This window comes from Falco rusticolus, chromosome 17, assembly GCF_015220075.1.
Source record: "Falco rusticolus isolate bFalRus1 chromosome 17, bFalRus1.pri, whole genome shotgun sequence".
NCBI classification, from domain to species: Eukaryota; Metazoa; Chordata; class Aves; order Falconiformes; family Falconidae; genus Falco; species Falco rusticolus.
In genome coordinates, this window is record NC_051203.1 from 3,141,089 (window position 1) to 3,250,770 (window position 109,682).

The window sequence follows — 109,682 nt, forward strand, 5'->3', positions numbered from 1 at the left end:
GGTACCCAGGAATTTTTCATACAGAGGACTGCCAACAACTGGACCATGAGGACTTTCACCTGACCTTCAACTAGCTTAGGACTGGGACCCTTCCCCTTTTTTTTGGAGCTGAATATGGAGCAGGTAAGCCCATGTCACCTCTGCCACGCTACCAGGGGGCTGCCCCTTCCCGGCATTCCTCCCCCAGGAGCTGAAGCCGGTGTTTTGGGCGATACCCGGAGGCCGGTGGATTTAGAGCTCTCCGCAGGTCAGTGATAGCCGGAGCAATGCCGGAGGCCTCGAATAAACTCAGTGCAGGAAAATGACACCAGAGAGGATAGCTGGTTCCTCCAGGACGTGTCCTGAATGCAACCTCGGTTCCCTCTGCGTCTCTGTCACAGAAATGGAAAGTGATGGCTTTAATTTGGCGTCTCTTAGCAGGGGAACTTTATGGGCTGTCTCCCAAAGAGCTCTCAGTTGTTTTCTATGCTGGCTCTACGACAAAGGCGGCAATAGAAAAATTCAGGCCCCGTTTAATGTGAGAGGAGAGGCTTGCTCTCTTTGTGCCTGTCCTTACGAAAAGGAAGGGTTTTCTTCCCCTTTGCAGGTTTTTTTTTTTGCTTTTTGCTTTGCTAAGCTCTTTGAGATGAGCCTGTCTCTTATTCATTGTTTGTCCGCACGTTGCGTGACGGAGCCCTGAGCTGCTCTGAGCTTTCCTGTCCTGTGTAAAGCAAGAAATGATAATGATAATCAAATAACGAACTTGTACCGAGCTGATACGGTTGGTTCGCTGGGTTCGAGCGACAGGCAGAGCAATGCAGGCGGCTGTGCCGGGGGAGGTGGGCTTCCCACAACGGTGGCAGCTGGGAGCCCCTTGCCGTGCCTCTCCCCAGCCCTGCGCCTTTGCTGCTCGGGCAAAGACACAGGAGCCACTTGCCCAAGGGCACCCAGGGAATGCCTTGCAGAGCAAGGTGCAGAGGAATGCAAAAGCAAAAGAAATCAGCCACGAAGCAAACATCTGTGCTTAGATTCTGGTGATGGACTAATGCACAGGGCCTTGAACCGTGGCCATGAGCACCGGCGCTGAACGCAGAACGGTGCTGAGATCGCTTTTGCGCTTCTGGTGAGTTTTGTCACGTGCTGCCCTGAATCTCCATCCTGGAGGGTCTCGTTCCTCCCCAGTGTGCAGGAGAAGAGGGGGGGGGGGAAGGTGCAAATAGTGTGGTGCCTCCCAGTACCCCCCCTGCCCTGGGAAGACCCTTGTTTCCCCATATCAGATAGCACCCACGAGTGGCTGCTGCGCTGAGCCGCTTACAGCGGGCTTGTGAGCTCCTCACCAGGAAAGGGGTTAAAGAAAGATAAAGCTGGAGCGTTATAGAGACCATATGGAGGGGAAAAAAAACCCCTTTATCCTGTAATTGGATTCATTCCCCGGCGGAGGTGAGGCTGAGTGGAGCTGACAGGTCATGATGGGCAAGGCGCTGCCAGCCGCCCCGTCCAAAGCAGGATGTGTGTGCACAAACTTGTAGATCAATCCATTAGAGTGGATCAAATAGATTTAAATGTGTGGCAGGGAGAAGGAGGACACAGCTGTATTTACAATTTGGTTCGGTGGGCCGTTCATTCCCCAGCAGGGATTAACCGGGCCATGGCTGGTGGTTTTGAGAAGGCAGCCGTGCCCTCTGCCGACAGCCACGGCGCCGGGGCTGGCTGCCTGCTGCTCCTCCGGGCTTGCACGCTTGCGCGCAGCCAGGACAAGGATCTGCTGCTGCATGGGGAGGTTCTTTCTACCATGCCCTTGATTTCTGTCCCAAAAATAAGGGCGCACGGAAGCCTGTCTCCTGCCTTGCTCACAGCACCCGCAAGGTTTGGGCAGGAGGAACCCCAGCTCCTGTTTCCTGTGGAGGTTTCCTATCACAGCTCCTTCTCCAGACTCTCCCCACCGGTATGGCCTCATGGGGGGTGGGTACACCAGCACTAGAAGGCAGCTGTGAAGTGGGGAGAGCTTCACCACTGCCAACCTCATCTCATGTGCATGGTATTTGCAAGCAAGCAGGTCCCTGTCACCTCCCAGGCTTTTCCTCCTGCTGCTGATCCAGGTAACATCTCTACAAGCATCGTAGGATTTCCTTGGAGAGAGAGAAAGTCTTTGGGACCTGTCATTTTCCTGCCAAGGAGCTGAGCAATCCTGGCTCAGCTGTGAACCTGCACCACTCCGTGTGGTGCTGTCAACACTTTAAACTAAGTGACAAACCAGGGCTGTAGCAGAGTAGGCAGGTTTGCAAGACGGTCTCACCGGCCACGCAGCACCACGGGATGAGCAGCCAGCACAGCCCAGCAAATCTGGGCAGCACAAGCACATTTCTCTATATGTTAGCAGCTGTGCAAGGGAGCAAGCCATCTTCTGACGAGGGTGATGGCCAATGCAACGGAGAAGATGCTGTCTGCTCCTGTGAGATCTTCCTGTCTGGCAAACCGCAGTCAACCCCTTGCTGGATTTTGTTCTGGGCTATTTGAACCAGGTAGGTGTTAGGCAGGAGTTAACAGGGAGAGCTGGGAGTCAGGGACCTGTGTCCCGCTCTTCTCTCCAAGCTCTGCTTTGTTCGACTAGTGGCAGGTGTTTAACTGTAGAGTCAGAGAGGCAAAAAAAAAAAAAAAAAAAAAAGGCTTTCATTCAGTTCCAGAGGGATGCAAAAGCATAGCACTGCCACCTTCGTTCTGCAGTGTCCGGCAGCACCCGCCGCGGCCCAGCTTTGAGGACGGCTGAGCAGTCAGAAAAGGGGGTTTAGGCAAATCGAAATAATCCAGCTCTTTTATTTTTAATTTGTAAATCTCATTTGAAGTTGAACCCTGTTATTCCTGAGGGCCTTATTGTGGATGTTGGTAGCCCTCTGCTTTATACATGCTGTTTCGTTTTGTCGTAACTGGGTCAAGTTTTTTTAAATTTTTTTTTCATTTGTAGTGCAGAGCCCTTGCTTTTCTCTGTGGGAGCCTGCAGACTGCTGTGACATGGCCAGCCGGGTTATAATCTTTTCAGAAACAGCACAGAGGAAATTTGGGGGTTGCTTGCTTGTTCTCTGCTTTCCAGCAGGGCTGTTCCCTGGTGCTGGGCTGGCTGCTTCTCCCAGTGTCCCTACAAGACCATGAACAGTCAACCTGATGTTCGAGCTTTCAGAAAAGCCATGTCCTGGTGGTACCTTGGGTATCCTGGGAAGGATCCTTCACATCACTGCCCTGGCCATGCTCTCAGCCAGCTGAAGAGCCCCATCCCCTGCCTTTTGTCCCATTTTGAGATCCCTGTTCCTCTTGGTGATGGCTGGGTGTCCTGCACTGCAGTTAATTTTTGTCCTTTTCTTGTTGTCCCTGCCTTAAAGCCTTCTAGGGATTTGCTGCAGACCAAACGTGTCCTTTCTCTCCCTTTGCCCTTCATCCTGTAATTGGATTCATTTCTTCCATCCAGCCCACCCCGGGCTTCTCCCCATCCCTTTATATAACGATGCTGGCTCTGGGTTGTGCTGCTCAGGGTTTGACCTGCAGCCACTGAAACCAGCGGAGGGTTCGCATCGCTCCCTATTGCATGTTGAATCCCCCACACTGGTACCACGACCCTTTTCTTCTGCAGTTCCTGCTCCCTTCCCACTTGCTGCCCCTTTTTCCTTTCCACACGCGGCGTGTGCTCCCTCCAGCCTCTGCATTGCTCACACAGAGGTTGCATCTTTGCACGAACCCTTGAATCCTGCCCAGGAGCTCCGACACCCCACGTGGTATTAGAAGAGAGGTAAATGCAACGGCCCTGCACAGATGAGCAAAGCAATGGCAGGAAAAATGTTTGATTTCTGTGCTCCTTTCACTAATATTTATTCTCCTAAATTACCAGTCTTTACTGTGTAGCTCTCTAAAGCCTTTGTGGCTGGGAGGCTTTGCTATTCATCACCTAAACAAAATATCCATGGATTAATAAGGCATTTTACCAGATTTGAATCCTGTGCTGGAACCAGACTCGGTTGGACAGACCCAAATGTCTCTGCAGATCTTTCTGCTGTTGTCAGAGTTTTCCATTTGGTTTTCCCAGCCCCACGATCCAGCTGGGATGGATGTGCCGCTGTTTCGCTGATCACCAGGTTTCTTCCATGAGGAACGCTCGGCAGTGAGCACACTGACTTGCCATGTGCACTGTCTCTTTTTCGCCCCGAAGGCATCTGACCCCGTTTCCTTGTTGCCTTGCAGAATGAATTGGTGCCTTGAAAGCCTGAAAGGAGACAAAGCAGCAGCAAACTCTTCTCCCCTGTTGCAGATAAACTGCTATTAACTGCTGAGGGTTTCTGGAATGAGAAGGGCGACTCTCCATTGAAAGCCCTGATAAATCCTGGGCATCCAACATAATCCAGTCCACTGTATCAGGAAATCTCTTGGGAGCTGGCAACATTGAGCACAGCAATGCCTTTTCATGCTACAGTTCTCCCAGGGACAGATAATTTCCATGGGCAACAACTGCAATTGCTGGTGGTTGGATCTGGACTGCTCTTACCTCCCCTTCTCAGCAAAACAGCCGCTGCCTTCTGCAGCGAGACGGGGTTTACCCGCAAACTTCAGCTGCGGCGGTGACCACAGGACTGAATTTTGCGTCCCATGTGTGAGCAAGAATGTCATACATCATCCTCTTGCTGACTTGACAGTGCAAGCGGCCCTGCAAAGCAGCAATTTAATGCACTTCTTAGCGCCTTAGCGTTTCGTCTTGCTATGCTTAACCTGATATATTGTTGTTTGATATGGGAACAGCAGGGGGGGTAAAAGGAGGTAATAAGAAAATAAAAGGTCAGTGGGTGCCTGATGTGTGTAAAGGCTAAATTGCTCTTTCATCAAATCTAATAAATATTCCCTGTGAGTGGGGTAGGGAGCTCCTTTTCTGAAACGCTAAGTGATTTTCCTGCCTCAGAGCCTCAGGACTCAGCTTATCAGATGCAGGCAGGGTCTCCCATGGTCACCACCCACCAAGCCCTGCGTCTGCAGGGTCCCAGGAGCCAGGGCAGCAGGGGCAAGGGGGACAGCAGCCAGCCGCAGCTCCTTGCTGTGCATGAAACTCTGTTTTCCTACCATTCCTAAAAATATTCCTGAACCTTCAAGTGCAAACCCGGTGCTTTGGATTTGAAAACCAAAATGGAAACAGATGAGATGCATCCCATCTTGTTTTCTCACCTCCTCTCCTTTCTCTCTTCACTTGTTCCAGACTGGGGAGAGAGTGGCAAAGGAGTGACCAAAAATGAAGAAAAACAAAGCAAGAAAACATTTTTTTCTTGTTTATTTTTTCCCTTGTTTGAAAGACCAGAAAGTTTTTATAAGCTCAGAAATCTATTTTATTAAAAAAAAAAAGGGGGGGGGACTTTTTTAAATTCTTTTTTTCTTCTTTCTTTTTTTTTTTTTATTCCAATGGAAGGCAATTGTTACAGGGTAAGACACTTTGGCCAGTGCCTGTCTCTTCCATCACTGGTAGAGAAGTTAAATCCATCCAGGCTATGTCCAGAAATACACATTCTCTTCTTTCTCTTGTCCTTCCATCAAGAAACTGGGGCAGCAGACAGAATTTCCAGGTGGTCCCCAGTTTTGAGGTGTCCACTTCGGGTCACCTCAAGCCTGGTTTCCAGGGAGGCTTTGGTGTTACAGGGTCTGGCACTCATTTGTCAGGTTTTAAATGCCTGGGGGATGCTCTTGCAGGTGTGTTGCAATGTTGCAGTGAGGATGCTGAGGATGTAAATCGGTGCAATCCTGCTGGAGGTGGGTCTGCTGCAAAGATGCTGCTCCATCTGGGGTCTCTTGGAGATGCTGGTGCTGAAGAGTTACTGAGCATTGCATTTGCAGGTGAAACGGAGATTGCTGCCTCTGAAAGCTGAGCAGTGGGATGCTCCATACCCTGTGCTGCACATCCAAACCTTCCCCTTCCCCATGTCTGACCTGCACCATAACCAGAGCTCACTGCCATCAGCAAGAGCCTGCAGGCTCTGGGTTGGCTGTAGGAACCAGGCAGAGTGGGAGGAGAGAGAATCAAGGCGAGAAAACTTCCCCATTAATCTAAGAAAGCATGATTTGCTGCTAGAACCAGGAGGGTGAACTGTTTTGGGGAGTCAGCAGGAGTTAAATCCTTGCTATCGATACTCACGCAGCCGTGAATTACACTGCCGAGCAGTGGGGAGAAATTAAAGTGGGCACCAGGCGAAGCGTGGGGATGGGAGGGGGAAGTCTGTTCCCTTAAAATATTTATGCTGCAAATTAACATGTGTTTTAAGCCTGTGATTCTTCAAATATTTATCTAGCGTTAATATTTTGAAAACTGCATTAAAATTTGCCACCGGTGCTTTATTCATTAGGAACGTTCAGCAGCCACAGACGGCAGCGCCTGCTAAATCTGTAACGCGTCCATGCAGAGCCAGCAGCTGGAGGATGGTGCCTGGGCTGTGAGAAAGCTTTCTGCTCCTACTTGCAAAGCAGGGAGCCTGAGATGAACTCCTTCCCCACGTCGACTTCAGCTGTGTGACTGCAGACGTTCGGTTCAGCAGAGCACGCGCCAGGTTTTTGACCCATCCGACTCCATTTGATGCGAGTGGGGTGAGGTAGATATTCCTGTGAGGATCGGGAAGGGGAGCTGGGGTTGGGGGACAGGTTTTTTTGTGGGTTTGGTTTTTTTTTTCCTCCAAGCCTGGTGGCTGATGTGGGGCTGGTGGGGCTGTGAGAGCAAACTGGGCACGTACAAAGCCGCGTCCTCTCTCCTCACATGTGCCAGCCCCATCCAAGGAGGCTGTTGGATATGGATGAAAAGAAGGGGATTTGGACCACGGTGGCTGTCAGGGCTAGTGCTCTGGCTCTGACACTCACCCTGAAACTGGGAGCTTTGCTGGGGGGCACCCCAATGCCTGACCAAGAGCCAGGTGGAGCAGCAGAGCAGGATTTCAATCCTTCACGCTCTCCCCCTACGTGTTCTCCACCCGCTGCGTTAGCCTAGGGCTGAAATTCAGCTTCAGACTCATGTTGGCTTCTATCTCCTGTTTTTTATGCAACCCACTTGCCAAAATACCCCAAGCACAGAGCGACTTGGAGGGAAAAGTACAGGACATGGAGACAAATGCTCAGTGTCGCTGGCACAGGGAGCTCATTTTCCCTTGATTCCTTGACATTGCAATTGATACATGGCTTAATGGACTTTACTTCTACTGCCAGTTTCCTGTTGAAATTACTCCCAATTATGGCAAATGTTTAACGTTAGGTACAAGCAGAACTGCGAGCAACTCCATTTTGCACATCATGTTTTTGTTAAGCTTCTAACCTCTGCTGCAATTTTGCTTAATAAAAAGAGGAGAGTTTCAGGCACCTGCATCTTGTGAATTGTTGCAGGGACTGCAGCAGGACGGAGGTTTTGCACTATAATGCTAGGTAGTGAGATTTCCAGCTGTGATTTTTATTTTCATTTATGGGGACAGGCCAAAAGCTGCTTGTATGGACTGGGAAAACCTAGAGCAAGAAGGTGCCTGTTGCTCCCACCCACTCTGGTGCTTCCACTGGAGAAGTCTTGGAGTCAGGTCCCTTATTTTCAGCTCTCTGTTTCCTTTTCTTTTTTGACTACTCTTGCATAATTAAGAGATGAACCTGGCAGACAGCATGCAGCTAATACAGATATGATTAATTTTCCTCTCCTCTTTTTATTTTAAAGGTTGTCCTTTCCAGTGCCGAAAGCTTCATCGCAGATGGATGGGAAACCTGCCAGCCAGCCACATTTTTGAGGTAAAAGGGGACAAGACATGGGAAAGTTTAGTGTTTTGAAAAAGTGACCTTTCTTGGTAATTAATTTGTCACTTCCCAACACCATCTGCTGACTCGTCAGCTGCATCCATCATAACCATGCAAAAAAACCCTGGAAAAGTCAATTAAAATGAGAACCGGTGTCAAATGGGCTTTGCAGAAATTCTTTAGCGAAGGGGTGGGGGTGGGAAATCACCTGTCATGTAATGTCCCTTCCACCAGCACACATACATGTGGTCCCAGGGAGAAAAACTGTGTTGACCTGTCTGGAAGTTTTATAGCCAGGACCACTTTGCTGCCTGGTGATAAGCCGCAGTAGATGCGCAGGGATTTGGGAAGCATCCTAGTGACTGCCACGTTTTTTAAGGAGGGCTCTGGTCCAAACTGAACATTATTGCCTGTAGTGACAGCAGCAAGTCCCTTGTGAGGGCCAACGCACAGCGCAGTGTGTACACGTTGTATTGACTAGCTGTGATGGAGCTGGGTGAGAAAAGTCATTTCACAGGCTTGGGAAATAGTGCTTCCCCCCTCGGTTTCGGCAAATAGTGCTAGTGCTTAACTCGCAACCAGCCGGGCAGGAATGCCGCTGCACACCCTTGCTATAATACCCTGTAAAGCCATTTGATGCAGGAGGATTTCATCGCTTCCCCGATGAAATTTCATTTTTTGCTCTTGCATCTCGCCTGGTTGCGCTTGGGTTTCCTCGCGTGTCGCCACTCGTCTGTGAGAAGCACCAGGACGTTTCTGGCCTGATCCCAAACCCTCCAGCACCGGTGCCTGTTTGATGCTCTTGGGAGAGCAAAGATGAGATCTTACACAAGTCACTCGCTCTCTCTGCACCTCGTTTGTCTGGAGAGAGATGTCACTGCGCAGGTCCGTGTCCCTGAGGCGGATTGGTGCGTCCAGGGCTGAGAGATGCTCAGTTATGATGGTAAAATGGGCTGGTAAAAGGGGCCATGTGAAGACTCAAAATGGCCAGATAAATCCCCTGGACTGCTTTGATAACTCCCCACTTGTCTACTCAGTTTATAAAGCTCTTTGGTGATAGATTTAGTATCTATATTTTTATTTATTACAGCTCTAGCTCTAATTTATATATTAGCTCTAGATCCTTCCAGGGGATTTATTGCTATAAATCTATGGGTTTTGTAATGAAGGTGTGTCAAACGTCATTCTGCATTTTGCTTATTTTGTGGCAACATTGTTATTATCATGATTTGTCCACATTGCAGTAGAAATATAATTAAGACACCGTAATTAAGATATCCATTGTAATTGACAAGTCGTGGCAGTCCAGTGAAGCTCTCGCTGACTGGAAAAGGGGAAATGTAACCCCCATTTTTGAAAAAAGGGAAAAAAGGAAGACCCAGGGAACTACAGGCTGGTCAGTCTCACCTCTGTGCCCAGCAGGACCATGGAGCAGATCCTCCTGGAAACTGTGCTAAGGCACACAGAAAATAAGGAGGTGGCTGGTGACAGCCAGCGTGGCTTCACGAAGGGCAAATCGTGCCTGACAAACCTGGTGGCCTCCTACAATGGGGTTACAGCGCTGGTGGATGAGGGAAGAGCAACTGGTGTCATCCACCCAGACTTGTGCAAAGCATTGGACGCTGTCCCACTTGACATCCTTGTCTCTAAGCTGCAGAGAGATGAGTTTGATGGATGGACCACTCGGTGGGTGAGGAATTGGCTGGATGGTCGTGCTCAGAAGAGCTGTGCCATGGCCAAGCAGAGACCAGTGGCGAGTGGTGTTCCTCAGTGTCCGTACTGGGACCGGTGCTGTTCAACACCTTTGCCAGCGACACGGGCAGTGGGATCGAGCGCACCCTCGGCCAGTTCACTGTGACACCGAGCTAAATGGTGTGGTCAACACGCTGGAGGGAAGGGATGCCACCAGAGGGACCCTGACAGGCTGGGGAGGTGGGCTTGTGTGACCCTCATGGAGTGCACCAAGGCCAAGTGCAAGGTCCTGCACGTGGGTGGGGGCGATGCCAAGCACAAAGACAGGCTGGGCAGAGAATGGAGAATGGATCGGGAGCAGCCCCGAGGAGAAGGGCTTGGGGGTGTTGGTGGACGAGAAGCTCAACGTGACCCGGCAACGTGCACTTGCAGCCCAGAAACCAACCGAATCCTGGGCTGCGTCGCCAGCAGCGTGGCCAGCAGGTTGAGGGAGGGGATTGTCCCCCTCTGCTCCCACCGGCAGTGCTGCATCCTGCTCTGGGGCCCCAGCACAAGAAGGACATGGACCTGTTGGAATGACTCCAGAGGAGGCCACACAGGTGGTCAGAGGGCTGGAGCACCTCTCCGTGGAGACTGGCTGGCAGAGGTGGGGCTGTTCAGCCTGGAGAAGGCTCCAGGGAGACCTTATAGCACCTTCCAGCACCTAAAGGGGCCGACAAGAAAGCTGGGGAGGGACTTCTTACAAGGGCATGTAGTGACAGGACAAGGGGGGGTGGCTTTACACTGAAAAGAGGGCAGATGTTGGTTAGATATTAGGACGAAACCCTTCACTGTGAGAGTGGTGAGGCGCTGGCACAGGGTTCCCAGAGCAGCCGTGGGTGCCCCATCCCTGGCACGGTTCAAGACCAGGTTGGATGGGGCTTGGAACCACCTGGGCTGGTGGCAGGTGTCCCTGCCCATGGCAGGGGGTGGCATCGAGATGGTCTTTAAGGCCCCTTCCAACCTGAACCATTCTAGCATTCCATTATAAGACACAGGCATTATTTTTCTGCTGGTGCACTCACATCATAAAAGCTTTATCCTGCAGGGCTCATGATCTAAAAAGACAAGCTGGGAGAGATGAATTTCTCCATCTTATTGATAGGGAAACTGAGGCATCTGCCTTAGGGAACCTGCCCAGCTGTGGGAGCCACCGAGAACAGCTGCCATCTTGGGGAGGGAGGAAAGGGGGTCTTCCTGGAAATGAGAAACTCTTAAAAATCCAATGCAGATAACCATGTTCCCTGTCTGGCAAACCTGTTTCCATGCAGGCCAGGAGTTTTTCACCAGCTCTGCTGGAGCGTGGGCAGCTGCACAGGTAAGTCGTTGGACACCACTGCCTGTGTGCTTCTACACAGGGTGGGAAAGCCAGCAGGAGCGTCCAGGCGTGAACAGGAGCAAGAAGAGGTCTGACCTGCAGCACCCCATGGCTGTGCTCACCAGGTAGGTGCTTGGTCTCCACTCCCACTTGTGAGCTCAGTGGAGTGGGCATAGCATGGGTGCTCAGACAGGCACCGGTGTTACCAGCACACGTTGGTTTCAGTAGAGAGCTCTAACAAGGAGGAGGGAACAAAATCGATGCTTAAACAAGGGGAAAAGTGCTTTCTGCTCGTTCCCCATCATAGGAGCATCGATTCCACCAGCTCCTGCCTCCCTGCTTGTCATGAGTACCCACCAGACACCGAAGCATGCTACAGAGGCACGGGGAGCCCTGGGTGCCCTCTGCGCTTGAGGAGCTGCTTTGAACAGACAGAAAATGAGTCACAGACAGTTCCTATTGACAGTAATTACTTGATTTTTTTGGAAGACAGTCTGTAGATAAGCATACTGTCTTGTCACTATGCTCACGACAGTACTACGTGGATGTTCACCCCTCCTGCCCCCAAACTGGCTTTTCACCTCATTTTACGCAGGTGCGAGCAGGACTGGGCAGCGCTGCACCCAGCCTCATGCGACAGCAGTACTTTGTTGTGCTGATGTTGAACTTGGGATCTTCCTGCTTTGTACTTTCTCTTTGTAGCCAGGAAGCAAATTCACTAACAACAAAGCTCATATCTGCCTGGAGAGGCATTGAGCTAGAGATCTCAGGTCTGAAAGACATGTCCTGCTTACAAAATAAGGAAGGGACATTCAGAAATGACATTTTTTGACTGGAGTAATGTGTGGGAGTGTTCCTCTGGGGGGAGAGGGAGCAAATCAATTCACAAAGGGACCAACAATAACAGATGAAGGAGGTGACTGGGTTTATTTCTTTGTATATGGCAGTATTTTACTGCAGTGATAAAATAAATGAAAAGGCACAAAAGACTGATGCTACTGAGATAACACCATGTTGTCAGCACACATGCGTATCAATATGTTGTATTACAAGGGGAGAGCCTGAGAAAGCCTCTTTTGATCGCTGCAGCAAATGGTGCCTCTAGCTGGGTCACCCAGGGTGATGCCCCAGTGCAGTGATGGCTTTGATGACCCAGTGTAGGTGGGCAGGGGTGGGGATGGCACCTAAGCAGTGCCAAGGGGGGGGGGAGAGAGGGGCTACAGCCACCTTCACTCACTGCCAGCCCTCTCCTGGCCTGGCATGCAGCGGGGAGATGTGACTGGCAAGTGCTACAGAAAGGGAATATTTATTAACTTCCACTGGTCTTCAGTTCAATACTTGCTGATATTTATGGGAAATCTAATCTAGGGGTCAAATCTGACCTAACAATGTCTTTTCAATAACATCCAAATCAAGAGGTTTCTGAAACTAATTAAAGATCAGGCTCCAATCAGGTGGAGTAGTTAAGCTGTGGGACCAGACTTCATTAAATTCGTCCAGAGAGAATATTTTAATATTTAAAGAGAACATTTAATGTTTACGTAAGTCCTCTTCTGACGTGAAGTTGCTGTTAAATCACTTCCAAAGGTAGTTCTTAAAGCCCTTTATACTAGGTTTTTGTAGAGCCGGACCGGCAAATGCCCTTCCCAGCTCTCTTGGACCCAGTGAGGCTTACTGAAGGCTTCAGTCCATCAAGGAAGGTTTTCACGGGTGAGGAATATGAAAACAAAATTTAACAAAACAGCTGTCTTAAGGTTTTTCTCTCTTGCAGCATCACTCTGTCTCCCTTGCTATCAGTGGGATTGATGGGAGCATTTTGCTCTGGATGTGCACGGGTCTTAAACCAGTACAGCTGGAGGGCTAAAGCTTGCAGAACAGAGGGAGTCTTTAACAGTGTTGAAGGGCTGGGCTTGAAGTCTCTGGAGATATTGCTCGAGAACAAATCTGTTTACAGAAAAGCATTTGAGAGGAGAATTGTCAGTCAAGCCACTTCTATTCTCAGCTCATGAGCAACTGGAAGAGTAAATATACCTCTAGTTAGCTGATGAATAAATTGGATTGCAGCTGATCAAAAGCCAAAGGCATATCTTGTCAAATGGCCCTCTCCGCTATCACCCTGCTATCTTCTTTCCTGTGTTGTTCAGGCTCTCACGATGGTTTCAAAGGTGGCGCCGGCCAGTTTGCTCTTGGTGTACACGGTGTCCATGCTGGCTGAACAAACTGAAGGCTTTGTGCCCTTTTTCACCCAGAGCAACTTCCAGAAGATGCAGGAGGTAACCCATAAGAAATGTCCTGCAGGGGCTGGAGCCCTGAATAAACCGGGGAAAGTGTTTCTTCCTCCCTTATCCCCCAAGCTCTGGCAGGGCACACCGTGCCGCTGTTGTTTCCATCAGCTGCCCCTTCTGTTCAAAGAGGAGATAGGATGATAGCAGCAGTCCCTCGCTCTTCCCAAAGCTAAGGGCTATGGTAGAGGGCAGAGACAACTTTTAAGATGTGAGACTAGAAAAGGAGAGCCTGGGCTCCTTTACGTAAGAACTAAAAGACCTGTGAAGGGCTATCATCTTTGACTTGTGGGTCTCATTTTTCTTTCCTCCATGCTAGTGGCTGTAATTTTTATAAAGAAGCTGCAGCCTCCCATCACCATACTGATGGGTCTTTTTGTTGTAACAAATAATTAACCATCCTCCAGATGGTTGTCACCACTGGGATGTGCAAAGAGGAGAATGTTTTTTTTTCTTTTGATGTGAAACTAATACTGTTGAAAGGTGTCAGGCAGGCAGCCTCAGAGACTGCATCTTCTTAAACACAGCCAAAGTGAGCTTCCCCCGCATGACACAACCCATTCATACTGGAGAGAAATCTTGTTTCCAACACCTATCTACTTGCTGGATAGCAATTGCCTTTTGTGGGGAGTACAGTCATCCTTCAGCCTCCTTGATGATGATGATGAGACCCACGCACGGTCCCCAGATCAATTGTTCATACACCACAACTCTTGTAGCTGCGTGTCTGCTAGTGATTGAGGGTCTTCTGAATGTATGTGGGTGAAATCAGCCTTCCAAAGGCTGCCTCTCCTCCTCTGAGCACACATTCAAACCAAAGAAAGTGCACAGCAAGCAGTCAGTTTGACACTGAGCACAGCCTTTGCTGCATTTTATGTGTCCTGCCACGTTTGTCATATCCCAAAGCAACTTTGGCTTTTCTCTTTGGGCTGGGAAGAAAGGGAGGGTCCAGAAGCCAAGTTTAGCCCCACAGATGGGAAAGGGCTGACATCACAGACCTGCAAGAAAGGCTGGTTACTGCATAATGTCTGCGCAGAGCTCTGCATTTGCAGTGAGGCTGTGCAGGCTTTTCTTGAACTTCATTGCTGCTGCTACAGAAGAGAGCCAGGACGAGGCTCTGGAATAGCTCTGTAAGGTCAGTTTACTTGGCTACCATGTCCTGCTGACGGTGTTGTCTTGCACAGTTCAAAGGAGTTGTCTACAGAGTGTCATGTTTGCTACAGGTCTTTACGTTCGATCCTGTAACCTGACCTCACACTCAACTTTGCGGAGTCAGAATTACAGTCCCTGAAGCCGTGCCCACCACAGTTGATGGGTCCCTTGCCGGTGAGCTGTGGCCCTGAGGAAGGATGCTGCATTGGCTGCTGGCAGCGGTCAGACCCCCAGTCCCTCTGGCTTTGTGTCCAGCTCCACAGGCTCCTTCCTGGCTGCTGGGCATCACGCTGTCGATATGGTGCACAGCAGGTTTGGTACCCGTGCAGTGCTGCGTCCCAGCATCACTGCCCCATCTGCTCTCAGCTGGGAGATTTCAGGAGAACAAGAGGAACAAAGGAGCGCGGAAAAAAAAACCCTCTAGCCTTACTGCAGCAGCTGGAAGAGAAAGGCTCCTCTGAGCAGTCTGGTGCAGATGTCAACAAGGTCAGGACCATCCAGGTACGGTGAACCATGCGACTCTGAGGAGCCCATGAGGACACACAGGGGGACAAGTAGCCCAGGAGTTAGCCCACAGGGCCTGGCTACTGCAGAGTGTTTGGTGGTGCTGTGTGAGAAGACAGTGGGTGTTACCAGGAGCTCACAGTCAAATATAAAGGAGTATCACCCATCTCCTGGCAGCCCTGCCAGGCAGCTGAGCAAGGTTGCATCAGAGAAAGGTTTTACCTCCATCCTATAAATTATCTTGGACATTCAGCAGCTTGGTCACCCCCCAGACCCACCTGGCTTCTCCCTTAGGAGGATGGAAACAACATGAGGTCTGTCTTTGCCGTTCATTGAACACCAGCCAACTGCAAGGCAGGAATTTGCAGCTCTGCTTCAGCTCTGGGTTTAACTTGTCACTTTGTCACCCAGCTCCAGATTAGCTGTCTGGTGTCACCCCCGATCTCACAGTCCTCTGCACTGGCAAGACCTTATTTATAAACTTGGGTCCATACAGCTGCACCCCCTTGAAGTCTGCATACAGAGCAGAAAATTGCCAATTTTAGGGATTAAAGTGCCAGTATAAGCCCTCAAAGGCATGTTTACCTGGTTACCCAAGTCTGAAAATTGTGCTTTTCCACTTGAATACAGGGAACTCTTTGCCCTGTCCGTGCAGCCACTCCTGCGGTGAGCTCGGCCATTCTCTCTGCCAGCAAAAGGAGCAGTAGGTCCACCCCAAACTGCGGGAGAGACTGAGCGGGACAGGCAGGAGGACTGGCTAGACTGGAATTTGGCCAAGACACAGGTTAGTGTGCAACTACTGCAAATGTGGTGCACCAACAATCAATAATAGGATTTAAACAGCAAGGATTCACAGTTCAAAGCATTAAATAAATGGCACATCCCAGCGTCTAACACCCCTCCCTGCTGCAACCACAAGCCCTCCTGTGCCTCCAGCCATGGCTGGAACAACTCTGTTTACTTCGGGTACATCTGAGCTACAGCTGGCTCAAAATCAGTCAGTCTGGAGGCGGGATGATGCCTCGTCCTCAGCCTTTACTAAGGCAGGGTGCTTCACCAGCATCAGTAAAGCTGATGGCTTGAAGGGTCAAGGTGTGAGGTAGTGGAGGATTATAAGGTTCAGAAATTATTTTCTTCTTCATAGTCTCTGTTGCCAGGAGGTACCTTTATCTGTGTTTCTGAGTCAGCCCATAGATGATCCAATGCATGAAAACTTTGGCACCCTGAAGAGCACAAAATTGCATTGACTTCAAAATGTTTCCTTTCCCCGTATAAGGATCATCCTCATTCCTTCAGATCAGCCCCAGATCCTCTACTGACCTGAGCAAAGTGGGGTCAAAGCACCCCAGCCTGCCTCCCTCCGCTCTCCTCAGCTTTCCCTTGGCTTTACTGGCTTCCTCCACAGCTAGCTGATCCTGTCAGAGCTGGGATGTGGCTCACCCCAAGGCAGCTGGAAAAATACCAAGATGTCCTGGAGAAACTGCTAGCAGAGACGTTACAGGACACCCCAGACGGTACTGTCAGGAGGTTGATTTCTGCCTTTCCCTCCTCTCACCAGCTTATCATCATGAAGATATTTATATTCCTCAGAAGGGCTTTTGTGTCGTGTTTGCTCACTTTACAGAGTCCTCAGATACCCCACCCGCTCTCATGTACACACTCTTCTGGGAAGGTTATTCACTCTCTTAGGGTGCTGTCTGTGCCCTAGAGCTGATATTGACTGTTAGCAGCATTGCAACACTTCCCAGCAGCTCTCCTTGGCACTGCTTGCCACTTCCCTACTCCTCCTCCCGAAAGTCCTCAGTCTTCAGGGTGCAATTTCCAACAGAGCTGATAACGCAAGCTACACCTGCGAGGCAGCTCAGCACCTGCAGTCAGATCTGAACATCTTGCTCCCTGCACAGGGGCTTAACACTAACACTTAATTACAGCTAGAATTAGCTGCAATTCAAGGTGTTGAGTGCTAATAAATCCAGCTCTAGGCTTGGCTTTTAGCGTATAGGAATGAAACAGAAAATACCCAGGGGCAGTAAGTTATGCAGCTCTTCCTGCCTGCAGACTTGAGGAGTGGTGGAATGGGTCTCACGAGTGTTGGCTCTGGACCTTTGCGTTACCTGCACTTAAGTGTCCCAAACCAGAGGGTCCTCGCTGTCCCTGTGGGAGTTTGCCTTCTAGCTTTTTAGCTGGGGAGCTGAGGGGAAGGAAATGGTATATAAAGCCTAGGAAAGACTGAATGACAAATTTAAGGACACTTGTTCTTGCCTTTCTTTTCTTTTTAGCTGACTGATATCTGCAGAATCAGAAGGGAAAGCACTGTAGCTTGCTGAAGCTAAAAGACTCCACTTATGTAAACGAAATCTGTAAAAGAGATTAACAACAAAATCTGAGGTGAGATAATAAAATGCGCAGTATAATTAAATGGAGGATTTGTGTCGCCTGTTCTGCATGCCTCTCAGCCAGATGGCAAGCAGCGAGTGTGGGAAAGAAGAGAGGGAGGGTTTCCAGTTCTAGAGAACATCACCGTCCTTCTGAGCAGTGCAAAGCATGTTGTAAAGCCAGAGTAATTAATCTTTGTGGGCTAACGAGTTTCAGCTCTCCCTTTTGGCAATGCGGGGAAACTGAGGCAAATGTTTACTGGATCTCCTAACCAAACCGGTGACACAAGTGTACACTGAGGAATGTTGGGTGGGTGACCTGGGTGTCCCTAACCAGGCTCCCTGCTCTGGAGGTGGGAGGACACTCTCTCCCACACTGCTAGGAGAAAGCAGGAGCCCTGATTTGCAGTTCCTACCTGCACCCTTAACGCCCTCTTACTCACCCAGGCAATATAAATCTAAATAATTTTGTGGGGAGCATCTCTCCGGTCACTATGATGCGAACAGGCACAGCGTGTGTGAAACAACACAGAGCTCTGGCCTTATTTCTGTCTCTCAAACAAACCTAGAGGTGAAATCGTAATTCCACGGGAACATACTGCTCTCCATTTACATACCTTTGGTTTATTTTAGAGCTGCTCCTTTATATTGGCAGGAAATCCAACATATGTAAAGTAAGGACAGATGAGAGCAATGGTATGTATGTGAATATATCCAATTTCAGTCCAATTTTATCCTCCCAACCTAACACAATTTCTGTTCTCACTGTGGCTCATTTAAATAGCTGTGTTTGTGCTAGAACAACTCTCCCGGTACGTTCTCTGCTGCAAGCCATCCCTTGGGAGAAAAGAAATCTCTCAGTGTATACATGGAACAGATTCCAGCTTTAACATTTGATTCAAAGGCACACTTCTTGTCCGTGGACTGATCAGCTCAGTGTAACTCAAAGTTTGCAGGGATTATTGCTGAGGCAGGTTGAGCTATGAAATTACTATAAATGAGTCTGAGCGGGAGGAAGATAGAAAATTATACATTCCATTAGGCTGAAAGTGAAAGCGACTGCATGTATTGCTGGGCTATAGGAGCTCAGCTAGTGCAGATCCGTCTGCAGTGGAGTGATAGCCATGGAAGATCTAGGATGGAAATCACCAGCAGAGCTGCATCACATTGACACCAGCGCCCAGCAAGATCAGAGGCAAACCCCTTTGCTTCAAAGGGGGCGTGTTGACTTGTTATTTCTGAAAGACCCAGACCTTTATCCCAGGTTTAATTTTGCCCAGCTGTAGGAAAACAAGGAAAATTTCCCCTTGAGGAACAAACTGCTCCTAAAAACCCTACATAAGCTCAGCGGCAGGTCAGAGTTGTCTCCCTAGCATGCCGTTTTGTTCAGCTCTTTCACTCAAGTCGTTTTCCAGGCTGATCGGTCCCCTGTGCCATCGAGGAAGGAAAGTTTCCCAGTGGCAGCGAGAAAAAGTAAATGTGAGCCTCTTGGATTTGCTTCCTGGACCCTTTCCCACCAGAGTGATGGTGAGGCTGATGCTGCAGATATTTCCACGAGGACATCCACCAATGTGACTTCGCAGGGATATCTCCCCCTCCTCTTAACGCTTGGACCCAGACGAGCTGCAGCAGCAAAGGCCTGCTTTTACCCTGGCCACTGGTTCTGCCAATGGCTCTTCCCAGTTGACCCAGCGATAAATGAGCTCAGGGATGTATGGCTGGTTGTGACAGTGACCATACGACCCCCCCCGTGCTGTCCTGTAGCAACAACTGTTGCCGTCCAAATACACAACGAAGTACAAGGGGGCCTTCAGCTTTTGGAATTAAATTCCTTCCCCACGCAGGGGCCTGAGTGGTGGGAAAGAAGCAGACGCTCTTCTGCTGGAAGGAGAAGATGGATGGAGCCCAGGCATGACTCCCACTGTCAGGGCTATAGCTCTTGTTAAGAAGGAAAGTGGTCTCCCCGTTGCAGGACAGATCTGTATCTCCAGTGCTTTGGAAGGCTGCTCTGGCAGCCAGCCGCACCGAGCTCCATGCCTGCAAGCAGGTAGGAAGATCTTCCTGCTCCAGAAACCAGACAAGAGTGTTGTGGCAGGATGAGCAGGCACGCAGTTGGGGGAAAGAAGCAGGGAAAGGAGAATAGGGAGAGAAAAGAATGAAATCGGCACTGACTTTTTAACCTAATAAGAAGCTCAGCAGGCTGAGGACGTGACATACGATCAGGAGGATGAGAAGCAGTGTTCTTGGGTCACACCTGTGCCGTGGCTGTGAGTGACAGGGTGTTAAATCGGCACAGTCGGCTCCTAAGTAAGATTTGACACTTCCCCAGTGACATATGCAGGACTGTCGTCCAAATGCCATGGGATAAGACGAGGGGGTGGGATGGCGGGTTTTTTCCAGCAGCCCGTCAATCAGGGGTGGAAGGGTTCATCTGCTGCCCATGTTTTTCGGGGTGCAGCACGCTCCCCCCTTCAGGCACCTTATGAAGATGGTGCAGATCTATTTCTTCCCCTCTGCTTACACCAGTCTTGTCTTCATACTTCCAGAGGAGAAGCAGACGGCATGGCATGCCTGCTCTTCTCGTTTGATATCTGAGTCACTGCCAGTAGGTCTAAGGCAGCTTCTGAACTAGCAGGGAAGGTGGAGGCTGTCCCCTCCTCACTGTCCCATCTTCCCACATCCAGCTCAGGATATTTACAGCCAAGATATTTAAGAGCTACGCCGTGGGCTTGGAAACTGGCTTTTCACAGTTGAGCATCTCTGAGCATCACAGCCCATCTGCAGCATCAGCAGGCCTGTGCTCGCCCCAGCAGCCTTTGCCGCTGCCCAGAGCTGTGAGGATGACAAAGGGGCTGCAAAAGGCAGAAAATCCATCACCAGCCTCACCAGCAACACTGTGGAGAGGATGATGGGAACAAATAGGGGACTGTCCATGGGAATATAGGCTCCGTCATGTCTGAGAGACAGAGGGCTGTCTTCTGTTGGCTTCTCCAAGGTGTCCAGATACCTTCCCAGGGAAGGCAGGGATGCTCCCAAGGGTTCTCTTTCTAGGGAGAAAGGGACAGGGGCCGTGGATTTCCCTCCACAAAGAAGAGGCATCTGTTCCTGCTGAACATCAGCACCACCAGCCTCCCTTCTGCAAAGGAATTGCAGCTTTTCCCCAGCCTTCCAGTTCTCCACCACCACTCACTCCTATGTTCTCCCCTCTGAAGCTCATGCACTGAGGCTGCTGGGCCAAACTCTGTCGTGGTGTAACTTCCCTGACCCCCAGAAATACAAGAAGTTGAAAAGGGTGAGCTGGGTTCCTTGTTTGGGTTTGGTTTTTTTTTTTGCTGTTGTTCATTTTCTCCAAAGCAAGAGGAGTTCACTTCATTCATGGGCTTGTATGAGCGCAGGCTTAGATGCCAGCATACATCTGCATGTCTAGGCAGAGCTTCTCCAAACTGAAAGCTGTGAGCTTATAGCAACTGTGTACTAAGAGCATATTCTAATTCTGTATTCACATTAGACATGGCTTTAAATTATTAGCTGTCAGTCGTGCTTTCCAGTTAGTGAGCAGGGGAGGCTTGGCTTAGCACATTCACACTTCCCATCGGAACTGAGTATGCTCTTTTAACGGGCTCCCTGGCCTCTACTAAGTACATATTTGTTGTTGCTAACCAGATTAACAAATCTCAGCATCTTGTTGCTGCTTTCTTGCGAAGCGAGGCGAGCTTTGTCTGGTGGCCTAAACAAGAAGGGCACAGCAGCAAAGTAAGCGTGAAAGGAGGGGTATCCCTAAAGAAGTTTTTATGCCATGAAGGCACAGTTTAGCATTTCCAGCCTCATGGTAGCAAGCGGTGGGGCGGATCCACGCTGAGCTTTCCCGGAGACCCCTCTGGCTCCCACTTTCTGCAGGTCCCGCTCCTGAGGGACCATGAAGTTTCCACCACTCCGGTATCATGTGTCAATCATAAAAACGGCGATGCGCAGACAGTCTGCATGCATTCATCACTACTTTTTCATTATCTTTAATTAAATTCTGATATTACGCCACAGTATTTCAGCTGCTTTCATTACTTTCTTTATAGGCGGCAGCAGGAAAAAGCAATTACTGTACATCACTGCCTTGCCAAAATAAATTTTCAAGTCAATGCCTGCTTTTGCCTTTTTAGGCTGCAAAGTATGCAGGGAACCTCCTTCCCCGGCAAACATCCTGAGGACCCTTATCCTCATCCTGCCGAAAGCGGTGGCAAAGCTCCAGCCTGCTTGATTGGTGCCAGTTAAACAACTGTAACTTGGCAGCGGTGACAGGGCTGAGGAAAACGTGTGTGTGTTGGGGGGGGTGGGGGTGGGAAAGACACTTCTTTCTCCTCATAAATGTCCCTAAAGGTGTCAGCACATCGGTGTAGCTTGGTTAGGGTGAGGTGAGAGGTGCTCAACCCTCCTGCTTGCTCCTGAATGGGGTCCCACAGAGCGATGGGGCAGTGACACTGGCTGGCCCCAGATGCTGCGGGTGCTTTTGCCCTTCGCTTTCTCCATTTCTCTCCCTTTCCTCTCTCCTGAGATGAGCAACAGCTCTCGCCCGACACCATTGCCCCTCTGCGAGGGCCGCGGACCTCCCCAACATGGCGGAAGCAGCCAGCCTGCCTTCACAAGATGGCGGGAACGGGGTCCGGGAAGCCGCGCTTTACCCTCGACCTTCTCAATATGGCGCTTACTCCTCGCCTCCCGTATCAACATGGCGCCTTAGCGCCGCGTTTGCCCTTCCCAAGATGGCGGCCCGCGCCCGTGCGGCGGGCCCCTCCCAAGATGGCGGCCGCGCTTCCCTACTCGCGGAGCGCTTCCGGCGGGGCCTGGTGTCAGCGCCGCGGCCATGGCGGAGCTGACAGACGCGGAGCTCCGGAAGGAGCTGATCGCGCTCGGTTACCGGCCGGGGCCCATCACCGCCACCACCCGCAAGGTCTACATTAAGAAGCTGGGCTGCCTGCGAGCCGAGGTGGCGGCGGCCAAGCGCAGGGGCCGCGGCGCGCCGCCCAGCCCGGCCCGCACCCCCGCCAGGCCGCAACAGGCCTCGCCTTCGCGGCAGCGCGCCGGCTTCGACCTCAGCGCCGTCGGGGCCGCCCGCGACAGTGAGGAGGAGGATGAGGAGGAGGATGAGGAGGAAGAGGAAGGAGGGGGACAACAGCCCGCGTCCCGCTGGGGGACGTCTGGGGAGGGTGGCGGGCTGGCCTGGGGGGACTCCCGCGGGTCCCCCCCGGGCCGCGGCGGAGGCCTGGGCACCAGCGCTGAGGGAGGCCTGTCCCGGGACAGCTTTGGGGGGCTCAGCACCTCAGCGCAGTGGGGGACGTCTGTGGAGAGAGGTGGAGGGGCCGGGCTGGGGGCGTCCCTGGATGGGCATGGGGGGCTGAGCACCCCTTCGCAGTGGGGCGCATCTGCAGGGCGCAGCAGGGGGCTCAGCGCTGGGTTGGGGGTGTCCCCGGATGGGTTCGGGGGGCTGAGCTCCACGTCCCAGTGGAACACGTTTAGCGAGAGGAGCTCAGAGCTCAGCGCTGGGCTGGAGCCATCCCGGGATGGGTTTCGGGGCGCAGGCTCCTCGTTGCAGTGGGACATGTCAGCAGAGAGAAGTGGGGGGCTGGGCACTGGGTTGAGGCCATCCCTGGACAGGTTTCGGGGGTCGAGCACCACATCCCAGTGGAGCCCGTCCGCAGAGAGAAGTGGGGGGTTTGGCGTCAGGGCTGCGTCGGGGACATCCCTGGATGGGGTCGGGGGGCTGAGCTCCGCGTCCTCCTGGGGTACCTCCGCAGGCAGGAGTGCGGGGCTCGGCCCCAAACCCCTTCCCAGCGATGAGAGCGGGCCTCTGAAATCCAGGAGCTACTGGGGCACGTCGGGAGGAGGAACTGGGGGGCAGAGCTCCCGAGCCCAGTGGGAGACAGCAGGGGAGAGGAAGGGGCTCCCCTCTAACAGCTTGTGGCGGCGGGAAAGCGAGGTGACACCCAGCACCCACTGGGGCGCCTCGGGGGGACATGGGGGCTTGAGTCACCACTTTGGGAGAGGGAAAGAGGATTTGGCTTCCAGTGCTCGGAAGGAGGCGGACAGGGAGCTGAACCCCGGCGGGTGGGGGGGGGGCCTGATCCGGCGGTTCCCGTGGAGGGCTGCAGGCGATGCGGGGCTGACCTCGGGGAGCTGGTGGGACAGGTCGGGAGCAGGACAGGGAGTGACCTCCCGCCCTCGCTTGTTGCGGTCGACCCCCAAGCAGCAGACGGAGGGAAAGGCCAAAGGCCTCGAGTACTACCTCTCCCAGTTCCTTTGCCTCGCCAGCTTTGTGCTGCTCATGATTTTCCTGGGCATCCTCATGGTGAAGATGATGGGGTCAGGCTGGCTTGACAAGAGAGAGGAGAACTGTACGTGTACTGATTTCATCCTGCTTTTAAGCTTTATTCTTTACCTTTCTTTTCCTCTTTGCCTTTATTACTGCCATCGCATTTATCATCCTCATTGCCATAACGTCTCCGTTTCTGGCCCCATTTCCATCTCCCCTTGCCCATGGGAAACCTTGTTAGTCATGGAAAGTTAAGCCAAGTGTGTGCTTTTTTTTCAACTGAGTTTGGCCTTCGGTTCTTCAAAATCATGGGTTTTATGGAGAGTGACATTCCTGCTAGGCCAAGGATGTATTTTATGATTGTCCATTGTGTAACATAACATCTGTGTAATTGCCCGTTGCGTGTTTTTACTGTTAGCCCCGGCACAGCACAGCCCTCCGTGGCCTTTATCCTGGCCACGTGCGAAGTGCGGCGGTTGAATTGGTACTTCAAGCGTGGCAGAGCTTTGATGAGAAATAAAAAGGGGCTTCCCCATCAGCTGGTTTTCAAAGCAGAGTTCCCCAGCTAGAACAGGTGGAAATATTGTCATCTCATGGCTTTGAACTGAAAGAAGAGGAGGTTTGGGATGTGGTTGGGAAGGTGAAAAGTCCTTAAACTCGGCACACGGTGCCCGTAGGTGTCTGTGTGCTGTGCATGGGCTGGGGAAGCTGTTTCCTCCTTTCTCAAAGTCGGGATAAAACTGTCCAATGTCACTGAATTTCTGATGCACCCTTTACAACTTTGTTAGACATTTTTGAAACCCGTGGCATTTTGAAGCAAGAAATCTTGCAGCACAACTGCAAATTCTTTGAATTCTCGGGGAGTTAAGATCGCTGGAAAGTACTGCATGGTGGACCGGTGGCCGGTGTGGATCCAATTGTCGGGGTGGGAGGGAGCTGTTAACCAGAGGCCATCATCTGCAGAGCTAACAGCTCCAAATAAAATAAATCCTCTGCTTTTGCCTTGAGGAGGCTTGATTTAAATCCCTGTTACCGCCATGATATTTCAGGTGACCGTGGCGTGCAGCAAGTGGCATTGCTAGATTGTAAAAGATCAGTGTGAAGCAGGGGATAGTTAAAGAGCGTGAAACATCTACTTAAACAGGAGCTGTTAAAACGTTCAGTTTTTACTTTCCAGCTGAACAGAATTCAGCACTTGTGCCCATTTTATTTGTTTTGCTTTCAGTGCTGCCTACCAAAGCAGTGCTTTGAATGCGTTATTTGCATAGCAAGGTACCACGTAGAATGAGATTAGGAATAGCAGAATCAGCCTTTAAAGCAGAGCCTTCTTTTAAAAAGCTAATTACTTTCTTGATCAAAGCTCTTGTTTTGCAGCCGGCTAACTCACCCTCCCCTTCTCTCTCATAGTTAATCTCTTGCCTGTGGATTGTGACAAAAGAACGGATGATGTAAGCATATATTTATTTATCTTCAAGTATTGTGGATGGGGGATTCTCTCAGAAGAGTAATTATTCTAGGTAACTTCCAACAATATCAGTATCACTGTAAAATAATTAGTTCTATCGTCTTACAGAAAAAATGTGGCTTGATGAGTTGGAATTAATGAGCCAGATTAAATTAGGACTGTATACGAGACTCCGAAAGATAAAAATTTAAATTCCCAATTATGTGAATCAGTTTCTTTAATAGTTGTAACAGAAGTGATATTGGTTTGCAATAAAGCTGTGTTCGGCTTTAACAATACAAGATTTAATCCACCTAATTCCCTGAACTCCATGATAAAACGTCTGTACAGCCCGGTTTCTTTTATCATCCTGTAGTATTAGGAGAGAGACAATTTCGTTTTGGATTAGAGTTACGGTTAAGTCTCCTGTGATGTTCTGGAGGCAAAGAATCCCATCCGTGGTCAGTCAGAGGGGTTGTCTGGAGGTGCAGTCTGGGCTGTGGGCATCAGTGGCGCTTTTGGAGGGTGCCCTAGCTTGTTTTTGACTCAGAAACTGTAGCTGTTTGCGGTGGGTAAGTTTAATTTGAACTAGTGGTGCGTGACTGAGCCAAACCCCACTGCTGGCATTTGGGTTTGGTATTTTTAACTAGTCTGACTGCTGTCCTGTTGCTGCTGGTCTATTCATGTGTGTTACCTGTTTCTGACTTTCAGTTCTGTCAAGCTAAACAGAAGGACATAATAATGAATGTGCTGCACGAGCTGTATAACTACTTGTCCATACAAGCGGGTAAGTTCCAATTGTTATTACAAAAAACTTACTGGCGTTCAGCAAACTGCCTCTCCCAGCTGTCTGGATGTTTTTAACCTCAGTTGGAAGAGAGTAGTTTATGGAACAGTCAGTTCCACTTGAAGAGCTCAGAGAAAGTCAGGTAATAGAAAAATAGAAAAAGATGTGTTTATTTTTATTCTGAATAGTGCTTAGCTAATGCACTCGTATCACTGTGCTCTTGCGGAGTGGTCCTTATTTACACTTGATATATTGGGAGTTTGAGGTAGAAAAATTCAGTTTTATGGTTCTTTTCTACCAGCATCTTGAGATTGTCTTCAAGACACTCAGAGCCAGTAAGTGTAAGCTGATGTGTTCTTACAAATAAAGTCAAAGTGACTTAAGAAATTGCCAGCTCTCTGCTGAAATGGGGCGGCTGATTATGTAGTGCTCTCAGTTTTTTCTCAGTACAGAGTAAGCCAAGCTGTCTTAGCTGAGGAGCTAGCAGAGCGCATTAGTTCAGCCAGGCTCTATTATGTATGAGAAATCTGGTCCGTAACTAGTATTTTGTGGTGGAGGAGGCAGCTAGAAATTTCAGTGTATGAGCAGAAACTTGCTCAGCAAGATGTATAGCAGTGTTAATCAGTAAAAGTGCTTAAGTTCTGTTTTCTAGATTTCAGACCTCAACAAGACTGAAGCCTTTAGATACTTAAGCTTCACAGAATGTCTAAATCTTTTCAGATCAGGCTTTGGCAGCTGCAGAATTTCCACCAGGTTTCCACAGTCTCTCAGCACATTTGTTTAGTCAACTTTGTGAAGCAAGATTTAGAAGATTTAGTTCCTCGCCAGCATTTCTCTGCCTGGGTAAAGAGTAGAGCTGCGATTTAGGCTCCCTAGAAGCATTTTGAATGCTGATCATTAACTCCAAAACCACAGTCTTTGATACCTGATGGAAGGAGCCCCTCTGCAGGGTGTTAGGCCGGAAAGGTGGTTATGTACTCTGCCAGGGGGAGAAACAGTGTTTCTCGCCCCACCCCACCCCCGTTCTGTGTTGAGTAGCTCACACACTGAAGCATGAGGTTTGATTGCCCTTACCCAACCTATATGCAGTGGCTGAGCATTTTATTAATAGTCATAATCTTATCTGCCTACGGTATAAATCTTACCTTGTAATCATTTTGCCCAGAGCTACAGGCGATTTTAAAGGATAGCATTTCCAGACAGTTCAGTGTATTTCTGAACTGATCAAGGGCTTTTTTTCAAAACATTATTTCTTCCTGACTTTTTTACCAGGTAATTTTGAATGCGGAAACCCTGAGAATCTAAAAAGCAAATGCGTTTGGGTTAGTGAAGCGAGGGATCACGTGGTGGTGAGTAGGCTGTGAACAGCTATTGTTATAACATAGTGCTTAGTCTCTTATAAGGCAATAAATAATAGATACTAAGGCAATTCACCATCTGTTTTACTTCCCCATCCTGTTTTGATTCGTTCCCATATCTCTGGCTTCCCCTTTGGCCAGTCCTGTTCTCAGCAGTTCTTTTGAAAATAATCTTCTCCTACATCTCTGATTCAGCCCCTGTAAATCTAACTTAATGGTTTGTTGTTTCACCGTAGTCATCAGTCTTCTGAAACCAGAAATTTCCCTGGATTGAGGGCTGGGCAGAAGAAGGATTTTTCTATATCCCAAAGTGTCAGAAGACAGACTGCTTTGATCTAGCATTCCATTTCTTTCATGGTAAACTGTCAGTAAGATTATGTTGTATTTAGTGGTTAGTCTTAACAGTCTGGGATAGTGTTATTTCACCAAGTGCTTCATGCATCATCTACTGTAGTCAGAAGACTTTAGTCCAGACAGACCTTCAGATTTAGTTCTCCTTCCTCCATTTTGCAGAATTATGATAAGAATTAACCTAGGGACAGACCATACGGAATGAATTCTCTCACTCCTGTTACAAAAAAATGTTATTTGGTATTTTAAATGAATGGAGAACTAATCTTCTTATGGATTCTTCTGAACAGAATGTAACTAGTAGCTCCCCACAGAAGTTTGACGCTGCCCTGCACTGGATACTAAACAGTAACAAGGATTTAGGAATATGGTAAGTGGAAGCCCGCTGTGTCAAAGATACGTTTCTTGGTGTTGGCCGATAGGTAATTTGACATCCTCTGTGGTGTGCCCTAAAAGCTCCCGTACGCTGGTAGATTTCAGAAGATAATCTGGGATTGGCTTTGTCAGTGCTTGCTGGGCAAGCTTCCAAACGAAAAGTACAGCTCTGCAGCAAAAACTGGCAACTGAGCTCATTCCTTGGGAGTCTCTTTCCCAGCCTTTGCGCTGGGGGACATCGCGTTCATGAACGTGCTGTCTTGCCGATGAGGTGTAAATCTGAGGTCAGGGCTACTTACAGCTATCAACAGTCGTGTTGTTCCTCCTGCGAGGTTTAGAAGTGGTGGTCAGTGTCCTGCCCCCAGTCCTGCAACTACAGCACGCGTATTAAACTTGCCCATGTAGTCACTTTTCCCAAGATAACTTTTCTTCAGTACCATTATTGGAGACAGAGTGTCAGTATCGTGTCAAACTGCCTCCTTTGACCGAAGGATTTATTGGACAGCAAAGCACTGCCTTCAATAGGTAACACCACCCATGCTTTGGGATCCTTTGCGGCAAGTCCTGGTGAGGAGGAGAGGAAAAGGGATTGTTGAGTGTTATCTTTTCTTTAGTGTCATTGTCTTTCTGGCAGAACACACAGTACATGGTGAAATGAATGGCTTGACTGACTATGCAGGGTGTTGATCGGTCATCCGTGGTGCTTTTTTCTCTTGGGTTTCTTGGCTAGTGGTCTCTTCAGTATGTGAGAAATGGCAAAAAGAGTAGTTTTTTCAGGTAAAAAATACAACATTCAAGCCATAACCTAATGAAAGACTGTTATCCAGAGTCCGCAGACATCATTATCTTCCTCCAGGAAGCATAGGCTGCCTCTAGTCTGTGTTAACTCGTCTGCATTTTTTGTTTGCGTTTTAACATTGCTAAATGTATCTCTGATTAAATGAATTGTAACAGTAGTAACGTTGGAGTTGGTGGGCATAGCTTGTATGAATTCCCACTGCTCGATTTTTCTCTAAAAAAAAATAATAAATAATTCTGCTGCTGCTGCTGTGATCTAAGGATGAGACAACGTCTACTGCTTTGATTATTGGTGTGTGGCAAATTCCCAGGACAGGACATAGTTTCCTTAGTGGCAGGTTTGGATTTGTAGGTGGGCTGCAATCCAGAGTTTTCAAGTTCATGTTTTTATACGGGAGCACTGCTCGTGTCAGGAGCTGTGTGATACAATATACTCCCATTTTTTTATTTTCATAATTAGCAACTCTGCCGGCTGTTCACCGAATGGATCCGCTTTCACCAAGTCCGCCTAGCGTGCAGAATGAGAGTTCTGCATTCTTAAAAACCTGCGGGTGGCATTTTTAGGAAACACTACATGAGATTATTTTTCTAGGTGCTAGTCTGAGAGGCAGAACTGAAAATGAGCTCTGCACCGGGCAATTCTGCTGCATGTTTTAAGTATTTTCATGGAATTTGGGTTGTAAATAAGACAAGGGGGTGGGAAACAACTGCGTGTCTCCAGCTTCAATTAGAATCCAGTAACCCAACCCAAGCTGTCAGCAGCTTGTGAGCTGTGCCCTAGTGTATTGAGAAAATGTCTTTGTCTAATAGGTTATTCATTGTAAACATAGAATTAGATAGTAGCTGAAAAAAAAAAAATAAAATCCCCTGTAGTCCAATTCCTCTGAGTCTGATGGCTCTCACTGAATTACTTGATGCCTGTTGGCTGAGAGTATCTAATAAGGAGACCACATCAGTGTACATCTGTGTATAAAGAAGTGAGTTAAAAGCATGTCGGATAGCACAGCAGGTGTGTAGAAGTGATTTTGCAGGAGGCTGTGTTATCGATTTTGCCGTGGATGCTTTCCGAGGGCGTGTCTGTTCTCACTGCAGATACAGTTGATGCCTTGTCACTTTTCTAGCTAAACTGATATCCTCATCCGTACGGAGGAAAACAGCGCAACCTCCACGGACATTCGCAGTCTCCCTCAACTGCTCTCTCTGCAATTGCTGATGAGTGACTCAGTAAACATTTCCATTTCTCTGTGCTGGGAGGTGGGAATCCAATTTAAAGTTTAATCTTCTGCACGCTGAGAGGTGCTGTCAGAGAGGCTGCAGAGGGAGACTTTGGTTTACCAGTGGGAGTTCCAGCCCTGCTGCCTTTTCTAAAGCCATATCCATTCCTCGCTAAGCAGCCAGTCCCGAAATGTTCTGGAAAGAGGAGCTGCAAGGACGTTGGTGTATTTTCGATGTGGTGCACAGAACGAGTTACTGCATCTGCAGTCTGTTTGTTCTCTCTGTCTTGATTAAAGACTGCAGTTGGAGTGTCTGCTCTCTTCAGTGAAGATTTTCTGCCTCTTCCCATCAGGTTAAAAGGCAGAGACCTTTCGGAACCAGTTACCAAAGTGGAGGAAGTGTTCTGTCTCGAGTCGGCCCATCCTCAGATGGGGCTTGGCTGCCGTTTCCGTCGGGCAATGGTCACTGCCATCACGAACCTTTTCCTGTTTTTCTGGAGTAAGTCACTGATACTAATGATCAGCTTCTCCCCTTGCTAGCCAGAGATGATCTCGTGCGTGCGCACAGATTCTCCCAGCCATATGAAATTACTAGCAGTGGTGAGATAAATCTGCTGATGAGTTAATTTCTAATTAACCTTTGTTCTGGCAGCAGAGGGAGACCTGTAGACCTGCTCTTGTGCTGAGAGTGCTTAACACTTTATATCAGCAAGCTGATTAGCTCTCTGGGTATTCCTCAAGTACCCATTACTATGGTCTGCAAAGTAAGTATGTTAACCTACCTAAAAGATTTGGGTTTTCCTTCTTTTCTTGCACGAAGCTGCAGAGTCTTGTAGCCTCTTTAATAATGACTTGTAGCATTCCAGTGTTAGAGGCTTTATTGGAATAGTCTGTCATGCCCTAGCTGAGGCAGAGGTCTTACTGAGTGAGGTGATAACGGGAGATGAGTGTTGACTAGGAGAGTTTATAATCTAGCCAGACAAGGTGGGGGTGAAAGGGGATAGTTATGTTTATTGTAGAGACTGAGATAGTAGAGTTAGCTTATGTCGTAAGGGGGGGCATTTGTCAATGCTAAACCTTCAATATAGATCTCCTGAATTTTTGTCTGGTGCTGGAGCCCCAGGCTTTATTTCCTTATCAAGCAGCTATCTTCGGAGCAGTGAAGCTTGACAGTCTTCCTAAGTGATTATTGTGGGGGAGGCCTCTAGCAAAGAGATAGCTCTGGGACTTAGAGAATTGAAGCCCTGTGGTTGCGCTGAGGTTTCTGGTTGGGGTGGGGGGCGGAACTCTGTGATGAGGCCTTCCAACCCCCATTCCCCACGTGCACATGTGCTTTTCTGCTGCAGGTGTTGTCAGCACCGAGGCTTTTGCAGAGCACAGTTGCACTGGTGAACAAAATGAATTGGTTGGATTCAGTTCCAAACGGGCCTGGGAGAGAAAGCTGCCTCTGGGGAGAGGCAGTGTTGGAAATAAAACTGCTAGCATCCAGCAAGTACATGTCTGTCAGTTATTGGATTCCATTTGTTTTTGTTCCTCTAGGTCTGGTAACTCTTTGGGCGATCCTGATCTTCCTTAGGTATCGCTGGCGGAAGATGGAGGAAGAGGAACAAGCTATGTATGAAATGGTGAAGAAGATCATAGGTAAAATCCAACAGCTCTGTAAATGCAAGTAGCCCTGTTCTCCCCTCTGCGATGCTGAGGTCTCACACTGTTTTGTCCTCCTGCTCTCCAGCTGTTGTTCAGGATCACTATAAGGAATGGGAACGGAATTTGGAGCGTTACCCCTATGTCGGCATTTTCCACGTTCGGGACAGCCTCATCCCTCCTCAGAGCAGGTGAGCTGAATGTTATTCATTAAGGAGGGCTGTCCACGTGATGTTATTCAGCTCAGCTAAAAAAATGCAGTATACAGGGCAGCGGACCACGAGCAGACAATTGATGGGAAGCTGGACTGCAAGGAGAGTCTGTCTGGCCTTTCAGTTTATAAAGGATTTTGACATAACTCAGGCTGTGTCTTAACCTGCTGCAGATTAATGTGACAGTCCTCGGGCTGATATTTTGTGCAGTCACACAGGTGTATTGTCATTGTTCTATCAAACAGTAATTGGATTTTGCTTTGCTTGGGCATGGAGCATCTCATTTTCTCACCACCTTCTAACGTGTGTAGGATGCTATCCTCTTTCTCAGTCGTCATACCTTATTCTCCTGACAGGTCCCGTGTTCCCGTGAGCTAACCAGGGTACTGGGAGGCTCTTCTGAAGTCGTTGTGTATGTTGCTGCCTGGACAGTTACCAGTTTGAGTTGGGCAGCTTGGAAAGGAGATGTAAGCTGGCTGGATTTGGCGCTTTTTCAGAAAGAAATGGTGGTCGAGATCGTTGCTCCATGGTGATGGGGCCAGAGAGCTGCAGCCTGGTGCTCTGTGGTTTGTGTGCTGCTTGCTCGCCTCTGCAGGAATGTTTCTTGTGTTTTGGTTAAATGGAGCTACTTTGTTCTCCTGATGGCACAGAACGCTACCTGTGCTGCAGTCTCTTCAGCATCCTCACCCTTTATCAGTCACAAAATTCCTTTTCCTACTAGTGGTAGTTTCAGCTGTTGTGAACCAATCTCTGTGTGTGTGGTGCCCACAAATACTAGATGCTGATTCAAAACTGGAGTGAACTTCAGTTTGTCCTCCCTCATCTGAGATCTCTCTGCATGCAGGAAGGGTGAGGGCAACTGGCTGATCGAGTCCCTTTGCGATACAAATTGAGCTTGAAATTCCAGGGTAGTCATCAGTTACTGGTACTGACAGTGGGTCTCATCCGCTCCCCCAGGTGGGACCTGTGTTTTCATGTCCTGGCCTGAAATCGCCTCTAAACCAGAATTCTGGCTTAATCTCCTTTACTGTCTGCGCAGGGAACAGGAGGCAGCTGGCGGCAGCTTGATCAGCAGCCACAATTGCTCTGAGCAGGAAAGCACAATGAAGATATGATTCTAATTTATTTTCTTTTTCTTGCTGTTTCTCTTGCAGAAAAAAAATGAAACGGGTCTGGGAGAGAGCTGTGGACTTCCTGGCTTCAAATGAGTCACGGATTCAGACAGAATCGCACAGAGTAGCAGGAGAAGATATGCTTGTGTGGAGATGGACTCAGCCTTCTTACCTCTCTGATTCAGAGCACTGAAGAGGAGCAGAAGTTGAGCAACTGTCGCTGTGGACCTCTGCAAGGGGACAGCCCCTTCTCTGGTGGTGGGAAAGAGCAGGTCATGGTCCTAATCTCCTGGGGTTGGGGATTGCACGTATCTGTTTGCTCTTCTTTCTGAAAATCTTCACACACAGAAATTCAGGGCAATAACATTGGCTTGGAAGGAAAATGGACTTGAGCTGGTGGGAAGCCAGAATGGCACCAAAGTTAGCCTTACAGTAGATATCTGGCTTCCATAGGCAAGGAAACCTAGAACAACTCTTTTAAAAAAGAAAAAATAAACGCATACTTAATATTGAGGGGCTTAAGATCTCTGTAAAGTTTAGGTGTTCAAAATTTGACCTCAGTTCTGCAAAGGCTGACTGGTGGCAACATCCATCAGGGAATGTGTTTAAAGATTAACATTTCCCATGGAAACATTAGGGTGGCAGTTAAGATGCATTTTATTAGAATTTGTTTTTATCATACAAAGAAAGCACTTGCTTCTTCCTGGCGAGGAAATGTTTGTGTTGGCTTCACCCTTTAAAAATGGGGGAGAGGGGGGAAAAGTGGGGTGAAGGTTGTCCTAGAGGGAGGGCAGTCTGATGTGCCTTGGCAGGATGGAAGAGTGGTTGTGACGCTGTTACGCGCTTTTTTTTTGCCTTTTTTTTTTTTTTTTTTACTTCTTTCTTTTTTTTTTTTTTAAGTCTGTGTGCTTTATGATTTCTGGGGGGGTGGGGGGGGTGGGGAAATAAAGGATGTAGGAAGCTTCCAAAAGCGCTTTCTTGTGGCTCTAGCCAAAGGGACTGCTTTCTATTAAAGAGCAGCTTTGGAAAGGCTGTTTAGGGGGCTGAATGTATGTGTTGATATCCTGGGCAGCTGCAATGTGTGTGCCGTGTGTCAGAGCAGAGATGTACGCATGTGTGGAGTGTCGATACAGGGATTGCCAAGTCAATGTTCCTGCGAGCCTCACAATAGGCGCGAGGAGCAGCGATCAATCCTCTGTTTGTGCTGCAAGCATCATATTTCGTATCTATAAACTGTTTGGTTACTTAAGTTTGCTTTTATGTCCAGCAAACCAGTGTTTGTTTCAAAGAAAAGGGCAGCAGTGTGTGGCCATTTTAGGCTAGGCAGAGATACTGCTAATCTGCTCTTCCTGATGTTGTTAAACAACTGTCCAGCTCACCGCTAAGGCAGCAGGGACCAAATTAATTTCTGGCATAAGCTCGTAAAACCTGCAGAGAGAAGCCAGCGGTGATTTGAACCCATGCAACGAGTGGATGTTGTTCTCCTTAGCATCACAGGTACAGCGTGAATGCTTGCATTCATCTGACGCTGGATGCACGGAAAGCTTCCTCTCGAGGCTCTGGGTTGGCTTAGGACGGCTGCCGGAGCCCTGCTCCCCGCTCGGCAGGCTGGCCATGTACAAGGTGGGTTCCCTGGGCCGGTCCCTGCTCACCTCCCGGTGTGAAGTCTGCACTTCTCTGCCCCGCTGCTGGCTCTGGGGGGGGGGTTCCACCCGTGTGCCCCGCAGGCTGCTGCGGAAGGGCCGCCAGACTCCTTCCGTACCTCCCTGCTGGGGGTCTTCAACCAGAACGAGCGGGAGAGCGCAGATTCTCCAGAACAAAACACGGGGAGGGCAGTTGACTCTTACCCCATGTTTTCTTTTCGGTTGCAGAGGTAGGGTGTTTGAACACAAGAGGACACTCAACAGCTGTCTTCAAGACCAGCTTTTTCCACTGTTAATAAAATAGGGAATAAAGTGAAGGCAGCCTTGATTCTTCTGAAATTTTGTAACAAGGTCATCGCTGCTGCCGTAGCAATTTTTGCAAACACCGGTGCCTACACTCTTAAGCCTTTCTAAAATATTTGTGGGGTTTGGGTTAGCTTTTTTTTACCCGTCCAAATCCAGAAGTGAAGAGTCAGGCATTGCAGTCATCTTTTTGTATTAAACTCGTTTTTGTAGAACAATTTTCACTGGCTTGGTGCTGTTTATATGTTCGGCTCTGTAAATCACTATATCAAATAAATTTATTACAAATGATTTGTTACCTTTATTTTTATTGAGGAGTCACAAATTGTTCCAAGTGCTTTCGCTCAGGGAGATCAAATAGATCCTTCCCACGGGAGCTCGCAGTTTCTAAGAATAAGATTGAAGATGGCACGGGGATTGCATGACAGCCTAATGAGACGACGTGGATCCTTGTGATGCTCAGTGATCTCAGCGCAATAGCCAGCGGTCTCGAGTGTTTGCTTGCAACTTGAATCTGTCTTTTGGGAATAGCTGGCGCCCAGCAGAGGTACGTACGAAAAGCAGTTAGCTTGTTTAGCTGCGTTTTTGTCGAGATTGACAGCTTGGAGGGTTGTGAAACTAAATATTAGTTCAGCGGGTTGATCGGTATTTCTGTGGCCCGTACTAAAGGAGTTATTTAAAGCAGGGAATGGGATGGTGCAATAAGGCTGTGGTAACGGAGCCGGAGTGCCTCAAGCCTCGTGTTGTTGCGCTTGTTCTCTGGAAGGCAGTTCTGCACACGTCGGGTGTCTGAAGTCAACAGCTGCTGCAGAGAATCTCGACGCTGGGCCACGCCGCTGATCCTGCGTGCCATGGCATCCTGGGGCCGCGGTTAGCTCACCTGGTTTTTGGGACATGATGCGAAGTGCCAGGTGATGGTACAGGTTGACTGAGAAGCAATGAGGGAAGTGCTGGATACGATGCTGGAGCGGGATGGATGTCCCTTGCTCCCAGGCTGCTGTCACTGGACACATCGCTCCCCTCCTTGTGTCCCAAGGCTTCAAGCCACGTTATTGTAAAGCACGGTGAAAGGGTGGGTATTTATGTCAAGGAGAAGGGCAGAAAGTCAAGACTTGGACTAAAATTTTACCAGGTCCTCAAGGTTTCCAAGGTGGCCTGGAGAGTAGAAGACACGTAAGCACATCTTGATGACAAGTCTGAGTTGTCCTCAGGGTCCAACTCCTTGAGTGTTTTCAGTTCCTCTCACCTGAGTGTCAGTGACTCACAACATGCGCTACCACGAGTTTCAGCTCCTCAAAGTCTACTCGTGAAATGGCGTGGAGTAGTCCATGAATCATCGTTGTGTAACTTCTGTGGACACGGTTGACTCACTCGTGTTCAGTCTTTTCATTAAAATCTCGTAACGTAGGTCTGGATGACAAAGGGGGAGATTTCCACCGGCGCGGAAGGAGGTCGGCTCCGTGGCTGCTGTGGCTCTGGTGGGAGCTGGCCCCCTCCCTGGCGCGGAGCTGTTGCTGAGGTATGGGAACAAAAGGGAATGCGAGGCTAAATCTCTCCTCTCAACCTGCATTCCTGTTCAGAAGCTTTCACCCGGCTTGGGTTGCTAAGTTACAGCTGAAATATATTCAAGGTTAGGAAATAGTCTTCGGTTTGGTGTAATTACATGTGCCAGAGGATGTTTGCTTTCAACCAAGCTGCCATGATGTTTTCTGTGATAAGTCTTCTCACCGCGTCCCTTCTTTCATTTGCTATCTTGACAGCAGCCGGGCCACGCGTGCTGCTGAGCTCCTGCTTGCTCTGTACGCGCTGTATGATAATTTCTGGTGGTTCCAGCAGTTTCTCCGAGAACCCCGGGTCTATTCAGAGAAGAGGGAATAGCTGGGTTCTTCATCCCCCTGCCCTGCTCTCCTTACACTTGCATTTGCTCAACCAGAGTCGCTAACACACCCCCCTCCCACTTTCTTGCAAAGTATTAAGTTCTATAAATAAATTCTCCAACGGTGAGCTGATAAAGCCATCGCATCCCCTTACTGTCAGAAATGAAAATATGTACCAACAAGGAATCTAAAATAAAATGTTGCCCTTTATCTTTTCATTTCCTGCTTCCATTTAAAGCTTTTCACATTAAATGTTTTGTCTCCTGCTGACATGACAGCTGATGCTGTGCCTTATTTATGGGGCGCGGAGTCAGGGCGCTGTGCCAGTTCTCCTGGAAAGATAACGGGAACCGGAGAAGCAAAAGCATGGCCAGTGAGTCCTGCCCGCGGGCGCTTCCCTGCGGCATGGCCCCTGTCCGAAGCAATCACTCCCTAACGCCTGCCCCAGAATTTCCACCGTGACTTCATTCAACCTTTAAAGAACGGTCTCCAGGTAGGCGTTGCAAAATATTTTTGTGCATATTAACGAACGGACCTGGTGCACGGGGCTGTTCCTCCCCAGGTGCAGGACCCTACACTTGACTTTGTTGGCTTGCGTTGGGTTCCTCTCCGCCAGCTCTCCAGCCTGTCCAGGTCTCTGGGGTATCAGCCGCTCCTCCCAGTTCTGTATCATCGGCAAATGCGCTCAGGGTACGCTCTGTCCCTTCCTCCAGGTCACTGGACCCAGCTCTGACCCTGGGGAGCTCCGCGAGCCACAGCCTCCAGCCAGACCCTGTACTGCCCACCCCCACCGCAGCCCTCGGAGCGTTCCCGTCGTGCGAGCTGTCCCATCGCGTCTCTGTAACTGCAACGAGATCACGGCCCTGTGACCACACACAGATCTCTGATTCCTCCCGGTCGCTCCCGGCGCCGCGTGTGTTGGCGTACAGGTGTTGCGGAGGGGCGGGCGAGCAGGCAGGTTCCCCAGGAGGGGTGCGAGAGGACCCTCCGTAGCCACGCACACCCTTGTGGTGGCTGGTCTTCTGCTTCTCGTCATGGGATGCAGCTGAGGAACACGTATCGCTGCTCTGCTTGGCTTGGCTTGTTCCCCAGGTGGATGCGATGGTGTGAGCATCGCTGCTTTGGGCCCCTCCCCGTGGGTGCTTCTGTTTAAAGCCCACCTCGCCGAGCTGGCCAGCCGGCTGCCAAAGATCCCCTTGCCTCTTCTAGGGAGATGGATCCCATCCCTCCCTAACAGGCTATAGTCAAAGAATGTCCCGTTGTCACAGGAGCCAAACCCCTCACAACGGCACCAGCCGCGAAGCCAGAAGTTGATGTGCTTTATACATCTATTTCTGGCTGCGCCCTTTCCTTTTACTGGTAAGATGGAAGAAAAAAATAACTTGGGCACTGACATTTTTTGCTTGTACCTCCAGGGCTTTATAGTTTTCCTTGATTCTGCCCAGGTCCTGGCTTGGGGTGCCATTTGTACCCATGTGAAAGAGTAGCAGAGGGTAGCGGTCCGTGCTGGGCACCAGGGAGGCAGCAGCCCCCTCGCCTGGCTCCCTTCAGGCCATCAGGTGGGTCCTCAATGCCCCCTTAAGAGTCACCCCCTACAAGCCCCCCCGGCTTTTCTTTTTGCAGTATCCGTGGTGCGCTGCTGGCACGGTTTCTCCCTGCAGACCTTACTCGTGGGTGCCCACAGCTGCTTCGGATCTGTTCCTGGTTGTGATGCAGGAGAGCGAAGCCCAGTCCTGCCTTTGTGGGTCACTCGGGTCCAAGGTGCCCCGTTCTCTGTGGCGTTCTGAAATACGGTTTTCCCGTCTCAGAAGCATGGTTCTGAAACCACCTTCCCATGGCAGAGCAGCAGCTTGCTGGGGATGTGCTCCCGGGTGGCAGGAGGACACTGGAGCCTCTGCTGATCTCCCCTCTGATGGAGGAGACCGCCTGGCCTGTGTCACTTCACGGTGACCTGGTGTAGGACCAGACTCCGTGTTTACATCCCGGCTCCAAAACAGGTCTCAGGATCCAAACAGCAACAGCAGAGCACCCTAGGGTGGGGAGGAGCTGCTGGCCAGGGGCTGCGCTTGCAGCTGAGCCACTTCCATGGAAAACAGCTCAGAAACGGGTCTGGAGGGGGGGTCCCCATGCTCCCTGAGGGAGACCAGCTCCTGCCTTGCTCCCAGCTGGGGTCCCAAAGGTGCCACCAGCAGCAAGGACAGCTCAACAAGGGGTTATGTGTGTTTGCCAGCCGGCAGATGAGGCTCCAGCACCCAGCACGAAGGGGCTGGCGCGTGGCGAGGGACCCAGCCTGGCTGTATGGCTGAGGGGGGGCGGGGGGGGGCTGTCCTGGTGTCACCGTGCCATGGCTGCAGGTCCTGGCACCGCTGCCTGTCCTGAGGGAGAAAGAAAATAAAACAGCAGCAAAGACTTTAGGATGGTGCAAAGACTTTAGGATGGTGCAAAGCCTTCGGAGGTGGAAAGGGGAAAACCCTGCACAGCCGGCGCCTGGGCAGGGGGGGGAAGGGTGGGCACCGCACAGCGGGGTCGGCGCTGGCTCCCTGCGTGTGTCCTCGGCAGGTTTTGTTGTTTTTCCTTAACGCCCAAGGCTGCCCTCCGTCGCGCCGTTGCATTCCGGCACTCCTGCAGATATAAATTTAGTCCTTTAATATGAGAAGGGCCCCGCACAGGTCGTGTCAGGATGAGGCTTGGTGGTGCTGAGATCGCGCAGGCGCTGGGGACCAGGCGGCCCTGGCTCACCCGAGGCTTTGCCCTCCGCTTTTATTAATGACGGCGTGCCCACCCTGCCCGGGTCCGTGCCGGGCTGGGAAAGGTTTGGAGTCAGGACTGAGGCTGCAGCCTGAGGCTAGCCGAGGGTAATAATATCTTTCTGCTCGTAATTAGTTCCTAATTAGCATAGTTTTAATATGAGACAGGGTTGCTCTCCCCTTAGAGTGCTCTGCTTTCTACAAGAGGCTGAGTAATTGCCTCTGCAGCTCTGCGGCCGCAATCAGCCCGGCTGCCTGCGTGGGGACCCCGCAGCCGCTGGCGGCCTCAGCTCCGGCATCCTCCGTGTGCTTGTTTTAATGGAGCGATAACTGCAAAGGACATGTCTCCCGGCCCGGCAATACGCCTGCCATCAAAATGAGATTGCTTCAATTAACACGTGCATTAAAAATCCATACGAGAGCCAGCGGGATGGGTTTCTGCAAAGGAGAAAGGTGTGCGCTGGTGATGCGCTGCAGCAGCCGGACACCCGTGCTGGGGACACGGGGCAAATCTGGGTGCTCGGTCCTGCCTCGCTGAGCCCAAGGGACCCCCCCATCACGGGCCCGGCCCCCTCCCACCAGCCCAGTAATGATTAGATATAAAGCCTGATGTGTTTGGGGATTGCATACTGGCTTGGCTTCTCTTTTCAGGGGCTTTTGGAGTGATGTGCTATAGCACGTGAAGGACAGAATAAGGGATGTCGGGATGCGCTGCTTGCCCGTGCCACCCTCGTGGTGGGCATGGCGAGGGGGAGCTGGCGTGGAGACCTGCTCTGCCCCATCGGTCCTGGAAAAGGAGGAGGAAACACCAAGACCAGCCTGACTTGGGGGACAGGAGAAGGTAGAAGCAGCTGCTGGGAACCAGCATGTTCCTGCTGCTAGGATGGTCCGTGATGCTGAGCCGTGCCTTATATGTTTTACTCCCAGCCTGCCCTCTCCCCTGGCCTCTAGCTGCTCCAGGGCCATCACGGCGCAGGTGATGCAGAGCTGAGTCGTGGCCGGGAGACGTTCCACCCTGTTGCTGGAAGGTGGCAAGGTACCTCTGGGGAATTTACACCCTGAATTTTTGATGCCTCTGTTGCATTTTGCAAAGACTGGCTGATGGGTTCAGAAGTTGTTGGCGGGGGATGTGCGGCGGCTGGCCCGGCAGAGTGCCTGTGTCAGCTTTTTTTTCCTTCAGAAACCTAGCTTATTTAAAAAAAACCAAAAAAAAACCAAAAAAAAAACCAACAGAAAGGCACTTTCCTGAGCTAAAATACCAGCATAAAGCAGAGTGAAGTCAGAGCTCAGGAATCAGGGTCTTTGTTTGATTCTTGCCTTTAATCTCAGCCTCTGCCCCCAACCATCAGTTCGATCCCTCTGGTCTTCGCGAGCCTGCTTTCTCCTCTCCAGTTAGCCAGAATTACTACATCCATCAATCGTTATCTCCACAGTGAGATTTTCTTCCCAACCTCCCGCTGGTTTGCTGCAGAGCCCTCCCAGCACCTTCCCCACGGCAGCCTGCGGGGCCCCAGCCGCGGACACTGCTTTGGTAACGTCCCCAAGTTACTGCTGGGGACTGGCCCGGGTGCCCCAGGACGGGGGGCTGAGGGTGGGCACCCTCCTTGTCCTGGGGCATGCCAGGGCCGTGTGGCCTCCTAAATAACCCACGGGTCCTGTATTCCTGGGATGCACGGGGCTGGCACGGCATGTCCAGAGGATGCCTGCCCTCGGCAGGACGCCGGTGTTTGGAAGGGGGTCCGGAGGGGGTCGGGGGGGACATGTGCTGTCCTTGACTCACTGGAGGAGACAATCTGGCCCTGGCAGGAAGCTCCCCGGGACTTTTCCATTCCCCCCACTGCTTCCAAGTGCCGAGGTGTCGTTTTTCCCTGCACGAGGCTGTTGGCAGGGTCAGGGCTGGGTGGCTGCGGGCTCCGCTCCCTGATCCGCTCACCGGCTGCCCAGCGGGGGGGCAAACCCCAGCCTTGCCCCCCTTGCCGTAAACAGCTTTTCTTTGCCAAAAAGGCTGGGGATCCAGTCTGTCCCACAGCATCCCAGCCCCTCTCCCCACCTCTCTCCAGCGATCCCAGCCCCTTCGCCTGTCCCCTGCGTCGCCCTGGTGTGTTTTCCCCACACAGGGAGCAAACGGCCAGTAGGTTTGTTTGCTGGGAGCTCTGGGAAACTGGTGTCCATCCCGCTCCCACCGCCCTTTCCCTGCCAGCTCCCAGCCTGTTCCCGCAGGGAGGGGATAAACACCAGGGGGGTCCAGCCTGGGGAGGGGGCTTTTGCAAGTGGAAAACAGACCAGAAAAAAGCAACGGTTGTTTTCCTGGAGAGGAGGTTGCCCAAGCGAGCCGGCGTGTGGCCACGTGTTCTGGGAAGCCTCGTACGTGGCTGGCCCCTTCTCCCCCCATCCTTAACCCTCTCGCGCAGGCGGCTTTGTTTGCCTTTAACACCCAGGGGTGTTTTTCCCCTCTGGAGAGCTCAGCAGTCAGCTGGACATACCAAGCGCTTGCCAGCGCTGGCAGCAGTCAGGTGATGGCCCAAATGTCCACGGGCTCCCCCCGCTCCCTCATTTCTCACCCTTGAGCCGCAGAGAAGCGCAGCCCAGGCAGCACCCCGAGCCCCCGCGGAGAACCCACCGGCCGCACGCACCCAGCAGGTGAGTCCAGGGTGGCTTCTGCATCGGCACCGGCCACCCTCCAGGGCAGGGTGGATACGGGCAGGATGAACGAGCACGGCACAGCTCAGAGCACAGCGTGGCTTGTGGGGAGGGATGGGAGCGAGGGGGACAGCCAGCACCCAGGGTGGGGGCTGGTGTGAACCTCTGGAGCAACCTGGGGTCCGCAAAAAATGAGCCTGGTGGGTTTTTGGTTCTTCATCGTGCTTGTGGCATCTCCAGAAAGCGCAGGGCAGCTCAGCAGAGGGGCAGATGGTGTCTGGTGGAGTGAAAGGCAGAAATCGGGCAGAGAGGTGACAGGATCAGGCCCTTTCCCATGGGATGTGGTGTCCCCCTGTCCCACGGCACTACTGGCAGCCCCAAGCTCGCTACCATGGTCCATAGGCACGTTCCTGAGTCCCACCAGGAAGCCCAGCCCTCGCCAGCCCCGCACCATCTCCCGATGGCCATGCCAGCCCTGAGGGTGGGCAGGGGGCTGTCAGCACCCCGCCAGCCCAGGAAAACACAACTCCCACCCCTCCCCATCGATCCCGCTGCTTCCCATAAACCAGCCAAATAAATCCTTCAGTGCAGCAAACTGAATCTTTGCATCTTCTTCATGAGGGACGTGGGGACCAGTCATCAACTTTACGAACGTCATTTTATTTCAGGAAAGGAAACGAAAGATAAAAGAGCTGAGGGTTTCTGCACGTAAGGATTTATGGCAGGATGGTTAGAGCTGGGTTTCTTGCTGAGAGCTGAGCTTCACGCTCCCGGCATGGTGCTGCCCTGCAACTGTTTTTCTGACTTTGGCTGTGGTCATGGGAAGAGCAGAAAAGGCAGATTTGAAGGTACACTGGGGGTTGCAGCAGCTTGCCTGCCTGTGCAAACAGCCCCAGTCTCCTTCGAGCCCCGCCAGGATGGGCACGGGGCTGGAACCAGTAGGATTTTCCTTACGGCCAAGGTGTTGCAGAGGCCAAAGACTGAAGGGAAATGGGGCAACTGGGCTTTGTGAAGCGCACCCGCGCCTTGCTGTGGGGCTGGGCTGGTGCTCGCTGCAGGAGCTGGCTTTTATTCCAGGTCAGCTCCAGTACCAAGAGCTACAGACGTACAGATGTCTTCAAATTAACACCTGTGGTTTTTTCTTGCTTTTTAATTAAGAAAAAAAACAAAAAACAAACAAAGCCCCCCAGCTCCCTGCAATGCTTGAAACCCAGCTTTGCCTCAGGGTGCTTTGGGATGCTCTGGAGACCCAGGACCCCCAGAGGGGAAGGTGCTGACCATGATATGTAAAGCTAAGAACATGGTCGCACGCTGACAGGGCACCTGGTTTTAAAGTGATTTTGCTTTTTAATATTCCAAAGTATTTCTGCCAAGAGGACCCCACCTATCTCCAAGGGATGGGCGTTCTCTGAGGGGCCGGGCTGCCTGCGGGTTGTTCCCCAGTGTGTCAGACTCAGAGCCACAACGGTTCTGCTTGGGATGAGGTGGAGTAAGCACTAATTAGAGATCAGAGAATTTAATCTGCTTGATTTGTTTCGGTGATGTTTAGAGTTAGGAATAGACAACTTGCTTTGACTCTTTCGACATTTGGCCCTAGATGAGAGCAGGGCAAAGGATAACGGTACCCGGCCATCAGAGAAATAATAGAATGCTTTAAATAATAGAATGATAGAACGGTTGGGGTTGGAAGGGATTTACAGACCATCTAATTCCCAATCCCTGCCACGGGCAGGGACACTTGCCACCAGCCCAGGTGGCTCCAAGCCCCGTCCAACCTGGTCTTGAACCCTTCCGGGGATAGGGCATCCACAGCTGCTCTGGGCACCCTGTGCCTCGCCGCACTCACAGTAGATTTCTTCCTGATATCACATCTAAATCTCCTCTCTTTCAGTATCTTGTTTTTTTTCTTGTTTTTTTTCTTTTTTTTTTTTTTTTTTCTGGAGAGGGGAGTTCTCTATACAGAGAAGTATTCTCCTTCCCCAATATTTTCTGACTCATCTTCTGCAGTGCCTGGTTGCTTTTTTTATTATTTTTTTAAGCTAGGAGAAAAATATACACGGTTCTTGGTTTTGTTTTTGACAACACAGATTTATCTGTAATTTCATGTATTTTTAGTGATGTAAATATCTTTTGGCATTCATGATAACCTGAGCCGATAGAAGTGATTTATTTCAGGAGAGTCTTGTTTCAGAGGAGCTCAGAGCAGCTCAATAAGTGTTTGCGGCAACATTTATCTGCTCCAAATAGACAAGCTGCTTCAGAACAAAAAACTAAATGAAAAGAACCCCTTTCTCTCACCGCAAATCTTGCTCTGAGTTTTGCTTAAGAGAAAACAATAAGAGCCTTATCAAATTGTGGGTTTTCTTCCCCCCAACTCTCTTTGCAATGCCAAGGTTGCCAGAATTGTAAAAGTGTGTTATGTCAGCCAAGTTTCAGCCTTGGACTGTCTCTGAAGCAATAAATACTGGATTGAAGTTGTGTTGTGCTCTCTGCTCCAAAGAGGTGTTATGACAAATTCCCTTGCTTTTTGCTTTTCCTCCTTTTTTTCTATTTTTTTTTTTAAGGAAGGCAGGAGGGAAAAAGAAACAATCCACAGCAAACCTGTAGCTTTCAAGGGAGAAATCCTCTTTAAAAAGTTGTCGCAACTTAACAAAATGCTAAATGCTTTTATTAACTTCTAGAAAGGCTCTGAAGAGCTGCTTTCTTCCCCGACTGAAAAGCACTCATGAAAGTGGCCTGGCTTTGTTCCCTGTGCTGGTACAGGCTGGTAATTGCAGAGTAGAAATTCCTCTCCAGCTGTGGTTTGATGATGAAAAAATAGAAAAAGGGGGGGTGGGGGGGATGGGAAATAAACCCACCTTGGGGGAAGGTAAAGGAGCTGCTGCTCCGTGTGTTTTGAGGGCAGGTGGGTTTCTTCTCCCCCTTCTCCGCCTTCAACCCACTTCATCCCACTCCTCCAGGCAAAAAAACAAAACGGGCACCTGCGCCGAGCGCTTGTGTGCTCGGTGGTTTAATTGCAGCAGGAGGAGCACGAAGGGGAAATTTCCGCAGCAGAGCTTTGACTCTTTGTTGCTGGATGAGGAACAGGCTGCGTTTCAGCGGTGAGAGCTCCCAGGATGGGCTGGAAGCGCTGGTTCGGGGTGGGGGGGCTGAGCCTGCCCTTCTCCAGAGACAACCACGATGGGCACCTGGGGGTTTATCGCTGGCGTGAGCAGGGAGGTACCACCGTCCCCTCGGCGGGGTCTCCTGGTGGAGGAGAGGGTGCTGGTGCTGCCCTGGTCCCAGTAAAGCTTGGTGGGGGTGGAGGTGGTGCCGCTCACCCAGCAGCACGTCCTCAAGGCTCTGCTGGAGAGAGATGGATCTGTCAAAGGTGGCGTTACCTGCTGCGCTGGGGTTTTGCTGGCAAAAATAGGATGCGAAGCTCCTGATGCTATGCTGAAGCTGGGGGAACAAGGAGAAAGTCGGCTGTGCTAACAGGGGCAGGCAAACCCAGGCTCAGCACACCCCCTTCCGAGGGCTGCAGGAACATGGACCCCTCCTCAAAAGGATGATTTCCCCCACACACACACATCCCATCCCTTTTAGTTTGGGGTCTGGAGTGTCCTCCTCTGGTTTTACTGCCTCGATGGTATGAAGCCAGGCTGCTTCTCCGGTGTAAATATTAGCTCAGCCGCCTTTCTGTCTTCCCCAGTGGCTGTGGGATTCCTCTGCCTGGTGCCCACCAGAGCAAGAGGTACCCAGGGGCTTCTTGCAAAGAGCAAAGTGGGCGTTGGTGGGTGCTTGCAAGAGAAAGCAGGGTGCTGCTGCCAGGGCAGTATGGCACAGGTGTGGTCCACGTCCGTGCTTTTCCCACTCGACTGCTTTAGAGCCAGGACTTGACAAAATCAAGGAGGAATTTCTCTTGGGGGCTACAACCAGGAAGGGATCTGGTGCTGGATTCTCCTTGGGGCTGCGGCAGAGGGCAGGGCTGGGGAGCGGGGGGGAGTCGGGGGGTGCCAACCGTCTGGGTGCTGGTTTGACGCATCCTCACGCCACGTGTCAGCGCAGTGGAGGAAACGCTCCTGCTGATGCCCCGGTGTTAAATGGCTGGGAATGTCCCAAATCCAGGTTCCTTTAGAAGGTGCAGAAAACATTGCTAACCCCATCAGCAGTGTTAAGAGGCAAGGGACGGCGCAGGGATGGGAAATTGCAGAGGCTTTATTAATAAAGCTTCTTTGCAAGGAACATCTTAGCTTGGGAAAGACTAAGACCATCATTAACACCGCTTCGTAAGGCAAACTGGGGCTGGTCCACAGCAAGGGGTGTCGTTAATACAGTGTATTAATAATCTGGCACTACCAGCCCCAGGAATGCCCTGATCCAGCTGCTTTAACGAGGCCACCGCATTAACTTGATAGCTCTTCTCGGTCACTGCCTTCTGCTTCTTTTGCCACCAACAGGTCTAAATTGGGTCTTTTCTGGACTCTGCATTTCAGATGGCGGGTCCCTGCCAGTCCCGGGGAAGCTGAAGATCTCATCCCAGCCAGCTGTGCCCTGGATGCCCGGCCCCGGCTGTGGCACGGGCTGCCACCAGGCAGACCCCAGGGTGCCGGCGCAGATGGTGGCTTTGCGGTGGCTTGTCCCCCCTTCTCACGCCCCCCAATACTCTGTTTTTCAGACAGCGCCGGTGAGAACCCAGAGTGGGCATTAACTGGCCTGGCACAGTATGTCCCAAACTCTGCTCCTGATCCCCCTTTGCCGCTACTGAAGGAAGCCAGCCCCCCTCCGCCTTTCGCCCAGCACCATGGTGGGGCAGAGCCCCCTGGACCCCAGCGAGAGCAGGACCGCCGTCCTCCTGGAGCCCTTCGTCCATCAGGTGGGCGGCCACATGAGCATGATGAAGTACGACGAGCACACGGTCTGCAAGCCCCTGGTCTTGCAGGAGCTGAGCTTCTACGAGTCGCTGCCCTTGGCCATGAGGCAGTTCACGCCCCAGTACAAAGGTAAGGGGAGATGGTGGGGAAGGAGCCAAGGGCTGTTGTCACCAGGATCTGGCCTGAGGCCGGGATAAAGGGCTAGTGGCAGTGCGGGAGGTACCGGCTGGCTCGGTTGGGCTGGGTCTGAGCTGTGGACCCCCATCACTTGTGCAGGTTTTGCTGAGCAAGGATGCTTTCCCAGGTGAGAGCGGGCACAGCGGCCGGTCTGTGAGACTGGGACAGTTTCCTGGGTCTCTGTGGCTGGAAGGGGACTCTGTGATATCTAATAAAGGTTGAGCACTGGATGATGGCACCGGGAGATCTTTCCTTCTGCTCATCCCCTTGGTGCCATGGTTGGCTTTGGTAACACAGGGGACTCGTTTTAAACAGGGCTGAAATTGGTCTGTTCCTGAGGCACAAGAGGGAGGCTGAGAGCATGAACACAATCCCAGGGAACTGAGAGCCTGGGCAGTGCCGAGGCAGGACAGGGAAGGTAAACACAGAAAAAACACAGAACAAGGGGCAGGAATAGGATGGGGTTTCCAACAGTGTTTGCTTTGAGGATTTTGCAGGTCATGGCCCCAAATAAGCTGGCCTGATGGCATGCAAATGGCAGCACTGAATAGGTGCAGGAAAGCAGGAGCTAGGAGGGTCTTGTTCACCACAGGATTCCCAAGAGGGAATTGGGAATCACCCAAGAGGAGGTGAAGGTTTCTGTCAGAAGCAAAGTTGTTGGTGAGGACAAGGAAAGGGTCAGGGCTGACACTAGCATGAGCTGGGGGAGAGATCCTTGGGACTGCCATGAAATACCAGGCCTGAAAAAAACAGCCGAGGGATGCACCAGCCGAGAGATGCACCAGCCCAGGGATGCACCAGCCCAGGGATGCGCCTGCCCAGGGATTCACCAGTCCAGGGATGCGCCTGCCCAGGGATGCACTGGGCATCACTTGTGCTGGGTGCTCCGCCTCAGTCAAGCCCTGCTCCCCACAATGCTCCTGGGAGCGCTGATCTCTGGAAAACCAGAGGTACAGACCACTTAAATTAAAAATCAAAGCCAGGCAGCTGTCCTGCCACAAGCAAGAATTTCCTGGGATAGGGAAAAGCCTCCCACCTGCCCCTCAGCTTGGTGCACCTCTTCAAACACCTCCCCCACCCCTAACTCTCCTTGCCTTGAGCCACTTTCCCAGCTGAATTTCTCAGCTTAGCTACTGGAAAACAGCACTTGGTGTCTGGGGAAGGGGGTCCTAATATTTTTTTGAGACATCCTCCCTCCCTCCCTTTCTTATTCCCTCACTATTTCTGCTTTTACTGCCAGACTTGTGCTGCTCATAAAGCACCTGACCCTGGATTTTTGCGCCAGGCAAGAAGCTCAGCTATCACGTAAAAACTTAAAATATCTTTTGGTCCTTCAGTGTTACAGAAAAGAGCTCAAAGTGTCAGCCGCGCTTTCGATGCGCTTCCAATCTAATCTCTCCCTTTCCCAGCAAGTCAGAGGCCTTTGCAGATTTATGGGACGATATTAAAAAGATGCTTAAGAAAGAAAACAAGGCTTCCTCTAAGCAATTTTCTTTAGCAGGGGCCAGGGTTCAGAGCTGGAGAGCTGGCCCCTGCTCCGTCTCTTTAATAAAGATGTTAAGCGGTCCCAGCTCATCAGTTCAGGGGTGGCCCGGTTATTAATACCTTTTTGTCTTCTTTTCCTCTTCTATTGCAAGTCCCAGTGAGTTTTGTGATGAAGGGTAATTAAATAGCAATTCTCCAATTTGGCATTGGGCACGTACTTTTTTTTTTTTTTTTTTTTTTTCCCTGCTTGTAACCGTCCCAACCCTGAATGCCAGGCAAATTAAAGAGGTGGAACGTTTTCCCACGAGGGTGATGAGTAGGATGAGCATCAGGGGGAATAATTCTGAGGTCTTCATCACCCATTCACACGTGTCCATGTTCCTCATCTCTATTCTTAGGCTGCGGGGGCAGGGACGGCCCAGGGACCATTATGTAATGATGACATTATGTGCAATGTTGATCAAATGTCATCATTCACATCTAACACCGAGTTGGCTGCATGAAAAATGCCTACCACTCGCTTAACCATTTCAGGCAGGTTGGTGACCTTGGGACCAGCTTTTCCCACTGCCAGCCCCTTGCAAACTTCTGCCTGCCCCTAGCTGAGCTTGCAAGGGGATGCTGGACTTGTTTTCAAGCCCACTTCTGCTCAGATTCTTATTGCACGCAGCAGTAAATAAATGCACTTGTAAATTTAAAAATAAATCCGTGAGGGTAGAGCTACATAGCAAAATGCTCCTGAGGCTCACTGGGATGCCACTAGCATGGTGACAGCACCCGTAAATACCTGCTGGCTGCCCCACTGGTGCGGGACAGGAGGGGGATTGTGGGTTTGGTGACACTAAAATGCCAGCAAAGTCAAGTACACCTTTGCTCCCAGATAGGTGTTTTCTTGTTGCTGTAGATAGAAGGGCGGTAGCCGTGTGTAACAGGTTTGTTTTGCACACACAAGTCACATGCAGGACACATGCAAAACCTGTAGGGAAGCACACCAGGAAACAAAAGTATTTTTCAGGCTTGATGTGTAGGTTTCTGAAGAGTTTTCAACTGGCAGGAGTGAGAGGATCACATTCCCTTGCAATTTAACTGCTCATTCTCGCCATTGCAAATCTCCCCGTTAATTTTCATATTAATGGAAGATACTTAAGAACCCTATAGTTTCATGCTATATATAACGCTTTTAGGGCCAGATTGTCAGCACTATGTAAATCAGCACAGCTCCATTGACTTGCAGATATGTAATTGGGACAGTTTTTAAGGTTACAGGCTGCTATAGCACCGTAACTGAGGCGTAGCGCTAGATTTGGAATCGAGGACTCCATTCGCCTCGCAGTGACTTTTTAAAAATAAAAAGGCTTTGATTTAGGTAGAAGATATGCTAGCTTTTTTTTTTTTTTTTTTTTTCTTTTCTCCTGCCTGCCTCCCCTGAAAATTCAAAGCAGGCATCCGAGCTGATAGGGATTTCGCTTGCTCTCGGTTATCCGTAATAGGGGTTTGCTACAAAAGGGGTTCAGCGAAGGTAACAGTGGAGCCTGAGGAAGACAGAGCTCCCTGTGCTCACCATCACCACAAGCACAGGACTGAGATAGCTAAAAATATTCCTTACCCCCTTTTTAAGGCTTCCAGCTCCCTTGGCAGAGCTGCCTGTGTATATTTCTCCCCCAGTTCAGTGCAAAAGGAGCTGGTTTAGCCATGGCATGCTGTTCCCATTAATGCTGGGTTTACAGCAAAAGGGAACAGAAATGGTTGCGGTACCTGAGCAGAGGGGTGGGAGGGAAGCGCGTCCCAGTACAGCTGGAGCTGTAGGGTGATGGGGTGCAGGACCCGGGGAGGGATGGGCACCCTGAGCCTAACAGAGGTGGCTGGTGGCTGCAGACACACAGGGCTCCTGCAATTCAGGCGGTGAAAGCCTCTCCCAGTCAGCAAAAACTCAGCAGGCAGGGCTCTGCGCACACACAGAGGGCAAATCCTTCTGTCTGTGTTTATTTACTACCATCTCACTTTAGATGGAGAGAAGGGAGCGTGCATATTTATTTGCTTTGGCAAATTCTTTGCTCGGGAGAACAGAGCTCCCTTGTTCTTTAAGCTGCTGCAAAGCATCTCCCCGCAGTTCCCCACAGACCAAGTGAGGATACCCTGGGGACAGCTGGATAAAACCCAGCTCCTCATGTTGCTGACGGGGGGCTCTTTCCAGTGATGAGTTTTGCTGGTCCAACAGCCTCGACCATCCTCTTTTGGATCTCCCATACTGCAGCGCGACTTGAAAGCAGCAGGGTACGACTCATGTGTCTGGCATCCCCTCAGAGCCCCAAAGGGCCCTGCTCTAAAAATGCCTCCGCTGCCTTGAAAGGCTCAGGCAGCCCTGCCAGAGGGCTGCAGGAGCAGGATTGCGGTTATCAGCCTTTTTCAGAAAGGTCAGAGCTGTCTGGTACGTGAGCCATGGCCATTCCTGCTCTGTCATTTGAGAGGCGGAGGCAGCCGTCCCCATGCAGGGATGCGCTGAGACTGGGCTAAATCCGTGATGGGCTGAATGGCATTCGAGCCCCGCGATTCCTGTTAAGAGTCAGGGAAAACTGCGATGTTAAAATACACAGTGGTGTTTTAAGCACTTAGGGTGGAAAGTAATAATCCCCGGTCATGGGCACGGTCACGGTCACGGTCACGGTCCCGCCTCGTGCATGGAGACCAGACATGTGAGGGTCCTGTTCCCACCATCGGCTGTTTGGGTGCTTGGTGCTTGGGGAAGGACATGACCAAGACAATGTAAGGGTGTCACATATGCAGGCAGCGCTGCCAGCCCCTGCAGATGCCTCTGCCCTTGCTCCCGGGGGCCCTCCAATTAAAGGAGACACTTGGCATCCTGGCTGTCTTTGGAAAAGTCCTTGTCCCCAACGCTCCCTTTGCTTCCTGCCGATGAAAAGCATTTCCAACTTTGCCCTGTCTTAAAAAGCGAGACCTAAATCCTTTGTCATAAAGAAACCAGAATCTCCCGGTCCAAAGCAGGGGCCTTTGCTGGGTCACTCGTGGTGTAGCCAAGCCTGGAGGGATGGAGGATGAAGGAACATGACGTTCAGAGGAGGCAGGTTTCAAGCCGAGCCTTGGAGAGGAGGAAACATTAGAAAAGTCTGTGGCTGTTTCCCAGGGTCTCAAACGAATGGTGTTTATTTGGCCTCAAAGCAGAGTGGGGTCAGCGTGAGAGGCCACCAAAACACGAGGAGGCAGGTGTCCTGCTAAGCGCCAGCCCGCTCAGGAAGGCTGGACCACCACGGGCTGGTGCAGATGGTGGCCCATGGGTTAACGTCATCCTCATTTGTTTTTTTCCCCCCTTTTTGTCCAGGCATCGTTTCTGTGCACCTCAAAAAGGACAGCCTCGGCAACCTGACCCTGATCGCCAGCCCCAGCCTGCAGACAGAGAGCTGCAGCCGCCTGGATAACGCCATCGGTGACTCCTCGGTGACGATATGGCACAAATGCAAGTGGGCTGCCAGCACCAGCACTGGCACCGAGCACACGCTGGTCAACTGGAATCACGCGCAGGTCACCAAGACCTTCAAAGACAGGTGAGGGTCTGCCATGGGCGGGCTGCTCCCTGCAAACCTCCTCCTGGTCCTTGTCTGTCGCTTTGGGTAGGGTCTAACTGGGATGGGTTTGGTGGGCCAGCAAAAACCCAGCCAGCAAAAGCAATGCCCGGCCAAGGTGAGGAAAAGCAAAGCCCAGCCTGGTGGCTTCGTGGTTCACCTCCTCCCCAGCTCGCGGATGGGGCGGAGCAGGTTTGGCAGTTGCTGAGATGCTGTTGCTCAAACACATGCCCCAAACTCTGCTCTAAACCTGCACCCTCAGAGCACAGCGGGCTCCAAAGGGAGGAGAGGCCCCAGGAGAACGGCCACCAAGCGCACAGCACCTAACACCCTTCTGCTGGGAACTGCTCGTTCCAGGATGGTTCAATCCTGCCCTCGTGCCAGGGGGGAGCTGGCTCTGAGAGGCACGGCGGTGCTTGCAAGCACACCGTGACCTCAGACCCGGCAGAGGCTTTCTGCGGGTCGCTTCCATCTCGGCCTGGTTCAGAAAAGACCCAGGTCAGCTGCGGCTAAAGGGTGCAATATCGCTGCCGTGAAACCGCTGCCTTCGGTGCGATGGGAGTTATGTTTTTTTCGACGAGCGAGACCAAGGAATGACCCTCCAAGGAGAACAAATCTCATCGCTCCCTCCCTCCCCTCCTGGAAGGCTGCTGCTCTAAATTGGGAATCATTCCTGTGGTTGGACGATTTGCCCGTGTTGTGCCCGTTAGGCAGATAAATAGAGATTCCTGGTCGTTGGTGCTATGAATGGCACTTTTCATAGGAGCCAAGCACACTTTGAAATTGTAATGAAAGAAAATATTGGCACCCAGCAATGGCTGGCTTTCTGAAAATTACTTTTACAGAGTAACAAAGGATCTCTGCAGGTTGGACATGATCAATATGTTTTCTTTGGGAGTCCCTGAACATTTACCTTATCAAGTTTGAGGCTCTACAAAAGAGGAGGGGAGGGAATATTCTCTTCTGGAGTTTATAAACCAAACGTGTTCTTTTGTGTGCTTTGTCTAGCTGCCCAGGGAAGGTGCTATTGAGGACAGACCTTCAGTACCGCACAGATTCACTTTTGGAAGATGCAAATGGAAACCAGCCAGAGAGAAAAAGCTACAACCCCTGGGGACTGCACTGTCACAGGCAGCACCTGAACCGCATGTCCTCCAAGCATAATGAGAACAAACTTCATCGTATCCTTTCTCCTCTCTCCCCTCCAGCATAGCCTTGGCTACAAATAACAGCCCGTAATCAATGTATGGTTTACTGCAGGAGTATGCGTCCCTCTTCTGCCCAGGCTCTGGGAAAAGACAGAATATAGTTGCTCTGTTATCTTCTCCCACTGTTCATAAAAAAAAAAAAAAAATTAAAAAAAGGGAAAAAACCCACTTCCCATCAAGGCTATTCAGCATAAATCAAGGATCCCCTTGGCATACATTTGAAAACACAACTATATAGGAATTAGCAGCTGCCTTGCCTTTTATTTTCCTATTACACTTCATTACCCACCAGTCAGGTGAGTAATAGGGTTTAACAACTTCCCCCACACCCACCGGAGTGAGTACAGCGCTGAGGCAAGGTGCTGGATTGACAGCCCAGGGCTATCATGTCACTGCAGAATGGAGCTGTTGGTGCTTTAATTGGTAGGACTGTACCACAGTAAATTAACTGAAATTGGCAGCAAGGGGCCTATAGCAATGACACGTTGGTAAAATTGGCTCAGAAAGTCTCATTACAGTTGTGAGCTATTATGGAGAGTGTCAGCAGTTGCTCTGATTTAAGACCTCTTTCAATTAGAATTTAAAAGTATGGGGTTTCCCTTAACTCATGTTCAGAGTTTCTATTACTCGAAAATGTGGTATCAAAATACAACTATCCCTGCATCCTGGACTTAAAGATGGGAACCCGGCAGCATGGCGATGATGCCTCGGAGGAGAAAAAAGCCCGGCACATCAAGAAGTGTGAACAAAGCACCTCTGCCTCGCTGGGCGTTCGCATCTGCGGGATGCAGGTAAGGCGAAGCCTCGGTCCTTTTGGTGTTTGCCCAACAGGCGGCTTGAAACCAAGCTGGAAACCTAAAGGGACTCTTTGCTGGTGTAAAATGAAGCAGTTTTATTCTCTTCTCCCAGCAAATAGAACTGGCCGCTCAGCTGTGTGTCCTATCCTCAAAGAGGAGAGGATGCTTAGGGAAGAGTGCGGAATATGGCACGTCCAGGCTGACCCTTTCCCCACGCTGACTTCTGGAGATCTGGCTGCTTTCACAAGCGGTGGCAGCATAAGCACCACCCCACCCCACTGCCGCCAGTATGAGCAGCTGGGAACCAGTTTACCCCAGCTGAGAATCTGCCTGTACAGGAACGCAGATTTCCCTGTCACGCTCAGCTCTTGGCTGCTGCACAAAAAAGAAAAATGAAAAAAGCATCCCGGTGCCCCAGTCGTGCCTTTGCAGAGCTGTCTCATCCTGTCACCGCAAGAGTGAGGGTTTTATTTTGCGCTAAATATGATGGTTCCTCTTGCTCAGAATCACTGCCCTTCCTCCTAGAAACCGAAACCACACATTTCTTTCACTCACACTTCTTGAGCACGTTTCGAAACGTTGCTCTGCTGTGCCTGCAGGATAATTATGAGAAGGATGATTGTAAAGCACATATACAGCAGCGTAAACACCCAGGTTCAAAACCGGTGTCCCTTTCTGCTCTCTGACATCCTTCTCTTGAGCAGATTATTCTTTAAATTACAACTGGCGTGTGAGCCGATTCGAAATTCACTCCCTCATTTCTTACTCAGTGTTACCAGAGCCTCACATAAAAAAAATTCTGTCTACATCTTGTCTCTCTGTGTTTAAGCAAGCGAGATTATCGCTACCCATGCATTACATATTATGAGAAGGTACAAAGCTGGAGTATTCCTGTACTACCGCAAACTCCTACCATAGCCAGAGGGAAAATGCTGTAAATAAATCACTAGTGACACGGCTATGACTTACAGCTATTTGGTTTCACAAAGAGGTAATTTATGGCAGTACAACAAGAATCTGCGCTAGTGGTTTAAATCAAATAGTTTAAATCTCCAGCAAGGACGGGAGATGGGATTCAGCGAGAAGCCTGCAGTACATTGCCAGCACTGCTGGATTTTGCGAGACTGCAGAGGATCTATGTCCCGTCCCTCACCTTGGGTCAGAACTATTTTGATCAGGGCAAAATCTCGAGCTTTGGGAGAACTGAACAACTGAACCTGGATCGTTGCTCTTTCCTCCAGGTTTACCAAGCGGACACTGGCCATTTTCTCTGCAAAGATAAGTATTATGGCAGGAAACTCTCACCAGAGGGATTCAGGCAAACCTTGCACCAGTTCCTGTGCAACGGCAACTACCTCCGAACGGATCTGCTGGAGCCCATCATCCTGCGGCTAAAAGCTCTGCTTTCCGTCATCAGGAAGCAAAGCTCTTACAGGTTCTACTCCAGCTCACTTCTCATCATTTATGATGGACAGGAGCAGAAGGAGAACATGGCACCCTTGGATAACCACCTTCACTTCCCAAAAACAAACTGCAGCTCGTCACACAGCACTAATCACGCCAGAGTTGACGTCCGGATGATAGACTTTGCCCACACCACTTTTAAAGGTTCCAAATGCAATCACACGACTTACGACGGGCCAGACCACGGCTATATTTTTGGCCTGGAGAATCTCATCAAAATCCTTCAGAATATCTCAGAAGGCAAATGACAAATTCTGTGAAATAGCCTGGATTTACTAGTGACCGATAGCTCTGAAAAGCACCGCATTGGGTCAGTTGTACGGGACCCTCACAGCTGCTGGATGGCACGTGCACGGTTTGGAATGAGAGCATGGACAGCTTGCTAGGAGAGCGCAAAAACCGCTACATGCCATTACTGAACTCAAGCGTAAAAAGCAAAGAGCTGAAAGAATCTGTTCTGTCTGCAATCAATCAGATTTATTTTCCGTTTTTGTTTTACTGCTGTCCTTGATTTATTTGTGAGCCAAAAGAAAGCCTTACTGGAAAGAGTCTTAATGATAAAATAGGACCCGCTCACCTCTACACTCACAGAGCCAAGCGGGCTAAGGAGATACTCTGCATTTGACTGAGACTATTAAAACGAGCTGGCAGGTCTGAACAGATTGCAGCATTACTTTCAACTCATGCTCAACGCTACGGGCTGAACACAGAGACACAAGCAGGAGAGGAAAAACGCACACCCTGACATTCATGCTCCACATGCCCAGCGCTTCAAGACCGTCAGGTGTTCTCTGTAGAGTGCAGGTGTTGAAACACGGGCGTACGAGATGCTGCGGAGGTTCTGTGCTGCTTAAGGTGTAAAAGCAGAGAGACCTCAGACCAACCACTGGACCTCACAAAGGTTTAATATCCCTGTGGGATTATAACAGGGCACGTTTCAGAAACTTTCTAAGCAAGGGGCTCCGTAGGGGCTAGAAATAGGGGAATGCGATGATTCTGTCAGATGTCAGTCACAAAAACCAGTCACATCAAGGTACTTTTGCTTAAAAAAAAAAAAAAAGGAAGAAAAAAAGTGGGGGGAAAAAGTGTGAGATTGAGTCAGGGACTAGACACTAAAGGTCACCTAGCAATTCTTTGATACAAATATCGTGTGTGTGTTTGAAGGAGACAGTAACAAGAGACTCAAAATAATGTTTACAGCTTTTGTGGACAGATTTTATTATTATGAAACAAACACAATTCCTTCCTGCATGGTGTGGGAAATCTGAAAGAGAAGTCCTTACACAAGGAATCGAGCTACAGAACCCCACTACTGGGGAGTGGGGATATAAATAAAATTGTCTAAGTAACTCTCACCTGTTGTTCATCTCTTTTTCACTTCCACAGCATCCTTAAGTTACATTATCTTTTGTTTAGGGCTGTTTGTTTTGAAGGGAGCCGTTATTTCCACAGGTTTAAACACCAGATCTCAAGGGAGACTCCTTCACTGGTATTTTATTGCAGACAGCTGGTGAATTGCTACAATTTATAGCTGGAAAATTTAAGTCATCTGGCCCAGCTGCTTATTTTACTTGGCCTAAAGTCCATCTGGGAAGACCTCATTATTTACTGGATATTGCTCAGTGTTATGTATTTCTTGCTCACAAACTCAGATGACTATAAAACCAAGCCACACTCTCCTTCGGTAGTGAAAGGACTGAGTCACCAATTACCTTGGCTCACACGTGTGCACCATGGTCCTGCAATCAGCGCCAATTGCTGGTGGTAACGGTTTTGCCGATGGGCTTCACACAGACCCACCTCAGCATCTGCGTCGATGTTCAGCCTCTTGTTAGATGCGTGCACCGGGACATCAGGTCTGAAAGTGGGGATGGATGAAGAAGGGTCTAAGCGTGGGGATGGATGAAGAAGGGTCTAAGCATGACACCAGCAGCCAGACCGCCTTGTCAGCAGAGCAAAACACCCACCGTGGCTCATGCCTCACCCACCATCGCTCCTGGAAGGAAAACAGCAACCTGTTGTTGGACTAGTGCTAGAAGGCACCCACCTCCCTCCCTTCACACCCCTTGTACACCAGCACATAATTATCAAGTATTTAACCATTTGCCTGCCAAGAAGAGGAGCTCTGAACCAGCATACAAGCTTACATACTCCATATGGAGAAGGGGAAAAATAGGCCGGGCTTCCTAGGAGTCCAAAAGGCCAGAAACAAAGTGTTTAGGTAGTTATTACGTGCCGCGCTGCCGGCTGCCTGGCCTGGAACCTGCAGCGCCGTGGGAGGGAGACCCCTTAGCACAGACAGAACCTAATAAACAACAACCTAATAAACAACCACCTAATAAATCACAACCTAATAAATGAATGGGCAAGACCAGGTCACTCATCAGCTGCCTTTTAACAGCACAGGGGGGTCGTGGGCCCACCGGGGCCGGGCGGTGGGGGCTGGGCTGGGGGCCCCCCACCTGGGCCGGGCTGTGTGAGGTGCCACCAGGGCCGGGCTGTGGGGGGTCCCCACCGGGGCCGGGCCGTGAGGCGCCACCGGGCAGCGGGGGCCGGGCTGTGGGGGGCCCTGGGCCGCGCCGCTCCTTAGGCCTCGACCCCCTTGTGGCAGCCTGGGCCTGCGGACCTCGCCTGGCAGATCCCCCAGCCCTCACTGAAAGCCCACCCGGGGCCGGGGGGGGCAGGTGGACGATGCCGCCTCTCGCTCCCTCCCCCGTCTCCAGCCTCCCCTTTTGGGGGGCAGCGCCGGACGCCCCCCCCCCCCCCCCACCGCTCCGGCCCTGCCCGCCCCGCCGCGCCTGCGCGCGCCGCGGCCCCTCGCGCCTGCCGTAGGTCACGTGGGGGCCGCCGGCAGCCATGGCGGCCAGCCGGTACCGGCGGTTCCTCAAGCTCTGCGAGGAATGGCCGGTGGAGGAGACGAAGCGGCAGCGGGACCTGGGAGCCTTCCTGCGGCAGCGGGTGGCGCAGGCCTTCCGTGAGGGGGAGAGCACGCAGGTGAGGGCGGGGGCGGCTGGGGGCTGGGGGCTGGGCCGCGCAGGCGCCTCTTGGCTCCTGGCCTCCGGCGGGGGATGGTGTAACGGCGCTTCTGAGGCGGCTGCGGAGGGTTTGGGGCACAAATCTCAGTTTGGTGCCGGCCACCGGCTGCTTCCCTCGCCTCGGAGCTCGCTCGGTGGGAGCTGAGGAGGAGGTTGTGACCCTGGGTCTCCTCAGGGCCCGCACAGCCGCCTTGGGTCTCCTCAAGGCCCCACATAACTGCCCCCGGGTCTCCTCTGGCCCTGCAGAGCAGCCCTGGGCCTCCTCAGGCCTCTGCATAACTGCCCCCGGGTCTCCCCGGGACTTCTCAGGCTCTGTAGAGCTGCTCCAGGGTCTCTTTGATCTCCTCGGGCCCTGCAGAGCTGCCCCCGGGTCTCCCCAGGTTTCCTTAGGCCCTGTAGAGCTGCCCCCAGGTCTCCTTGTGTCTCCCCAGGTCTCCCCAGGCCCTGTAGAGCTGCCCCCAGGTCTCCTTGTGTCTCCCCAGGTCTCCCCAGGCCCTGTAGAGCTGCTTCTGCGTCTCCTCGGGCCCTGCAGAGCTGCCCCCGGGTTTCCTTGTGTCTCCCCAGGTCTCCTCGGGCCCTGCAGAGCTGCCCCCGGGTTTCCTTGTGTCTCCCCAGGTCTCCTCGGGCCCTGCAGAGCTGCCCCCAGGCTTCCTTGTGTCTCCCTAGGTCTTCTTGGGCCCTGCAGAGCTGCCCCCAGGCTTCCTTGTGTCTCCCCAGGTCTCCCCGGGCCCTGCAGAGCTGCTCCTGGGTCTCCAGGTTTCCTCAGGCCCCGCAGAGCTGCCCCCGGGTTTCCTTGTGTCTCCCCAGGTCTCCCCGGGCCCTGCAGAGCTGCTCCTGGGTCTCCAGGTTTCCTCAGGCCCTGCAGAGCTGCCCCCGGGTTTCCTTGTGTCTCCCCAGGTCTCCTTGGGCCCTGCAGAGCTGCCCCCGGGTCTCTCCAGGTTTCCTCAGGCCCCGCAGAGCTGCCCCCAGGACAGGCCCGAGTCAGGCCCATCAGCCACGTCCCTTGTTCCTCGCATAGGACAAGCTGTGGTTTATACCCACTTCTTGCACCGTGTACATTATGTGCTCGGGACATCCCTCTTCCCCTGGTTATAGAAGTGAGATACAAAGCATTGTGAATTTGTCAGCGCCGTGCTGGAATTGAATTAATTAGTGTGTTTTCCTTGCCATGATGATAGGATAGGATGATTGCGTGATGCAGTGCGGAGTGCGTCATGAAATGCAACGTTGCCTGACATGGTTAGGTTGCAGCAGTTTTAAAATTGGATTCTGGCTACAGTTGTGATTGTGTTTGAGTTTGGGCTTCGGTGCTGAAATACATTAGAGAAACTAATGCTTGACTTAGGCTGCAGACCTTTACAGCCTTGGAGGTGTTGCTGTGGAATGTAAATGGGCCCTTTTTTAGCATAAAAACATTGTTCCAGGTATGTGTTTTCTACTTCAAGGGGCCATTATAGCACCTAATTCTATATTGGTCACCAGAATAGTCTGCAGCAGACATTTCGGAAAATGCTTATTGCTTTTTCATATGCTTGGGACAGCTGAATATGCCGCACCAATTGGCTACAATATCCCAAAGCTGCCACTCATCTTGAAAATCTAAATTGATGCCTGCAGCGCTGATGTCAATTTGTATGTATAAAGGCTTAATACAGCAAAGGGAAATGTACTGGCAGACAGCAGGAGGAACGTCTGAGAAATGAATTAGAACCATAAAGGATACTTTATCAGTCTAATGTCTGTTTTATTCACATGGAATAAGATTTGCTGATTTTACAGGGTGGGGGAATACTGTTTCTGCTACCCATTTAATAGCTATTTCTGCTATCATTACTAAAACATTAGGAGGGTCGTTTGAAATGTGACTGCAAGATACATTAAGCTGCAGATCACCTGCAGTGTGATGGTGCTGACTCCTGACAGTCTGTCTGTCCCTATATCCTCTCTCCTGCAGCAGCCATTACCTACTGAATAACGAAAGCCTGGCCTTAATTTTCCTCGTTTGCACAGAGGAGGCATTACCAGCCTTGTGCTGAACCTGTGCTGGTGTCCCAAGGACAAATGAGCCATGTCATTTTATCCTGACATGTTTCTGTTGATACTATTCTTATTCGTGTAGCCGTTTAAATCATTTATGTTTGATGTCATGGAGCAGCAATGCAGAGCTCTGGTCGAGTTGGCCCCTGTTGTGAAATAAAATAGAAAAACGAGATGATGTGCCATCGACGCTGCTAAATAGATGGCTCTGCAAGGCAGGTGCACCTGTCTGAGGCACCTATCAGAGGTTTAGGTATTAGCAAGATCTTTCCAACTTACTAGACCAAAATAGAAATACATTTACCCTTCACAAGCTGTTCATGTGTCTTTCATGCCGCTTTCCCCTAATCAGTTGTAAATATTTTTAGCCTGCACCGGGATTTTCTAACTTCCATTCTACTATGTTATCCTATTTGATGCTTTAGAATAAAACAGGCAGTGAAAGTGGCCGTTGAGCAAGAAGTCTGGCAGATTTCACAGCTCTAGCCAATAAATGTGGGAAGAAAACTGTCTAGCAGTATTCTCATTAACTGCGTATTCACAATTGGTCTGCCAAATCTTTTTGAGCGGAGTTTAAGGTCCATTCTGGAAATCATGTGCCTCGTTATTCTCGTAGGCCAAGCTGGTGAGAAGTGGAGGGGAAAGAAAATAATCGGCATTCTGGAGCGGCATAGCAGGGGTCACCAGCGTCCTGCATTGCACTGACAAGTCACCTAAGGTGCTCCTCGGCTGTCTTTCTCACAGGCTTTAAGAGAGGTGTTTTTTGCTGTGGAGGTTTAAAATAAGAGTGTTGTGATACTTTTATCCCTTTCCAGATTGCTGACCCTGAGGCCTGTGACCAAATGTACGAGAGCTTAGTCAGAATCCATACCAACTACTACAAAAACAAGGTGAGCTTTGGCATTAGCCGTCATCCCTCTTTTAGGGGCTGAGTCACCACCCACTGCAGTTGGCTGCCTTGTCCCAGCAGTGTTTCTGGGAGTGTCTGACAGACAGATGAGCGGTCAGGGGGATGCAGCACTACCTGGTGCCTTTGGTCACTCCAGGAAAGCTGCAAACACCTTGGCCTCTGTGGCATATATGAACAATGCAGATTCTTGGTATGGATGGATAGAACTCTTAGAGCTTGAGTGACAATGAGCTCGGACTCTACCGTATGGTGACATTTTAACCTTTTCAAGTGCACTGCAAGTAACGTCTTTCTCTCCTTCTCTCATCTACTTGCTTGCTTGTGAAGTATCCACGCCTGAAAGACACGAGCTTCACTGGAGTGACAGTAGAAGATTGCAAGATGATACTAGCAACAGGTACCAATACTGTGCTTGATTTGAGAATAAGTCAGTGCAGGAGATAAAGTACGTTCTAAGCTTCGTGGTGTTCACTGCACCGCTTCTACTAAATACCCATGACTAAAGGACAGAATAGGACTGCCATGCAAGTATATTAGGATGTTTAATGAGGTCTAAGTTTAGGAGTAATTGAGGAGATCTTCAGTAATCTTACCAGGGTGAAAAGTCGATTGTATTTTGCACTGGCCAGGATCAGCAAAGGGTTTGTAAGGGCTTTTTGAGATCACATAGCAGGAGCTATGTGAAAGAGATGCACATTTGCCACATTGTTCCAAAATGTACCTCAGCTTCTGTTTTACCATGTTCAAATTGCCTTCAGTATTTCTTCTTTTTTATTGGACTATGAGAGAAAACAGGATACCACGATGCAGAAATACTGTCAGCCAAATGATTTATTAAGTGCAGTATGGGAAACTAGTGCAGTTTTGTTCTGCTCCAGTTCCTAACTTTGATTGCAGTGTGTGGAATATTAGTTGCTAGTGATAAGGGACTCCCCACACAATTGATTGGAAGGGAAAACAAACTTGCCTCAGGTCCTGAAACAGAAATTCATTAAGATGAAAAGTCAAAAAAGGAAAATATATGTAAGGCAAAGCTGTTATAAGAGGGCTTTCATTCCTTTGCTTTTCTGTTTCTCTTCCTCTTTCCCCATCTCTCTCTTTTTTTTCTCCTTTTACAGACATTCTGAAACAGATGGAAGACATGAAAAAAGGTACATGGAGAAGACTGCGAGAAAAGTTTTATGCCAAGAAACCTGAAGAGGACTCAAAGTGATAGGCTAACTCCCAGATTCTCCACTGTATATATTCCTAAAGCACTGTGTGTTGCCATGATGAATAAAACCATTTATTCCTCTTAGCAACAGTATTTTTGTTCAGACCTACACCTTACACCCTTCATATATTGTGTCCCCTCTTTCTTTTTTTTTTTTTTTTTTTCCTCCCCTGAAAATCTAGGACATAGTTTAATGCATCTGTGCTGAAAATGTATTGGAGCAATGTAGTGTAGAGGAAAGAACTTTGTGATGTTAGACCTCATCCTGTGTATGACAAGAACTGGAACAAGCAGGAGATGCACAGAGCAAGTAGGTGCAACCTTGTTAGCTTTGAATTTGCTTGTGAAGATAGCAGTAGTGATGATGTGAAAGCTCAGCTGTGCTTGTGTTTCTGTGTGTTAGAGCTGGTACCAGGGAAATTGAGGGATAACTTTAATCATCGCCTTTTGAGAAGACGCAGGAGAGGACTGAGGGTGACTACCACGGTGGCAGTGGAGCAGTGTAAGAGTTTAACTGAGATTTCAATGAGATGCTGCAGTGGTGTGTTGCTGGTTGAGCTAGCTATGTGCAGATTTCCCTCAGCATGAAGAGGAGGCTCCGTATGGGTTACTGCATATCTGAGGGATAAAGATAGGTTTTAATGCCGTGTTAGTATATATAGTGCCATAAAAAAAAATCCAAGTGTGATTAGTCCGTTGCTGTGGCCTATTTTTATTCCTTTTTAAAGCCTTAATGCTTGCATCAGCGTCTGTTCTTGGGAGGCAGAGGCACAGGGCTGTAGCCGGGGTGGCTACAGCACCGCTTGGCTTGGGAAGGCTGAGTGTCTAGAGCACGGCGATGCCAGGACTCAGCTTGGCTCCAGGCAGCACCAACAGCTGCTCCTTTTTATGTATTTGTAGTGTTTTCCTGGCAAGTAGTGAAAGAATTTGAAACTTTGCTGCAGGCTCTAATCCAGTACTTCAGAAAAGGAGGCTGGTGTTCAAGGTAGTTCTTCATGGTAGCATTCTTCATCTTCTGACTGGAGCATCATGCTACGTTAATATTTAACATCTGGAGCAGAGATCATTGGTTGTGGAGCACCTTGGGTAATAGAGCCCTGGTTTGGCTTTATGTCCTTGGATTGTTCTGTATTTCTATTTATGACAGCCCCATTACATAGCAGAGTGCGCAGGAGGGGAGCTTTCTTTACCATGTTTAAGTTTTTATTATAACATGATTTTGTATTTAATTTAGTTAAGGCAATTTACACTTCAGTTCTTAAGTAACAACAATAACAAAAAAAAAAAAAAAAAGTAGAACGTTACACCAGAGATGAAACTAAAACACAGGACACCCCTTTCACAGTGAACTCCTGTAAACCTGCAGTCTCCTACTGCTACTGCCCAGATACTCTTGGTCCACAGAAGGCAAAAAACTAGTTCACACTAGTACAAGCTTGGATACTCATCCTCATCTGGTGAGTTAAATTAACAAATCCATCTCCTTGAGTTCAGCTTGTCTTTACTGCACCACAGTGATGAACAGAATTCTTTAAATGGGGAGGGATCAGTGTGGAGCAGGTACAGCAAATACGATGGCTGGTTTGCAAAGACCCACGTGTACTAGTGCCACTCTTGGAATAAGTTAAATATTGCAGCCCTACAGCTAGTTACACTATACCCAAGGTGGAGGCCATCAGAATGTAGCGCATGGAGATGAAGATACAACCCTCCACATTTGCAAAATAAAGAGTTATTGCAATGAGGAATGAAAGTCCTGTATAATTTATCTTCCTACAAGGGCATTAGAGTAACATCTGGATCCAGGTTATCGTGAGGAATCCTGGCCAATCCCTGGTTCCTGAATTGCTTACAAGCGCTCTAAGGAAAATGTTGACTGTGAAGCCCTTCTGCATGGTCCGGCTCTCTCTGACGGCGATGTCCATGCGTGGAACCCAGGAATTAGCAGCCTTGTTAGCTGATACATATGTGCAGTCCCTCGGTGGGTGAAGCCAGTGCTGCTTCTGTGTCTTAGTGGTTCATGGTATTCTGGACGTCCACAAACCCCATCCTTTGTCTGCGCTTCCGTTGCTCTGTCATCTAGAGTTCAAACAAGGACACGTGAGGCAGGAAACCAGGCCACCTTTCCTTTCACTAGCGTGCTCCTCAAGCGTGGGACTGACTCAGCTGCTCTAAGCATCTGCCAGAAAGCTCTGCAAAAGCCCATGTCCCACGTGTCCATGACCCCCCAAAAAGAGCTGCAGGAGCCCTTTGCTTTGTATCTGAAGTTGTACTGAGCTTGGTCTGGTTCTGCCTCCCGTTCCTTGCGATCAGTGTCTATTTTGGTAAGGACAGCGGGTTTCTACAGCCAGGTGTTCCTATTTTTAAAAGTGTCTAGTACCTGTTCCTTCAGCTCATTCAGCTGGGAGGTGAGATGGGACACCAGCTTCATCGTTGTGTTGAGTTTGTCTTGAAGATTTCGGATCTCATTCTGTTCCCCTTCCCCTTCATTGCTGACCAGTGACATGGCTCGCATCCGGGGGAACCAGTCAAGGTTCTTGTTCTGGAAAGGTGACCGTGGAGAACGGGAGTTGGAGAGGGGATGAGGAGGAGGGAAGGGGAAGAGACCTGGTAGGACCTGACAGTAAGCCTGGCCGTGCTTAGGGATTAAAGACATTCTCAAAGGCTCGTCTTGTCTGTATCTTTGCAAATTTTCCACGAATGGCCCACTTCTGGTTTTTTTCTTACAGCATTCTGGGCTCAAGTTCAGAAGTTTTTCCTTTCTTAATTTCCTTTCCCTCCCTCCTTGCCTTGAAATCACCTTGAAGTCCCATTCTCTACTGCTTCGATTCTGCCCTTGGTTTAGTCCTTAAACACACAGTACAAAACATCAAATAGACAATGTCTTGTTGGCTGAGATTGCGAAGTGGAAATAACCAGCTAAGGAAGAACTAAGGCACAGCAGCGTTACTAAGTATTTTCCAAAAGCTGCTTCTCAAAACTATTTTTCTTTGGCAAGCCCCTTGTTCTCAGATATTTCCCTGGGGCAGGCAGGTTGCAACAGCAACAGAGCTGCCCTGAGAGGACACGTACCTTTATCATCTGCGCCACGTAACTCTCTGGCCCTGTGTAATCTGTCTTGTTCTTCACTCGCACCAGCACTATGAAGTACAAGTAGTTCCACATGTTGTGCTCGTATTTAATATGCTCCTCAAAGGACACTGTCTTGTTGTCAAACTTGTCCCTTTCCAGGCCTGGGAAAGGCAGGCAAGAACGGAGAGGAAGGTGGAGGGAGGAGATGGGGAGGGGAGGAGAAGGTAAGAAGTGAGCGAGCAAACAAATGTGAAGGGAAGTACAGATAATTGCATCTTCTCCCAGGTGTGACTTTCAAGAAGTGCTTTTAATAATTAGTTGGCATTTAGCACATAACAAGCATCCAGAACAGGAGGAAAATAACCCAGTTGTGTATTCAGGAGGCTTCTATTTAAAGTAGTGCTAGCTATGCTTCCTGCCTATGTATCTAAAATGCACCCAGTGGATCTTTTTAGAAAAAAAGCAGCCAGATTTATTGGGTTTTTTAAGAAAAAAGCAACCAGATTTTTTGGGTTTTTCCTTTTTTCCTTTTTTTTTTTTTTTTGGATGCCTTCCGATGACTGAAAGCATTCCAGAACATTTTCTGTATTCCAGAACATTATTTCTTTAGTAATCTGGTGCTTTTTTTCCACTGGCTAAGCGATGGTCTCGGGAGCGATAGATGCACAGCCACAAGACTTCTGCAGTGTGGTGGTTTAGTTTAACACCTCATTAACAGAAGGCAAGGAACAATACGGATAATTTCCCCTCTCAGTTTGTGTCCTTGTTTAAGCCTCCTCACACTGCAGTGACCCATGGCTAAACAGATTTAAGTTTTGCTGCGAAACAAATGAAAAGCAGAAACTTTTTCCCCTCCCTCAGCCTTAGAAGAGAGGAAGAGCTGCGGGGCGATTCCTGTCCAGTGAGGCCCCAGCACTCACCACATATGAAGCAGGTGGTCTTCAGTATCTCTTCCTTCTTTTGCTTCTCGCTCCTCAGATCAGCGAAAGTGTCGATAATGACCCCAAAGATGAGGTTCAGGACGATAATAATGACAATGAAGAAGAAGAGCAGGTCGTAGACAACCCGAGCAGGAAACAAGGATTCCTGTAATGGATGGAAAGGGATAAATGTCTGTCCCATGCACACCTCTCCTCTAGCAACTCCAGCCGCGCTGCCTTGTTACACGGGCTGAGGGCACCAGGTGAGGAGGAATAAAGGCTGCGGTAGGAGAAGAGAGGGGGAAAGCACCGGAGGACAGTGTGGGGCGTAGAGCTGGAAGCATCACGGGTTCCAGGGAGGGAGGGCAGCTGCAGAGCGGTAAATGCAGCAGGACTGGGTAGAAGAAAGGCATCCCACGCGCTGCCGAAACTCACATCCTTCGATGGCTTCCGCAGAATGTCACCCACGCCGCCTCCGTTCCTCAGCCCATGGTTCAGGACAGTGACGATGCACATGAGCAGCGTGTCACAGGCACGTTCCCACTGGTCAGCATCTGTTTCTAGAGTACCACAGGGGGAAATAAAAGCAAAAACTCAGAGCACAGACAGGGCTGAAGTACTAGACGATCACAAAGAGTCCAGAGCTGTGGGGACAAGTCTTGCTGCAGTGATGCAGCGGCAAATCCTCCTGGGAGCAGGTGCTCCTTGTGGATCTCCCAACCAGCAACCTCCCAGCAGCTCCTCCAGCTTGCTTCTTGCTGTGGAGGTGTTTGGCTGAGCGCTCCCGAAGCTCCCACTTTCTTTATGACTAAATTGAATCTACTTCACTATTTTTTATGCCAGGGTCAGTGCAAAATTTGCAGGCCTCTTGCCTAATATGTGCCAGAAAGTGGGTTCGTTGTTTCCATCTTCGAAAAGCTAGGCTTTTTCTGAGCTTGCTGACAAGCCAGGCAGCCAACCTACTCTGCCACTGACAGAGTCAACCTTTCTAATGAGCTCGCTTACCTTCCAAGGCAGTAGGCACAGCAGAGCAGCTAATTTTGTCACTGCTGCATGACTCCATGAAGGTCTCCATGTTCCTTTGCATCCCCAAGGGGTCATCTGCAAGTAAAAGAGACCGCAGCCTTGTCAGAGCATCACCTTGCCTCAGTAAAGCTCTTTGCTGCTGTCACGGGTGTTTTTTTCAACTGCCTCTTCTTGTAGCTTTCAAGCTCCTCAAAACCAAGTTGCTTCATATTCTCCTGGCCTCTTCTAGGCTTTGAATCCTCAGCTCGAGCTTCAGTAAGACCTCCGCAGTGCTAAAACTTTGTTTTGTAGCTGCCTACCCCCTTCTCTGCCATCACTCCTAGCACTAGAGCCCTGCTCTCTGCAGCATGAGCCCCTAAGCTGGCACAGGCGGCTGTCTCCTCCGCCAGCCCCAAAAGCAGCACTACCAGGAGCTTGCACAAGGGTGTAAAACCCACGATGCATGCACATGCACAGACACGCGTGTGCTTTTGCAGCGGGGAGGGAGCGGGTCTCATGCAATGGTCCAGCTGCAGAAGGGACCCGAGCACCGCAGCTACCGAGGGCAAGGGCTGAACCACCTTTGGCTTTGCTGTCCGGCAGCCGGTCCACCTCCAGGATGAAGTCATCCTTCAGGAACAAGAAGCCCACGATGGAGAAGAGGTAGACGAGGATGAGAGCCAGGAGGGCTGTCAGCAGGATGGAGCGCCCGTTCCGCGTCACGCTTTTGATGACGTTAAACAAGGTCTCCTCACGGTAGATCAAGTCAAACAGCTGAAAGGGACCCAGGAGCAAAGAAATGCCGCAGGGTGCTTTTCTTGATAATGCCTGGCCTACATATATCCCCTTTTATCCTGAGATCTTGGATCACTCAGCAGACCTTGACTAACTTTCACATCAAGCATTTAAGTTTCCCAGCTTACTGTAGGGAGGCAGAGAAGAATGAAGTGACTTATGCACAGCAGGAAAGCCAAGAATAGGACACATGCCCCCTGCCTCTGCCCTCACCAGCTCACGTTGTCTCCCAGCTGACCCAGATAAAGTATACAGTAGAGATTAGAAAAAGAGAGATAGCAAAAGACCAGGAAAGAGACAGTAATAGGTACTGTCGGAAGGCAGAGAGATCAGCCTACGCAAAGATTAGAACACAGTGAATTGTTCTCACTGCTGTTATCAGTCAGCCCCTGCAAGGTATCACAGGAACCTTCTAGCTTCTAACAGGGCACACAGGCTGCCTCTGTGCCCCAAACATCTGCATGTATTGTACCAGGATGCTGTAGAAGAGTTCGTGCACAAAGAGTCCCAGGACGCTCGTCAGGATGTAGCCAACGTGGTAAAGAAATTCCACATCCATGATCATGGCCTTGTAGCCTCGGATGAAAGTCCCACGATTGCCCACGAAGCTCACCACAAACACGATCTTGTTGGTCAGCTGGGGAACGAGCACAAATTGGGGGGGGGGGGGGGAACAACCAGAAACAGGGTTTGCTGCACTTCATGAATGCACAGCAGCCTCCTGAGCCAGGGGCTGCTAACGCTGCTTTTCCAGCGCACAGAGAACTTACATTGAGAGCTCCCAGTATGTTCAGGGTGAGTCCGATCCCCAGGTAATAAATGGATCGCAAAATCAGTGCCACGAGGAGCGGTCTGACGCCGTAGCGCTTGGTGAACAAGGCCATGATGGAGAAGCAGATCAGCATCCAGAAAAGCAGCGAGATCAGTGGGGAATCCAGCACTCCTGGGAAGAGAAGACCCACAGCAATTAAACGGCATGAGATGAAGTGCGGGCTGCCAGTCAGACACTGTGCTGCTGTCCAGAAAAACTCACGTGCTGATTATCAGTGGGAAGAAAAAGAGAAATTATGTTTGGCTGCAAAGACTGGTATGGACCAAGATCGTTCTTACTAACGCGTTTTCCTAACGTCTTTTATCTGAGAGCTCAAAACCACTCTAACTGACGGAGGCTTTGCAGGTACGTATTCTGTCGCTGCTTCCCCCCATTTTACAAACAGGGAAAGTGCAGCCCAGGGGGAAAAGACTTTTCCCTAAGGAGGAAGCAGTGGGAGGGCTGGCACCAGCAGAAAGCACCGGGGTCTTCAGGAGTCAAGAGGAGACTGAGGGTGGGGGGCGTGCGGGTAAGGGGACCGGTCTGCTTGTGCAGGAAGCTTTTTCTTCTACCTTGAGGAGCTGCAGATGCTGGGGCGCTTACCCATGGAAGTGGCTTCAACGTAAGGGTAGAAGAAAGCAATGATTATGTTGATGAAGACAGCCAGGTTGAAGGAAATGCTTCCCCAGAGTGTCATTCTGCGGGAGAACCAGTACATCAGCGGCATGCCTGGAGGGAGAGGAGGCAGACACACAAACCTCAGGCAACCTTGCGCTGGCCGGGGAAGGCTTTGTCCTCCCAGACATCCACAGGGATCGGCTCAGTACAGCTAGCAGGCCCGGAGGGACCCTTGCCTCCCACTTAAGGAAGCGATGTTAATCACAATAATAATAATAATAATAAAAAAAAAAGAACGTTAATAAAAGCTCCCTCCTCATCTGCTGAAATAGGACTGCAAGCTCAAAACGCTGCTGCTCACAGTTCTTGGCTTCTCAGCCCTTTGACCTGCTCTGGCACCTCGGAATCAGATCAGCTTCATCCTCATCCTCCTCCTCCCCATCACCCACCTCCTACAGCCTCGATGCTTGTATTCTTCAAAACAACAGTGTCTTTGTGTTTCCAGCGCTGGTGCTCGGTCCCAGAGGAGACCCAGCCAGCAATTTCCCACCCATACTGGAAACTTGTTTCCTGCCGAATTCCTCAGATAGTTTTGCCTGGATCTGTAAGTGTTTTCAGAGTTGCTGCACTCCTCATTAGCTGCATCGCAGTATTTATAGCGCGACTATTGAGCTCCTGTTATTTTACGCCAGGATTTCCGCCCTGATGCAGCCCTGAGAGCACCTAAGCAGGTCTGCAGGGTGCAGAGAAACGAGTTTTATTTATCATCTCTAGATTCTGGCCTAGGAGAAGGCAACTGCAAACAAATGAAGAGAGGGCTTTCTAGGGGAAAACACCTGCAGGCGTAATCCCAGGGCATGTGCTCTAAGATGCGTTTCAGACTACTGAGGAGCTGCACCAACAGGCATGGAGGAAAATCACCCCTGGGATCTTGATTAACCTCCGCTCCCTGCAAGCTGCTGGGTGTGTTGGGCTCTACAGAGAGCAAGGGGCACAAGGAGCCCAGAAACATGACCTCCAGGCTGTTGCCAGGGTTTGCAGCCCTTTCCAAGCTGCCCCCCAGTTTCACAACAGGGGCTACGTGAGGAGCCGGCGCTGGGAAGGTCTGGTTTGCTCTTACTGCGCAGCTTCTTCTGCCATTCCATCTCGTTGTGGAGGAAGGATGACTGGTCGAAGAAATCACTGACTTTGCTGCCCTGCTCGTCCTGCTCTGTGGTGGTGAAGAGCCGGTACTTGGTCTCCTTGGTGAGGAACTCGCAGATGCCAGGCACCGGGAAGATTATCTGCTCCATGCTTCGGTCCAGGCGCACAATCTGCAGGAAGCAGGGCGCAGGGGAGGGTGCCGTCAGATCCTGCTCCTGCCACGCTTTGGTTTCCTCTCTCCTAGACCCAGATATGCCTTCCCCTCCTCCCTCCCACTCCACCCAGATCCAAATATCACCAGCCACTCATCTAGAACGCTAGAAGCTGGCCTGGCAAAGGCAGCCCGGGCTGTGCCAGAGGGAAGCTGGGTATCCACCAGGAGATCCATGCTGACGAGCAAGGACGGGGCTGCTGAACTGGCTGCATCCCCACTGCTGCTGGCAGCAAAAGCAAGGGTCCAGGAGGCAGCTTGTTCCCTCAGCTCCTCACAAGCTTTGCTAACGCCTCCAGCAAAAGACCCATTTGCTTTTTGCCAGCACAAGGGTGGGAATAGGGCAAAATAACCGGGCACGAGGCAGCTGGAGCGCAGGTGGGGTTCACTGACCACGTGCATGCACATGCAACCCAACAGCTAACAGGTCTTGCCTCAATTTGGGATGTGTGTTTCTCGTAATATGCCAGCGGATCCTCCTCTTCTTCCTGCACTGGGGCTGTCGACTTCAGCATCTGTGTCAGCTGCTTGTTATTGAGGCTGAGCTGGGATGTGGGGAGAGGGAGAGAGGATGAGAGTGGCCTCAGCGGGGGGAGTCAGCTCTAGCTCTGCACTGACAACAGCGTTCCTCAAAATCTACCAAAGCTGATGAGGTTTTCAGGGAAAAGCAAATGAATTAAACCTTCCTAAAGGGTTAGGAGCCCTCCCCGAGGTGACAGACATTCAATTCCCTGCAATAATTACATCCAAATGCTGCTAATCCACAAATTACAAATCAATGCCCATAAAACCCCAGGGAAATCATATTACTGCTGAATCTCATTTGGGATCTAAGGTACATGGGCAAGAAATGACAGCAAAGGGCTCAGCCCTTCCTTTTCTGCAGGGGAAGGGAGAAAGGCACAAGCAGCACCCGACCAGGGCCACCAGCCTGTGCCTGCGGCGAGCTGGATGTCACCCTATATTTTTGGCTACAAGGGCACTGTTAAGTCTTTCCTTCTTTAGTCCCCCTGGGGAATACCAAAATCCATCAAATCTTCAACAACAAGACGCAGGGTGGCTCAGCAAGGGTGGGAGATTCTTTCCAGCCTCCAGTCAGGATCAGGGCAGCTTGGAGGGGCTCTGCCTCCGTTCCCGCAGCCTCTCCGTACCATGGATGAGATGCTCTCCTCTTCTTCCTCCTGGATTCGCTTCACCGGCTTCAGGAGCTGCTGCAGAGACTTGTTGTGTCGGGACAGCTGGAAGAGGGACAGTGATAACCAGGTGAGCACAGGCTGGTGAGCAGCCACCAGTGAACACGGGAGCAGGGCATAGGGAGTGGGATGGCTGGCAAGGCTGGGGGGTGGCTTTTCAGGAGCCAAAAGCACATTTCCCAGCCGTGCCTCCCCAAGGAGGCCAGCCTGGCTGGAGGAAACGTAAATAAATATAGAGAAAAATATGTAAATCAGTGAGTGGGAGCCCAGGGCAGCACAGGGAGCCCACCCTGGCGGGGACCCTGCTGTCACAGCTCAGTACCTGCAGCGCCAGTATATAAATGTTGTGGCCAACTTCCCGGGGGGAAACCTCAGCATTTTCACACTCCTCCTCCTGCAGATAGGCCTTCTTAATCACATCGACCTGGAAGGCAGCAGGACAGTAAGATTCTCCCCATCTCCTCACCTTGTTTTCCTTCTCTGGCCACAAATGGCTCTGGGAAAACTATTAGGTAAGGATGCCTGTGCAGAAGGTGACCAGCAGCGTGGCAGATGAGATGGTTTTATTGGATTGCGAACCAGAAACTGCATCAGGACCCACAGGCAGAAGAGGTCCAGCAACGGGCCAGGGGGGAGGCTGGGGGGGCTCAATGGGGCAAGGCTGGGGGTCTTTCACTGTCAGCCTTTACCAGTTCCTGCGGGCGGAGGCTGATGAGGATCCGCTCGGCGTTTTCGCTGTCGTGCCTGCTCTCCATGAGGGCCAAGAGGAGCTTGGAGGCATTATCCTGGTGAGGAGAAGCCCTTGCTGAGGCGAGCTGTGCCCTGCTGAGACCCCCTGTGCCCCAGTCAGCTGTAACTCCCCCGTGCTAGAGGCATCCGAGCCTCACACGGCCGTGATGCACCAGCCCAGACCCACCAAGCCCACGTGCTCACACACTCGAGGACCTGACACGTGCACAGTCCACGCTACAGCGGCCACCTCACCCCCAGCACACCCCGTGGCCAGGCCAGCAAGCCCACGCAGTGAGCAACACACACACACATCCCAGCCGGAGGCTCTGCCTACCTTCAGCTGCAGGACCAGGTCCATCCGGTACTTGCAGAGGGGGCTGATGTCGTTAAGGATGAGGGCTGTGATGATGTCGATCCCATTGGACTCATGGGTCACGATGCAGCTCTGGGGGAGCAATGCAACGTGTTATCCCAGGGATGCTGCCAGTCCCCCCCCCGCTTCACCCCATAACACAGCCCAGGTCTGAAACAGAGTCCTGCCCACAGCACTGACCCTGCCCGATCACCCCAGGATCCCCAGATCCCCCTCTCCCTGGAAAGGGCACTGTTTGCACCACTGCTATTTAACCCCCATTCGCATCACCGTATTATCTAGCCAAGCAGTAGCTCATAACCCACCCAGCATCCCCGTGCACCCCGGCATCCTCTGCTGCCCACATCCTGCTCCTGTTCACAGCCTAAACTCAAAAGCTGGCCCTGTCCATGCTGCCTTCCAACGCATCCCCCCCAGATCCTCCCTGGGGCATCCCAGATCAGAGGTGGAACAGCCCAGGCGTGCCAGGAACGACCACAGGGATACCTGGTTCTCGTGGCAGGGCCCTTGGCAGTACTCGGTCAGGGTCTCCAGGGTCTGGGTGATGAGGGCCACATTGTACTCGTTGATGTAGAGCCCCAGGAGCCCCAGCCCCCCCGTGGTGCTGCCGCACATGATGTCGAGGAACTGCAGCGTCTCGCACACCAGGTTGTAGTTGGTTTTGTTGTTCTGGCACCGGAGGAAGTTCTGTGGAGCAAAGCCTGCCGTCACGGGGCTGAGCGGCACCGCTCCGGTCCAGGGGGCAGTCCCGATCCCTCCTGACACCCACTCCAGCCCCAGTTCCATGGGGAATTGGGCTGGGGCACCCCAGTAACATACAGACCTCCGAGAGCAGCACTCGGTCCCACGGACACAGTGGTGCCATGGGCAGCTCCTTCCACAATACCAAGTTATCCATAAGGGATGGTGCATTTGCAGATGGGGAAACTGAGGCACGGAGTGGCTGGTGCAATGGGTTTTTTGGACAAAACTGGGGCAAAAAATCCTACACCCCAGTTCCATGGCCTCTGTCCTGGCCCCCAGACCCTTGCAGCCCCCATAACCAACCTGTAGGTCCCGGTTGTGGTTCTCACAGAGCAGCTGCAGGAAGCGCAGGATAGGCTCCATGATCAAGACCGTCACTCCCATTTCGTTGTTCTGGCCCTGCTCCCCAGTGTCATGGCCCTTCCGAAACCCTATGGCCATTGGGTATCGGGAGGGGGTGCCAGGCATCAGGAAGGTGTCTCCTCGTCCTAGAGGGCAACCCAACCTCGTTAGCATCGGGCTATCCAACGAGACAGACATTGGCTCTACCAAGGGGACACGGCCCCATACCTTTGGTGCCAGGGTCAGGCTCGTCTTTGTCCTCACGGGGCTTGTTCCCAATGTCACTCATGTTCACAGACACTGTAGACTTGGTCTCCTGCTGTGCCTTCTTCATTCGATCGTGCAAAACTTTGAAGAACTTCTCAGACTTCTTGTCGCTCGTCATAAGGTTGTAAAAGGATTTCTGGGAGGAGGGAGGATAGTCATTCAGGTGTCCCCCACGGGGTCCAAACTGTCCCTGCCTGCCCCTCTGAGCCTCCAGCACTCAAGACCTTGGCCAAGATAACCTGGGGAGCAGGTTTCCTTCCATACAACAGCCCCGGACATCACAGCGCTCTTGGATGTGCAGGGGTGGACCGTCCCCTGCCACTGTGCTCTCCTTTACCCTAAGCAGGGACAGAGCAGCAGCAATAACAGCACCCCCAGCCTGGAACCCCACTGGGGTTTTTTTGCACGCACAATTTTTCAACCTCCCTGTGATAAAGGCTTCAAGATGACCCAGGAGCTGCAGCCCTGAGCCGTTTTAGCAATACCCGGCAGAGGGCATCAGCATTATTCCAGAAACAACCTGCAACAACCTGCCCCTTCCCCAGCATCCAGCCCTCCAGCTCCATCCAGCCACCGAACTGGAAAACTCAAAGCCAGACGGATTTCTGCAGCTCCTCCTCTGGATGGCCAGCAAACATATGCAACCAAACAGTATTTTGGCAAAACCTGCTGCCCCGGGGCCACCCCAGGGCTGAGGACTGCCCTGCACCAACATCTTCCAAGTGCCTGCACCGTTACACTGCACCCATCGACCCGCGGCTGCCCGATCCCCCTGGGACCGGTGCCACCACGCAGCTGGGGCTCAGCACCTGGATCTCGGTGTTGCCTCCATCCAGCAGCCGGATGGCAAGCAGGATGCTCTCTTGGAAGATCTTCTCATTCTTGGTGCTCATGATCAGGTCAGCCACCAACTTGGTGGCCCCTTCTCGGTCCAGGCGGCACTGGACAGCAGCGATAGCGGACCAGTCCTGGTCTTGGCCTGGAGGACAGGACACAGGCAGATGGGATGCTGTGGTAGCACAGAGTGAGCACAGCTACATCACTGCCAGGGGCACCTCGGTCCCATCCCTTCGCCTCCCCAAATCCTTTACTCCCACGGAGGTAGGAGCATGGCAACCAGCTACAGACCTGATCCCATCACAGCTCAGGAGATGGGAATTTGAGGGATGTGTGGGCAGCGCCGAGAGATGGGAAAGGTGCAGGAGAGGGGCACTCACCTCCCCCAGCAGCATCCACCATTTCCCCTTTGGAGCTGGACTTCTTGTTCTGCAGGTAATTGTTCAGGAGCATTTTCCGCAGCAGGTTGCCCTGCCAAGACAAATAAATACCATGAGTCTCCCATTGCCTGGGCCAGCGCTAGAGCAGAACGAGACTGAGCACCCATGGGCTGCGGCGGGGAGGGCACAGCCAGCCTGGGAAACGGGGGCTATACAGCCAAGGAGCGGGGCTGAGGACACGCCACGGGACCATGGTGCTCACCCTCTCGCCATACTTGTTCCTCTTCACCAGCATCTGCTGCAGCGTCCTCAGCACCTTGATGCACAGCTTCTCCTCCGTCTCCATGAGGTCCTTGGTGTGCTGCACCAGCCTGGTACAGCAAAGCCACCGTCACACAGCCGCGAGTGACAGGGGTCCCCCCGAGGGAAGCATCCCCACCATCCCTCCAGGCTGCAGGCACACACCAGGATGGACAACCCACAAAGGATGAAGGTCACCAGCCCTTCGCAGCCCTCCCAGCAATCCCAGGGCAATTGCAAAGCATCCTCACTTGGACAGGAACCCTCCGCTCTCGCATCGCTGAAACGCCTCCGTCCCCTCCATGAAAAGCAGCTCTGGCCGGTGGAGGACATCCACCAGGACAGACAGCTCAGCCTCCACCAGTGGTTTCAAGCGATCCTCCAGGGCGCTGATGATGTCCTACAAGTCACAGCACACACTTTTAGGGCCAATGCCTGCCTAGGAGACACGAGCGTGGGAGAGGGACCCCTGCAACGCCAGCACCTTCTTGCTATCATGCACCGACCCATGCCACCCCCACCTCCCTGCCCCACACCTGCAGCTTCTCTATGATGTTCTTGTAGTCCCACTGGTTGGGGGTGGTGGAGACGCGGGGGAAGGTCCGCGTCGCCGTCTTGTAGCTGGAGGTGTTCCTCTGCACAGTGCTGGTGGAGCTGCTGTTGAGCAGGGAGCTGACATGGGCATCCAGGTCCATGGGCAGCGCGATGGAGCGGCTCTTGGCTGCAGGAGACAGGGCCCAAGTTGGAGACAGCCATGACCCAGCCCAGCCCACTGGCTGGGTCCCACCACACCACCTCAGGCCACCCCTCCACCAGCTCTTCATTTGCAGCAGAGAAGGTCTGGGTTAAATAGAAGAGCAAACTCCTGCAGGCTGGTGAGGGGTGGAGTACTTCCATCCATCCCTCCCCGCTGCAGCACATCGCCCACAGCCCCACCAGCCCAGCTTTGGATGGAAAGAGGCCCCAGCGCCAGTTTTGGGTTGGGAAAGCCCAGCATGAAGATGTTGTAAGCACCCTGCCTCAAATTACAAAGGGAAATCCCCACCCAGCGTCTAACCACCGAGCAATCCTTTCCACACGGTGACTCAGTGCAAACAACCCTTCTCCTGAGCCAGGCAGCCACAAGCAGGCTGAGGGCAAAGTCCTGGTGAAGGGAAAACCACCACAAACGCTGGCTTTGTTTCCAAGCCCTTCACCAGCAGGGATCTCTCAACCAAGCCCAGGCTTCGCTTGTCCCCACGCCCGCCCTGCTCATCCCTGGCGATGTAGCTCAAAAAAAGCACATCCCAGAGCCAGAGCTCCCCGTTCCTGGCCAGCAGCCTCTCGCTGGGGTGCCCTGCCAAGACCCGCAGTAGGGACGGCGGCTCCTGCTCGCTGCCGGAGCAGAAGCAGCCAAGGGTGGCTGCATCCTCCCGGATCGTGGGGAACAGAGCATCGCTGCGGCGCAGCTCCTTACCGACCATGGCCAGCGTGCGGATGCAGGCTTCCACCGAGCTCTTGTGCTGCTGCTGCAGCCAGGGACACTCCAGCAGCCTCATGGTGGACTGGAGAAGCTGCACCACAATGGTTTGGTGGGTCTGGAGGAGAAAGCAGGCAGGTATGTATCAACGCAAGGTGTATCCAGACCTTCCAGGGTCTTGATGAGGAGCTTTCCTCCCCCCAGCCATGGCCTGTCCTTATTACCTGCAGCGAGGTGCTGTTCTCCGAGAAGGGGGAGCTGAAGAATGCGTTGATGGTGTCCAGCACCACCGTCAGCACATACTTCTCCAGCGTAGGGTCTGGCAGGCGCTTCTCTCGCTTCTTGCACATCTGTGAGGAGGAGGGAGGACGATGATGGCACCAGGGCGAGGGGAGCATGCACCCTGGCCAGATGCTGCTGGCACCTAGCTGAGCTGAAGGACGTGGCTAGTGACCCAGCTCCTGGGTCTACACCAGAGAGTCCTGACTGCTCCCCAGCCCCTCATGGGGCAGCTACACAAGTCCCCGTGGTGCCCATGCCCCGCTCCCCAGCCTTTGAGGGACCTTCGGTGACACCAACCTGTCCCCAGCCGATGCAGCAGCCATCGCTGCCGTGTCCCTCCCACTCAACCCTCCCCACGCACCCGGGCCATGTCCAGGGTGAAGTTCTCAAAGAGAGTCCAGATGTGGTTGCTGGTGTAGATCTCCTTCATCTCTACCTCCGTGTCCACATAGCAGTGGTTGACGAAGTTCACATAGGCCATCTTCACCTGCCGGGGAGGAAGGGGTGGAGCGGGTTCACAGGCACCATCAGGAGAAGGCAATCAGTGTAAAGCCACCAGCACCCTCCTCACTGGGCACCCCGTACCTCCGTGATGCAATCCTCATGTGTCACCACCCGCACCACATCCTCCAAGGGCAGCAGGGACGTGCACTTGATCTCTGTGTAGACGTTCTTGCCCTCGGCGCAGGCAGCCAACAGGTCCACCAGTGAGATGTGGTACATCAGAGGGCTGTTCTCCTCCACCCCATCCCTGGCCGCTGTCATCATCTCCAGAAGGGTGGCCAGTGAAGCCTTGTCATTGTAGAAAACCACCACATCGTCCCCAGCATTGGTGAGCTGCAGGGAAGGGTCAGTGGTCACTGCTCCAGAGAAGGAGGGTCAGAAACCTCACAAGGCAGAAAACGGTGTCCTCTGCAGCGGGGCGATGAGAGGCAGCAGCCGGCGAAGGGTGAAAGGGCCGTGCATTTACAGGGAAAACCAGGCATTTGCAGTGCAATCAAAAATCAGTTTGTGGGACTTCAAAATGGTTATCGGATCTTGGACCTTGCATTAAGCTCCTGGAGATGTTTCCTACTCCAGGGAGAAGCCAACACGGCTGGGAAGGCTCTTCCTCAAGGCAGAAGCCACCGGTGCCCCTCCCAGGAGCCGTGCCCTGCTACACCCCCCGCTCATGCCCCACAGGTTGGGGGGAAGAGATGCTCACCTCAGTCATGATCATGTCCTGGCATTTCTTGACGTACTTGCCCTCAGCCTTGATGATGGTGTGCAGGAAATCGAGGTACTGCACGTGGCGGCCGTGGGTGGCCACGCAGTGGATGAAGTGCTGCGGCACCGTCTCATTGATCTCTGAGCAGAGCTGGTAGTTGTTGAGGAAGATGTGCTGCATCGTCTCAGCCTCCAGGAGCTGCGGGACCAGGAGAGCAGAGTCAGGCCGGTGGGATGCGAGGAACAGCCTCTCCTCCTGCCCTGACCCTTCCTCTCCTGGGGTCTCTGCCTGGGTTTTGTATCTCTTGCTCTCGACCCCAGGAGCGGTACTTGAAGTCGCTCCTGCTGCTGCCACCTGCAACCACGCTTCAGCCCCTTCTCCTTACCCCCGGGGTTAGGAACAGGTTGAGGTGTTTGTGCAGCAGAGCCTGGTTTTCCTGATTGCCAGCACAGAACTTCTGCAGGAACTGGTGGGTGAATTTCAGGATCTCCATCATCTTGGCATCACCCTGAGGAAGGGCAGAGAAAAGAAATACCCAGAGTTGGCAAGGGATGGAGAGCAGCGACAGGCTGCTGCCCCTTCTGCCCTGCCCAGCCGCAGGACCCAGCCGTGCAGGGGTCCCCCCGCATCCCTCACCCCTTGCCCTGGGTACTTCAGGACCAGCCAGCTTCTGCCCACCCACCTTCTCATAAGGGATCTGCAGCAGATCCAGCATCACTTTGTGGGCGTCCATGTTCTTCAGAAGGCGCTGCTGTTTCTTGCGCACTTGCTCTCCGACCCCGCACATCTTATTCAGTCGCTCCAGGATCTAGGGAGAGAAGGACCATGGTGGGAAGCCTGGGAGCCCATCAGCGTGGCCACCAGCACCACGGGCTTGCTTGCAATCCAGATGTGCCCTCCATAAACCCAGATGTGCTCCCTGCATTGCTCCCAAATCTTGGCACCCCCCCTTCAGAAACCCTCCTTGCAGTGCCACGCAGGGAGCCCTCGTAGCCATCACCCCCCCTGTCCTCCAGTCCCCCCAGTACAAGGCTCACTCGCCAGCCCTGGGGATGTAACAGGGTTCCTCCTTCTCCCGAGCTGGCAGGAACAAGACCTCGCTCGGACTCGTTTTTACTGAACCAGGAGAACTTGGAAATCATGCCCCCCCCCCCCCCCCCCCCCCCCCCCTCCATGATTTCTCCCTTTCCCTTCTTGCTGGTGCCCCCACGCCAGCCCAGGCCAGGCAGACATCGCTGGCCGTGCCTCCAGGAACAGCCCCGGGGACAAGACTGGGTCTCACTTACCCCCTTGACTATCTGGTAGTTCTCACTGCTCTTCTCTCCAGGAGCAATGACCTCCTCGTCGGCAGTGTGCTGCAAGGGGACAGGAACAGCACCAGGATCCCACTGCACCTCTCCAAAGCCTGGAGCATAACTACACCCTGCAGGACCCCCCCGACCCTCCTCTTCCAGCCCACCGAGAGGACCGAAGCAAGCTGCACCTTCGCCTCCCACTCCTCTCCCACCCCGGTTTCCAGGGTCTTGCTCAGGGCTCTCACCTCTTTCTTCTCCTTCTTGTTCCCCTCCACCGTGCTGTCCCCTTTGCTGCTGCCCTTCTTGTCCACCCAGAGCTCCGATTTCTCCACCATCGTGCGGAGCTTGTCCAGCTCTGACTTGATCACCTTGTAGTTCTCGACATCCTGGGCTGAGATCAGGAGCTGCACCTGCAATGACATTCCCAGTTTGAGGCACAAACCCCATTCCCCTCCTCTCCCAGACCTCCTTCCCAAGGAAAGGGGCCAGGACCCATCCCATGTCCTGCACCCAGAGCCAAGGGTGGGTGCAGAGGTGCCCCAGAGCAGCGTGCCAGCAGGGTTACCTGTTTGAAGGTGTGCAAGACCTCCTGCCTCTGGCTGAAGTGCTTGAAGAGGAGCTGCAGGGAGCCAGAGATGAGCGGCGGGTAGTCGTGCATCGTCAGGTGGATCAGAACCCGCAGAAACATCCTCCCTCCCTCGTCATCCACCTCCAACATGCTGCTCGTCTTCCTGAAGCCGGGACAAAAGCGCTTGGAACACCAAGCAGCCAGGCGGGAGCTTGCATGCACTCAGTCCCGCCTGGGGGCTGATGCAGACAGCTGCAGTAGCCTTTAGAGCCTCATCTTCCTCATCACCTGCAGCCTTCAGCCTCGGCAGTATGGACAGGAGAGAAAGAGCCCTACGGCCAGGCTAACTATGCACTGGAGGGGGCAGGGACTCACCCCACACCGAACATGGCTTCCGCGTGCTCACCGATCCGGTCCAGGTTCATGGCTGCGGCTGAAGGGAGAGGAAAGGGAGATGAACGGGATGGCCCAAGTCATCCCTGTACCTTGGCAGGAACCTGCAGGAACCAGCCCAGCTCCCTGGCCCCAGCTCCCTGGCCCCTGCTCCCAGCATCCACGATGGACACAGGACACCTCATCCCATCTGCCCAAACTCCATGCCCCGCCACGCTCCCTGCAGCGGCAGCGGTGGGCGGAGAGCTGCTGGAGCTGTCACCCCCACCGCCGGTGTCCCCCCAGCCTGCGGGGTTTGCCGAGTTGAAGGTGTACCAGGAGCAAAGTGGGAGAGTTACTTGTGGAGTCAAAGGCTGGAGCTGTCCCATCGGCCGCGCTGTCCTGCATGGGGTAGACTTCCACAAACTCCTTCTTGAAGACAGAAAGCAGGTAGGAGATCCTGTAGTCCAGCCGCACGTTCAGGATGAACTGGCAGCAGCAAAGAAGAAAGCAAGGAAAAGTGAGTGCCCTCTTCATGCCAGCTGTCTCTCTGCACCAGAAAACCATGTCTTCTCCACACCACCCCATCCCACCCACAGCTCCACAAAGCTTCTCCCTCCCCAGCAGCTCCAACCTGCAAGATCTCCAGGATCTTCAGCTTGGTCTCCATCACCACAATGTTCTCACTCTCAACGCTCCTCCCTCTGTCCACTTGCTCTGGGGCAGACCCGGCACTGAGGCTTGGGGGGCTGAAGATGGACTGTTTCCTGCTCAGCACCATGGTGGACATCATCTGCCCAACGCCCTGGATTGATCTCCGCACGTTCTTCCCTGCGGAGGCAGCCATGGTGGGCAGGGTTAACGCAGATGGAAAGGGAGGTGGCAGAGGACCAGCAGAAGGACCCACTTAAGACTGGAAAATGCTGGAGATACTAATCAGAGAACGAGCAGGAGGGACTGGCTATTTCTCTGGCATGGCCAAGGGTTCAACACCTCCCACCTCCCAGTGCAGACCCAGCCAAAGCTTCCATGTCAGCAAACCAGTGGCTCGTTTTCTTGCAGCCAAAACTGGAAAGCATTGGTCAGGCCATGGAGAACACCTTCCTGCAGGACCATGCCTGATTACGGAGCGGGGACTCACCCGTCACCTCGTCGTTATAGACCGCCTGCATCATCAGCTGGGGGTTCTGGACGCAGTCAATGATGCCAAGCAGCGTCCGCGTCAGGCGCAGCAGCTCACTGAAGCTGTAGAAGCCGAAGTAGATGAGGTTGTGGGCAAGGCTGACGACCTGGGGAAGGACAAGGCAACTCCAGACCTCGCCATGCTCGGGGCTGAGTGGGAGAAACAAACACAGGGGAGAGGGGTGCCAGCACGGCCACCCTCATCTCAGGGACAGTTGCACCCTGCGACGTGCCAGTGACACTGGCAGGACTCGCACCTCGAAGGTGAGCTTGTTCTTCTCCTCGTTGGCGAAGGGTACTGCCTCGCTCACCACGTTGTTGAGGTAGTCCTCCACGAACTCCATGGTGCTGGCAAACTTGTTCTTCTTGTCATCACGTGAAACGTTGAGGTTGGAGTCGTAGCTGCAAAGGGAAGGTGGTGGGAGTGAGGTGGATGGCAGCGAGTCTGCTCACACCCAGCCTGGAAGGAGCCTTGGCCAGGCAGCTGCTGAGCCATCGTGGGCAGAAGTGATGCTCATGACTGTGATGCAGCCTACCTCCTTCTGAAGCCCAAAACCCACAAAAGTCACTCCAAAAATGCCCTCCTCCCAGTCCCTGCTATAGTCAGGCCAATCCCTAGACTGGATGGCATCTGCCATCCCACCTCCTGCCCTGTACCTCAAAGCCACTGCACGCCCCAACATGTCTCACTCTTTGATCGTGATGGCTGTGGGGATCTCAGTCCAGAGCCGTGCAAACTTCACAGGCATCACCAGCTCCTGGGGGTCCCTGTCCACGTGCACGTGCAACATGAGGTGGCAGAAGGATGCCCGGAGATCGAAGGGCAGCATCTCATCTGCCATGCAGAGGAAGATCAGGTCCACACCCAGCTGCTGGGAGATCTCCTTGATGGCCAAGTACTGGCGATCCAGACACATGCGGGCAAAGAGCTTCAGCTGGTACCTGCCCAAGGACGAGGGGGAGAGGGAGTGAGGCCACGCAACCGTTACAACCTCACCTGGGGAGAAGATGCCGCAGGGTCGTCACCTGTAGTAGCTGAGGACATTCTCATCATGGGCATTGCCAGCCCGGGCCTCCTGTGCCAGCTGCCGGATGCTTTTCTCATGGTGGTCATTGTTCTTGTCCGTCCAGGTGAGCCAGACCTCCTCCTCCGAGTACTCGATGCTCAGGTACTCATGGGTCTGGGACATCTCCTTCACCGGCCTCAGCCTAGGACAGAACAGGGGTAAAACCGGAGAAGCTCCCACAGACAGAGAGTGGCTGCACCTCCAGGGCTGGTGGGGGTTTTACCAAGACATTGTGGGAGCTGGTGGAAGGCAGGGCCAGGCACCAAGCCCCCGACGTGGAAAAGCTCCCCCCTTGGCTACTCACTCCGTTTTGATGAGGATGTCACTGTTCTTTGGGTCCAGCACACACTTGCAGATCAGTTCCTGGGTGACGGGGATGGCAATGTGGTTGGAGACGCACAGATCAGAGAGGTAGTCCAAAAACCTACAGAGCAGAGACAACTCGCTGTGCAAGGGGGGTCCCCGGGGGGGTCTCTCCTCCTCTGGTCCAGGCGCATCCCACCCATCACGCAGCACAAAGCTCTTTGGGATGGGGCCTTTGTGGACACGCACCGTGGCTCGCGGTTCTTGCGCACCAGGCTGACGAAGGTCTCCACCTCCGTCTTCGTGATGTGCTTCTCCAGCAGCTTGCGGTTGTTGTGCAGCAGGGCCGTGATGGTGTCCTCAGCGAGGATGTCATAGCCGATCTGGGACTGCATCATGCCAAACTGCTTGGCAATGTGCTCCTGGAGCAGGCAGAGAGGCGGTGGGTGAGCACACGGGGCTGGGTGTTGGAGACCGGCAATGCCCCCCTGCCCCACCACCGAAAGCTCAGCAACTCCTCCGGGTTCTGCAACACGTGGTGGGATGGGGGCTCCCCCCGTCATCCACCATGCACCTGGTTCTTGCGATAGTCCTCCTGGGAGTGTCGGAGCACGCGGTAGCACAGCCGAAACATGTACTGGTAGGGAGCGTTCTTCTGGTCCGACAGCTCTTCCAGCCGCACCAGGGGCCCTTCCCCACCCTTGTCCTTGAAGGGGGCTTTCAGGATCCCAAAGATCTGCCCAAAAGCAGAGATGGTAAGTGCTGTGTTCCCCTCCACACCGTCACCCCCACACATGGCCAGACACCAGCAGTATTGGCCAGGAGGGCTTGGCGCACCACTGGGCCGTGAGCTGGAGACCAGCTACACCTCCTCCATGGGGTTTTCCAGATCCCTCTCCTCCAGCGGGGCCCTGGGCAGAACAGGACATCTCCACAAGCCCTCGCCCTTGCTCAGATGCAGTCTCAGGGCCACTCACCTGCTTCAGGATGTTCTGCTCCCGCATCAGCTTCTGCCGCTCCCGGTTGGGCTTGGTCACCACGATGTCCAGCACATTCTGGCCATTGTTGGGGACGTCGCTGACAAAGAACACCAAGTCCTCCAGCAGCTGGATCACGAACCTGCAAAGGGGCATGGTGCAAGTGGGCAGGGGGAGGCTGCTCACCCAGACTTGGGTCCCTGCAATGATGCCGGCGCATTTTGGAGGACCAAAGAGCCCACGTTCAGGGCTCAGAAGACCACCAGGGAAGCTGCTGGCTGATCCTCCTCTCCCTCCTAGAGGGAAACGGCTGCCCTGAAGCAAGAGGTTTGCAGCCCCTATGGTTCCCAAGAAAACTGTATGTGCCTGGGTAAATGCCAGGGGCCTTTGCTCATGATTCATGCCAGGGATTTTGCTCTGAACGCCTCTGCCCCCTTAGTCACCTTTGCGGGACCCGTGCAGGGCGGGCTGGCAGGACGGAAGCAGCTCGCTCCGTCCCACGGGGGATCTGTGTTTGCTCAGGAAGCACCACGAACCCACCCACCTAAAAATAATACCGTGACTAACCCGGCTGCCCCTATCAAGGGGCCATCTCTCAGCCCCTCGGATATTTTTCTAGCGGCAAAGGAGGGGCTGGAGCGGGGCTGCGGCGTTATCTAGTTTCCTTGCCAGACTCCTGGGAGAAGCAGGCGTGGATTTGGGTTGTGGGCAGGAAAGCAAGACAGCACTGGCACCAAGACCCAGGCAGGGGCCCCATCCTGCAGCGATGCTGGAGAGCCCTTGGAGGAGCCCAGCATGGCCCCATCTCCCAGGGGAAATGACTTTTTACCTCCGGTCATTCTGGCTGAGAAAACCTTCGTTCATCTTCTCCACCACGTTGGCCAGCATTGAGCTGGCGTCATTAGCAAAGTCCAGGTCCCGGATCTCGGACACGGGCACGGAGACGATGGCGAAAGCTTCTTTGTCTTCTTTGGTGGGGCAAGTGCCCAGCTGGGAAACAACGGGAAAGCAGCATCACACAGACAGGGCAACGTCAAGCATGACACACCATCTGCCACCAGCCCGGGTGAAGTCAGTGACTCAGTTCATCCCCATCAGAAGGGATGGGATGGGCTCTGGGCTACCGGGATGGGCTCTGGGCTACCGGGATGGGCTCTGGGCTGGTGTATAGCCACCCCCTTACATCATCAAGGTATTTCAGTCCCTGCATAAAGGCTGGGTGATGGGTGGGAAGGAGCATGCTAAGAGGTACTGGGGCACAGGGGATAAATCCATGCACGGGAGCAGGGAGCGGGGCCATACCATGAGGCGAATGGGCCTCTCCTCATCGATGTCAATGGGCACGTTGGTGCTCTGGATCCAGGTGTTGGTGCAGAGGTGGCGTAGCCTCACGTAGGAGTTCCTGCAAAACGTGTCCTTGTGAGCGACCCCCACACAGACACGCCAGCCCCCACCAGTCCCCCCAGCACCCAGCAAAGCCCCTGTAAGAACAGACTTGCCAAAATTCCACACCACGCAATCGAGCCCACCTTCATTTCACCCCCCCTGTGGCAGCATGTGCTCTACATACCGCGGGACAAAGGAATCCGTCTTCTGCAGCGTGGTAGGGTCCAGCTCGAAGAGCGAGGCGATGTCGTTGCCGTGGGGCACAGCCACCAGCCGGTATTTGATCTTCTCCCCGGTGTTCCTGCGGCTGGCGCGGCTGCTGCCCCCCTGCAGTGGGGAAAGCGGCTCTGAGCCCGGCGCGGGGCTGAGCCCAGCCTCCCTGCGCGCACGGCGTCGGAGACACGCAGCGGCTACGCTCAGAGCAGAAGCTTTTGCTCAGATGCCGGGCTGAGCCTCGCAGCGCGGCGATGCACGAGGGGCTGCAAGAGCACAAGCACGGCGCGATGCACCTGAGCTACGAGGCCATCCCTTCTCCAAACCTCACCGACAGCAACAAGGCAAAAAAAACCCCTGGAAGTCCAAATCTCTTTTCTACCAGCACTTCCCCGTGGCCTGGGGATCCAACATGCACTGGGACCCTTCCAACAGATTGCGGCAGGGTCCTCTCACAAGCGGGATGTAGGGATACTACTCTACAGTGCGGGATGCGGGGATGCTCTGCTGGGCGGTGGGACAGCCTCCGGCCGCAGCCTCGGCACCAAGCAGGACCCGGCGGCACGGTGCGAGCACTGTCCCCGCAGCGGGCTCTGTTTTGGGGCATTTCCCTGCTTTCAGGCAGATTTTAAGAGACGGCATGATTTCAGGCAGCGGCAGCAGCATTTCTGCTAGCGAGGCTGCACACAGCTCACCGTGGGCGCTGCTTTGGGCTCAGCCACGTCTCCTTTATAACTTGGGTTTTCCTGAAAAGTTAAAGAGGGAGATGAAAGACAGCTATCAGTCCTCCCCCTCGGTCCCTCCAAAACCCTGAGCAGGGGGTGTTATCTCTATTCCTGCCTTCCTCGATCACATCACAGAGAGAGGAAACCTGCCCAGATGGGGCTGGAGGACGTGACCCCCCCAGTGCACAGCGCTCTGTCCCCAAGGAGTGGGACAGGGTGAGCCCTGGCGAGCAGACCCGGGGCTCTGCGTTGCAGCAAGACGAGCTCTTGCTGTAAATCCCTCGAGGCTGAGGTCTCAGTGAGCACCACAAGCCGGGCAGCAGCAACCCAGGATGGGGATCAACCTGTGATCTTCTTTCCTCTGCAGATGATGTCACCTGAGTGTCTTTTGGTTTAAAGCAGTCATTTCAGAGCTCCAGTATTTGCTGGTTTCCATCCTACAGTGGTGGAAAGGGCCTTGGGGGCTGCCTTTGGTTGTCTTCTCCAGCTAGGGAAGCGCACCGAGATACCCCCCGGCACATGCCTGCTCCCCTGGCAGCAGGGTGTAGCCCTTGGTCATGGCAGCTCAATAGCACCAAATAAATCATATTAAGTGCAGCAACTTCTTTGTGCCTCTATCAGGAGGCCTTGAGCTGGTCTTAAATGGGAGCAAAAAAATCTGGCAGACCGTGTTTCCAGGCCCAGATTTTGCCCACACCCTCCCCAGGCAAGGACAGCAGGATAAATTATCTCCTGCTTCCCTCGCACCAGGAGGTTGCACTGGTACAGCCCCTTGGCCCAGAGGAAACCCCCGGCCACCCCCTCCTGTCCCCCCAGGCCAGAAGAGGAGGGTGCCAGGAACAGCAATTTGGTGAGCGAACCCCTGCACCGTGGGGAGGGGGACTGCGGTGGGAAAACATAGCCTGGCAAACAAGTAAATGAGGATGATGCTCCCAGCCCCAGTGCCAATGCCTCCTGCCAGCAAGGAGGAGCTGCGGAGGCTGGGGGCAGGAAAACTCTGAAATCAAACTGGAGTGGGGCCAGAGGCCACCCTGAGCATCGCTGCTCTGCCTAAGGGGGGGCGCTGCCTTTGCAAGGGATGGCACCAGCCTCCTGAGGGCAGGGCAGGTTTCTGCATCCCTCTGCTCACCCCCTTACCTCCGCTGCCAGGTAGTTGCCTGTGGCAAGGTGCTTGAAGCGGTACAAGCCGTTCCAGTGCCCGGCTCCCCCTCGGCACGGGTCGTGGTGGACCACCTGGGAGAAGCAGAGGTGACGGTGCATGGGGCTGTGTGGAGCCGGGATGCCGGTCCTGTCTCCCAGCCTCCGCTGACCCCAGGCAAACACGCTGGTGATAAGAGCCCCGTCCTATCTCCAAGGCGGCCACGAGCAAATGTACTCAGGGTGTGGAGCTCAGACAGACACCAGCACCCATCCATCAGCAGCCACGGTTCCCAGCACCCTCACAAGACCTGGAGCTCCGTGCCAGCTTTCACCAGGGCAGTCAGGCTACCAGAGATGGCAATGTATAGAGATAACCATTCCTTCTAGCAAACCCCCCCGGGTGAAAGTGCAGTGGCCCTCGGAGGTACCCCGAAAGCCTGCAGACACACGTTCCATGCCCTCCCCGCTCACCTCCACCTCCCACAGGGCATTGGAGCTGGTGGCCGAGGTGGCCGACTGCCTCAAGGTGGTGCGGAGGAAGACGTGCAGCTTGCCTTTGTACTCGTCACAGGTGAGAAACTTCTCCTGCTCGGCGTGGAAGAGCCTCACCACATCCCCCTGGATGAGGACATGGTGGTGAGACCCAGGGACATGGTTTTCCTACAAGCCAATGCATCTTCTCCTACGACCCACAGGATGGGATTGCCCCCACACACGGTCCAGAGCAGGGCACAGCTCCCAGCCATGGCATGGCAGGACACCATCAGCAATTCCAGTCCTACCTCCCCGAGCTGTGCTAAAACCTGCTTTTGGCAGCACAAATGCTTCTCTGAACCCAGGGGAAGGCACCTTGCACGGGCATGGGGCACCCCGCACTCTGAAATGCCATCGCTCCCTTTACTCGCTTCCCTCTGCTTCCACTCCCCGGGATGTAAAATGGGTGCAAACCCACCACTTTACACCCCTGGAGCGGGCAGAGGCTCTGCTCACCAATGTGTTTAAGGCATTAACGCCCCAGGGAGGAGGATGCACTGCATGCGGGAAGCTGGGGATAAGTGCAGCGCCTGGGGACGAGGGTCTGTAAGATCATAACAATCAATATCCATCCAGCTGCTTCCTGGAGGACTTCAGAGCCAAACAATAGCTCTGCAGGGAAAGTTCCTTTCCCAGGCAACAGCCAGCCCTGCTGCACGGCTAAACAGCCGAAAATTGTCCTCGCAGCTAGAAGCCGCTGCTGGTACTATGTGTGCCTCGTATTGTCCTCGAGAGCCAATTTAATACAATAAGGCAGAGGGTAATTGCATGCCCCCCTGGGTACCTGCTGCCAGGATACTAAAATATCCAACTCTAGCTCGCTGTTACGTTCTCCACTTGATGAATTCTTCCAGAAATTAAGGTCCTCAAGGCAGGATTCTCTTTCCTCTGCCCTTGTCACAGAGCCAAACGGCTGTTCACATGTCCTGTCCCTGCAGGGGACCCAGTGGTGGGTCCCTGGAGCCTGTCATGTCCCAGGTGGCCGGCGGCAGCCGAACCTCCTTCCTTACCCCTTTCAGCACTTCCTCCATGTGGTCGCAGAACTGCATGAAAAGGTTGATTTTCCAGCTGGTGTTACAATTGACAGAGTTCACCTAAGGAGCAAGAGAGCACGGTCAAGATCCCTGGGACAAGAAAAAAAGGAAGAAAAAAAAAAAACCAACCAGGCGAGCCCTAAAAGCCAGACCATGCCGAGGCAGCCCAGCCTCGCCATACCTCCTTGCAGCCAGCGTTGTCAGCAAGCTCGTAGTTGCTGGCGTGCAGCGGCTGCCCGGCGTTGACAGGGTTCAGGATGACTTTGTCTCCCACGACTACCTGGGGAGCAAAGTGGGAAAGGGAGGAGCGAGGATGAGACCGGGCAGCCGGTGGGGAGCTGAGCTCTGGCAGGCAGCACGCACGCTGCTTTCTGCACATCTTCATTTAGGGGCTTTTCAGCCCCGCGCTCACGTTATCTCCGTTGCTCCTCAGCTTCCAGAAGGGCTGGATGAAGAGCCACGATCCCTCGTTGCCGGTAGCATCCAGTGTCACCCTCATGGCGTTTTTCTCCAGCAGGGCTGGCAGCCGCTTGTTCACCGTCAGGTACTTGTTGCTCTTCATGTGGAGAAGCTGGAAAAAGCAAATGCTGGGGTGAGCTGCAGCAGTACAGCCCCCCAGGCTGGGCGTACCCAGGAGGTCTCCCACAAGCTGCTTCCCAGCAGCTGCCTGGCTCATATGTGCTGGATCTGTGCATCCCCCCCCCAAAAAAAAATTCATCTGCCGAGCGCGGAGGAGGGGTAAGACGCGCCTGTACCTGTATGACGCTGCCGTATTTCACCACGTCCCCATGCACTTTCTTGTTCTCTGTCTCGTTCTGCTTCTGCTCCATCTGGGCCGCATGCTGAATGCCGAAAGGAGGAGAGCTGAGTGTAGTAGCACCCTCCTCACTCTGCGGGAGCGTGTCCCAGAGAGGCCACCCGCACCCTCAGGTACGGGGAGGGTGGGACAGGGCTGGGATCCAGCATCAGCATCACTCTGTCCCCCAGACAACGCAGGCCAGAGCTACACTATGGTCCTTAGCATCCAAAAGCTCAGCCCAGGACCACGGTGTGGCCCTGAGCAGCTGTATGAACTCCATGCAAGCTTTAAACCGAGGATTTAAAAATTATGACAGCGACAAAATGGCACTGGAATTCCCCCAAAACCCCAGCAGGTCTCACAGGGCAGCACCAAAAGGGGACTCTGTGCACAAACCAGGGACTGGGGCAATGCACCCATCTCAGCCCCGCTGCAGCAGGGGCGTGGGGACTGGGGTCTCCTGGCAGCACCAAGACCAAAGAGCAAAAGGCGCTGTGCCGGTGGTGCTGTGCCCAGAGACGGCTGCAGGTCCAGACCTGCTGCAGTAGATGCAGCAGGATGGGTCCCCACCAGCTAAGATGCCCCAACAGTGAATTGCTCAGCACTGCTTGCAGTCCCTCTCTCCAAAACCCCAGAGATTTTCCATGACACTCTGACACTCAGCAGAGTGATGTTGATGTACATGGAGCAAGACAAGAACTTGCTCCCGCAGCAGATCCGTCTGGGAACGGCGAAGGCGCGCCAACCACCCCGGCGCCAGCCTGGGCACAGCCTGGGCAGTGCCAGCCCAGCTCCCCCGCGGCTGGGATGGGGAACGGCAGCAAGGGATGGAGCTGGGAGAGCATCCACCCCTTCCCATCCTGCTTTCCCTTCCTTTCGCTTGATAGCAGAGGAACTGGGAACCAGCTGAAATCGCAGCTCCGCACGGCGAGGATGGGGCAGTCCATCCGTGAGTCCCCGAGCAGGCGATGCTGGGGCTTTGAACACGCCTGGCACACGTTGTTTGTGCACCCTTTGCTCTTTTGAATGTTGCCACCACTTCAGCTAACCCTCCGTCCCCACGCAGCTCTGGGGGCCACCCGGGGATGTGAGCCCTGTGGCGGTGGCTGCTGCTATCAGGAAAACAAACCTGTTGCCAAGAAATTCTGCACCGATTGCAGAGCTGGGAATTTAACAACAGCCCCATGGAGCAATACAGCGCCGGTGAGAGATCCGGCACCGCGGAATGTCCTAAATCTGCATCCAGATCTGAGCTCCTCCCTTGCCGAAAGCCAGTGGGGCTGGGAGGGGGAACTGGCTGCCCCAAGCATGCAAGTCCATGGGGGCTGATGTTCCCTTGGATGGGACAAAGTCTGTCCCCAAGCCACGGCAGGATGGGGTGTCAGGGTCACACGTGGGGGTGGGCAGCCTGGGAGGGTGCAGGGAGGGTGGGGAGAGATCAGCAGAACGGGGAGGGAATGTTGGCACAGCATCTGGCTGCACCTGCAGTTAGTCAGCCAAGAAAACAAGAAAAAAGTGCCTTAAACCCACTTAAAAACAACAGTGCAAGAGCACAAGCTCGGAAAGGTAACCGTGGGCATCGTGGATAGCTGAGCAGGGTTTCTCCGCTGAAGACGCGGGCTACATCTGCTTCAGGAAATTATCTCCATGGGCTGGAAGATGTTTTCAGCCTGCGGAAGACGCTGATAAATTCCAGCCTGGAGCCCAGTGCCCTGCCAGGACACCCAGGGGCTTTGCAGCAGCAGGGACAGTGCTTTGCCGAGCACCCCCTCCCTGGCCGGGCTCCCCCAGCTCTCCGTCCGGACCCGGAGGAGCATTTGCCAAAAGGGCAACACCAGGAGCAGGCGGAAAGGAGCAAGGAAATGACAGAATCTCTTTAAGACAAATCTTAACCAAGGTGCAATCAATCAGGCTCAGAAATGAGCCTCACTGTCCAGTCACGGCCAGTACAGCTGTCGACCTTACAAGTTACAGTTTAACCGGAGCAGGGAAATAGTGTTTCCTCACACCAGCAGCCACACAGGGCTGGTTGCAGCAGGAGGCACTGACCCTCGACCGGCATCTCTGAACCAAGCTGGGACACCCCGTCCGGACACTGCATCAGACCTCGGTCCCCAAAGGCAAACCCGGACTGGTGGGGCTGGGCTTGAAGCCTCATGAGATGATTTAATGAATCTCTCCTGAGCTTCGGTTTTATGAATCATCCTCGGGCCTCGCCAGCTGAGGCGATTATGCAATGTTTAACATGGGCCTTTTCCAAACCTCGTGGAAGTCAACAGAGCCTTTCTCTTCCACAGACCTTTGGAGCAAGACCTGGCCATGGCAGCTTCCTCCTCCGCGCCAGGCACCCCTGGGTGCTGCGGGGTGTGTGGGGCTGTGCTCACACAGCACCTCTGCCACGGGCTCCTCGGCACCAGGAGCATCAGAAGGGCTGAGACGGCAAAAGCTGGGCACGGCAGCAAGGGTGGCAAGGCAGGTGGGCATCACCTCTCATCCCAAAAGCAGCATCGCTGCTCTCCCTTCCTCTCCCCACCAGCTCAGTCCCCTGGATCCTTTTCTGCAGGTCCTCCCTGGGACATCTCCCTTGCACCAGGAGCAACGAAATCATCTGTGGCTTCTTGGTCACTGCTGTATTCGCCCTGTGCTGTCACAGCGTGGACTGAGTACGGCCACGCCGCGCTGCCCAGGGCTCCCCGCTGCGCCAAGGGCACATGTGCTGGCATGGCACAAAAGCAAAGGAGCCGTCAGGAGCCAGCGGCAGGATCCAAGGGTCAATTGCCTCCCACATCCGAGGCTGGATAAGAGCGCTGCACAAGAAGGGTAACCCAGGGTGCAGCCTGCATCCCTGGGGGCCAGCCCCTCCGGGGACCACCCTGCAGACCCCAGTGCAAAACACCTGATAGAGCTCCTGTCTCAACCCCCTTATTAAGACACTGTGATTAATTAAGAGCTGACAGCTCTAGGAGCCGTTCCTCTAGAAACGGTGGCTGTGGCTAGTGGTCCATGGGGAGGGGAGGGCGGTGGGACAGGAGACAACAGAGCTGAGCGAAGGGGGACACCCCAAGGACACCAAAACCCAGGGCAGGTCCTGGCCTCCACGCAGGCTGTTGTCTGGGAAGCAAAACACGCCAGGATTTGCACAGCGAGAGGTTTGGATGTCATCATCCAACTACCCCATGGGGACTGTGCACTCTGGGGGGGATGGCCCCTCACGTCGGCTCACCTGGAGTTTCTGCAGCAGCACCACATCCGCGATCTTCTCCTTGTCCTGCTTGGTTTGCTTGGCTTTCCAGTACTGCTTCTGGGCCGAGTAGCGGTTCATGGGACATACTTTGAAGAGGCAGTCTGGGAGGAGAGGACGGCAAGAATGAGGCTGCAGCAGCCGTACAGTCACCGGCCACCAGTGTGTCCCCAGTGGGACCAGTGTCACTGAGGGGCGGGAGAGAGGACTCCTCCAGGGTCCTGCTCCTGTGCCAGCAGCATCGCTGCGAGGTGGTCCTGCTACCCCCCAACAACCCTGTCCGCCGCTGGGGGTCCAAGGGAGACGTGGTTGGGACTGGTCACCTTCTATTAGCTGGTGGATTAGTTTCAAATCAGGGAAAATAATGAGTCCAGCAGTGACTCCGCTTCTTGGACTCGTGGTTAGAACTATTTCCATCAGAAACAGCCGTGCAATTTGGGAAGGAAAACCTCAGGGGAAGAAAAAAGCACTGATGCAGCCCAGCTGTACCAAAGGAGGAGAAGATCCTGCTGGGAGAAAGGGAAGCCAGCAGGACACAGGCTCTGTGAGACCAGGACACGTCTCCACATCTCCCTCGCTGCGCTACCCACGGGACACCCGTCGGGATCCACCGGTTTTGCCACCACGCTGCTGTTCTCCCGCGGCCGCTCGCGGGGAGCCTCTGCTATGGGTTATGGAAGCTACGAGCTCCTGAAATCTGTACGGCAACAAGCACATTCCAAGCCCTACAAGAAACGCTTTGGGGACCTGAAGGGCACAGGTTTGCAGCCCAGCTCCTCCAAACACCTGCACTGCGCCCCTGCTCTGCAGATTGCCCCCGTTTGCCTGTTTTTCCCCAGGCTGCTGTGGCTGGAACGAGGGGCAGAAAGCGCAGGCGCCAGGTCCATGCTTTGGGAATAGAAGCAGGAGAAGCAGATGCCTGGAGACAAGGAGACACATCTAAACCCTCGTTCAGGGCTGGAAGCCGTACAGGGCGAGGGAAGGAAGGGCTCTGCAGCCTGGATCGCCCTAATTACGCCTGAAATAGCAGCCCAGAAACTTCAGACACAAAAAAGAAAAGAAAAAATAAAAAAAAATCACTTCCATCTCTGGCCCCGGTCCCAAGTAGCTGGCAAGCACGTATTTATTTACCTGGGAGTGACGAACAAACAAGTGCAGAGCACAGTTCTCACCGGCTTGGGCTGCTGGGAAAGGGCCAAGTTTCACATTTCGTTTTACAGGTCTATTTGCTAATGGCACATCCCATGCCAAGGAGGCCGTGACGCCGGGCTTTTCACCGGGGTCCGAGTGTAGCTGCTGCAATGCTTGGCTGCCTTCTCCCACTGCCTCCGAGCAGGGCTACAGGAATGCTTGGGCCACCTGCAGCACCTTACATCGTTTGCATTAAATTGCTAATTAGGCTGCAAGAGGACCTGGTAGAAAGTAGAAACTAAGGGGGAGTGAAAAAACCCAACATAGCTATTAAGAGAGAGGTGTAAATCAAACCCCTGGCTCCAAGCACGCCCTGCCCAGAGGGGATGCCTGACATCCCCATCTTGGTATTAAGCCTTCTTTTGCAAAGAGGGAAACTGAGGCACAGCATCGTCTGCACACAGAAAGTCTCCAGCAAAGCTCATGCTGGAAGCCGGAGATTTTGGCACCGGCCTGAGCACCGACAATTTTTTTGCAAGATGGATGGATGGTGGGTGGAAAAGAGGGAAGTTGAGGAAAACTCCCATGTCAGCACTGCCTGGTGGGAGCAGCCCAGCAGAGCGATGCTCGGCCAACCTGCCACCACCCCACACAGCCACGGAGACAAAACCTCCCGCAAACCCGCAGCGGGGGCCATGGGGCACTTGGGGCAGTGGCACGACCGGGGGTCTCACCACCCACTGGCTTTGCAGCACGGTGCTGGCTCAGCACAGGATCGAAGCGGTTTATTTGCTTTTTTCCTGACATGCCTGAACGCAGGGCTGGGAAGAGCCTTGGCCGGGGGAAAGAAACCGCAAAAAAAAAGCAAATAACTGCCAGGTGTCTCGGAGGGCTGAGCCCCGGTGCAAGGCAGGCGGCTGTGTCCCTCACCGCAGGGACCGGCTCCCGGGGGAGGTTGGCATTTCCAAAAAACCATTTGGACCTGACTCCGGGAGAAGGGTCCTGTTTCCCACCGGGAAGCCGAGCCAGACCCCGGCGTGACCCACATGCGTCTCACTGCAGCGCAGGATAGGGCAGGGTCCGGCCGCAGGATACGGGGACGGCAGCAGCACATGAAAATCCTCTTAAGCCTCTTGCCGCTGCTGCAAGGAAACAGCAGCAGCCCGTTGTTTTTACCTCCCTTGCGGTGATAGCTATCGAGAAGGCAGACTGCTACTTTTCCGGCCATTAAAACAAGCAGCTGGATATCCTGATAGGGGTTTGCATGGAGCAGGGCTGAGTCGAGCCCAAAGCTTCGCCTGGAAAAGAGATCCAACACCCACCCATGTCCAGGCAGGGAGATGGTGTGGCTGCTGGGACAAGGCTTGCACCGGCTGTCCTGTTTCCAGCTCTTTCCATCCAGCCCCAGGTGAAATTCCACCAATATCCAGGAACAGGGTGGCTCCCCGGGTTGTGCGGGACTCTGGGGAGCTGTCGGGTAGCTTGTTAATCAGCCCCACATGCAAATTAGTGGCAACAGCTCTCATGAAGAGGCAGCTGGCTGCTCAGGTGGGACCCTCGTGGGGAAGGGTGCCGGCACGGCACCCCACTGCGGGATGTTAAAGAAACCCTGAGAAAAAGGAGAAGGCACAAAGCAGCGTGGGAAACCAGTATTTTAAAAGATTCCTTTTTAAAAGGGGGCCTGAAATGACATTTGCTGGGATGAAAGGAACAGCTGCCCTAACCCAAACCCCAAATCCAACACCGTGCTCACCGGTTTGGGGAAATTTCACAGCTCTCTGTACACTCCCAGCTCCATGCCCCGGAGCACTCAAACCCAACTGGGATGCTCCCTGGGATGCTGCATTTGCAGCGTGACAAGCACACGGTGCAGCCAGGCACAAAAATAGCATTTCCCAGGTAGGTGCAGCGTAGGGCAGAGATGCGATGCCAGGGCAAGAGACGTGATCCCCCAGGGCAAGAGACGTGATCCCCCAGGGCTCCCCGGGGAGCCTGAAGGTTAAGGCAACCTGGCCAGCCAGCCCCAGGGCTTGAAATCAGGGAAGCAGGAGGCACAAGCTACTTTTCCCAGCAACTGGTCCTAACTTCTCCAGACCGTTTCCACAGGCCAGGAGCCGCCCCAGCTTCCACTGACTCATCCTCTTTTCCGCCTGGACCTGCCTGCTCTGCCTGGGGCTGCCCCTCGCCCAAATGGGAAGCAACAAGCACAGCCCCAAGCGCCGGAGGAGACGCCACAGCATGAAACTTGACGGGCCAAGGACAGATGGGGATTCACCATCACTCCCTAAACCCTGCCTGCCTCTTAAATGGGCGGCTTAATCCCCTGGCTCTCTCTGAGGTGCAGCCAAGCACAGCAGATGTAATTAGTGCTAAGTGCTAACAGGCTTGCCTTGAAATGGTTTGCTTGCTGCAGCCGCCCCTCTGTCTGTCCCTTGTTGTCCCTGGCTCCTGGTGGTAGACACCCAGGATATCAGTATCCCTAGGGTTGGATTTTAGGATGGTCGGACCCACCTCTGCAGAAGATGGTTTCCAGCCACCCCTGCTCCCTAGGGCTGGGCTAAGGGGCCCCAAGGACCATCCCACCATGGAGGTGGTTCTAATAAATAGCCCCAGAGGCCAACAGAGGAGTGTAGGTGGTCTGGCCAAGCCACAGAAATAAGGCTATGGAGGCTGTTCCAGAACCCTCCAAGCTCCTCTGCAAAGGACAAGCAGCACATCCCAGCCCCAGGCTAGCTGGGACCCCTCTCCCCATCCCTGGCATGGATGCTCGGGGCCAGCATCATCACTGAGGATGCTCACGGCAGTGATGGAGCTGCCCCAGCCCAGTCCCAGCCTCACCTCGAAATTTCTTGGGTGGGTTGTCCAGGTCGCCAGCGGCTGGCTCCACCACGCACCGATCATCCACCAGCCTGCGTGGGGACAAAAACCAGAAGCAGGGTGTCAGAAATGATGAGACGACAGCGGGGCCCAAGTGAGCCGTGCGACTTCACCACAAACCACAGCACCGTGCCACTGTCACCTGGCCCAAAGCGACAACATCATCCTGTTTCCCACCCATTTGCACTCTATAAATATTTAGCACGACAATGCTCAGCTCCCGGAGCAAGCAGCCGCTCTTGGGTGCTTGCTCCGAACACGTCACCCCTTGTTCACCACTGTCCATTTCTTTCACGTGCATTTTCCATCCCTGTCCCTTGGGGCAAACAGATACAAATCGGCAGCGAAGAACCACGATGCTCCATGTCAGCCACGCTCCGGGCTCTTTGCTCGGTGACCCGTGTGGGAGGCTCTGACGCCTGCTCCCTGCTGGAGCAAATCCTGCCTTGCCCAGCTCCCGGCTGAGCCGAATCCACTCCCCTGCACAGCACACTGGCTGCAGTCTTATTTCATTGTTAATCTGGCAAAAATGTGATGAGTTCAACTTTCATTCAATGGTTCTCCTTCTCCGGCTGGCAGCTCGCCCCGCAGGGGCACGGAGGGTGTAGCTGCTGCAGATGGAGGTGGCAGGGGCCCCCCAAAAACCAGTTATTAATTATTATCTGATCAGGGGTGCTGGCTCTGCCCATCAGATGCAAAGGGCTGTGCCTCTCCTCCCTGACCACCTCTTTGTTTTCCCAGCATTTAGCAAAACCCCGCGGGCTTGGCCTCGGGTGCTGAGGACCCATTTCGGGATGGCAGGGATGTTGCTTTTCAAAGTTACCAAGAACAGCAAAGCACAACGCGGGCATGGGGTTCTGCTTGGCACCCAAAGCGCAGGGGGATGAGCATCGCCCGAGGAGCTTATGGCGCCGGGGCCACCAGGAGCCCGTCTGCACCACCCGGGAGGCTTTCAAGGGAACTTGGTGCTCCAGCAAGACAGGCTGTACCCGCTCGCCCGCTTTCTCCCGTCCCCTGGGAAGCGATGCAGCCAGAGAAACTACACTCCTGCCACGGGCAAGGAAGTGAGAAGCGTGTCCCCACCTGCGGAGGCTGAATTCAGGCAGCCGGGTGGATGCAGAAATGCACCCAGGACCCGGCAGGGAGCACCCATGGCGGGGGCAGCTCTGTCCCTGGGACAGGAGGGAAGATGCTGCCTAGAGAAATGAGGTGCATGCATGTAGCACGGCAGCACAGGGCACAGCGGAGCCCATGCTGCTCCTTCTGCTCCCCAAGGGGCTCTCAACACCCCCCACAAACCTGCTGGAGACGAACACGCTGCGCTGCAGAGGGTTGGCAAAAGAGACCGATCCCTTGTTCACAGATCCAGTCTCCCCAGCACAGCCACTCTCCGGAGGAGGGGAAAATTCCTTTCAATAGCTCCACAGAGAGGAATTTGGCCTCTGTGCTGACCGACTGGGACCCCGGGGGACCCCAGTGCTGCTGCGTCCTTGGCAGCGGAGGCGTGGGCTGACAGGGTGCTCTGAACACCCAGCACTGCCACTGCCCCCGCCACCAGCTCCCTCTTATCTTTAAAGCTCCCAGGGGCTGGGGGAGATTAACCTTAGACTTCAAATAAAGAGAGAAAAGCAATTTCTGTAACGCTTTTGGTGGCAGCAGAAGCTTAGAAACAATTAGCAAAGACCTAGAAGATTGCACAAAAAACCCCAAACCCACAAGGTTTCAGTAAACACACAGTGAGCTGTTTGCCAGGCAGGATTGCCTTGGCTTTGCAAACACTCATGGTCAGCAGCATGGGGGGGGTTTGGGGTCCCGACCAAGGGCTGCCCAAACACAATGCCTTTTCCATGCACCATAACAGCAGGGAAGTAGTCGGGCACGTTCCCAAACTCCTGCGGGGCGCGGAGCCTTGGGAGGACAGGGAAAGAGGGGAAAAAACAGAGGAGAGACAGCTGGGGGCAGGGAATGTACCACACATCTCACCCTGCAGGGCATATGCAAAGCCTCAGCCCAGCTCCGGTGCCACTTGTAGGTGGTTTTGGTTTCTATTTCTAGTATTTTCATGGGACACAGGGAGGAACAAACACTTCTGATGTGCCTGGGAACGAAGACCACCAAAGGCTGAGCCTTGACCAGCCCACGGGTCCAGCTCACGGAGCCAGGCACGTGCCCAGCTCCCACCAGTGCCTACAAAAGCAGAGCGCCCAACTCACCTGCGCACATGAAAAAATACAAAATCCTCCATTGTCATGGCAAGGGGTCTCCGAGGAAGCGCCTGACCTGCGTGGCCCATTTCCAGTGCCAAAGCAAACAGCACAGAGGCCTCCCACCCACACCAGCTCTGCCTGCAGCATTCGCCTGCTGCTTCCCAGTGCCCGGCGTTACCTCTCCACCAGGCAGGATTAGAGATAGTGACCTGCCAGGCTGGAAGTCTTAATTATAGTTAATGATCTCATGGCAGTTTCAGCATCTTTAATACTAGGATTATACGCTCTGCAGGAACGCCAAGTGTTACTTTTATTAAACTGATACTCTGGACTAACATTCTTCGGTTAAAAATCGCGGAAAAGAAAAAGGATTCTGACAGAGTGGACATGAGTCACCTGGGTGACTGCGGGGGCCAGGACAGCTTCTGCTAATAACCAGCATTACTGCAGCGGGATGGGGCAAATGGAAGCTCCCTCTGCTATTAGAGCAGCAGGGATGCAGGGGCACTCGCTGCCGAGAGGATGCGGGGCATGCGGAGGTCTGCTTTCATGTCTCAGGTGTTAATGAGAAAACAGGCTGCTGGTGTTGGAGCACCTGGAGGAAGATCAGGAGGGAAGCAACAGGCGGGGTGCAGCGATGAAAATTTCACGCTTTGCCTTATCCCATTACCCGCAGGGAGCACGAGGGGCTGGACCCTGGGCATCGATGAGCCTGCTGCCCACAGCCCAGCAAAACGCGGGCAAAGCATCTGGTTAGCTTTAAGCCATGCAAGTCATGGCTGTGCTTCCAGCAGAGCTTTCTGCGTGCTTTAAAATATTGAGCACAAAGTGATTCCCTGGCCCGGGGCCAGAGCGCTTGGCCTCGTGCGAGGCAGAGCCTTCGCCGGAGGTCAGGGGAAAAGCAGCTCATCCAGCGCTGCGATCCACGGCGGTCAGACACCCCGAGCTTCCCCAGCGATGGCAACCAGCTGGGGCTGACAGGGATGCACCGCTCCTGCGATGCAAACCTGGGCTGAGGAAGAGGAGGGAGCCTTCCTTGGCTGCCGCACAGCCGATGCCGAGGGGAGCTCCAGCACGCCATGGTCCAGGGGTGCGGGGGGTTGCAGTGCTGTGGGAGAAAGGGAGCCCCAAGGCAGGCAGGAGCATCCCCACAAAGCCCAACCAACCTCTGGAGGTGAGGAAGAGGATGATGATGAGGAGAGCTCGCTGTTGGGGATGGGGCCAGCTCAGCCCCTCTGCCTCAGGCTACAGGATGGGCACTGAGCCGACAGGGAGGAATAAAAATAAAGTGAGGGAACACAGGGCAGCCACAAAAATACAGCTTTTCCCCCACCGTCCCAGTGCCGGGAGGAAGAAGCCGTTCTTGGCCCCGTGTGCTTCTCCTCCCTGCAGAGACAAGTTCATCCTGACCCGGCAATGCTGGAGTTACCCTTTAACCAGCTGCGTTTCCCTGAACTGCTCCACCCCGCAAATCCACCTGCAATCACAATTACAGATATCAAAGGTGTTATTTCACCTTAAACAGCCAACTGCCATTCCGGCAGGTTTGCCACCGGCCCTTCCCAGCTGCAAGCCCACAGTGCCGGTCCCCGAGCTCCCGGCAGGTCCTGGGACCCCCCTGGGATGGCAGAGATGGGGCACACACCTCCCTGGCAAGCACAGGCACCTGCACTGCATTTCTGCTCCTCTCTGGCTCCAGCCATTTGGTGCTGGCTTCTCAGGGACATGAGATGTGATGGGAAGGCATGACAGCAATGTCTCCCAGGGCTCCCAGCATCACCCCATCCGTCACGCTGGCGCAGGAGCCACGTCAAGGTCTCTGAGCTCCTTTCCCTGCTTGGCCATTGGTTTGCTTTGCCTGGATGATCCCCACAGCACACCCCACACCAGCGGTTCTTCCCCCCCACCCCAGCCCCAAAAGCTCCCTCTCCCCAAGCACAGATCTCCCTGGAGTTGTCCCTAAGCACCAAAGCAGCTGCACATATGACCTCCCCGCGGGGGGTGCCGTGCCCCGGCAAAGCTGCTGCTCAGCATCGACCCCACATCCCTGCCCCAGGTGGCTGCTTTTGCTCCAAACTCTTTCAAGCTGCCATCTCCTCGGACACCTTTAATTTGCAGTAGCAAAGCCACGGCAGTCAAGTCGGGCGGCCCCGCAGAGCCCTTTCCCACCTCCCAGCCAGGAGTAGCCTCAAATCAAGCCAAGAGGGAAGACCAACCCACCCTTGGGTCCCTGCATCTCACAAACTCCTTCTGGGCACCTTCCCATGTCCCCAGAACCACTTCTGGCACCCCTGATACACCCGTCCTGTCCCCCACCTCTCCTCCAATAGACCATGTCACCCCCAGGGCGCAGAGCAGCACAGCCAAGGGATGCGACCAGCAGCGTGGCTGCCCTCAGCCCAGTTCCACCAGCACCTCAGGGTGCTGCTGCTTCCCAGCAGCCAGCTCTCGCCCTGCCTTCCCATGGGACTGCTTAAGTAACCTCCTCCTTTTGGGCTGTCTTTAGCATTTTAGCTAGTTTGGATATTTTGGCTCAGCGTTCCCCCACCTAGGCCAGCACTGGAGCGCACAGGAGTGCTCCCCACCCTTCGGCGGGATGTTTTTCCTCCTTCCAAGCAAACACCCGCTGCGGACAGCATGTGCAGGAGGAAGGGTTTGTGCTTGGGGGCCTTCGACAGTGTGATTTGGGGGGGACTGGGAGCAGAGGAGGCTCAGCCAGGGACGGCAGGGCTCCCCCCACCTCTGCCACCAACCCCCTCCGCCATCCCCAGCAAGCTCCCTGTACAAAAAGGACGAAAGCACCTCAAAAAGTAAAATAAAATAAGTTAAATCGAGACTTAGTGTTAATAAGGGGCCTGCTTCTGCTTCCTCGCTGCTTTTCAAGGCATTCCACTGACCGGGGGCCACCTGGCTGGTGCTGTGCAGGTAGCCAGTCCAGCCCCCAGGTACCCCCATGCAGCCGGGGCTCAAGGGAAAGCTGCTGCTGTTGTGGTGGAGCTGGTAAGAGCCCGGCAAGCTCCTGCAAACGATGGTACCCGGCCCCTCCGAAGGCGAGGGTGGCCAGAGAAGCCGGTGTCCTCTGGATGAAACCCTTCCCAGCCCAGAGCAGGGCAGGGCTCCATGCTGCCACTGGAGCGGCTGGGCTCCCAGCCCCACTGCCTCCAGGCCAGGCACCACCAGTGACAAAGCACTGGGGTTAATGAGTTTAACACGCCACAGGAGCTGCAGTGGAGACAGGCAAGAGGAAGCATCCCCCGCGTGTAGCCCACCTCCCTGCCCATGCCCTTGTCAGACCTTTTTCCCCTTCCTCAGCCTCTCCAGGCATTTTGCAAACGCGGCTGCGGAGGAGCTTGGTGCAAGAGGCTCCAAACTCCGCTGCGCCTCCCACCAGCAGCGCATCCCGAGCGCCCACGGGCAGAGCCCCGTGCCCCACAGCACTGCCTGTAAGCATCACCACATCGGTATTTAGTTGACATTCACCCCCACATCAGCCAGGACGCCCCATGGACCCCACAGCATCGGCACGTTGGGGTACATCCCTTAACGTGACACTTATGACCAGCACCTGGTGACATTACCTATCATCCCATACAAACAGAGGATCCCACCACAGACCCCCAGTGATTCTACAGCCAAACCCAGTCCCTCTGCAAGGAAGGATGGCAGGAGCATCCCTGGCAGGGTGCTCAGCCAGGCACACAGCACCTTGCCCGGGGCTGGCAGAGCTATTTGCCTTGCAAATTAACTAAATAAGGTCCCAAGCTGTGGCAGGAGGGTTTAGGGACGACAAGCACTCTCAGTGAGTCACCCAGTCCCTTATCGCAGGAGTGATTTAAGGTGTGGTTGGGTCTCCCAGGTCGCAGGGCACAAGGGAAAACAATTTCAGAGGGTGGGAAACAATCTGGAGAAAGCAGCACCCCGGGAAAGTGGGGCTGGCCAGCAAAAGTGGGGCTGGGGCCTCAAGAAGAGGCAAGCCCTGCTTTTTCAGATGCTTATAAATGTAGAGAAGCACCCGGCAACAAGGGGGACCCGAGGGCCAGAGCTGCAAAGGGACTGGAGCCCCAAAGAGTCTACACAGCTCTTAATTCAGCTCCCAGCGAGCCACTGGGACATGCTCCATGGGCTGATAACCAGCATCGGATCCCAGCAGAGCCTCCCCCAGACCTGATTTCACCGACAGGCTGGAGGGGTGCTCAGCGCTGAGCTGCCAAGGCTGCAGCCCCTGCCTCGGGATGGCTCTGGCACTGGGGGAACAGCCCAGCTACAGGGAGACGTCTCCAAAAAGGACCGTTGGGATGTCTTCCCACCCATCCAGGGAGGGCTGGGCACAGACAGGCTGCATCCTGCACGTGCAGGACCTTTTGCCCAGCACCGTATAACTGCATGCATGCATGCACTGGGATTTTGGGCCTGGGTCTGCACCCGGTTGCAGCCAGCAGCCCCTTTCTGGGAGCATTCCGCAGCCAGTTGGAGGAAGGCTTCCGTGGGTATTAAGCCAGAGGTTGCGTGTGCCCAGCGGTGGATGCACGAACACGTGTAGGCGAAGGTATGTACGTCTCTGGTTATACATAGGCATGTGGGAGCAAGTGCATTCATCGCAGATTACAGAGCCGGGCAGCTCCTGCCCCAGGAATCCCATCCAAGCCAGCATTCCTGGCTGAGCTCAGCCTCTCCTACATGCAGCATGGGGCAGGCAGGCTGGCACAGCCCCACGTCCACCCGCCTGGGGCTGTGGCCAAGGTTTGGGTCCCTGCTTCGGCGGAAGGAAAAAACCCACCCGTGCCCCAGGACATCCAGCAGCCCTGCTGGAGCCCTCACACCGTGGGGACACAGCCTCTGCCCGCGCCGCAGGGCAAACGCTCCCAATGGGAGCAAGCAGCCAGAGGATGGAGAAGGGCATCGTCTTGGCCTGGCTTTGCCTGGGTACCATTGGCTTGCACGGAAACAGAAGGGATCCAGGACAGGTCTCCGAGCTCTCCGCTCATCCCCCTGGGTTGGGGCTGTGAGATGCCCTCGCCCGTGCTGACATGTCCAGGAGGCTGCAAGGAGCTGGCTCAGCCTGGACCCAGCAGTGCCCTGGTCCCCCCAGCCCTAAGGAGCGTTTGGTGGCCATGGGCACCCGCATGCTGGTGGCTCTGCAGCCATTCCTGCTGACCACCAAATGTGTGGGATCCCAAGGGGGGACAGTGAGAGCCATCACTGCCTGTCCCAGGGCCAGCAGCCTCCAGCCACACCGGACAGAGCTGGAAGCCTGTCATGACCCCGTGCCCCAGGAGGGACCCCGGCTGCCCCTGCCATCACCCTCAGCCACCCCCAACCCCTTCTTAACACCCCCCCAACCCCTCATGCTGCGTAAGCCCATTTCATCTCCCCCAGCCCCTAACGGGGAAAATGTGTCCCTGCCCACGACAGGGGGGTTGGAACTAAATTGTCTTTAAGGTCCCTTCCAGCCCAAACCATTCTATGATTCTATGAAACAGTTTCAGGCTGCCGGAGCGGGTGGGCTGCAGGGTCCCTCCAGAGCCACATCCTGCCCCTGGCAGCAACTGGAGTCGGAGAAGAACCCGGGGGCAGACAGCCTCCCCTGCCCAGCACCTGTGCCCCCCCTTGCTGCAGCACCCAGAGCTTCCCAGCCACTTTTCCCCACCGGGCTCAGGCTCAGCACCACCGTCCCATCCCATCCCATCCTGGTGGCAGGGCTCACTGGTGGGCACCCAGAGCTTTCCAGCCCCTTTTCCCCAGCGGGCTCACTCTCAGCACCACCTCCCCATCCCATCCTGTCCCATCCCGGTGGCCGAGCTGGCTGGCGGGCAGCCAGGGGAGCGTCCCACTCACCCCAAAGTGCTGATGAAGCCGTTGACGGAGCCCTCGGCGTACAGGGAGACGATGTCCCCGATGTGCAGGAAACTTGACATCTCATTCATGGTCGCCCCGGCCCCGGCGCAGCGCCGCTGCTTCCCCAAGTCACCTTCCCGTCCCGAAATCCACCATGGGGCGAGGGGAGCCTGGCGGGGGGACGGATCCCTGCTGGGGGGGCTGATCCCGATCCCAGCCCGGCTCCTTGCGGGCAGCAACGGGCAGCGGGACGGCAGCGGGAGCCCCGCGCACAACTTTTACATGTGCCGTGCAGGAGGGGAGCCAGGGGAACGGGGCGGGGGGGGGAGGAGGAGGAGGAGGAGGAAGGCGGGGGGTGTGGGGGGGGGGGAGATGAAGCTCCAGGAGAGGTTTGCAGGAGATGTGGCCGGCCGGCCGTGCCTCCGGCTCTGCCCAGCTTTCTACCTGCAGCCAATGCAGAGCGATCAGGAAGTCCTGCTCGCAAAAGCATGCAAATATTTTTGCTCTGGGAGGAGAAGCGGAGCCGCCTGGGACCGGGGGGGAGGGGGGGGGGGGGGATGCCCAAAATGAGGCCCCACCCTCCCCTCCCCGCCTCCCGCCTTGGGGGAGGGGGGGCGGACGCCCCGTTGCCCCACGCGTGGGGATGTTGGTCCCACGGGCAGCCCCAGGACAGACACACATACACACACACACACCCCCCAGCCCGCCCCGTCGGGGGTCTCTACAACCTGTCCTCAACCGGGGCTCTGGGGGTGCGGGGGTCCGGGGGGTGTTCGCCCCCCACCGAGGCACCAGCAGCCGATGCGGTGGGGATGTATCTACCCCCCTCCTGCGCCCTCCCACGCGTGGCACAGGGACACTGAGGCCCCCAGCTGCCAGCACCAGCCCCTGCCCCACGCAGCCCCTCCCCTGCCCCCCCAGATCCTGCCCTCGCCACTCACTTCGTCCCCCTCCTCACTTTGCAGCAGGGCCAGAACCCCGGCAGGTCCCCGTCCCCACTGCCACCCCGAGGGTTGCCCGGGGCTGCCCCCCCAGATCCTGCTCTTGCCATTCGCTTCGTCCCCCTCCTCACTTTGCAGCAGGGCCAGACCCCCGGCAGGTCCCCATCCCCACGGCCACCCCAAGGGCTGCCCCTCGGCCAGCACATCCCCCAGCCCTTGCAGGCCAGCATCCTGCAGCGCCGGCAGCGGGGAAAGCCCCAGGTGGGGACAAGGCAGCTCCCACTGGATTTTTCTGCCCCAGGCGAGCACTTGTGGCTTCCCGAAACCCAGCTGCCTCCTGCCAGCTTGCCACTTCCAAGCTCCCAATGCCTGCTCCACATCTCGCTACCTCCGTCACCCTCGTGCCTTTGCCCCATCGTCCCAACCCCCCTGCTCGGCAGCATCCCCAAGCCAGGGTGACCCCCCAGCCACCGTCCCCCGCCCTGTCCAACCTGATGGTGCTGCAGGATTCACTCAGCACCCAGTACTGCTGCACCCATCCCACTCATCACGCTGGGAGCTGGGAACAGGAAGGAGCCCCCCCACCCCTCCGAAGCCCACCCAGTCACTGCAGCCCATAAGGGGCCCTTCCACAGTCAGCCCAGCTCCAGGCTCTCAATATAACACTGGTGGAAAAGGACCACATCCTCAGAGCATCTTCTGGACAGCACAAGTGCCCTAGTTCCTCACTTTAATTAAAACTTGCCTGCTGCAAAAACAATGTCGGAAGGGGAGGGAAAAAAAAAAAAAAGCATGATGCTTTTCTCATTTATTTCCCTCCTGTCCTCTTTTCTCACAAACAAACACACAGGTTTCAGGAATATAAACCTTGCCCTAAATAGTGAAATTTTTTTTTTCCACTAGGAAACGGACAGGTCCCCTGGCAGAACAAAGGGAAAAAAATTAGTGCAATTCCTCCAGGGGGAGATGCGAATTCAGGTCCATCAGGATTAGCTGCGTTTTCAGCACAGGACAAATTTAGAAGCCTTTATCTCAGGGCAACAGAGGGGGAAAAGAGAAGATCATTAGAAAAAAAAACCCCCTTGCAGCTGTTAAAAGCAAATGAAGGTTTCACAACAGGAGCTCAAAGAAAGCCCCCAAGGAGTTAAAGACCAAAACTTTGTGTACAGATCAGCCACTTCAATCAAAGGCACAAGTGGTACCTCAGCTGAGGGGCACTGCGGCATGCCCATGCCCACACCAGTCCCACCAGCATTGCTGGGCACAGCCAGGCCAAACATCACCTCTCCCAGCCCGGCCCCAGCTGGGCTCCCCATGCAGCCATCCTCCCTCGACCCCAGGGATGGCTTGTGTTTGCAGAGCACCAGGTGACAAAAAATCACCTGGAAGCACAAAAAACCTCCATAACATTAACCAAACGGGTGTCTGGCGCGGTTTCTCCCACCCAGGAGAACAGGGTGCAAGCAAGACGAGGTCTCCCGAGGTCTCCTTCCCACCCCATGGCGGGAAGCAGCCCCCTCCCCATGCCAGGGTGGTGGACACCGTGCCCAGCCTGTGCTCAGGGCTGGATGTCCCAGCTCAGCTCAGTTAAGGATGAGGAACCCAAAATGTTTCAGGGGTGCACCCCAGCCTACCGTCACTCTGGGGATGGTGACACCACATCTCCCAATCCTTCCTGGATGAAGCTGGGATAAACAAACCCCTCCCCATCCTCCAGCCCTGGGAGGGCAACATGCAGCTCCAGCTCCCCAGCCAAGTGGCTGGGACTCGACAGCTCTGTCCCTGTGGTGGGGACAAATAGGGACCCCCCAGCATGTGCCACCCAAAACCTGCCAACACACAGGCAGCAGCACAGACTGGTGGCTTCCAGAAGGGAAAAAAAAACAAAAATGTGCATTTCTCCTGTGGCTAAGTTGCTCGCAGCTGCCCTCCACTTAGCTATGCCCACGCTGAGCTATCACGGTGCCCACCCTGCGTGTCCCCACTCCACACAGGGTGTCTGGGCAGCTCCCAACATGCAGGGACAGTTTTTGCATGGGCTCAGACCCCAAAATACTGTGGAGGGCTGCAAACAGCCTGCAGCCCCCAGGTGAGCGAGCAGCCCTGGCCGTGGGGATGCTCATGGGCACACGCAGCAGGGTGGCCACCTCTCTGTGCCCACGCTTGCTCCCCCCGGCCCTGGGGAGACAGACAAGTTAAAAATAAGGGCATTTCCTTTCTTACCCCCTACTTTAAGCCACATGATAAATAAAAACTGGGAGTTTCTGCCTCCTGGAGAGGAAGCAGCTGCAGAGGCAGCCGGTGAGTCAGTCCAGCAGCAGTCCTCCCCATCCCTAAGGCATAGCCTCCATCTCTGGCAGAGTCTGAGCCACATTCCTTTCACATGCTGAAATTGCTCCTTTGCAGGCAACTGCTCAAAACGCAGGGCTACCTCCCTCCCCCAAGCCCCCCAGCACTGTCCACAGGATGCTCCTTTGGCCAAAG

At 53.3% G+C, this 109,682-nt stretch overlaps 5 protein-coding genes and 2 long non-coding RNA genes across 7 annotated transcripts; 5 read left to right on the forward strand and 2 right to left on the reverse strand.

Annotated features, from left to right (window-relative positions):
- Nucleotides 1-12,942: 12,942 nt before the first annotated feature.
- On the forward strand, nt 12,943-16,889 carry MLN (motilin). Its single transcript, XM_037410594.1, has 4 exons — nt 12,943-13,077; nt 14,024-14,032; nt 14,638-14,739; nt 16,148-16,889. The coding sequence occupies exons 1-4, from the start codon at nt 12,958-12,960 to the stop codon at nt 16,448-16,450; spliced, it is 534 nt and encodes a 177-aa protein (XP_037266491.1). The 5' UTR covers nt 12,943-12,957; the 3' UTR covers nt 16,451-16,889.
- Nucleotides 16,890-21,925: 5,036 nt separating this feature from the next.
- Nucleotides 21,926-34,950, forward strand: LEMD2 (LEM domain nuclear envelope protein 2). The gene is made up of 9 exons (XM_037410454.1): nt 21,926-23,500; nt 24,826-24,866; nt 25,574-25,649; nt 26,922-26,998; nt 27,649-27,728; nt 30,099-30,244; nt 31,285-31,386; nt 31,478-31,580; nt 32,756-34,950. Exons 1-9 carry the CDS (start codon nt 21,973-21,975, stop codon nt 32,904-32,906), a joined length of 2,304 nt encoding a protein of 767 aa, XP_037266351.1. The 5' UTR covers nt 21,926-21,972; the 3' UTR covers nt 32,907-34,950.
- Nucleotides 34,951-35,219: 269 nt separating this feature from the next.
- LOC119158465 lies at nt 35,220-38,812 on the forward strand. Its single transcript, XR_005107866.1, has 3 exons — nt 35,220-36,178; nt 36,815-37,029; nt 37,250-38,812. It is a non-coding gene; the product is annotated as an uncharacterized LOC119158465 (long non-coding RNA).
- Nucleotides 38,813-41,248: 2,436 nt separating this feature from the next.
- IP6K3 (inositol hexakisphosphate kinase 3) lies at nt 41,249-56,593 on the forward strand. The gene is made up of 6 exons (XM_037410457.1): nt 41,249-41,923; nt 46,581-46,905; nt 51,776-51,998; nt 53,025-53,197; nt 53,840-54,015; nt 55,263-56,593. Exons 2-6 carry the CDS (start codon nt 46,707-46,709, stop codon nt 55,731-55,733), a joined length of 1,242 nt encoding a protein of 413 aa, XP_037266354.1. The 5' UTR covers nt 41,249-41,923; nt 46,581-46,706; the 3' UTR covers nt 55,734-56,593.
- An 80-nt stretch (nt 56,594-56,673) lies between these two features.
- On the reverse strand, nt 56,674-58,288 carry LOC119158471. The gene is made up of 2 exons (XR_005107867.1): nt 57,909-58,288; nt 56,674-57,481 (listed from the first exon to the last, which is right to left on the reverse strand). It is a non-coding gene; the product is annotated as an uncharacterized LOC119158471 (long non-coding RNA).
- Nucleotides 58,289-58,307: 19 nt separating this feature from the next.
- Nucleotides 58,308-62,764, forward strand: LOC119158470 (ubiquinol-cytochrome-c reductase complex assembly factor 2). The gene is made up of 4 exons (XM_037410458.1): nt 58,308-58,479; nt 61,373-61,447; nt 61,795-61,864; nt 62,586-62,764. The coding sequence occupies exons 1-4, from the start codon at nt 58,342-58,344 to the stop codon at nt 62,678-62,680; spliced, it is 378 nt and encodes a 125-aa protein (XP_037266355.1). The 5' UTR covers nt 58,308-58,341; the 3' UTR covers nt 62,681-62,764.
- A 51-nt stretch (nt 62,765-62,815) lies between these two features.
- ITPR3 (inositol 1,4,5-trisphosphate receptor type 3) lies at nt 62,816-106,554 on the reverse strand. Its single transcript, XM_037410456.1, has 58 exons — nt 106,258-106,554; nt 98,177-98,247; nt 94,190-94,311; nt 90,923-91,009; nt 90,580-90,738; nt 90,349-90,447; nt 90,144-90,227; nt 89,071-89,217; nt 88,597-88,692; nt 87,430-87,480; nt 86,706-86,848; nt 86,438-86,537; nt 85,965-86,125; nt 85,136-85,277; nt 84,733-84,894; nt 84,408-84,580; nt 84,160-84,279; nt 83,815-83,997; nt 83,479-83,730; nt 83,046-83,190; nt 82,748-82,895; nt 82,241-82,437; nt 81,966-82,095; nt 81,610-81,667; nt 81,232-81,397; nt 80,912-81,076; nt 80,658-80,726; nt 80,054-80,179; nt 79,757-79,879; nt 79,369-79,569; nt 78,750-79,001; nt 78,526-78,651; nt 78,107-78,232; nt 77,880-78,000; nt 76,960-77,144; nt 76,675-76,823; nt 76,386-76,494; nt 76,124-76,214; nt 75,716-75,885; nt 74,868-75,042; nt 74,601-74,785; nt 74,040-74,240; nt 73,515-73,625; nt 73,138-73,233; nt 72,771-72,872; nt 72,407-72,493; nt 71,690-71,800; nt 71,022-71,214; nt 69,887-70,012; nt 69,243-69,415; nt 68,945-69,109; nt 68,259-68,451; nt 67,678-67,773; nt 67,108-67,232; nt 66,673-66,838; nt 65,753-65,913; nt 65,061-65,222; nt 62,816-64,759 (listed from the first exon to the last, which is right to left on the reverse strand). The coding sequence occupies exons 1-58, from the start codon at nt 106,344-106,346 to the stop codon at nt 64,691-64,693; spliced, it is 7,995 nt and encodes a 2,664-aa protein (XP_037266353.1). The 5' UTR covers nt 106,347-106,554; the 3' UTR covers nt 62,816-64,690.
- Nucleotides 106,555-109,682: the final 3,128 nt, after the last annotated feature.

Excerpts from the sequence above, each read along its gene's own strand:
- MLN (XM_037410594.1), top strand. The coding sequence starts at position 12,958 with ATGGTTTCAAAGGTGGCGCCGGCCAGTTTGCTCTTGGTGTACACGGTG. Across the intron at positions 14,740-16,147 it reads ACAAGGTCAGGACCATCCAG|CTAGCTGATCCTGTCAGAGC; the intron begins GTACGGTGAACC and ends CTTCCTCCACAG.
- LEMD2 (XM_037410454.1), top strand. The coding sequence starts at position 21,973 with ATGGCGGAGCTGACAGACGCGGAGCTCCGGAAGGAGCTGATCGCGCTC. Across the intron at positions 25,650-26,921 it reads CTACTTGTCCATACAAGCGG|GTAATTTTGAATGCGGAAAC; the intron begins GTAAGTTCCAAT and ends CTTTTTTACCAG. Across the intron at positions 27,729-30,098 it reads AACAAGGATTTAGGAATATG|GTTAAAAGGCAGAGACCTTT; the intron begins GTAAGTGGAAGC and ends TCTTCCCATCAG.
- IP6K3 (XM_037410457.1), top strand. The coding sequence starts at position 46,707 with ATGGTGGGGCAGAGCCCCCTGGACCCCAGCGAGAGCAGGACCGCCGTC. Across the intron at positions 51,999-53,024 it reads ACCAAGACCTTCAAAGACAG|CTGCCCAGGGAAGGTGCTAT; the intron begins GTGAGGGTCTGC and ends TGCTTTGTCTAG. Across the intron at positions 54,016-55,262 it reads TTCGCATCTGCGGGATGCAG|GTTTACCAAGCGGACACTGG; the intron begins GTAAGGCGAAGC and ends TCTTTCCTCCAG.
- LOC119158470 (XM_037410458.1), top strand. The coding sequence starts at position 58,342 with ATGGCGGCCAGCCGGTACCGGCGGTTCCTCAAGCTCTGCGAGGAATGG. Across the intron at positions 61,448-61,794 it reads CCAACTACTACAAAAACAAG|TATCCACGCCTGAAAGACAC; the intron begins GTGAGCTTTGGC and ends TTGCTTGTGAAG. Across the intron at positions 61,865-62,585 it reads CAAGATGATACTAGCAACAG|ACATTCTGAAACAGATGGAA; the intron begins GTACCAATACTG and ends CTCCTTTTACAG.
- ITPR3 (XM_037410456.1), bottom strand. The coding sequence starts at position 106,346 with ATGAATGAGATGTCAAGTTTCCTGCACATCGGGGACATCGTCTCCCTG. Across the intron at positions 87,481-88,596 it reads GCAACTACCTGGCAGCGGAG|GAAAACCCAAGTTATAAAGG; the intron begins GTAAGGGGGTGA and ends TTAACTTTTCAG. Across the intron at positions 71,215-71,689 it reads AACACACATCCCAAATTGAG|ATTGTGCGCCTGGACCGAAG; the intron begins GCAAGACCTGTT and ends TGCTTCCTGCAG.